The sequence below is a fragment of the Salmo trutta genome, chromosome 23 (genome assembly GCF_901001165.1).
Source record: "Salmo trutta chromosome 23, fSalTru1.1, whole genome shotgun sequence".
Lineage (NCBI taxonomy): Eukaryota > Metazoa > Chordata > Actinopteri > Salmoniformes > Salmonidae > Salmo > Salmo trutta.
In genome coordinates this window covers 22,731,819-22,874,348 of record NC_042979.1, presented here as the reverse complement: position 1 = coordinate 22,874,348, position 142,530 = coordinate 22,731,819, and the positions used below count along the sequence as shown (strand labels likewise).

Here is a 142,530-nt window from a genome sequence, read left to right as displayed (position 1 = left end):
GTCTCTGGCTCTCTCCTCGGCCAACCGCCCCTTGTGCCCCCCCGCCAAAAAAACTTGGGGTTGCCCTTGGGCTGTTTGTGGCCACGGACCCCGGCGTCGTCGCTGTCCTCCTTTACTCCTCGGCGACTTCCGCCAAGGAAGGGTCTCACATCCACCCTGTATCTCTTCCCATGTCCAACTCTACTTCACCCCCTGGGCACGCTGCTTGGTCCTGTAATGGTGAGATATTCTGTCACGATCGTTGTATAAATAATTGGACCAAGGCGCAGCGTGAGTCGAGTTCCACATTTTAATAATAGTGAAACTTCCAAAACAACAAAGATATAATGATCGTGAAAAATGTAGCGCACATAGGCACTCATACAAAACAATATCCCACATCGCAGGTGGGAAAAAGGAAACACTAAGTATGATCCCCAATTAGAGGTAACGATTATCAGCTGCCTCCAATTGGGAACCATACACACCTACCAACATAGAAACACAATACCTAGAAAAAACCCCAGTCACGCCCTGAACTAACACCATAGAGAACCCCGAGGGCTCTCTATGGTCAGGGCGTGACACTTATAGTGGATATTACATTGAAGATCTGACGTTGTTTCTAAAGTACAAATTCAACATATTTTATACAAGGTTTGTCAATGTTGAAAATTGCTTACCATGATGACACAATCCTGTGGTTGAAATTTCACCATCAAAACAACAGTTTACATTGATGACTTTTATCAAATCCAATATATTTTCCATGTCACAATACATTGACAAATTACATTGAAACAACATTGATTTAACCAGTTTGTGCACAGTGGGAAGTATCTTTCTTTGCCTCAGAAAAGTTATAAGGTTTCTCTGTATGTAGTTTGCAAGCATTCTGCAAGCTTTGCGAGACTCCCAGCAATGTTTCTGAAAGTTTTCTGAACTATTCCAGTCTTGTTAGTCCTGCCAATTGCCTTTACTTTTAATGAGTCAACAATCTTTTACAGCGTCACACACAATTTATAACCCATAATCCACAGCCCCCAGGCCGTACAATTTGCATTTATATTGATGGGAGGAATATGATGATTGTAGCAGTAGCATAGCTGATAGTGTCTGCAGTCTGGCCAAAGTCTGTTAAGTGGTGTTTGGAGTGTCTTGGAGCTTCTTGGGGACACTGGTCGGAATCAAACATGTTTTTCTCACTTGTTGATCTATTTGGAGGGCTTTTTGATGAAAACCTCATGGCCATTAGAGCAACCACACTCAGCCGTGTGCTTAGTGTATCTCTTTCTAGACGGGCTAACAATGTTCTGAACAAACTAGTCTGACATGAGTCATGTTATGCCAATCTTGTTTATGCTTAACTTAGTCATATCCAGGCCCCCAGATATTAAATTATATGATGGTATGTCCGCATATCTGTGACATCACAGACTCTTTGTTTTTCACGAGACAGAGTTGTTGTCAATACCATCTTGTCTCATTCATTTAATTTGTATTTTTTTCAAAGTAAGTTCAAATAAATTATCCCAACCAACCCTGCTTGGTGATCATTTATTTTGGCTGTGTATTTATAGGAAAGGTTCCCAATAATAGACGAGGGGTCTATTGTAATTGTCCAGGTGGGTTGGACCTAGAGAACAGAGACAGTTCAGAGAAAACACAACAGGATGGTGTAAATCTCAAGGAGGAAATTGCAGGGAAAGGATATGTGTTAGAAACACTGTTTCACAGGAAATAGGTGCTTTTTTTCTTTCAGTACATCCTGAATCATAGGGACTATCAGTATTGGTAATAACAAGTATTTGACAGATGGTATTGTAAGGGAACTGTATAATTTCTTTGTATTCTTTTTAAATATATATTTCAAATACAAAACAGATGAAAATGAGTCATGTCTTTGTATATCATGCTGCTCTCCAAGCTGCTGCAGAGAAGTACTAGTCTCCCTGGCACTGTCTGTATCAGCTCAGTCAAGGTCATCACATGGATATTTAATACCGGCATTAAACAATGTTCTGATCTGGAGCCACAGGTTCCAGTGATATAGCCAAGCGGAGCAAGACCTGTCAACTCCTGATGAATTTGCTGCTGGGAAGGACTGGCCTGAGAGATAGCTGCCTCTGATATTGCCTGTCACTGCGACCATGAAAGGGTCCTCTCTCACACCCTGGGGCTTTCAGGCTGCCATCTGAGGGGACAGGTGACTGTTGGAATGGTTGTTTATGAGAGGGATTTTAAGGACTGTATGATTTGATGACATTTGATAAGGTGTGTGTGTGTATGTGTGTGTGTGTTTGTGCATCTTTTTGGACTTGTATGTGCAAGCATGGGGTCAGGTGCACATTAGTTTGTGTTGTTGATTCTAAGAATATGAAAATATAGTTATTCATGTCACTGATGGAGTGCGGAGGGTTACAGGGTCTACACCAGAAGTTAATGGTTATAGGAGGAAGGTATATAGTGTGTGCAACTTAGCTTGGAATGTGTTGAGTGCAGGGAAGCGATTACATGTGGCAGGAATTGATAAGGGGAGAGAGCCGTGGATTAGTGATGGAGGGGGGTTGACGTCAGGTCAAGTCACCTTAATGGAGAAGTAGAAGTTTATGGCCTGTATCACTAGTGTCCTGCAGTAAAGAACAATGTTTGTACAGATGGGAAGGAGGAGACTCAGCCTAGGAGAAAGGGCTAAATATCAGTGTTTGTGTGAAATGTATTTTGTCTGAATCCAGCTGTATCGACCCTTTGGGAAGAATTAAACTTGGTCAAGCTTTTCTAGTGTCCGCAAGTTATTTACTCTGAAAATTAGAACCCAACAGTATGTACAGTTGAAGTCAGAAGTTTACATACACTTAGGGTGGAGTCATTAAAACTCGTTTTTCAACCACTCCACAAATTTCTTGTTAAGAAACTATAGTTTTGGAAAGTCGGTTAGGACATCTACTTTGTACATGACACAAGTAATTTTACCAACAATTGTTACAGACAGATTATTTCACTTATAATTCACTGTATCACAATTCCAGTGGGTCAGAAGTTTACATACACTAAGTTGACTGTGCCTTTAAACAGCTTGGAAAATTCCAGAAAATATGTCATGGCTTTAGAAGCTTCTGATAGGCTAACTGACATAATTTGAGTCAATTAGAGGTGTACCTGTGGATGTTTTTAAAGGCCTACCTTCAAACTCAGTGCCTCTTTGCTTCACATCATGGGAAAATCAAAAGAAATCAGCCAAAACCTCACAAAACAAATTGTAGACCTCCACAAGTCTGGTTCATCCTTGGGAGCAATTTCCAAACGCCTGAAGGCACCACGTTCATCTGTACAAACAATAGTACGCAAGTATAAACACCATGGGATCACGCAGCCATCATACCGCTCAGGAAGGAGACGCGTTCTGTCTGCTAGAGATGAACGTACTTTGATGCGAAAAGTGCAAATCAATCCCAGAACAACCGCAAAGGACCTTGTGAAGACGCTGGAGGAAACAGATATAAAAGTATCTATATCCACAGTAAAACGAGTCCTATGTTGAAATAACCTGAAAGGCCGCTCAGCAAGTAAGAAGCCGCTGCTCCAAAACCGGCATTAAAAAAAGCCAGACTACGGTTTGCAACTGCACATGAGGACAAAGATCATACTTTTTGAAGAAATGTCCTCTGGTCTGATGAAACAAAAATAGAACTGTTTATGACCATCGTTATGTTTGAAGGAAAAAGGGAGAGCCTTGCAAGCTGAAGAACACCATCCCAACCGTGAAGTACGGGGGTGGCAGCATCATGTTGTGGGGGTGCTTTGCTGCAGGAGGGACTGGTGCACTTCACAAAATAGATGGCCTCATGAGGGAGGAAAATTATGTGGATTTATTGAAGCAACATCTCAAGACATCAGTCAGGAAGTTAACGCTTGGTCGCAAATGGGTCTTCCAAATGGACAATGACCCCAAGCATACTTCCAAAGTTGTGGCAAAATGGCTTCAGGACAACAAAGTCAAGGTATTGGAGTGGCCATCACATATCCCTGACCTCAATCCTATAGAAAATTTGTGGGCAGAACTGAAAAAGCATGGGCGAGCAAGGAGGCCTACAAACCTGACTCAGTTACACCCAAGTTAAACAATTTAAAGGCAATGCTACCAAATACTAATTGAGTGTATGTAAACTTCTGACCCAATGGGAATGTGATGAAAGAAAGAAACCCTGAAATAAAGCATTATCTCTACTATTATTCTAACATTTCATATTGTTAAAATGAAGTGGTGATCTTAACTGACCTAAGACATGGAATTTTTACTAGGATTAAATGTCAGAAATTGTGTAAAACTGAGTTTAAATGTATTTAGCTAAGGTGTATGTAAACTTCAGACTTCAACTGTATGTGTGCGTCTCAGCTGTAGGTCTCACTCCAGTAGATTTTAATCTCTCACACTGAACCCTGATCTTACCACAGCTGCCCACCCCTCCAGCACCACTACAACACCCCTGGGCCCTCCTCTACTCTCTCTGCTTGTCAAAGTGATGGACATCCCTAAACACACACACTTTCAGCAAAACAGCTAACATGACTGCATCAGGACAGCTGACCCTGGACAACCACACACCCATTATGGTTTAGCTCAACATCCACTTAATAATTCTTTCTCTCTCGTAGTATGGGGCTGATTGACATAATGGGAGCATTCTCCCATGTATCTGTGTTTTTAGACTCTTTTTAATGGCAGTTTGCCATGTAGACAGTACGGTATAGTCACCCTGGTAAACAAGCACCCCCACTCCCTGGGATTCCCTCTTTGAATCTCTTTGATCTGACTTTCTAGTTTTAAGAGCTCTCATAATGAGTCCTATCTGATTCCTGATTCTCAGCAGCACCTTTTGTAGATAACTCTCATTGACCCTTGAATCACTAGAGATGTTTGCCAATGGGTCGCTATGCGCTGCACTGTGTCGTATGGACCAGAACATATTAGTGATTTGATTTGGAAGACCTTCATTTACTTAATTTTTCTTATTTATCCAAACCTTTGAGAATTTAGCTGATCTCCTACTACTTGTTTTGGGAGATGTATTGTCTGTTAAGGTGTCTTTCCTGTTGAATCTATGATGAAGAGCTCCGTGAGACTGTGTTAGGTTCATGTAACAGAGAGAACTGGTGGCTGACAGTGATACATGCATTTTCAAGACATCGCCAAGGGAGACAGATGAACATGAATAAAAATGTCAGCGCTATGACATGTATGATGATGAGGATAGAGGATCTCACCTCTTCTACTCATCTATTTTTCAGTCGCTCAAAAAGGGAAAAAGATTTGTGACCTCCGAGCTAGGAACTTCACAAGCCAAGGTTGAAAAAGATTGTTTGCTGTCAGTTGAAAAGGGGTCCGTGATGCATATGTCTAGAAGTGTTGTTGAAAGTTTTTCTGTGTATGTCAATCTGGGTTATGTCTCAAGAGAGGTCAGTTGCACATTATTTTGAGGTTAGGCAAGGTACCCAATTTCAGTGCATTTATAGTGTAGACAAATGCATGGTGTAGTTTTCGAAACACAAAATATACACTATATATACAAAAGTATGTGGACACCCCTTCAAATTAGTGGATTCAGCTATTTCAGTCACACACATCGCTGTCAGGTGTATAAGATCGAGCACACAGCCATGCAATCTTCATAGACAAACATTGGCAGTAGATTGGCCTTCCTGAACAGCTCAGTGACTTTCAACGTGGCACCGTCAAAGAATACCACCTTTCTAACAAGTTAGATCATCAAATTTCTGACACGCTAGAGCTGCTCCAGTCAACTGTAAGTGCTGTTATTGTGAAGTGGAAACGTCTGGAAGTGTTAGGCCATAGAAGCTCACAGAACGGGACCGCTGAGTGCTGAAGCGCGTAGCATGTAAAAATTGTCTGTCCCCGGTTGCAACACTCACTACCGAGTTCCGAACTGCCTCTAGAAGCAATATCAGTACAAGAACTGTTTGTTGGGAGCTTAATGAAATGGGTTTTCATGGCCGAGAAGCAACACACAAGCCTAAGATTACCGTGCACAATGCCAAGCCTCGGCTGGAGTGGTGTGAAGGTCGAGGACTCTGGAGCAGTGGAAACGCACTCTCTGGAGTGATGAATCACATTTCACCATCTGGCAGTCCGACGGACGAATCTGGGTTTGGTGGATCCTAGAAGAACGCTGCCTGCCCCAATGCAAACTGTAAAGTTTGGTGGAGGAGGAATAACGGTCTGGGCTGTTTTTTCATGGTTCAGGCTAGGCGCCTTAGTTCCAGTGACAGGAAATCTTAATGCTACAGCATACAATATATGGATGAGCGATGGCTTGCGGCAGAGGCAAGATGCAGTAGATGATGTAGAATACAGTATAAACATATGAGATGAGTAATGTAGGATATGTAAACATTATTAAAGTGGCATTATTTAAAGTAACTAGTGATACCTCTATGTAAACGTTATTAAAGTGGCGTTATTTAAAGTGACTAGTGATACCTTTATTAAGTCTGTTTATTTAAGTGGCCAGAGATTTGAGTCTGTATGTTGGCAGCAGCCTCTCTATGTTAGTGATGGCTGTTTAACAGTCTGATGGCCTTGAGATAGAAGCTGTTTTTCAGTCTCTCGGTCCCAGTTTTGATGCACCTGTACTGACCTCACCTTCTGGATGATAGTGGGGTGAACAGGCAGTGGCTCAGGTGGTTGATGTCCTTGATGATCATTATGGCCTTCCTATGGCATCGGGTGCTGTAGGTGTCCAGGAGGGCGGGATGTTTGTCCCCGGTAATGCGTTGGGCAGACCGCACCACCCTCTGGAGAGCATTGCGGTTGTGGGCAGTGCCGTTTCCGTACCAGGGGGTGATACAGCCCGACAGGATGCTCTCAATTGTGCATCTGTAAAAGTTTGTGAGGGTTTTAGGTGTTAAGCCAAATGTTTTCAGCCTCCTGAGGTTGAAGAGGCGCTGTTGCGCCTTCTTCACCACACTGTCTGTGTGGGTGGACCATTTCAGTTTGTCAGTGATGTGTACGCCAAGGAACTTGAAGCTTTCCATCTTCTCCACTGCGGTCCCATCGATGTAGATAGGGGGGTGCTCCCTCTGCTGTTTCCTGAAGTCCACCATCATCTCCTTAGCTTTGTTGATGTTGAGGGAGAGGTTATTTTCCTGGAACCACACTCAGAGAGCCCTCACATCCTCCCTGTAGGCTGTCTCGTGGCTGGGTGGCCACAGACTTGAAGTAAGCGTGGTGAAGGGCTACCTCTGGGGTTGGTATTCCTGATCTGTTATTGAGGATCTCATTGCATTCGATGAGTGAAGGAAGGGCTAGGCTTACCCCTCCATTTTCTGCCTCGATCTGGAAGCTGTCCGCCTTTCTTCCTGCTGTTTCCATGACTCCAGTGCAGGTCCTCAGTGAGTAGGCAGATGGGTTGCCCTGAATACTGAACAGATTGAAGAAGTCTGATCTTTCCAATGAGCAGTTGCTCTGGTCAACTAGTTTAACCTGTTAGGGCTAGGGGGCAGTATTTACACGGCCGGATAAAAAACGTTCCCGATTTAATCTGGTTACTACTCCTGCCCAGTAACTAGAATATGCATATAATTATTGGCTTTGGATAGAAAACACCCTAAAGTTTCTAAAACTGTTTGAATGGTGTCTGTGAGTATAACAGAACTCATATGGCAGGCAAAAACCTGAGAAGATTTCATGCAGGAAGTGGCCTGTCTGACAAGGTGTCGTTCTTCTTGTCTCTGTTTATTGAAGAGTCAGGATCTTAGCTGTAACGTGACACTTCCTACGGCTCCCATAGGCTCTCAGAGCCCGGGAAAAAGCTGAACGATATCGAGGCAGCCTCTGGCTGAAACACATTATCGCCTTTGCCAAGTGGCCGATCAGAGGACAAAGGGCTTAGGCGCGTGTCCGAGTCGACCCAGTGATATATTTTCTTCCGTCTGTTTACCTAATTGCAGATTCCCGGTCGGAATATTATCGCTTTTTTACGAGAAAAATGGCATAAAAATTGATTTTAAACAGCGGTTGGCATGCTTCGAAGTACGGTAATGAAATATTTAGAAATCTTTTGTCACGAAATGTGCCGTGCGCGTGACCCTTATTTACCATTCGGATAGTGTCTTGAACGCACGAACAAAACGCCGCTGTTGGAACATAACTATGGATTATTTTGGACCAAACCAACATTTGTTATTGAAGTAGAAGTCCTGGGAGTGCATTCTGACGAAGAACAGGAAAGGTAATCAAACATTTCTAATAGTAAATCGGAGTTTGGTGAAGGCTAAACTTGCTGGGTGTCTAAATAGCTAGCCCTGTGATGCCGGGCTATGTACTTAGAATATTGCAAAATGTGCTTTCACCGAAAAGCTATTTTAAAATTGGACATATCGAGTGCATAGAAGAGTTCTGTATCTATAATTCTTAAAATAATTGTTATGCTTTTTGTGAACGTTTATCGTGAGTAATTTAGTAAATTGTTAGTAAATTCGCCGGAAGTTTGCGGGGGGTATGCTAGTTCTGAACGTCACATGCTAATGTAAAAAGCTGGTTTTTGATATAAATATGAACTTGATTGAACAAAACATGCATGTATTGTATAACATAATGTCCTAGGTGTGTCATCTGATGAAGATCATCAAAGGTTAGTGCTGCATTTAGCTGTCTTCTGGGTTTTTGTGACATTATATGCTAGCTTGAAAAATGGGTGTCTGATTATTTCTGGCTGGGTACTCTGCTGACATAATCTAATGTTTTGCTTTCGTTGTAAAGCCTTTTTGAAATCGGACAGTGTGGTTAGATTAACGAGAGTCTTGTCTTTAAATAGCTGTAAAATAGTCATATGTTTGAGAAATTGAAGTAATAGCATTTCTAAGGTATTTGAAAATCGCGCCACAGGATTCAACTGGCTGTTACGTAGGTGGGACGATTTGGTGCCACCTGCCCTAGAGAGGATAAAGTACAGCTTGAAAGCGCTTTCACGCTGCCCCTTGGGTTATACTCTCACTAGGCAAATCTTTGACCATGAACGGAACCTTACCACATACCTCAGTACATTGGGAGCTGATTGCCGGTGCATTGGTTGGGTTTCCTTCCCCCTCCCTGCCATTCTCAGACTGGTCCAGGGGGCAGGGCCTGGATGCATTGCTGTGCTGTGCCATTCGCTTTCACACTCTTTGCATTTCAATGCTATGGTGCAGTCTTTTGCCAGGTGGGAGGATGAAGTACAGCAATTGAAGCATATTTCCTTCTCTTTGAGAAAGGCCTTGCACTCATCGATGAATCATCTGCATTTTCTGAGCAGATGTGGTTTATTGTGGATGGAGCAATCTTCTTTATTTTCTGTGGTTACTGAGTTGGGGTCAGCAGCGGTGGCGACGTCCGTTTTGTATACCGATATAGGTGTTCCTCATGGCTGGGTACTCGCTTCTCACAGGTCCACTGCCGGCACTATTAGAAAGGGCAAGGCTCAGGTCGTTTCTAGTTCTTGCTTCATTGCATATGAACTTTGAAAAGAAGGAGAATGGAAGAAAAGCACTGGTTGTTTTAGTTTTTGTACTTTGAACCATGGGAAATCCATCTTTCCTGAAGGCTGTGTGGCAGTTTTTCCACTATGGGGCTGATACCACGGGCGGTGTCGAGGTCAGTTAGCGCAGCTCCATCTTCTTTTGCAGACAGAACTTCCATCAGGAGATATCCAAGTTCTATTAGCTTAGAATAGTTTTTGCTAGAGATTCTGGGGAAGATGTCCAACTTCTTAAAGAGTTCAGTTTCTATGACTACTGATGAGCCGTAACACTGCTTCAGTCTGTCCCAGGCCTTTTTCAGGGCTGCACGTTACGTGCACTGAGTGGACCCTCTTTACATGTTGTGACGACTCCTTACCCAGCCATTTTGTTAGCAGATCCAGCTCCTCACTAGCGGTGAGGTCCGGGCCCTTAGTAGCATTGTTGAATGAGGAATGCCATGCCCTAAAGCTCTCAGGCTGGTCCTAAAACTGTGTGAGTCCTGTGTTAACCAACTCACGATGTGCTAGATATTTATCATGTTAGGAGCTTGATTCTGGTCTCCTATAGCTGTGTTTTGCTTAGGGGTGTAGTAAATTAATTTGATTGGACATGATTTGGAAAGGCACACGGCTGTCTATATAAGGTCCCACAGTTGACAGTGCATGTCAGAGCAAAAACCAAGCCATGAGGTTGAAGGAATTGTCCGTAGAGCGCCGAGACAGGATTGTGTCGAAGCACAGATCTGGGGAAGGGTACCAAAAAACTTAGCTTTGGAATGACAAATACTCTTCCTAGAGCTGGCCGTCCAGCCAAACTGAGTAATCGGGGGAGAAGGGCCTCGGTCAGAGAGATGACCAAGAACCCGATGGTCACTCTGACAGAGCTCCAGAGTTCCTCTGTGGAGATGGGAGAACCTTCCAGAAGGACAACCATCTCTACAGCCCTCCACTAATCAGGTCTTTATGGTAGAGTGTCCAGACGGAAGCCTGTAATATTTTTTTCTATTTAATAAATTAGCAAACATTTCTAAAATCCATTTTTTGCTTAGTCATTATCGGGTATTGTGTGTAAATTGATGAAAAAACAACAACATTTAATCCATTTTAGAATAAGGCTGTAACCTAACAAAAATGTGGAAAAAGTCAGGGGTCTGAATACTTTCCGAAGGCACTGTACATCGCTGTTTTCCAACAATGAGGCTGAACTGCATAATTTCCTATTTCCTGTTTTACCACCAAAAAAGATGTAGCACAGCATAGTGACAGGGGTGGGCAAACGTTTTGGCTCAAGGGCCACATCGGGATTTTGAAATTCAACAGAGGGACGCATTTTTGGGGGAGCAATTGTTTGTTAAAATCAATTTCCGGTGGCCTCCCGAGTGGCGCAGCAGTCTAGGGCACTGTATCGCAGTGCTTGAGGTGTCATTACAGACCCGGGTTTGATCCCAGGCTGTGTCACAGCTGGCCATGACTGGGAGACCTATGAGGCAGTGCACAATTGGCCCAGCATAGGAGAGAATTTGGCAGGCTGAGATTTCTTTGTCCCATCACGCTCTAGCGACTCCTGTGGCGGGCCAGGCGTATGCACGCTGATGCGGTCGCCAGGTGTACAGTGTTTCCTCTGACACATTGGTTTAAGCAGGCATTGTGTCAAGAAGCAGTGCGGCTTGGCTGGGTTGTGTTTAGGAGGACGCGTGGCTCTCGACCTTCACCTCTCCCGAGTCTGTACGGGAGTTGCAGCGATGGGACAAGACTGTAACTACCAGTTGGATACCATGAAATTATGTCTCACGGGCTGGATTGAAGTACTCAGCGGGCCGTACTTTGCTCCCCTTGGCATAGTACATGTTAGCTGCAGCTACACAAAACAGCCATTGGATGGCGCCAAATCAAAAGGTCCTTGGCCAAAAGATTAAAACGCCGAATAATGCCCATGATTTTGGAATGAGATGTTTGACGAGGAGGTGTCCACATACTTTTGGTCATGAAGTATATCATAGATAAGACTAGCTTTACCTTAAGTACAGTACACTACCAGAAGAATGGACTCTCTGTAGTGAGATGGATAGGTGGAACATCTAGTGGAACTTCTGGAGAAACCTCTCAGTATGTGTAACTTGTGACACTTTGTCTTTTGTGTGTATTTTGTATTTTTTTTACAATATTTTATTTACACGCTGATATTTCCCTGTTTTGCCTTCTTGCCAGGTCGCCCTCTCAAAAAGGTTTTTAACCTCATTGGATCTTACCTGGTTAAATAAAACATTAAACATATCTAGAGTGCCAGGTTTATTGTTTGTAGTTTGTCCTTTGTTCAGATGAATCATCACTTCCCACCTGTTTGTAAAAGCTTTGTATCTGAAGAGTGCCATTTGAAGTGTAAACGGAGCAAACATATATATATTTTTTAACTTGGCAAGCCAGTTAAGAACAAATTCTTATTTTACAATGACGGCCTAACGGGGAACAGCAGGTTAACTGCCTTGTTCAGGGGCAGAACAGTCAGCTCAGGGAATTGATCCAACAACCTTTCGGTTACTGGGCCAACGCTCTAACCACTAGGCTGCCTGCCGCCCCATATACTAGTAATCTAGAGTTCTAACCTCCTCTGAGCTTCCAAAGATGAAAGGACCCAGCCTATTTTCAAAATCAAGAGATTTGTCTTTCATTCAAACACTCTATCCAACCCAAATAGAGGAGCATCCTTCTGAAAAAACTTTATTTATCTGTTATTTGTTTAGGTACCTACAGCCTACCCTTTGTGGTGATCATCAAATACTATATATCCATATGAATTTTCAGTTTGTGTGTGTGTGTCTCTGTGTGTACTGTATGTGTGTGTGCGTACGTGCATGCAAGTGTGTTCGATAGAGAGATCGCCACAGAGCTTTGTCCCTCAATAAAATGACCAGCCACTGGGGCAGCACATCGTAAGACATTTCCAGTAGAGTAAAGTAATGATATAATATTATTTTTGTGTCATCTCATGGCCTTTTGATATCATTCACAGCATGCCTGATAATAATGACTTATGCAGTTAGAAAAAGACAAATACTGTAGAGATGAAGGCCTAGACCTCAAATCTTGCCGGTGTTTGAAATGCATTATCATTTCCACAGACCTGTAAAACTCTTTAGGATTACTAGTGAGTCTATAAAATATTCTAACACCCCCTCATTTCCATATCTGAGCAGAGGAGAAATTTCAAGTGACTTGAGCAACTTTGAGAGTAAAGTGAAGAGAAAATTTACCCGGAGGACCAAACAAATCTGAATTTGAAATGCTGAACGTAAAAAGTACTCCTCTCCAAGAAATCTTCCCGTTGTCCCTCATCCTACTGTTGTCTGTCGACCACTGATCTTGGGTTGGTTGAGCCTCAGCTGTACAGTTCACGATGTATCCATTCACTCTGCCTTAAGCCTGTTACAATATCTCTCTTTGTGTGTATTTTAATTTTCTGAGTCGTGATTGTCTGTACTGTATTTCTATCCGCATGGTCCTTATTGATTGCTGACATATTGAATGTCACTCAAACCCATTTCTACCGGTTGACCACCCAACCACTGGGAAAGGAATTCCCTATGAATAGTTTATGCACTGTTTATGCATGTGTGTATGTACTGATAACTTCCTTAGATGATAAGCAGGCTAAAATCAAGAAATGATGTCCCCTAGCATGTTGTTCTTGGATGCTGCTTAGGCAAGGCAAAAGCAATTTATTTTAGTCTTCATCACTCCGCTAATGATAGGAATAAAATGCCAAACAAACCTCTACTTCTGTCTAATTCATATTTAACTGCATCTCAGCTTTCCCTTAAGTAAGACTGCTAGCAGTGTGCTCATGTGCTTCTGATTTTCTCCATTGACAGCTCCTGACGCCAGAGAGGTTTCTAATCTGCTCTGCTGCCAAACGCAAGTCAGAACTTGTGTACACCATGATCCACATTCAGTCAGCAGTCAAAGAGAATATTTCCTCAGCTCTGCAGCACCTTTCTAAAATAGAACAATGAGTGCAAACTTCCCTGTCTCAATCTCTCTGTCTCTCACTGTCACAGAGATGAGAGTGTCTTAGGTGAAAATGGAGCATTAAGTTTCACACATTGATTTAATTGAGAGAACAGATTGTAGGTTTGTTACTTTTGTGTATTGATGTTATGTGCATTTGCTCAATGAAGAAACTGTGAGAAATTGTGTTAACAGTCTACACACTCCCCTCTCTCTATCTCGTGCACACACAGACACAGACACACACATTATCTCAGAAGACTATCATTACAGTACCTTCCAAGTGCCCAGACTCAGTCAGTGTTGGCGAGCAGTAAAAGGCCATGTCAGACACAATGATCAGCCTCTTCAGTGTCCTTTTCCTCCTTCTCCTGATTGCAGCTATCATGCTGGGCGGTGTGTGGGTGAGCTGCCCGACTCTCATCTCTTAAATTAGCATTTACCTGGGTTTATATTCAAACTGAAACTGCTTTGCTCCTGCATTCTGTTATAGCATATCTGTAGATAAAAGTAATGAGAACTAGAATGAACTTGCTTCAGATGTCTAAACATTTCTTATGGTAGGAACATTTAGGTTTTTGATGATGATGATGATGACTGGTATGTGGCAGGTCAGCGAGATGGACAGCCAGGGGGTAAGAGTTTAGTCTCAGTTTAATCTAAGGACAGAGGTGTTTTCCACAGTATCTCTTTGGTGGAGGAAGAGGAGGAAGAGGATAAGGTGGAAGCGTCTGTGTGTGTGTGTGTGTGTGTGTGTGTGTGTGTGTGTGTGTGTGTGTGTGTGTGTGTGTGTGTGTTCCAGGTGAACACCTGCAGCTGCCAGCTGAGTTTTTGCAAAGTCATTGTGACTGTATACTATCGGGATCTGTAGGGTTCATCATTTTAGAGACAGTATGAAAGGCACAGCCTGATTTATGCAAATGTCATGTTTGTGCTTTTGTTACTAATTTGGTAGGGTCTGGGAAGTTATGTGTCTGAGAAGTTTACTTATTCAGAGTGAGTATGCGTGTGTGTGTGTGTGTGTGTGTGTGTGTGTGTGTGTGTGTGTGTGTGTGTGTGTGTGTGTGTGTGTGTGTGTGTGTGTGTGTGTGTGTGTGTGTGTGTGTGTGCGTGCACGCGGCGTGTGTGTGTGTGCTTGCATGTGTGTCTGTGTGTGTGTGTGTTTGTGTAGATACAGGTGTTATGGTTGTCAGTCTCAGATCAGTGATAGGATGTGTCAGTTGTGATGACAGCCTAATTATCAGGCAGTGTAATGGTAAGAGTAGGTGAGTGCCTGTGGGTGTTACACAATGAAGCAGTGCAATCAGACCCAGAGGAATTATCAGTGATAACTATCCATGGTAGCCATTGCAGTCAACTGGCAGCCATTGCAGTCTGGCAGCTCTGGCAGCTCTTCAAACTCAACAGAGCTCATTAAAGTTTCAACAATTTGAATTACACCACAGGGGAAGAGATATGTCATCATTCTCCTGTTGCTTACTCATCTCAGGGAAAATGTGTTTCCTGTTCCTGATCAGGACACAGACAGCCTTTGACAGTGACATCACTTTCTCTTTTTCAGTCACTCACACACTGTCAATCACTCAAACTTATTCATGGTGTATTTTGGGGGGAGATTTTCAGGTAGCTTGCGGTCGTTAGGGGCATTTATGATAGTGTGTGGTATTCTGTGGTGTTTTAAGGTATTTCGGGGGTGTTTTGGGGTAGTTTGTGATAGTCGTCCAAACTTGAGCTTGGAGTGGCAGTTATGCCATCTCATCACCTGTAACAATGATATATCTCTGTCTTTATCTTTCCAGACAAGATAAAGGAACAAACTGTTCCCCCCGGTAACCTCCCAACATTAAGAAATATCATCTAGCTCAACACAAAATACACATGAGCCTCTGAATCCTTCCCCAGACTGCACTTTTGGATCGATAGAAAGTCTCTGTGGTATTACCAGGTATATGCCAGTTTCAGTCCCAGATTAAAATAAATCTATACATTTTCAGTGTTTTTATGCTCTCTTCCCTCTATATTTACAAAGAAAGGTAGATCAATTGACACAGTGGGTCCATATGTTCTTGTTGTGCTGTGACTCCGTTAGATAACAATGTTTGGGATTGTTTTATGGAGTGCTTTATTCTTTACTCACTGTAACAATCTATATTCTGTCCTGCTGATGAGACATTGATATAGCATTTGTTAATAAGGTGTCAAACCCCCCTCTTGCATCATCATAATCAACCTTTTTGTTCATTGACCATCTTAATTAATCTGTGTGCCTGTCTGTCGATGAATACTGATTTTTCTCTCTCCTTGCAGTCCAAGATCCATGAGTAAAGATACCATAGGTTGTTATATGAACGTACCACACTGAGAGATGTACTGGGTCAAACACCCCTTTGCAACCAGAACAGCCTGAATTCTTCAGGGAATTCTACAAAGTGTTGGAAACGTTCCAAATGGATGTTGGTTCATGCTGAAGCGATGGTATCACTCAGTTTCTGTAGATTGGATGGCGGTACATTCATGCTGTGAACAGCCTGTTCTCTCATTCCAAACATGCTCTATTGGGTTGAAGTCTGGGGACTGACCAGGTCACTCAAGTAAACTGAACTTTCTGTCATGTTCCAGGCAATGTTTTTCCACTCCTCAATTGTCCGGTGAGATCGTGTGTCCATTGGAGACGCTTCATATTTTTTAGCTGATAGGAATGGAACCCGCTGCAGTTGCCTGCTGCAATAACCAATCCGTGATAAGGATCGACAAGTTGTGCACTCGGAGATGCTGTTCTACACACCACTGTTGTACTGCAACGTTGTTGTCATTCTCCTTCGACCTCCCTCATCAACAAGCTGTTTTTTCGCCCACAGGGCTGCCGCTGACTGGATGTTTTTTGTTTGTCGCACCATTGTCGGTAAATCCTAGACACTGTCATGCGTGAAAAGCCCAGGGGGACGGCTGTTTCTGAGAGACAGGATCCGGTGTGCCTTGCACTGATGACCATACCACGCTCAAAATCACTTAGGTCACTCGTTTTGCCCATTCTAAAGTTAAACCGAACAGTAACTGAATGCATCAATACCTCAAATGCCTCTCTGCCTGCTTTATATAGCAAGCCATGGCCATGTGACTCACTGTCTGTAGGAGTGATCCGTTTTCGTGAACGGGGTGGTGTACATAATAAACTGTCCATTGAGTGTATAGTCCAATGTGGGTGCTGTGTGTGGTATTTTAAGGGTCATTTGGAGGTGTTCTCTGTTATGCCCTCATGGCTCACTGATTTACAATGATCATTAACTGAGTGAAGCTTATCCTGGCTGTTAGTAAATGTATGTAGTCTGCTCCAAGCCCTGAGAGACTGCTTTGGGGCAGGATCCATCTTCCACCTCTACGGGTTTTCTAGCTGTTGCTCTTTACATCTCAGGGCACAATGGACTTGCCTGGCTACCCACACTCCTTGCTCCGGCCAAACGCCACGCCCACAGACATTCGTTTTCTTCTCAGTAATGAGTCTAGATCTGAGTACCTCCCCAACCCTTTACTGAACGTGAACACATTAGAGGCCATCTGATTGGTCCAGAAACCGATGGGTTGGGCCAGAGCCAGAACACATGTGGCTAAAGCAGCACCTTGAAAATGAGTCTTTGGCTTTGATTCTCTGATTGGTTAGAGACGATCCAATTGCTGAGGAGTTTGTTTCGCACAATGCCCTTGGTGCCCTTCGTCACCACAAACGACTTCAATGATGGCTGTCTCAGACTAAAGTATGTAGCGAATGAAAGAGCAGCAGAATAATTTAGTGAGAGTCAGCAGACTATTGGACTGCATCTAATTTATTTCATGACTCCTTTTCTCCAGTGCTCTTGTTTTTTGTAGTCTCCTTTCTATGTGAGACCACTGCACTGACCTTGTTGTCATTAGGTTTGCTACTGTAGCTCATTACTGTGTTTATGTGTTTATGGGGCGGCAGGTAGCCTAGTGGTTAGAGTATTGGGACAGTAACCGAAAGGTTCCTGGATTGAATCCCTGAGCTGACGAGGTACAAATCTGTTGTTCTGCCCCTGAACAAGGCAGTTACTCCACTGTTCCCCAGTAGGCCATCATTGTAAATAAGATTTTGTTCTTAACTCACTTGCCTAGTTAAATAAAAATGTCTTCAGGCTGACTGTGTGGTTTTAGTCCTTGGCACATTCATAACCACCTACAGAGCTACTGACAAACCCACAGCCATCAGCCAATCACACGGATAAGTGCTCTTACATGGCCTAATGGTTCTTCCGATATACTGTATGTTTCCTTAGAACATAATTTACGTGTAGCCTACTCTCATCACGGTATTTCTCCCACTTGGCCTAGATTCTAGGAACGTTGGTTTACATGTCTTTTATGGGACATGTACCATTCCTCTCACCGTTTCCATGGTTACTAAAAGCATTTGTCAACCTGTAAGATTTTTTTTACATTTGTCCAGGTTCTCACAAGAGAGTGGCGGTGTTTAAGAGAAAACGAGATGTCAGTCAGGATGCAAACGTTAATACTGCATTACATGGAGGACAATCTGTTAAACTAAGTAGGCTACTGAGTGCCAGCCTGCCAGCACAGCCAGGGGGTTTTCCAATGTTATGTGGAAAAGAGTGTTCTTTATGAAATATATAATGGCTGGGTTCAGGCACATTATGTATATAATCTTATGCTTGTTGTTTACTGAGGGCTACATAGTTACATTTAATTATTATTTTTTTTAAATGAACAAATATTTCACCTTTATTTAACCAGGTAGGCTAGTTGAGAACAAGTTCTCATTTGCAACTGCGACCTGGCCAAGATAAAGCATAATCGACACATACAACACAGAGTTACACATGGAATAAACAAAACGGTCAATAATACAGTAGAAAAAAGAAAATTAAAAGTCTATATACAGTGAGTGCAAATGAGGTAAGTTAAGACAATAAATAGGCCATGGTGGCGAAGTAATTACAATATAACAATTAAACACTGGAATGGTAGATGTGCAGAAGATGAATGTGCAAGTAGAGATACTGGGGTGCAAAGGAGCAAGATAAATAAATAAATACAGTATGGGGATGAGGTAGATAGATGGGCTGTTTACAGATGGGCAATGTACAGGTGCAGTGATCTATGAGCTGCTCTGACAGCTGGTGCTTAAAGCTGGTGAGGGAGATATGAGTCTCCAGCTTCAGTAATTTTTGCAGTTCGTTCCAGTCATTTGCAGCAGAGAACTGGAAGGAAAGGCGACCAAAGGAGGAATTGGCTTTGGGGGTGACCAGTGAGATATACCTGCTGGAGCGCGTGCTACGAGTGGGTGCTGCTATGGTGACCAGTGAGCTGAGATAAGGCGGGGCTTTACCTAGCAGAGACTTGTAGATAACCTGTAGCCAGTACGTTTGGCGACGAGTATGAAGCGAGGGCCAACCAACGAGAGCGTACAGGTCGCAGTGGTGGGTAGTGTATGGGGCTTTGGTGACAAAACGGATGGCACTGTGATAGACTGCATCCAATTTGTTGAGTAGAGTGTTGGAGGCTATTTTATAGATGACATGCCGAAGTCGAGGATTGGTAGGATGGTCAGTTTTACGAGGGTATGTTTGGCAGCATGAGTGAAGGATGCTTTGTTGTGATATAGGAAGCCGATTCTAGATTTAATTTTAGATTGGATATGCTTAATGTGAGTCTGGAAGGAGAGTTTACAGTCTAACCAGACATCTAGGTATTTGTAGTTGTCCACGTTTTCTAAGTCTGCCATCCAGAGTAGTGATGCTAGACGGTCAGGCGGGTAGGTGCGGGCAGTGATCGATTGAATAGCATGAATTTAGTTTTACTTGCATTTAAGAGCAGTTGGAGGCCACGGAAGGAGAGTTGTATGGTATTGAAGCTCGTCTGGAGGTTAGTTAACACAGTGTCCAAAGAGGGGCCAGAATTATACAGAATGGTGTCGTCTGTGTAGAGGTGGATCAGAGAATCACCAGCAGCAAGAGCGACATCATTGATGTATACAGAGAAGAGAGTCTGCCCGAGAATTGAACCCTGTGGCACCCCCATAGAGACTGCCAGAGGTCCGGACAACAGGCCCTCCGATATGACACACTGAACTCAATCAGAGAAGTAGTTGGTAAACTAGGCGAGGCAATCATTTCAGAAACCAAGGCTGTCGAGTCTGCCAATAAGAATGTGGTGATTGACAGAGTCGAAAGCCTTGGCCAGGTCGATGAATATGGCTGCACAGTAATGTCTCTTATCGATGGCAGTTATGTCGTTTAGGACCTTGAACGTGGCAGAGGTGCACCCATTACCAGCTCTGAAACTGGATTGCATAGCTGAGAAGGTACGGTGGGATTTGAAATGGTCAGTAATCTGTTTGTTAACTTGGCTTTCGAAGACCTTAGAAAGACAGGGTAGAATAGATATAGGTCTGTAGCAGTTTGGGTCTAGAGTGTCACCCCGTTTTAAGAGGGGGATGATCGCGGCAGCTTTCCAATCTTTGTGAATCTCAGACGATACGAAACAGAGGTTGAACAGGCTAGTAATAGGGGTTGCAACAATTTCAGCAGATACTTTTAGAAAGAGAGGGTCCAGATTGTCTAGCCCGGCTGATTTGTAGGGGTCCAGATTTTTCAGCTCTTTCAGAACATCAGCTATCTGGATTTGGGTGAAAGAGAAATGGTGTGGGCTTTGGCGGGTTGCTGTGGAGGGTGCTGGGCAGCTGACCCGGGTAGGGGTAGCCAGGTGGAAAGCATGGCCAGCCGTAGAGAAATGCTTATTGAAATTCTCAATTATGGGGGATTTATCGGTGGTAACAGTGTTTCCTAGCCTCAGAGCAGTGGGCAGCTGGGAGGAGGTGCTCTTATTCTCATCTGCAGTGTCCCAGAACTTTTTTGAGTTTGTACTACAGGATGCAAATTTCTGTTTGAAAAAGCTAGCCTTAGGTTTCCTTACTACCTGTGTATATTTGTTCCTAACTTCCCTGAAAAGTTGCATATCACGGGGGCTATTTGATGCTAATGCAGAACGCCACAGGATGTTTTTGTGCTGGTCAAGGGCAGACAGGTCTGGAGTGAACCAAGGACTATATCTATTTCTAGTTCTACATTTTTTGAATGGGGCATGCTTATTTAAGATGGTGAGGAAGGCACTTTTAAAGAATAACCAGGCATCATCTACTGACGGGATGAGGTCAATGTCATTCCAGGATACCCCGGCCAGGTCGATTAGAAAGGCTTGCTCGCTGCTCGCAGAAGTGTTTTAGGGAGCGTTTGACAGTGATGAGGGGTGGTCGTTTGACCGCAGAACCATTACTGATGCAAGCAATGAGGCAGTGATTGCTGAGATCTTGATTGAAAACAGCAGAGGTGTATTTGGAGGGCAAGTTAGTTAGGATGATATCTATGAGGGTGCCCATGTTTACGTATTTGGGGTTGTACCTGGTAGGTTCATTGATAATTTGTGTGAGATTGAGGGCATCAAGCTTAGATTGTAGGATGGCCGGGGTGTTAAGCATGTCCCAGTTTAGGTCACCTAGTAGCACTAGCTTAGAAGATAGATGGGGGGGCAATCAATTCACATATGGTGTTGAGGGCACAGCTGGGGGCAGAGGGTGGTCTATAGCAAGCGGCAACAGTGAGAGACTTGTTTCTGGAAAGGTGCATTTTTAGAAGTAGAAGCTCCAATTGTTTGGGTACAGACTTGGATAGTAATACAGAACATCTTTGCAGTAGATTGCAACACCGCCCCCTTTGGCAGTTCTATCTTGGTGGAAAATATTATCGTTAGCGATGGAGATTTCAGGGTTTTTGGTGGTTTTCCTAAGCCAGGATTCAGACACGGCTAAGACATCCGGCTTGGCAGAGTGTGCTAAAGCAGTGAGTAAAACAAACTTAGGAAGTAGGCTTCTAATGTTAACATGCATGAAACCAAGGCTTTTACAGTTACAGAAGTCAACAAATTTACATTTACATTTACGTCATTTAGCAGACGCTCTTATCCAGAGCGACTTACAAATTGGTGCATTCACCTTATGATATCCAGTGGAACAACCATTTTACAATAGTACATCTATATCTTTTTTTGGGGGGGGTTAAAAGGATTACTTTATCCTATCCCAGGTATTCCTTAAAGAGGTGGGGTTTCGGGTGTCTCCGGAAGGTGGTGATAGACTCCGCTGTCCTGGCGTCGTTCCACCATTGGGGTGCCAGAGCAGCGAATAGTTTTGACTGTGCTGAGCGGGAACTGTGCTTCCGCAGGAGGTAGGGGGGCCAGCAGGCCAGAGGTGGATGAACGCAGTGCCCTTGTTTGGGTGTAGGGACTGATCAGAGCCTGAAGGTACGGAGGTGCCGTTCCTCTCACAGCTCCGTAGGCAAGCACCATGGTCTTGTAGCAGATGCGAGCTTCAACTGGAAGCCAGTGGAGTGTGCGGAGGAGCGGGGTGACTTGAGAGAACTTGGGAAGGTTGAACACCAGACGGGCTGCGGCGTTCTGGATGAGTTGTAGGGGTTTAATGGCACAGGCAGGGAGCCCAGCCAACAGTGAGTTGCAGTAATCCAGACGGGAGATGACAAGTGCCTGGATTAGGACCTGCGCCGCTTCCTGTGTAAGGCAGGGTCATACTCTGCGAATGTTGTAGAGCATGAACCTACAGGATTGGGTCACCACCTTGATGTTAGCGGAGAACGACAGGGTGTTGTCCAGGGTCACGCCAAGGCTCTTAGCACTCTGGGAGGAGGACACAATGGAGTTGTCAACCATGATGGCGAGATCATGGAACGGGCAGTCCTTCCCCGGGAGGAAGAGCAGCTCCGTCTTGCCGAGGTTCAGCTTGAGGTGGTGATCCGTCATCCACACTGATATGTCTGCCAGACATGCAGAGATGCGATTCGCCACCTGGTTATCAGAAGGGAGAAAGGAGAACATTAATTGTGTGTCGTCTGCGTAGGAATGATAGGAGAGACCATGTGAGGATATGACAGAGCCAAGTGACTTGGTGTATAGCGAGAATAGGAGAGGGCCTAGAACTGAGCCCTGGGGGACACCAGTGGTGAAAGCACGTGGTGCGGAGACAGATTCTCGCCATGCCACCTGGTAGGAGCGACCTGTCAGGTAGGACGCAATCCAAGAGTGAGCCGCGTCGGAGATGCCCAGCTCGGAGAGGGTGGAGAGGAGGATCTGATGGTTCACAGTATCAAAGGCAGCAGATAGGTCTAGAAGGATAAGAGCAGAGGAGAGAGAGTTAGCTTTAGCAGTGCAGAGAGCCTCCGTGACACAGAGAAGAGCAGTCTCAGTTGAATGACCAGTCTTGAAAACTGACTGATTTGGATCAAGAAGGTAATTCTGAGAGAGATAGCAAGAGAGCTGGCCAAGGACGGCACGCTCAAGAGTTTGAGAGAAAAGAAAGAAGGGATACTGGTCTGTAGTTGTTGACATCAGAGGGATCGCGTGTAGGTTTTTTGAGAAGGGGTGCTACTCTCGCTCTCTTGAAGACGGAAGGGACGTAGACAGCGGTCAAGGATGAGTTGATGAGCGAGGTGAGGTAAGGGAGAAGGTCTCCGGAAATGGTCTGGAGAAGAGAGGAGGGGATAGGGTCAAGCGGGCAGGTTGTTGGGCGGCCGGCCGTCACAAGTCGCAAGATTTCATCTGGAGAGAGAGGGGAGAAAGAGGTCAAAGCATAGGGTAGGGCAATGTGAGCAGGACCAGCGGTGTCGTTTCACTTAACAAACGACGATCGGATGTCGTCAACCTTCTTTTCAAAATGGTTGACGAAGTCATCCGCAGATAGGGGGGGGGATTCAGGAGGGAGGAGAAGGTGGCAAAGAGCTTCCTAGGGTTAGAGGCATATTCTTGGAATTTAGAGTGGTAGAAAGTGGCTTTAGCAGCAGAGACAGAGGAAGAAAATGTAGAGAGGAGGGAGTGAAAAGATGCCAGGTCCGCAGGGAGGCTATTTTTCCTCCATTTCCGCTCGGCTGCCCGGAGCCCTGTTCTGTGAGCTTGCAATGAGGTGTCAAGCCATGGAGTAGGAGGGGAGGACCGAGCCAGCCGGGAGGATAGGGGACATAGAGAGTCAAAGGATGTAGAAAGGGAGGAGAGGAGGGTTGAGGAGGCAGAATCAGGAGATTGGTTGGAGAAGGATTGAGCAGAGGGAAGAGATGATAGGATGTAAGAGGAGAGAGTAGCGGGAGAGAGAGAGCGAGAGCGAAGGTTGCGACGGCGCAGTACCATCTGAGTAGGGGCAGAGTGAGTAGTGTTGGAGGAGAGCGAGAGGGAAAAGGATACAAGGTAGTGGTCGGAGACTTGGAGGGGAGTTGCAGTGAGATTAGTAGAAGAACAGCATCTAGTAAAGATGAGGTCAAGCATATTGCTTGCCTTGTGAGTAGGGGGGGACGGTGAGAGGGTGAGGTCAAAAGAGGAGAGGAGTGGAAAGAAGGAGGCAGAGAGAAATTAGTCAAAGGTAGACGTAGGGAGGTTAAAGTCACCCAGAACTGTGAGGGGTGAGCCATCCTCAGGAAAGGAGCTTATCAAAGCATCAAGCTCATTGATGAACTCTCCAAGGGAACCTTGAGGGTGATAAATGATAAGGATGTTAAGCTTGAATGGGCAAGTGACTGGGACAGCATGGAATTCAAAGGAAGAGATAGACAGATGGGTCAGGGGAGAAAGAGAGAATGTCCACTTGGGAGAGATGAGGATTCTAGTGCCACTACCCCGCTGACCAGATGCTCTCGGGTATGCGAGAACACGTGGTCAGACGAGGAGAGAGCAGTAGGAGTAGCAGTGTTTTCTGTGGTAATCTATGTTTCCGTCAGCGCCAAGAAGTCGAGGGACTGGAGTGTAGCATAGGCTGAGATGAACTCTGACCTTGTTGGCCGCAAACCGGCAATTCCAGAGGCTGCCGGAGACCTGGAACTCCATGTGGGTCGTGCGCACTGGGACCACCAGGTTAGAGTGGCAGCAGCCACGCGGTGTGAAGCGTTTATATGGCCTGTGCAGAGTGGAGAGAACAGGGATAGACAGACACATAGTTGACAGGCTACCGAAGAGGCTACGCTACTGCAAAGGAGATTGGAATGAAAATTAACTAAACAACTGAAACACTCAGATATAACTCTTCCAACTTCCACTTTAGAAATTATAATTAAAAGTAAACTACAGTGGTTCAAAGTTTCAGGAATAGGCTCAAACTTAGTTTATTCAGCTAGAGAGCACCTGGGGAGTGGGAGTGGAGCTAGGCAGGGAGTGGGAGTGGAGTTGGAGTGGAGCTAGGCACTGCAAGACCTGGATTAACCTCTACATCACCAGAGGAACAGAGGAGAAGTAGGATAAGGGTACGGCTAAAGGCTATACGAACTGGCCGTCTAGCACGTTCGGAACAGAGAGTTAAAGGAGCAGGTTTCTGGGCACGATAGCATAGATTCAAGGCATAGTGTACAGACAAAGGTAAGGTAGGATGTGAGTACATTGAAACCAGGTGATGTCATCGCATATGTAGGAGGTGGAACAACATGGTTGGTTAAGGCATATTGAGCAGGGCTAGAGGCTCTTCAGTGAAATAAGACAGTAATCACTAACCAGGAAAGTAAGGGATGAGGCATATTGATATTAGAGAGAGGCATGCGTAGCCAAGTGAACATATGGGTCCAGTAAGTGGTTGGGCTGGCTGGGGACACAGCATTTCAGACAGTTAGCAGGCCGGTGCTAACAAGCTAGCCGTTAGTAGGCCGTGGCTAAACAAGCTAGCAGTTAGCAGACCGGGGCTAGCAAGCTAGCAGTTATCAGACCGGTTAAAGCAAGCAAGCAGTTAGCAGACCGGGGCTAGCAAGCTAGCAAACCGGGGCTAACAAGCTAGCAGTTAGCAGACCGGGGCTAGCAAGCTAGCAAACCAGGGCTAACAAGCTAGCAGTTAGCAGACCGGGGCTAGCAAGCTAGCAAACCGGGGCTAGCAAGCTAGCAGTTAGCAGACCGGGGCTAGCAAGTTAGCAGACGAGCATTTGGGGGACGTCGCAATGGAGGTAAGTCTGTTTTTGCCTCTTCGTGCGGTGACATCGATAGACCAGTCGTCGATTAGTAGGGTTCCAAATAGCTATAGGTAGCTAGCAGGCCGCGGTTAGCAGAATGGGCCTTCAGCGGACGTCGCGCCTGAGGGGCCTGTTGGAATCCTCGGGCAGATTATGTCGGTATTCCAGTCGTAGAGGATCGGCTGGGTTCCGTGCCCCGTACCGGCAGTAGAAGGGGTCCGGATATTGTAGCCCAGGAGTGGGCTTTGGAGGTAGCACAGGAGCCCCAGCCAGGCTAGCTTCAGGCTAATTGGTGCTTGCTCCGGGATGGAAACGCTAGCCAGGAGTAGTTGCGAAGATCCAGATGAAAATGTTCAGAGTTTGCAGTAGGAATCCGGGGATATGGAGAGAAAAAAAATGATAAATGTTTAAGTATTTAAGTATTTATTTAAGTGTTTTCCAGTTTCCCACCCCATTAGATCTAAAGAAGATTGAATTCATATGGACATACCTGCTCTAGTTGAATTTACAATTGTGTATCATTTACAGCATTCGTCTGACAGACTAATGATAATAGGGTAAACTAGCAGGGAGAATCTGGATAGTGCTTGTATCTCCTGTGTATACAAGCAATAGTTTGATCTTGTTCTTGCTGGAATAGTTGTGAGATTCGTGAAAGAGGTGTTTTAAGGTCTGCTGTATGACCATGTATGTGAAGTTAACAGCTGTTGACTATAATAGTAAGTACTGTATGTCATGGATCAGCTTATTGGTGATACCCTATAGCAGGTATGGTGGATGGGCAACTTTGATGGGGATGTGGACCACAAAAAAATCTGAACTCATCATGTGGGGCAGAGAAGATTTTTCAATTTTATAGCGAATGTCCTGCAATTCTACACATTTTGCCACAGGGTGGAAAGAAATGTGTGCCGTTTTTAATATAATATCTGGGTGACAGTGACTAACAAAATCAGTGGAGGCCTCCCAGTCGGTTCAACCATGATTAATACAAGTTTATGTAGCTGGCCTCTAGACTAATTTACCAATCTAAAAACAAATCAACCGTCATGGGATAATTGAGTGACTGTCAGTGACTGACAGAGCAAGAGTCAAACTGCTGATGCACAACCAAATTTGAAATTGCACCTTGTTTATTTTACTATTCTAACTGTCAACAATAAGTTGTGACTCTGACTGAGTTCCTGTGTCCCATACACACATGCATGTTAATATCAGTTGAGTTCATGTAGCTCAGACTTTCCTGTTAAGGCTGTCAGTATGTCCATAATTGTAGTTTCATGAATGCCAGCTGCTCGTCTCTGCTACACTCCTTCACAGTCAGAATTTAGCCATGAGACTTGAGTTGAGCTCAGGTGCATCCTCTTTCCAAAGATCATCCTTGAGATGTTTCTACAACTTGATTGGAGTCCACCTGTGGTAAATTCAATTGATTGGACACGATTTGGAAAGGCACTCACCTGTCTATATAAGGTCCCACAGTTGACAGTGCATGTCAGAGCAAAAACCAAGCCATGAGGTTGAAGGAATTGTCCGTAGAGCCCCGAGCCAGGATTGTGTCGAGGCACAGATCTGGGAAAGGGTACGAAAATAATTGAAAGATTGAAGGTTTTCAGCGGCAGGGACTCCAGCCTGTAGAATACAGAAAAGGCCATATTCTCATTCTACCATAGGCTATGTTAGATTATTTTTTGACGGAATGTTGGTGGAGTGCCGCAGCAAATTCAACTCTCTAACAGTACCCTGTAGAGGCATGCCCGGCATGGACCAGTAATATATTTTGCACCCTTGCTTTTAACAAAGTGGCCACTGCTTATCACGGGCGACATCTGCGCTCACCTGAATAGCCCATATGCCACTGGGTGAGAGAAATTATCATAGGTTTTGGGCAGAATTATGTGAGGTTTTATGTGTTGTTGGAGGTGTGTTTTGGTCAGTTTAGCTTAGAAAATCCCAATCTTCCTCTGTAGGGGGAGGTTCCTGGTGGAGAGCCATACATGATCACCAGGATGGAACACAGGAGCCTCACTGCGGTGGCGATCCGCTAGCTCTTTCTGACGGAGGACGGCGCACTGGAGTCTCACGTGGGTATCGTTCCATACCTCTTCTGCATGCCTGAACCACTCGTCCACCGCAGGAGTTTCGGTCTGGCTTGGAATCCAAGGAGAGGGCTGGCTGATAATCCAGAACACACTGGGAGTCAGCCCGGTGGAGGAGTGTCGCATTCAGCCCAAATAAGGAATCTGGCCCATTCCCCCTGCCGGTCCTGGCAGTGGCTCCTCAGGAACCTCCCCAGCTCCTGGTTCATCCTCTCTACCTGTCGGTTAGACTGGGGCTGGTACCCGGAAGTGAGGCTGACCGTGACCACCAGCTTTTCCATGAAAGCCTTCTATACACGTGATGTGAATTGGGGGCCATGGTCGGAGACGATATCCTACAGAAGGCCATAGTGCTGGAAGACCTGCTGAACCAGTGCCTTAGCGAACTGGAGAGTGGTAGGGAGACCAGAGAGAGGGATGAAACGGCATGATTTAGAGAATCTGTCCACTGTCACCAAAATGGTGGTAAAACCATCAGAAGAGGGGAGATCAGTGACAAAGTCAATGGACAGATGAGACCAGGGACGCTGAGGCTCAGGAAGGGTAAGGAGTTTCCCTGCTGGAGTGTTCTGGGGGGATTTAGATTGGGAACATACGGAACAGGAGTTGACATATCAAGTGACGTCATGCACCAAGGTGGGCCACCAGTACTTTCCAGAGATGGACTGAATGGTGCGGGTAATACCTGGATGTCCAGCAACGACAGCTGTGCATCCATGTCAATAGCCGATCCCTTATCCCCGTTGAAACGTAGGTGCACTCAGGAGGACAGGCGGCAGGTGCGGGTTCCCACTCCAGGGCCTGGCAAATGTGCACATCTACGTCCCAAAGCACGGGGGCTATGACTCGAGAAGGTGGGATTATGGGTGCACTCAAGAAAGTAACCTCTCCTGAATCATGAAGATGGGAAAGGGCATCGGCTTTGATGTTTTTTTTACCTGGGCAATATCAAATCTGTTGCGCCTTCTTCACCACACTGTCTGTGTGGGTGGACCATTTTAGTTTGTCTGTGATGTGTACGCTGAGGAACTTAAAACTTTCCACCTTCTCCACTACTGTCCCGTTGATGTGGATGGGGGGTGCTCCCTCTGCTGTTTCCTGAAGTCCACCATCATCTCCTTTGTTTTGTTGATGTTGAGTGAGAGGTTGTTTTCCTGACACCACACTCCGAGTGCCCTCAGCTCCTCCGTGTAGGCTGTCTTGTCGTTGTTGGTAATCAAGCCCACTACTGTTGTGTCATCTGCAAACTTGATGAATGAGTTGGAGGTGTGCATGACCACGCGGTCATGGGTGAACAGGGAGCACAGGAGAGGGCTGAACACGCACCCTTGTGGGGCCCCAGTGTTGAGGATCAGCGAAGTGGGTATGTTGTTTCCTACCTTCACCACCTGGAAGCGGCCTGTCAGAAAGTCCAGGAACCAATTGCAGAGGGCCAGGTTGAGACCCAGGGCCTCAAGCTTAATGATGAGCTTGGAGGGTACTATGGTGTTGAATGCTGAGCTGTAGTCAATGAACAGCATTCTTACATAGGTATTCCTCTTGTCCAGATGGGATAGAGCAGTGTGCAGTGTGATGACGATTGCAGAGTGAAATCGAGTCTGTTTCAGTTGCCTCGTTGTCCGTATATACTCCAGGTTCCGATGGTCGGTGAGGATGAGAAATGGGTCATGGGCACCCTCCAGCCAGTGTCTCCACACCTCTAATGCCAACTTTATCACCAGGAGCTCCCAATCGCCAACATCATAGTTTCTCTCTGCAGGAAACAGCCTTTTTGAGTAATATGCACATGGGTACAATTTCTGTGGATTACCTTGACGTTGGGACAGGACAGCCCCCACACCTACTTCTGAAGCGTCCACCTCCACCACGAAGGGCAGAGTAGGATCTGGATGTTTAAGCAACGGGGCAGAGGTGAAACGACTCTTCAGTAGGCTGAAGGCTTTGTCAGCTGCAGAATTTAATCCCAACTTCCAGGTACCACCCTTGAGGAGAGAAGTGAGAGGAGAGTCGATCGAGTTAAAGTGCTTCATGAATCGGCGGTAGAAGTTGGCCCAAAAAAATGTTTTAACCCCTTTATGGTGGTTGGGACTGGCCATGACCTGACAGCATCCACTTCCTCTCATCCATCATGATTCCTTGCTGGCCGATCAGGTAACCCAAGAAGGAGACCTCAGCAGGTGTTCCAGGACTACTCGGATGTGAGCGATGTGCTCCTCCAAGGTAGCTGGGTAGACTGCGCTGAAGGCCATCTTCCATTCAACCCCCTCCCGGATGCGGATCAAATTGCAGGCACTACGCAAGTCCAATTTATTGAAAAACCAGGCCCTGCAGAGTTGTTCAATCGCATCCGGAACCAACAGGAGAGGGTAGTGGTACTTTGTGGTGATGGAATTCAGATTTCTGTAATTGATGCACGGGCGCAATCCTCCGTATTTCTTGGCCACGAAGAAGTAGCCTGCCGATGCAGGGGAGGTGGACGTGCGAATGAAACCCTGCTGGAAACCCTCCTGGATGTACTCCTCCATAGCCTTGGTTTCGGCCACCGACAGAGGGTAGATGCGGCCACACGTAGGCGCAGAGCCTGCAAGCAGGTCGATGACACAGTCCCAGGGGTAATTTGGACGGAGACATTTGGCACGGGTCTTGTGCTGAAGAGCAACCACGGGGCTTTCCCCCGACGTGGAACCACAGGGACAGGGTGATGAGGAATGGAAGGATTTATTTTTATATGGATTCCACGGTGAGGGTGAGGGTGAGTGGTGCTGTTATGTGTGTGATTGTCCTGGATCCTAGTGGTTGACTATCCAGCGCTTGAACCGGACAAGGAAAGGAGAGCGAGTATGAGGTGACGTTAAGGGAGGAGTGCCTGGTCAATAAAATTCCCCTAGAGCTGTAGAAACAAAACATGAAGGACAGCCAGCCAGTGAAATTGATACAAGAAAAGGTTTGGTGGAAATTGATGATGGAATACTCACGCCAAACCCAGGAGACAGATGATCACGTGGCTGTCCCTCTACTCTCATGGAACCCCAGTTAGAACATACCAGACACCATTGAAGCTAGTGCCCCTCTTGTCCGCTATATGGACAGAGCACCAGCTGTCTACGTTGGTGTCGCTCAGCCACAGAGAGGTGTGTGGCCCCTACCTCCATGGGTTCAAGCTCTGACTCAGAACGATCAACCGAGAAGGGAGAGAGGCGATGGGGGTACCAACGCTCCCGAAGCAGGTTATCCAGGTGGGTGGCCATCGCGATGAGGGCATCCAAGGATAGGTTGTCGTCTTGGCACGCCAACTCCGTCTGGACCTCTTCGCGCAATCGTCTTCTGAATAGGGTGAGGAGTGCTGGCTTATTCCATCCGCTGGTGGGAGACATAGCAGAGACCAATCACTATGCCTTGGAGCTACAGGAGAAGAGAGCCAGGAGTGGGGGGGGACAACCACAATTAGTGAAATGTATACCTTCCTGGTGACAGTCCTTCTCAAGGGGATAGTAAAGAAGAACTCCCTAAGAGAATACTGGAGCACAGATCCTGTGTTTGCAATTCCCTTCTTTGCCACTATCTTTTCCCAAGACTGCTTCAAAGTTCTGCATTTCATCAACAATGCTACTGCCATCCTAAATTTCCCATTATACAAAATAAGAAATGTCAACAGCTGGCAGTAAAGTGGCATGACAAACGAGACAGCCATGTCCTCTCCACTGTCCATACAGCAACCATGTTGCTGACGGGAGAGAGAAAAATCATACCAGACTGCGTGCTTGACTTTATCCACTGCCCCCATTGAGGTTAAGGCGGACATGATAAACAGCTTTGTGGAATGCACTCAGAAACAACCAAGTGGTATAAGATTATATTTTTCCATCTGATCAATGCAGCACTCAATGGCCACATAGTTCACCGCCAACTAACAGATGAGATGATTACTGAACAAGGGATTTTTTTGCAATTGGACATACAGTTCACTTACAGAAACTATTAACTTAATAAGGCACTTTGATAGAAACACAGCCTGGATTTGAAACAGGGTGTCTGTACTGACACCTCTAGCACTGAGATGCTGTGCCTTAGACAGCTATGCCACTTGGGAATCATAAGGCCAGGGTAGCTTCAAAATACAACAAGCCAATACTTCTGACGCAATTAGCATTGTTTTACAGAGCTAATAGAAGAATGTAGCTAGCTACATAAGCACGATTGAATAGAACACCATAAAGGTTATAAAATGAGTAATGTTACTTTGCGTGTCCGCGGTTATAAGGAATATACACAAATATATTATGCTCCATACACAGTGAGCTACAGTAGAAACAGTATAACACGACATACAGAAACCATTATAACGTAATAAAGCACTTTGATAGAAACGCAGGCTGGATTTGAGACTAGGTGTCTGTAGTGTCGTCTCTAGCACTGAGACGGTGTGCCTTAGACAGCTGCACCACTTGAGAGTCATACGGCCAGGGTAGCTTCAAAATAAAACACATGCTAATACTTCTGACGCAATTAGCATTGTTTTCCAGAGCTAATAGAAGAATGTAGCTAGCTACCTAAGCATTGAGTATAACACCATAAAGGTTATGAAATGAGTAACAATACCTCACGTGTCCGCGGTTATAAGGAATATACACAAAAATATTACACTACAGTATAAAGGACATGCAGAAACTATTATAACGTAATAAGGCACTTTGATAGAAATGCACACATTTCCAAAGTTATTATTGGTAATGAAAACAACTATGACTGCGATGCAGGCAACAGACCGAAAATGTGAACACGTGTGTGCAGGACAGGAGATGAGCAAAAATCTGCAGACTTAAACTTGTCGTGGATGAATCAGAATTAGTTGGGTAACATAGATAATTAAGATGTTTTATTAGTATAATATGCTTATGTGAGATACTTGTCATTAGAAAGTGTCCTATGGACTCTGGTATGTTTCAGTTGCACGTTTCCCTTAGCTGGGGCTCAGTCACTTGGGGCCCAGAGAGGGGAGAGGTCAGACTTGTCTTTTATATGTGAATCTCTCTTTACCTATTCTTAAACCATGTGAAGGGATGGCGTGATTAATTGGGAACCAATGACTTGTCTCCACAATGTCTGTGAGCAAGTCACTCCCTCCTTTTCTTTATTGTGGGGAGGTTTATGGCAGTAACTGGACCCTTGTATGTCCTCTCTTGCACTTATCCTGTGATAATATATGGCCTAGAGGCTCACTCCCCCCAGTGAGCCTGTCCAGGAGTGGGGTCAAGAGGGGGTTTGCTTGAGATGGGAGTATCTTGAGATGACAATTGATATATGCCATTGGATGAAATTGTGTTTTTGTTCAATACTGTACCAGGGAGGGACGGTTCTAGGGGGACCAGATACTGGGCTATACAATGAACCCTGTTGAGATAGCAGTTACTGCCTGCTGTGTTTTATGGATATCTGTCATACAAAACTTAACCTTGTGACCCATTCTATGTATCTGTGGTTTGTCATGTACGTAGAGAGGGGTGGACCGTGGTTATAAAAGCTCTTTGTATTGAAGGTGTTGTCACCTTATTCAATGTTTCATTCAAGAAAGTGCATTATTGAAGGTCAAGTGCTTTTGAAAAAAGTATCTTAATTATTAAAGATGTAGTTAACTCGGACTGGTGTGTTTAACTCTCCTCATTTGGTAATGCAGAAATTAGCCACCACAAACTGCACAAACAATTGGGAAGTGTTTGGGGAATTTTGTCCAGGTCAGAAATGTCCCAAAAATGTAATTGGTCCACAAAAGTAAAAAAAAGTAATACTTTTATGTGAATGAAGGAGGCGGAACACACCTCAATTCAAACTGTTCTTAGAAAATAAAAAACTTGTTAGAAAATAATTTGAAATTGACAAGTTAAAAATAGCATATAAATAAAAACAGGCTGCGTACCTTGGTTTGAGGGCAGCGCGGATTAAATGTATTATTGCGTAACAATCACTTTCTGGAATGGAGAGAACGTTCTAACATCATGTGCATAATTATAACCTCTATGGGCTATGTGGGACGCAAGCGTCCCACCCCTGGTACACCCTATCAACAACAGGTGAAATATCAAGAGCGCCAAATTTGAAAACAATTAAATGTCATAATTCAAATTTCTCAAACATACAACTATCTTACACCCTTTGAAAGATAAACATCTCCTTAATCTAACCACGTTGTCCGATTTCAAAAAGGCTTTACGGCGAAAGTATAAAGTTAGATTATGTTAGGACAGTACATTGAAAATAGCTGTGTGTAATGTTTTGTCAATGCAAAGACACGCGTCACCAAAAGCAGAAAACCAGCTAAAATTATGCACTAACCTTTGACAATCTCCATCAGATGACACTCCTAGGACATTATGTTAGAAAAAAATGCATGTATTGTCTATCAAGTTCATATTTATATCCAAAAACAGCGTTTTACTATGGCGTTGATGTTGAGGAAATATTTTCCCTCCAATACCGCCAGTCAATCAGCACAACAAATTAAATAATTACTATTTGAAAACATTGGTAAAATATTATATTGTCATTCAAAGAATTATAGATTTACATCTCTTGAACGCAACCGCATTGCCAGATTTAAAAATAACCTTACTGGGAAATCACACTTTGCAATAATCTGAGCACTGCGCCCAGAAAAATACGCTTTGCGATACAGACTAACTGCCATGTTGGAGAGATCTAAAATCAAAAATACAACGTAAATAATCCATTACCTTTGATTCTCTTCATCAGATGTCACTTCCAGGCATCCCAGGTCCATAACAAATGTAGTTTTGTTCGAAAAAGCTCATAATTTATGTCCAAAAAGCTCTGTGTTGTTAGCACATGAACTACGCCCGCCGGACTTGTCTTCATGAAAGAGGGGGAAAAAAATATTTACGTTCGTTCAAACATGTCAAACGTTGTATAGCATAAATCATTAGGGCCTTTTTCAACCAGAACATGAATAATATTCAAGGCGGACGATTGCATTCTCTTTTAAAACGTATTGGAACGAGAGTACCCAACATGAACTCGCGCGCCAGAGTCTTATCGGCCACCACCGTTCCAAGGCTCTTGTTCGGTCAGATCTCACAGTAGAAGATTCAAACCACTTTGTAAAGACTGGTGACATCTAGTGGAAGCCATAGGAAGTGCTCAACGATTAACAAGCCCCTGTGTGTTTCAATGGCATAGGCTTAAAGGTAATTCAACACATCAGGTATCCACTTCCTGTCAGAATTTGTCTCAGGGTTTTAACTGCCATATGAGTTCTGTTATACTTACAGACACCATTCAAACAGTTTTAGAAAATTCAGAGTGTTTTCTATCCAAACCTGAACAATAATATGCATATCCTAGCTTCTGAGTTGGTGTAGGAGGCAGTTAAAAATGGGCACATATTTTTTCTAAATTCTCAGTACTGCCCCCTAGCCCCAACAGGTTTTAAACTCACACTGGGGTGACGGTTAGAGATATTTGGAACTCACACATGAAAAGGTTAACTGCAGCTTCCATTTGTTAAGGTAGTATTCTGTAATGTAGACACAGGCAGTCAGGAAGCAGGTGCAGTTAATGAGTTTAATCACAATGAACATGGACCGATACAACCCAAGAGCAGCATCTGACATGGAAACAACCAATTCTACCTGCTGATTGATAACAAAAGAGTGCTAAATAAAGGGTTGGTAATAAAAGGAGTAATGATGTACAGGTGTGACTGATGATGAGAAGCAGGTGTGCGTAAAGATGGGTTGCCAGGACGGGTGGTTAGTACACCGGTGAACGCCGGAGCGGGGGAGCGGGAGTGGACGTGACAACGACACATACATGATATCCTAATATGTGAAATATGTGAATTTGAGTTATTCATCATATGGTAGTGGTTGCATGGAGATTAGCCTACATCTAGTAAAAGCAATTGAGAGTTCAAAAAACCGTTTTCACTAATAGTCAAACTAAGACAATAACTTTTCTGGACATTGTTCTGTCACGATTCAGCAGTGTAGCGAATTTACATTTGGTTGAGTTTTCAACTAACGTGAATTCAACGTGAAATCAATAAAACATTTCACCATGTCATTGGATTTAGGTTAAAAGTTCGGTGAATAAAATATGAAATTCCCTTACGTTGATAGTATTGATCAGTTTTTCAATGCAGAAGGACATTTCAGCACATACTCAAACGCTGGCCTTTGTCTCAGCATCATGAATATAGAAATCTGCTCCGATTTAGGAAGTTGCTTAAAAGTTTGCATGAAGAGTCTGTGGCATTTCATTGGGACAAATGAAAGGCTTTTAGCCACCGTCTCGTCCTCGGACTGAATCCAACGCAGCCTCACGCCAACTGACTTGACAGCCAAGATGCTGAGACTGAAATAACTCCTCGCTCTCGTCTCCTCGGATTTCATATTGCAGCTTTTTCTTCTCTTACTTAATGCCCTATACAGTGTGGTTTGATTCGGACTTATTAGTGGAGAGGTTCACTATAGCTGGAGTATAGGAAAGGTCTGAACAGGAAATGAACTGTAGGATGTGGTGGAAACATAAAGACTAGTAGAAGAGATGCTGAGATGATGTATGCTGTCTGGAGGGTGTTGGCTGTGTTTTTAGTAGGAGAATATGCAATTTAATCTATTCCTTATTTCCTCTTGGATGTATCGAATCTGATTATTATCTTCACACACACACACACACACACACACACACACACACACACACACACACACACACACACACACACGCAGACAGACTGCTCTGACTGAATTTTGTGGACTGTGACTAATGTGAGAAGGTGCCCTTTCTCACTGATGAGATGAATATGGATGAGCGAGAGGAGGAGAGGAGAAGAGGCAGCTGAAACATGACTCTGGACCCACTCCTTGACAAATCACAGAGGTCAAACACCCAGCCAGTGCTGACTCCATAGCCACAGTCACTGTGTGTGTGTGTGTGTGTGTGTGTGTGTGTGTGTGTGTGTGTGTGTGTGTGTGTGTGTGTGTGTGTGTGTGTGTGTGTGTGTGTGTGTGTGTGTGTGTGTGTGTGTGTGGTTGCCTATGTATGTGTCTGTGTGTGTTCATTGAGAAGTAAAGTGGTCATCAGTTTTGCCCCTGTGGAGACATTTAACCAGCACACAAACACACACACATTTCCATCTAAGATTGCTGATTGCCACTAAACGTCTCAAATTGCACTCTCGTGTTCCTCTTGACTATCAAGTGTCTATTCTATATTCTCGCCCTCCAGTGTCGGTCCTCATACTAGAATCAAAGTTGATTATTCATTGAAGGTGTATCTGCACAGCTAAAGTGACATACAGTACTTGGCTACATGCAGCTCACTCTACCAAGTTTCTTTACAAATATTTGAGTACAGTTTTGTATGTTTTTTTTAATTAATATTTGGCCAACTCTGGTATTTGAGATCCACATGTTGTAAAGGATTTTGTAAAAGCCATATTAACGTAGTTAAGCTGTTTCATGACTGTATGTCTGGGGTTGTCAGGGTTTGGGCGGCTGGTGGTGGGTGGTTTGTGGTGGGTGGGTCATTGGGATGGAAGAATGTTAGATGGGGCGCGTGCCCCCAGCCGGTGAGCAGTCAATGACTGTGTGAGGATGTCTCCAGACAGCTGGGAGGCCGCGGGGCAGGCCTGGCCATGGGTGCTCCTCTCATAACCTTGCTGTCCAGACTGCCTATCTGTTGTCTGTAAAGCTGATCTGACAGCACTCTGCTCAGAGCCCTGGGCCCACGTTTGAAAGCACAACCAGCAGGTCCCAGACAGACAGCCTCTGGACAGACGGACAAACAGACACACGCACGAACACACACACAAACACACAGATAAATACATTTCTAGAAGGTCATTACCTGATTGTTAATAACCAAGGAAGGAATATTTTTGTAAGGTATTTTAATTTCAGAGTTTTTAAATGTTCACTTTAATGTGCACTATAACCATCCTAAGTGAGACATACTGCGCATCCTCTGTTACATTGTCTCAGATTTTGATTTGTTTTTATGACATGCCACTGATTGACTGTAATTGTCACGCCCTGACCAGGGGAACTCTGCTATTTTTGGTCAGGGTGTGGTATTTCTATGGTTTATTTTCTATGTTTTGTTATAGCCTTTCTTTGTGGTTTATTTCTATGTTGGGCTCGGAGGTGATTTCCAATCAGACAGCTGTCGCTAGTTATGTCTGACTGGGAATCACATTTAAGTTCCTTTTCCCCCCACGATGTTTGTGGGTTGTTGTCTCTTTGATTTTGAGCAGCTAACGTTTCGGTATTTTCTTGATTTTTGTGTACGTGTTTATTTCGGTGTAAAATAATAAACATGTGTTCGCTCCCAGCTGCGTTTTGGTCCGCTTCCTCGTCACCAGACGCCGAACGTTACAGTAATGATGGTAAATCAATTAACAGGAACATTTGCAGTATGCGAATAAAATTCAAATTCACACTGCAAATTGAACAATCTAATTTACATGTTGCTTAATTAACTTTGATAGTTCAGACAGATTTACACAAATTAGTTGTGAAGGTTCTGTCAATCACAAGACAGACTGGCTGTCATCTAATTACAATACCGGTTGGAAGCCACTGTTTGCCATGATTTTGAGATAACACAACTTTCTAGAGAAGTTTAAATCAGATAAATCCTTGTAGATTACCTAAGAGACAGAGTGGCAGACTCATCTCAGTCGGTTAATATACAGTGGCAAGAAAAAGTATGTGAACCCTTTGGAATTACCTGGATTTCTGCATAAATTGGTATTAAAATTTGATCTGATCTTCATCTAAGTCACAACAATAGGCAAACACAGTGTACTTAAACTAATAACACACAAATTATTGTATTTTTCTTGTCTATATTGAATACCTCATTTAAACATTCACAGTGTAGGTTGGAAAAAGTATGTGAACCCCTAGGCTAATGACTTCTCCAAAAGCTAATTGGAGTCAGGAGTCAGCTAACCTATAGTCCAATCAATGAGACGAGATTGGAGATGTTGGTTAAGAGCTGCCCTGCCCTATAAAAAACACTAAATTTGAGTTTGCTATTCACAAGAGGCATTGCCTTATGTGAAATATGCCTCAAACAAAAGAGATCTCAGAAGGCCTAATATTAAGAATTGCTGACTCGCATAAGCTGGAAAGTATCTCTAAAAGCCTTGATGTTCATCAGTCCACGGTAAGACAAATTGTCTATAAATGGAGAAAGTTCAGCACTGTTGCTACTCTCCCTAGGAGTGGCCGTCCTGCAAAGATGACTACAAGAGCACAGCGCAGAATGCTCAATGAGGTTAAGAAGAATCCTAGAGTGTCAGCTAAAGACTTAAAGGAATCTCTGGAACATGCTAACATCTCTGTTGACGAGTCTACGATACGTAAAACACTAAACAAGAATGGTGTTCATGGGAGGACACCACGGAAGAAGCCACTGCTGTCCAAAAAAACATTGCTGCACGTCTGAAGTTCGCAAAAGAGCAGCTGGATGTTCCACACCGCTACTGGCAAAATATTCTGTGGACAGATTAAACTAAATTTTTGTTGTTTGGAAGGAACACACAACACTATGTGTGGAGAAAAAAAGGCACAGCACACCAACATCTAAACCTCATCCCAACAGTAAAGTATGGTGGAGGTAGCATCATGGTTTGGGGCTGCTTTGCTGCCTTAGGGCCCTGGATAGCTTGTTATCATCAACAGAAACATGAATTCCCAAGTTTATCAAGACATTTTGCAGGAGAATGTTAGGCTATCTGTCCGCGAACTGAAGCTCAACAGAAGTTGGGTGATGCAACAGGACAACGACCCAAAACACAGAAGTAAATCAACAACAAAATTGCTTCAACAGAAGAAAATACGCCTCTGGAGTGGCCCAGTCAGACTCCTGACCTCAACCCGATTGAGATGCTGTGGCATGACCTGAAGAGAGTGGTTCACACCAGACATCCCAAGAATATTGCTGAACTGAAACAGTTTTATAAAGAGGAATGGTCCAAAATTCCTCCTGACCGTTGTGCAGGTCTGATCCGCAACTACAGAAAATTTTTGGTTGAGGTTATTGCTGCCAAAGGATGGTCAACCAGTTATTATTACATCCAAGGGTTCACATACTTTTTGCACCCCGCACTCTGAATGTTTACACAGTGTGTTCAATAAAGACATGAAAACGTATAATTGTTTGTGTGTTATTAGTTTAAGCAGACTGTGTTTGTCTATTGTTGTGACTTAGATGAAGACAAGATCACATTTTATGCAGAAATCCAGGTAATTCCAAAGGGTTCACATATTTTTCTTGCCACTGTATTTACAGATAATAGACCCCCAAAGCCATTCATGTACACAGAAACACACACATGTGTAGAGACTGTGCCTATGGCGTCAGCACTGGCTGGTTGGTATTAACTGTGGAGCTGTCTTCAGATGCAGACAGGACATAGCGCAATCAGCCTCCCAATTATCCTTGGCCCCTCCGAGCCACAGCACACCAGCTTAGATGCAAAACCTCTGGGTTACTCCTCACTAGAGACCCATGAATACATTTATACTTATGGATTATTTACCAGAATGTATTCCCCCTTTTCCCTGTTTTTCATAGCAGGTCATTATTTTCTCTCATGGGCAGTGTTTCTTGCTTGAGTGAGTTCAGTTATCAGTCATAATTATTCAACTCCAGATTAAACAACCTGGCCTCAAAGACTAGACGTAACATAGTAAATGTAAATATGTGACTTTCAAATGAGTATGGTTACACAAGGAGGGAGGTTGGTCGGGTAGGATGGGTGGGCGTATAACACGTCTTTCAACCCTCTTATATCTGGAGCCTCATCAGTCCACCGTGTCTGTGATAGTGTTAGGCGTTAGTGGCATTTCCTACTCCGCGTGCTGAAAGAAGATATAACCCTCTCACCACAGACTCGGATAGATCAGTATGGGAATATTGGTGAAAAGTACATCTCAGTAAATTAACTTGTATGGTATTCACTCACTAGGGGAAACACGAGTGACTATTACTAGATAACTATTTCCAGAATGTTCCCCCATGCAACAAGAATAAATGACTCAAAGAAAATACAACCACACATGGAATGCAATTTAACTTGAACTTATTATAAATAAATGATCAGGCACACAAATACAATCATTCACAATGTAGAAATAAAACAAAAACCCTGGGTATAGAGTGTACTCTTAAAACTCAGTCACTAGCGTTAGCTGGTGTTGGAGCTCAATGAAGGTATGACGAATTCAGCAAATCCAGTGTTATTCACAGTACCATAGCAAACCCCCCTGAATCAATCATTCCAAGGCCAATGCCTATCTGTAATCCATGGCCTGCATGCAACAGAAGAGATGTCCAGCATCATGAAAGTCCTTACTCCTCTCGGACAAAGCAGCTCCCGATCCGATAAACTAGTTTAGGTTGGCTAAATTCTCCACACAGCAGCAGGCGAATTCAGTCAAATTCGATAGATAGATATTTAACTAGAATTTCTGTACACTTGTAACAGGTACTGTCAGGAATCCCGCTTCCTGAGTCTGTTTCTGCCTGAGCTGACAGTTTTTTTTGTTTGGAGTGTTGTCTAAGGTTCCTGAACGCGCCCTGTCTGGTTGCTAGGCAATGAAGTTAGGCGGGAGATCTAGTAATTACCCGCACCTGCATCTCATCAACCTTCTGCACACCTGGTCCTGATCTTCACCTCTTCTTAAGCCCTGAGCTGACATCCATTCCCTGCCGGATTGTTAGCAACGAACAGTATGTTGTGTCAGCGTATCAGCCTCATGTTTCCTGAGCTAGTTTTGTACTTGTCACGCACTTCCGTTTACTCTGTCTACATTCAACTCCCTTGCCTGGCCGTCGGTGGATACAGTGACTTCATTGGATCAACCCATTTACTCTCATCAACTCACCTCCGCTGCCGCTCCGTCTCCTGGATTACTCAATATAAACATCAAGACTACCAATAAATACTCACTTTTATTTTACTCACCTTGTCCTGGTCTCCTTCTGGGTTCTGTCTTAGAATCGTGACAGGTATGTCAAATTAAGCAACAGTCTCTTTGCTAAATATGAAAAACAAAAAGGCTTGTAATTGGCAAAACCAAATCAGGCCATTCTAGCTCACATCAACGCAAAACGTCAAAAATAATTAAGTGGATGGCACATTAAAGAATTCAACCAAACATTGACTCTTAAATGATTGACATGTAGTTTCCTTGAAATGTGCACATAAAAGTAACATGTGTTTGTTTCAATGCAAAACAAAATAGGCTAAACACATTTTTACATTTACATCTTAGTCATTTACCAGACACTCTTATCCAGAGTGTCTTACAGTAGTGAATTCATACATTTCATACATTTTTTTCTCCATACTGGTCCCCCGTGGGAATCGAACCCACAACCCTGGCGTTGCAAACACCATGCTCTATCAAGAGCCACACGGGACCACACAGGACACCAAAGGCTGTAGTAAAACTGAGTTTTCTAATATATGGTTTTAACAGGGCATTACACAGATAAATTAGAAAATAACTATCAGGTATGAAGGTAAGACCCAGATGCAGACCACTTTGAATAAACAATAGTTTAATAATTCAACAGGGGCAGACGATAGACAGATCAAGGCAGGCAATGTGGTCAGTAAACCAGAGGTGGGGCAACAGTACCGGGCGGCGGTCAGGGTAAGGCAGAGGTCGGTAATCCAGAGGGGGGCAAAAATAGAGGTCGGCAGACAGGCTCAGGGGCAGGCGGGCTCGGAGTCAGGACAGGCAAGGGTCAAAAACCAGGAGGGCGAGAAAAGAGAGACTGGAAAAAGCAGGAGCTGAGACACAAAATGCTGGTTGACTCGAACAAACAAGACAAACTGGCAACAGACAAACGGAGAACACAGGTATAAATACACAGCGGATAATAGGGAAGATGGGCGACACCTGGAGGGGGATGGAGACAATCACAAAGACAGGTGAAACAGAACAGGGTGTGACAAACTCTTGTCTGGATGGCCTTTTCTGTAAAGGTAGGCCTATCATTTGTTTGTCCTCTGAATGTAGACTCCAACAGATAGGAGTTTCAGAAGGGAAATCTATTTTTCTATGTGTTGGCCCTGCTGTGCAGTTCTGAATGTGGCAGGTGTGATAGCCTTTTCCTATTTGATAGATTTTTCCACGTTTCCATCCACAGGTTTAATACGAGTAAAGTCATACCATATAAAAAAATGTAGACAACTGTGGTGGATACAGGAAGTTTTGGTACCATTTTATAAATGAAGACAGATCATTTGTTTGTTCAACATAGTGGAATATTTTTGTGTCTGTAAAATGTATATGCGAGAAATGGCAGTCTATCACGGATCCCCCCGGAGCTTTCATTTCGCACCCCTGGCCCCTATTCCCAGTGTTTAGTAATTGTATAAGTGTGTCCTTGGTTTACCATTGTCCTGTTGATTATTGTTACAATGTCCGTTGGTGCATGTGAGTACCTGTGCTGTGTGTTTTGGCTTTCGTGCCATTGTGGATTGCCCAGGTGATTGCGGGTCTCGTCCCGTGTGTTAATCATTGTGGCGTGTGTTATTTATTCGAGGTATTCCTCGCTCTTTTGTTTGGGTTTCTACCCTGTGTTTTGTATAGTGTTTGTTTGGTCTTCGTCCCCGTGCCTTTACACGGCACGCCGTAATTTGGGTGAAATAAAAAAAAATATTACGCATTCCTGTGGCTGTCTCTCGAATCATTCATACCAGCGTGACACAGGCGAAATGTCTTTATGCGCAAATATTGATATAATAATCATCATATCGAAGTAAACATGGAGTCACAAGATGACAAGTCACAAAACCATGCAGTTTATTAGGCTACAGGTGAAATAACTTCACAGAGTGGTGAAAGTACAAGGTGATGAGCTTGATGCTCCTTTCCAATAAATGTTGAGGGTCTTATTCTGGTGACAGGATGATCAATGCTTGACTGCCGTAATTTTCTCGCTCTTATCCATAGTAATCTCATTATGTATTGTAGATTAATTTACCCGCAGAGCCTACCCCTACTGTATCTGTGAACTGTTGGCTCTTTCTTTCTCTGTCTCGGAGGACCTGAGCCCTAGGATCATGCCTCAGGACTACCTGGCCTGATGACTCCTTGCTGTCCCCAGTGCACCTGGCCGTGCTGCTGCTCCAGTTTCCACTGTTCTGCCTGCGGCTATGGAACCCTGACCTGTTTACCGGACGTGCTACCTGTCCCAGACCTGCTGTTTTCAAGTCTCTAGAGACAGCAGGAACGGTAGAGATACTCTGAATGATCGGCTATGAAAAACCAACTGACATTTACTCCTGAGGTGCTGACCTGTTGCACCCTCGACAACCATTGTGATTATTATTATTTGACCCTGCTGGTCATCTATGAACATTTGAACATCTTGAACATGTTCTGTTATAATCACCACCCGGCACAGCCAGAAGAGGACTGGCCACCCCTCATAACCTGTTTCTTTCTAGGTTTCTTCCTAGGTTCTGGCCTTTCTAGGGAGTTTTTTCTAGCCACCGTGCTTCTACACCTGCGTTGCTTGCTGTTTGGGGTTTTAGGCTGGGTTTCTGTACAGCACTTTGTGACATCAGCTGATGTAAGAAGGGCTTTATAAATCAATTTGATTGATTGATTGATTGATACATTTCTATCTGCAAAAAGTCAGTTTAGTGTAAATACACCACAGGAGGGGAAAATGTGCATATTTTATTCATGCATATTTTTTAATAATCGCATGAAAATCTATCACCAATTGGATGGAAACCTAATGTGGGGACCTGTTGCAGATCCAATCTTTGAGCGCAAACCCAATTTTTGTGTGTGTTGCACAATATTATTTATTATGCTTACCCCCCAGGCTCCTCTTACCATTCTCCACTTGACTTGTCTCTGTCTCTCTGAGGAGCTTTTGACATTCCTCACAATAACTACTACTGATAAGAGGCTTCATTATTTTTCATCCAGAGGGAGCATGTGTGTAAATTAATTAAATACGTGGCATTAGTGTTGGCTTGAAGGGTCCACCAAACAAATAGATAATTACTTGTTACACTCAATGAAGGTCTCTGCTAAGCTATTAAGCTGTGTTTGTGAGTCTGTGACTATGAGAGAGAGAGAGAGAGAGAGAGAGACTCGAGTGCTCTGACCTACTCCACTCACACATTTCCTTAAAAAACCAAAGACTCCCAGTGACATCCTTTACCTGTTTCCTGTGTCCATGGCAACGTGGATTGTAGTCCAATCAACTGCTGGTGTTGTGTGGTGGGGAAATGCAGTGTTTCCTGCTTTTCCTATTGGCTTAACCCATTGGTGAAGGGTGGAATTCTTCATTTGGGTCCTGGAAAGCAACAGAGGGTTCTGACGGTCTATGGTGTATGTCTGGCCAGAACCTTCAATAAGAAGTCATTAACAAATGTCCTGCTAATCAAAGATTTTAATGCTGCACAGTGACTCCATTCAGCTGAATGTGATAGTTTTGTTTTCTCCTTTAAAGCAAGATTACAGATTTTCTGACCCTTCTAAGGAAGTACTGTATGTGGAATTAGACAGTTGACGCTCTGAATAAATTGGTCAGTTTTATGCAATGTATCCTTTTATTATTTTGATATTTGAAATGCAGGCTTTTTCACTTAAGAATTGCTAAATCCAGTAATCCATTTTGATTGCATCATCTCTGTGTTTTAGAGCTTGAGACGAGATGAAGCCTTTACAGTGGTGCCTCTATCCGTCACTACCAACAGCTCTTGAGTAACTGATAGTACACGACCCCCCCCTACAGATCCCACCACTGCCTGTACCCAAGAACAGGCACCCTATCTTTGTGGACACCATCAAACCCTTACTGAGGGAGAAAGTTATCAGTAAGGAGAGCCAGACCCAGCCTCTCCCCCAGACCTGTGGCTCTCCGTGTCCAGGCCAGAGCTTCTGGAGCCTGCATGTGAGAGTGGCCATGCTTCTGGTGACTGGGCCAGCCTCAGACTGAAGCTCTGATACTGCTCCTGCTCTACAGACTCCTTTAGCTGGAGCACAAGCTGAGGCTGGCACAGACCCGGCACGCATTGGAGTACAACCAGTTTCTACCATGCCACCACCTACACCATCAAGGGCCCCAGATACTGCCCATGAGTGGAGATGCTACTGAGGTCACCCCTGTGGACAGCCCCTATTGTTGTCGACCTTCTATCACCTACTGCATTCTCCCCACCAACCACTCTACCCCTCCCTCCAACCCCATCCCCCTCACCTGCCTCCCCCTCCTCTACTGCCTACACACCTCCTCTCGCTCTCTCCCTCTACCCCTGCCCATCATCCACACCACCTCACCAAGCCCTCACCTGTTGTGGGACGCCAGCTCGGATGCAGACGTGTACTCTTGGATCGGAGCCTTCCGACCATCAAGGCTGTCCAGCCTCAGCCACTAACAAGTCATTGTTTGAACATTCCTCTCTCTGCTGTCTTCTCTGGGTATTCCATATTAAGAGCATTCCACTTTATGGCTGCTTCTATCGCTTCTGTGAGAATTCTTTGACCTTTTGAATGTTTTTAAAGACAGATTTGTGAGTTCACTGCTCTATTATCCACTCACTGTCGAGAGGCTTTGAGATTTAGTGTAGCTGAATTGCAATTGTCCATTTTCTGGTTAAATTTTGAATTCAAAATGGTTGCCCTAATCCATTTATTTTTGTTTTAAATTATGCTCTAAAAACATAACAAATTTATAGGTCTACCTTTACTTGTTCCTTCTGTGAACTTTCTTTATCCTCCCTCGTCTTAAGAGAGAGAGACATTTAAAAATATCTTAAAGATATGTGGGTTTTCAGTAATGGAATTTTAAGGCACAAGGCTATGTTTCTTAAACTTACAGAAGGCAGAAAAATTATCCAGAACTAAATATACAATCAGTGTCCAGTTTATTAGGTACACCCATCAAGTACCGGGTCGGACCTCCCTTAGCCTCCAGAACAACGTGAATTCTCCATGGCATGGAAACGCTGCTCATTTGGTATCACGGAACATAATGTAGCCTTCCCTGTAGCTCAGTTGGTAGAGCATGGTGTTTGCAACGCCAGGGTTGTGGGTTCGTTTCCCACGGGGAGCCAGTACCAAAAAAATATTTATAAAATATTTATGAAATGAAATGTATGCATTCACTACTGCTCTGGATAAGAGTGCCTGCTAAATGACTAAAAATGTTTTAAAAAATGTGTGCTAGGAAACATTCCCCACACCATTACACCACTGCCACCAGCCTGTACTGTTGACACCAGAAAGGATGGAGCCATGGACTCATGCTGCTTACACCAAATCCTGACTCTGCCATCAGCATGATGCAACAGGAACCAGGATTTGTCAAACCAGGCGATATTTTCCACTCCTCAATTGTCCAGTGTTGGTGATCGCGTGCCAACTGGAGCCACTTCTTCTTGTTTTTAGCTGATAGGAGTGAAACCTGGTGTGGTCATCTGCTGCAACAGCCCATCCGTGACAAGGACAGATATGTTGTGTGTTCCGAGATGCCGTTCTGCACACCACATTTGTACTGCACCATTATTTGCGTGTTTGTGGACCGTCTGTTAGCTTGCATGATTCTTGTCCCTCTGCTTCGACCTCTCATCAATGAGCTGTTTTCGCCCACAGGACTGCTGCTGACTGGATGTTTTTGTTTGTCGCACCATTCTCAGTAAACTCTAGACACTGTAGTTCGTGAAAATCTTAGTAGGCCGGCCGTTTCTGAGATAATGGAACAGTGGCAGGGCTTGCAAACCATTACAGACTACAAAGGGAAGCACAGCCGAGAGCTGCCCAGTGACACGAGACTACCAGACGAGCTAAACTACTTCTATGCTCGCTTCGAGGCAAATAACACTGAAACATGCATGAGAGCACCAGCTGTTCCGGAAAACTGTGTGATCACGCTCTCTGCAGCCGATGTGAGTTCAACATTCACAGGTCAACATTCACAAGGCCGCAGGGCCAGACGGACTACCAGGATGTATACTGCGAGCATGCGCTGACCAACTGGCAAGTGTCTTCAGTGACATTTTCCTCCTCTCCCTGTCCGAGTCCGTAATACCAACATGTTTTAAGCAGACCACCATAGTGCCTGTACCCAAGAACACTAAGGTAACCTGCCTAAATGACTACCGACCCTTAGCACTCATGTCTGTAGCCATGAATTGCTTTGAAAGGCTGGTCATGGCTCACAACATCATCATCCCAGAAACCCTGGACCCACTCCAATTTGCATACTGCCCCAACAGCTCCACATATGATGCAATCTCTATTGCACTCCACACTGCCCTTTCCCACCTGGATAAAAGAAACACCTATGTGAGAATGCTATTCATTGACTGCAGCTCAGCGTTCAACCCCATAGCGCCCTCAAAGCTCATCACAAAGCAAGGTACCCTGGGACTAAACACCTCCCTCTGCAACGGGATCGTGGACTTCCTGACAGGCCGCCCCCAGGTGGTAAGGGCAGGTAACACCACATCCGCCATGCTGATCCTCAACACAGGGGCCCCTCAGGGGTGCGTGCACAGTCCCCTCCTGTACTCCCTGTTCACTCATGACTGCACGGCCAGCCATGACTCCAACACCATCATTAAATTTGCCGATGACACAACAGTGGTAGGCCTGATCACTGACAACGATGAGACAGCCTGTAGGGAGGAGGTCAGAGACCTGATTGTGGTGCGAGGACAACAACCTCTCCCTCAACGTGATCAAGACTGAGGAGATGATTGTGGACTACAGGAAAAACGAAGACCGAGCACGCCCCATTCTCATCGACGGGGCTGCAGTGGAGCAGGTTGAGCGCTTCAAGATCCTTGGTGTCCAAATCACCAACAAACTAACATGATCCAAGCACACCAAAACAGTAGGGAAGAGGGCACGACAAAACCTATTCTCCCTCAGGAGACTGAAAAGATTTGGCATGATTGTCAGATCCTCAAAAGGTTCTGCAGCTGCACAATCGAGAGCATCCTGACTGGTTGCATCATTGCCTGGTATGGCAACTGCTCAACCTCCGACCTCAAGGCACTACAGAGGGTAGTGCGAACGGCCCAGTACATCACTGGGGTCAAGCTTCCTGCCATCCAGGACCTTTATACCAGGTGGTGTCAGAGGAAGGCCCTAAAATTGTCAAAGACTCCAGCCACCCTAGTCATAGACTGTTCTCTCTGGTACCGCACGGCAAGCGTTACCAGAGCGCCAAGTCTTGGTCCAAGAGGCTTCTAAACAGCTTCTACCTCCAAGCCATAAGACTCCTGAACATCTAGTCAAATGGCTACCCAGACTATTTGCATTGCCCCCCCTCTCCCCCTCTTTACACCACTGCTACTGTTGTCATCTATGCATACTCACTTTAGTAGCTCTACCTACATGTACATACTACGTCAGCTAACTGGTGCCCCCGCACACTGACTCTGTGTTGGTACCCCCCTGTATATAGTCTCGCTATTGTTATTTTACTGCTGCTCTTTAATTACTTGTTGCTTTTATCTCTTATTCTTATCCATATTTTTTTGAAACTGCATTGTTGGTTAGGCTAGTAAATAAGCATTTCACTGTACTTGACCGATGTCACTAATAACATTTTATTTTATTTGACTCTACTCAATTATTGGACCTACTGAAGAGATGAGTCTTCAGTATTGACTTAAAGGTCGAGACCGAGTCTACGTCTCTCACATGGATAGGTAGATCATTCCATAAAAATGGAGCTCTATAGGAGAAAGCCCTGCCTCCAGCTGTTTGCTTAGAAATTCTAGGGACAATTAGGAGGCCCGCGTCTTGTGACCGTAGCGTACATGTAGGTATGTATGGCAGGACCAAATCGGAAAGATAGGTAGGAGCAAGCCCATTTAATGCTTTATAGGCTAGCAGTAAAACCTTAATATCAGCCTTTAGGAAGCCAGTGTAGGGAGGCTAGCACTGAAGTAATATGATCACATTTTTGGGGTTCTAGTCAAGATTCTAGCAGCCGTGTTTAGCACTAACTGAAGTTTATTTAGTGCTTTATCCGGGTAGCCGGAAAGTAGAGCATTGCAGTAGTCTAACTTAGAAGTGACAAAAGCATGGATACATTTTTCTGCATAATTTTTGGACAGAAAATGTATAATTTTTGCAATGTTACGTAGATGGAAAAAAGCTGTCCTTGAAACAGTCTTGATATGTTCGTCAAAAGAGAGATCAGGGTCCAGAGTAACGCCGAGGTCCTTCACAGTTTTATTTGAGATGACTGTAAAACCATCAAGATTAATTGTCAGATTCAACAGAAGATCTCTTTGTTTCTTGGGACCTAGAACAAGCATCTCTGTTTTGTCCGAGTTTAAAAGTAGAACATTTGCAGCCATCCACTTCCTTATGTCTGAAACACAGGCTTCCAGCGAGGGCAATTTTCGGGCTTCACCATGTTTCATCGAAATGTACAGCTGTGTGTCATCCGCATAGCAGTGAAAGTTAACATTATGTTTCCGAATGACATCACCAAGAAGTAAAATATACTGCTCAAAAAAATAAAGGGAACACTTAAACAACACAATGTAACTCCAAGTCAATCACACTTCTGTGAAATCAAACTGTCCACTTAGGAAGCAACACTGATTGACAATACATTTCACATGCTGTTGTGCAAATGGAATAGACAACAGGTGGAAATTATAGGCAATTAGCAAGACACCCCCAATAAAGGAGTGGTTCTGCAGGTGGTAACCACAGACCAGTTCTCAGTTCCTATGCTTCCTGGCTGATGTTTTGGTCACTTTGAATGCTGGCGGTGCTTTCACTCTAGTGGTGTCATGAGACGGAGTCTACAACCCACACAAGTGGCTCAGGTAGTGCAGCTCATCCAGGATGGCACATCAATGCGAGCTGTGGCAAGAAGGTTTGCTGTGTCTGTCAGCGTAGTGTCCAGAGCATGAGGCGCTACCAGGAGACAGGCCAGTACATCAGGAGACGTGGATGAGGCCGTAGGAGGGCAACAACCCAGCAGCAGGACCACTACCTCCACCTTTGTGCAAGGAGGACTAGGAGGAGCACTGCCAGAGCCCTGCAAAATGAACTCCAGCAGGCCACAAATGTGCATGTGTCTGCTCAAACGGTCAGAAACAGACTCCATGAGGGTGGTATGAGGGCCCGACGTCCACAGGTGGGGGTTGTGCTTACAGCCCAACACCGTGCAGGATGTTTGGCATTTGCCAGAGAACACCAAGATTGGCAAATTCGCCACTGGCGTCCTGTGCTCTTCACAGATGAAAGCAGGTTCACACTGAGCACGTGACAGACGTGACAGAGTCTGGAGACGCCGTGGAGAACGTTCTGCTGCCTGCAACATCCTCCAGCATGACCGGTTTGGCGGTGGGTCAGTCATGGTGTGGGGTGGGGTGGCATTTCTTTGGGGGGCCGCACAGCCCTCCATGTGCTCGCCAGAGGTCGCCTGACTGCCATTAGGTACCGAGATGAGATCCTCAGACCCCTTGTGAGACCATATGCTGGTCCGGTTGGCCCTGGGTTCCTCCTAATGCAAGACAATGCTAGACCTCATGTGGCTGGAGTGTGTCAGCAGTTCCTGCAAGAGGAAGGCATTGATGCTATGGACTGGCCCGCCCGTTCCCCAGACCTGAATCCAATTGAGCACATCTGGGACATCATGTCTCGCTCCATCCACCAACGCCACGTTGCACCACAGACTGTCCAGGAGGTGGCGGATGCTTTAGTCCAGGTCTGGGAGGAGATCCCTCAGGAGACCATCCGCCACCTCATCAGGAGCATGCCCAGGTGTTGTAGGGAGGTCATACAGGCACGCGGAGGCCACACACACTACTGAGCCTTGAGACTTGTTTTAAGGACATTACATCAAAGTTGGATCAGCCTGTAGTGTGGTTTTCCACTTTAATTTTGAGTGTGACTCCAAATCCAGACCTCCATGGGTTGATAAATTGGATTTCCATTAATTATTTTTGTGTGATTTTGTTGTCAGCACATTCAACTATGTAAAGAAAAAAGTATTTAATAAGATTATTTCATTCATTCAGATCTAGGATGTGTTATTTTAGTGTTCCCTTTATTTTTTTGAGCAGTGTATATAGTGAAAACAATAGTGGTCCTAAAACGGAACCTTGAGGAACACCGAAATTTACAGTTGATTTGTCAGAGGACAAACCATCCACAGAGACATATCTTTCCAACAGATAAGATCTAAACCAGGCCAGAAGTTGTCCATGTAGACCAATTTGGGTTTCCAATCTTTCCAAAAGAATGTGGTGATCGATGGTATCAAAAGCAGCACTAAGGTCTAGGAGCACAAGGACAGATGCAGAGCCTCGGTCTGACGCCATTAAAAGGTAATTTACCACCTTCACAAGTGCAGCCTCAGTGCTATGATGGGGTCTAAAACCAGGCAGAGTTGTGCAGACTCAGGACAACTGAGCTATGGAGGAATACGCAGATTTAAAGAGGAGTCCGTAATTTGCTTTCTAATGATCATGATCTTTTCTTTATCCTGTTTGGGCTAGGGGGCAGTATTGAGAATTTTGGAAAAAAATATGTGCCCATTTTTAACTGCCTCCTACACCAACTCAGAAGCTAGAATATGCATATTATTGTTCAGGTTTGGATAGAAAACACTCTGAATTTTCTAAAACAGTTTGAATGGTGTCTGTAAGTATAACAAAACTCATATTGCAGGCAAAAACCTGTGAAAAATAGATTTAAAAAAATGTGAATTTTGTGACTGTACTATTTAGTGTCATTGTTTTATAGATACCATAGTGAGAAAGGATTCAGTTCGCAACTCCTACTGCTTCCACTAGATGTCAACGATCTTTATAAAGTTGTTTGAAGCATCTGTGATGAATACAGACCGAATTAGAATGCTTGTAAGTTGACACGTCATCACTTCATTTTTTGCGCCTGCGCATAAATCTGAGAAGAGTGTCTTTGTCATAATCGTTTATTCTAGACACTTGATAGGTTGTGTGAAAATATTACTGATGTTTACTGATGTTTCACGTTAAAAATGGACCAAAAGATTAATGCTAAACAACGTTTGACATGTTTGAACAAACGTAAATAGATTATTTACTAGGTTTTTTTTAGCTTTTCGGCGTGACTTTACACTGCCCACCTCATTTTGTGGGAGCCTACTGAACGCTAACTATTTGGACATAAATTATGAACTTTGTCAAAAGAAACCACATTTGTTCTGGACCTGGGATCCCTGGCAGCGCCTTCTGATGGAGATAATCAAAGGTAAGGGGATATTTAGAATGTTATTATCGATATTAGATGATGCTAATGCTAACTGTATAGCTTAGCTTATAGCTTAGCTTGTTGTTGTTAGCATAGTACCCAGTTTATTGCAAAATGTGATTTCCCAGTAAAGTTATTTTGAGATCTGGCCATTCGGTAGCAATTACGAGATGATAATATATTATTCTTTGAATGACAATATTATAATTTACCAATGTTTTCGAATAGTAATTCCGTGATTTGTAATGCTGGATTCACTGGGAGCATTCAAGCCGAAAAAAATTCTGAATTTCACCGCGACTGTAAATGCTGTTTTTGGATATAAATATGAACTTGATGGAACTAAAAATGCATGTATTGTATAACATAATGTCCTATGAGTGTCATCTGATGCAGATTGTCAAAGGTAAGTGCATAATTCTAGCTAGTTTTCTGTCTGTTGATGCCCTTCTTTGAATTGGCTAAACATTACACACAGCTATTGTCAATGTACTCTCCTAACATAACCTAACTTTATGCATTCTCCGTAAAGCCTCTGAAAATCGGACAGCGTGGTTAGATTTAGGAGATATATCTTTCAAATGGAGGAAAATAGTTGATTATTTGATTATTTGAAATGATTACTCTTGCAGTTTTGAATTCCCCGCCATGGTCACATGACAATGAATCCCAATACCGGGATAAGATCCTGCCCCCTGGCCTCAACAGGTTTTAAAGAAGTTCATTAATTTATTACTGCTGAAGTGAAAGCCATCCTCTCTTGGGGAATGCTGCTTTTTAGTTAGCTTTGCGACAGTATCAAAAATAAATTTTGGATTGTTCTTACTTTCCTCAATTAACTTGGAAAAATAATGAGAAAAATTTGAATAAAAGACTGGGAAAAGAATAGATTGAAAATATCTGTGAAAACACTTGCCAGCTGGTCTGTGCATGCTTTGAGAACGCACCCTGGTATTCCATCTGGCCCGGCGCCCTTGTGATTGTTAACCTGTTTAAACATTTTGCTCACATTAGCCACAGAGAGCGATATCCCACAGTCGTCCGGAAACCGGTGCTATCACGCAAGGCACAGTGTTATATTCCTTGATGAGAGTATAAAAGTAATTTAGCTCGTTTGGGAGTTATGCATCGCTGAGCAACTCACGGCTGGGTTTCCCGTTGTAATCCGTTATTGTCTGCAAGCCTTGCCACACATGACGAGCACCGGCGCCGGTGTAAACGTTCCTCCTCCAGTATATTATTCTTCTGCATGTTTGATATCTTGTCAAAGGTTGTAGCAGGCTTTCTTTTATGCGCCATGTACAGTTGAAGTCGCAAGATTACATATACTAAGTTTGGAGTCATTAAAACTCATTTTTCAACCGCTCCACAAATTTCGTGTTAACAAACTATAGTTTTGGCTAGTCGGTTAGGACATCTACTGTGTGCATGAAACAAGTAATTTTTCCAACAATTGTTTACAGACAGATTACTTTACTTATAATTCACTGTATCACAATTTAAGTTTACATACACTAAGTTGATTGTGCCTTTAAACAGCTTGGAAAAATCCATAAAATGATGTCATGGCTTTAGAAGCTTCTGATAGGCTAATTTACATAATCTGAGTCAATTGGAGGTGTACCTGTAGATGTATTTCAAGTCCTACCTTAAAACTCAGTGCCTCTTTGCTTGACATCATGGGAAAATCAAAAGAAATCAGCCAAGACCTCAGAAAAAAATTGTAGACCTCCACAAGTCTGGTTCATCCTTGGGAGCAATTTCCAAATGCCTGAAGGTACCACGTTCATCTCTACAAACAATAGTACGCAAGTATAAACACCATGGGACCACGTAGCCGTCATACCGCTCAGGAAGGAGACGCGTTCTGTGTCCTAGAGATGAACGTACTTTGGTGCGAAGTGCAAATCAATCCCAGAACAACAGCAAAGGACCTTGTGAAGATGCTGGAGGAAACAGGTACAAAAGTATCTATATCCACAGTAAAACAAGTCCTATATCGATATAACCTGAAAGGCCGCTTAGTAAGGAAGAAGCCACTGCTCCAAAACCACCATAAAAAAGCCAGACTACGGTTTGCAACTGCACATGGGGACAAAGATCGTACTTTTTGGAGAAATGTCCTCTAGTCTGATGAAACAAAAATAGAACGGTTTGGCTATAATGACCGTCGTTATGTTTGGAGGAAAAAGGGGGAGGATTGCAAGCCGAAGAACACCATCCCAACCGTGAAGCACAGGGGTGGCAGCATCATGTTGTGGGGGTGCTTTGTTGCAGGAGGGCCTGGGGATCTTCACAAAATAGATGGCATCATGAGGCAGGAAAATTTTGTGGATATATGGAAGCAACATCTCAAGACATCAGTCAGGAAGTTAAAGCTTGGTCGCAAATGGGTCTTCCAAATGAACAATGACCCCCAGCATACTTCCAAAGTTGTTGCAAAATGGCTTAAGGACAACAAAGTCAAGGTATTGGAGTGGACATCACAAAGCCCTGACCTCAATCCCATAGAAATTTGTGGGCAGAACTGAAAAAGCGTGTGCGAGCAAGGAGGCCTACAAACCTGACTCAGTTGCGCCAGCTCTGTCAGGAGGAATGGGCCAAAATTCACCCAACTTATTGTGGGAAGCTTGTGGAAGGCTACCCAAAACGTTTTACCCAAGTTCAACAATTTTAAAGGCAATGCTACCAAATAGTAATTGAGTGTATGTAAACTTCTGACCCACTGGGAATATGATGAAATAAATAAATCATTCTCTCTACTATTATTCTGACATTTCACATTCTTAAAATAAAGTGGTGATCCTAACTGACATGGAATTTTTATTAGAATGAAATGTCAGGAATTGTGAAAAACTGAGTTTAAATGTATTTGGCTAAGGTGTATGTAAACATCTGACTTCAACTGTATGTGTCCCTTTCCTTGTGAGTGGTAGCTTTAGCATTTAGCCCAGCACATATATTTCCTGTATTCGATGTTTTTTGGTTTGAGAGCGTTCTTATATTCACTGTGGGGACGACATTGTCTATGCACTTATTGATGAAGCCTGTGACTGTTGTGGTAAACTCCTCAATGCTATTGGATGAATCTCAGAACATATCCCAGTCTGTACTAGCAAAACAGTCTTGTAACCTCACGTCTGCTTCATCTGACCACTTCCGTATTGAGCGCATCACTGGTGCTTCCTGTTTGAGCTTTTGTTTGTAAATAGGAAGCAGGAGAATGGAGTCATGGTTAGATTTGCCGAAGGGAGGGCGAGGCAGGGTCTTGTATGCACATCTGTGGGTAGAATTAAAGTGGTCTAGAGTTTTTGCGCCCCTAGTGGCACAGGAGAGGTGTTTGTGTTTGTATTTGTATTCATTATGGATCCCCATTAGCTGCTGCCAAAGTAGCAGCTACTCTTCCTTGGGTCCAGCAATATTAAGGCAGTTTATACAATTGTAAAACATTACAATACATTCACAGATTTCACAACACTTTGTGACCTCAGGCCCCTACTCCACCACTACCACATATCTACAGTACTAAATCCGCGTGTGTGTGTGTGTGTGTGTGTGTGTGTGTGTGTGTGTGTGTGTGTGCGCCAATGTTTGTGTTGCTTCACAGTCCCCGCTGTTCCATAAGGTGTTTTTTTTATCAGTTTCTTTTATCTAATTTTACTGCTTGCATCAGTTACTTGATGTGGAATAGAGTTCCATGTAGTCATGGCTCTATGTAGTACTGTGTGCCTCCCATAGTCTGTTCTGGACTTGGGGACTGTTAAGAGACCTCTTGTGGCATGTATTGTGGGGTATGCATACAGCTCGGTGCATTCAACATGTCAATACCTCTCATAAATAAAAGTAGTGATGAAGTCAATCTCTCCTCCACTTTCAGCCAGGAGAGATTGACATGCATATTATTAATATTACTTCTCTGTGTACATCCAAGGGCCAGCCATGCTGCCCTGTTCTGAGCCAATTGCAATTTTCCTAAGTCCTTTTTTGTGACACCTGACCACACGACTGAATAGTAGTCAAGGTGCGACAAAACTAGGGCCTGTAGGACCTGCCTTGTTGATAGTGTTGTTAAGAAGAAAGAGCATCACTTTATTGTAGACAGACTTCTCCCCATCTTGACTACTACTGCATCAATATGTTTTGACCATGACAGTTTACAATCTAGTGTTACTCCAAGCAGTTTAGTCATCTCAACTTGCTCAATTTCCACATTATTTATTACAAGATTTAGTTGAGGTTTAGGGTTTAGTGAGTGTTTGGTTCCAAATACAATGCTTTAGGTTTTAGAAATATTTAGGGCTAACTTGTTCCTTGCCACCCACTCTGAAACTAACTGCAGCTCTTTGTTGAGTGTCGCAGTCATGTCAGTCGCTGTAGTAGCTGATGTGTATAGTGTTGAGTCATCCGCATACATAGAAACTCTGGCTTTACTCAAAGTCAGTGGCATGTCGTTAGTAAAAATTGAAAAAAGCAATTGGTAATGTTGGTAGAGGTGAGGCAGGAAGGTTTTAAGTCTCCCCAAGTTAAAATATCCGCCCACCAGAAATGCTACCTCAGGGTGTGCGGTTTCTTATTTGTTTATGGCCCCATACAGTTGGCTGAGGGCCAGAGTGGTGTTGGCTTGGGGTGGAATGTGGACAGCCAGGATGATTACAGATGAGAACTATCTTGGTAGATTAAAGGGTCTGCAGTTTATCACGAGGTACTCTATATCTGGTGAACATTAGCTCCATAAGGCACTGTTAACACTGATCCCAGAAGAAAGACACTCACTTAAATCCTGCAAGACATTTCACTCTGCACCTTATGTTAAAAAAAATACCCTGATTTATTTGACAACCTGGGTTCCCAAGGTGACAGGCTTTTCCATGGCTTGGGGACACATATGAGCACTTTAAGAGGAATTTCCTGGGAGACCGAATTAACTCAGACCTTTGCTGCTGCCATGCAACATTAACTATATTTCATTGCTGGAGTCACATTAATTAAGACTGTTGGATCCTTGTTCCAGAGGGTCTGCTGGAGGAGCTGAAATATTTAAGTGACCAAAAAAAGTCATTTAGAAAGGAGACGACAGAGCCAGAAACCATCTGGTTAGTCAGTGGGTGTGTCTATGTCCTTATGTGCTGGCATGTATTCCTAGTACAGTATGTGCTCAGCATTATCTGTAATGAGATACATAGCAATTTACCTTAATTACATTTGTTAAAAAAATTGATTTGCGTATGTAGGTTCTTTGATGTTTTGATTAGGCTCTCTGACTGAAAGATTATGGCAATTCAGTTGGTCCCTGCACTTACTATACTTTATACTAATTACCATACTGTAGCTTATCCTTAGTTTTAAGTTATAGTATGTACAGTCTGTACTAAAACTTAAATGAAAGGTAAGCTACAGATAGCTTACCCCCTCATGTATTGCAACACATGAAAGAGTGACAGTACGCCTTTCTTAATACCTGGGAGACATTGGGTTAGTGTTTGTACTCCACTGTATGTGGGCAGAATTCCCTCAGTGCTGTTCAAATGTGATCATCTTTTCAACTCTTCTTTTTCATCGAGAGGAACCAAGGCTTTTTCATCTTTCATCTGCTAGCCACAGGAGAGCCTCTCTGCTCTGCTTTCTGCTTAGATAATGACTGGAGCTCCACTAATTTGTGACACATCAGAGTTGATCTCCACCTCCCCTTATTCAAATACTCTTGAATTTCTGTTATTGTTCTGTTATTGTCTTGTGTTCTTGTAGAACGTTTTCACCTTATTGGTAAATATGCTGCCACTGTGGAGTCAGTTTTGGACTAATTTGTGCTTTGTGGGCTGTACTCGGCCTTGTGTTAGGACGGTAAGTTGGTGGTTGGAGACATCCCTCTAGTGGTGTGGGGGCTGTGCTTTGGCAAAGTGGGTGGGGTTATATCCTGCCTGTTTGGTCCTGTCCGGGGGTATCATCGGATGGGGCCACAGTGTCTTCTGATCCCTCCTGTCTCAGCCTCCAGTATTTATGCTGCAATAGTTTATGTGTCGGGGGGCTAGGGTCAGTCTGTTACATCTGGAGTATTTCTCTTGTCTTATCCGGTGTCCTGTGTGAATTTTAAATATGCTCTCTCTAATTCTCTCTTTCTCTCTTTCTTTCTTTCTCTCGGAGGACCTGAGCCCTAGGACCATGCCTCAGGACTACCTGGCATGATGACTCCTTGCTGTCCCCAGTCCACCTGGCCGTGCTGCTGCTCCAGTTTCAACTGTTCTGCCTGTGGCTATGGAACCCTGACCTGTTCACGTTGCAACCTGCTTGTTGCACCCTCGACAACTACTATGATTATTATTATTTGACCATGCTGGTCATTTATGAACATTTTAACATCTTGACCATGTTCTGTTATAATATCCACCCGGCACAGCCAGAAGAGGACTGGCCACCCCTCATAGCCTGGTTCCTCTCTAGGTTTCTTCCTAGGTTTTTGGCCTTTCTAGGGAGTTTTTCCTAGGGAGTTTTTCCTAGCCACCGTGCTTCTTTCACATGCATTGCTTGCTGTTTGGGGTTTTAGGCTGGGTTTCTGTACAGCACTTTGTGACATCAGCTGATGTAAGGCTATATAAATAAATGTGATTTGATTTGCTAGTTTGGTTTAAAACTTCTTAGGGCTAGGCCCCTTTTCCCCTCAATTTCCGCCTGAATGACATGCCCAAAGTAAACTGCCTGTTGCTCAGGACCTGAAGCCAGGATATGCATATAATTGGTACCATTGGAAAGAAAACACTTTGAAGTTTGTATAAATGCTAAAATAATGTAGGAAAATATAAAACAATAGATGGGGTAGGAGAAAATCCAAAGAAAAACCAACCAGAATTTTTTTTGAGAGACCATCCTCTTAGAATGGCAAGTATAAGGTCATATTGAAAATTACCTCCCTGGATGCAATTCCTATGGCTTCCACGGGGTGTCAGCAGTCTGTTCAAGGTTTCAGGCTTGTGACTTCAAAAACGAATAAGAAATATCAGTTTTAGGACAGGGAAATTCGTGTTTGCGCACGCCATGAAGACAGGAAGCACCTGCTAAAATTGGTTTCCTATTGAACATGCTTCTTTCCATAAGAAATATTATAGTTTGATTACATTTTAGGGTATCTGAAGAGTAAATAGAAACGGATTTTGACTTGTTGAAACAAAGTTTGGGGGTAGATTTTCTGATTCCTTTCTCTGCATGTTGAATGAGTGGATTACTCAACTCAATGGCGCCAACTAAACAGACTTTTTGGGATAAAATCCTTCTTTATATCTAACAAAACGACACTACGTTATAGCTGGGACCCTTTGGATGACAAATCAGAGGAAGATTTTCAAAAAGTAAGTGAATATTTAATCACTATTTGTGAATTTATGAAACCTGTGCCGGTGGAAAAATATTTTGATGTGGGGCGCCATCCTCAAACAATCGCATGGCATGTTTTCGCAGTAATAGCTACTGTAAATCAGCCAGTGCAATTAGATTAACAAGAATTTAAGCTTTCAACCGATATGTAAGACACTTATATGTACCTAAAAGTTTAATATCCCAAATTTGTATGATTATTTATTTGAATTGCGTGCCCTCCAGTTTCACCGGAAGTTGTCCCACCAGCGGGACGCCTAGCCCTAAAATAACAGCAAGCAATCTTTGTTTAGTGTCATATGGCGCACCACCTGTTACCAACAGCTTAGATTAAAGTTTGTCTGTGTATTTCCCTTCATTACAGTTGGTCTTATTAGTTGGTTTATCCACATTGAGGAAATGTTTGCTTATGATTCAATGAGTCCAGACTGTATGTTTTGAACGGGAGGCACAGAATGTCACCGACTGACATACAGTGAGGGAAAAAAGTATTTGATCCCCTGCTGATTTTGTACGTTTGCCCACTGACAAAGAAATGATCAGTCTATAATTTGAATGGTAGGCTTATTTGAACAGTGAGAGACAGAATAACAACAACAAAAAATCCAGAAAAACGCATGTCAAAAATGTTATATATAAATTTGCATTTTAATGAAGGAAATAAGTATTTGACCCCCTCTCAATCAGAAAGATTTCTTGCTCCCAGGTGTCTTTTATACAGGTAACAAGGTGAGATTAGGAGCACAGGGAGTGCTCCTAATCTCAGTTTGTTACCTGTATAAAAGACACCTGTCCACAGAAGCAATCAATCAATCAGATTCCAAACTCTCCGCCATGGCCAAGACCAAAGAGCTCTCCAAGGATGTCAGGGACAAGATTGTAGACCTACACAATGCTGGAATGGGCTACAAGATCATCGCCAAGCAGCTTGGTGAGAAGGTGACAACAGTTGGTGCGATTATTCGCAAATGGAAGAAACACAAAAGAACTGTCAATCTCCCTCGGCCTGGGGCTCCATGCAACATCTCACCTTGTGGAGTTGCAATGATCATGAGAACGGTGAGTAATCAGCCCAGAACTACACGGGAGGATCTTGTCAATGATCTCAAGGCAGCTGGGACCATAGTCACCAAGAAAACAATTGGTAACACACTACGCCGTGAAGGACTGAAATCCTGCAGCGCCCGCAAGGTCCCCCTGCTCAAGAAAGCACATATACATGCCTGTCTGAAGTTTGCCAATGAACATCTGAATGATTCAGAGGACAACTGGGTGAAAGTGTTGTGGTCAGATGAGACCAAAATGGAGCTCTTTGGCATCAACTCAACTCGCCGTGTTTGGAGGAGGAGGAATGCTGCCTATGACCCCAAGAACACCATCCCCACCGTCAAACATGGAGGTGGAAACATTATGCTTTGGGGGTGTTTTTCTGCTAAGGGGACAGGACAACTTCACCGCATCAAAGGGACGATGGACGGGGCCATGTACCGTCAAATCTTGGGTGAGAACCTCCTTCCCTCAGCCAGGGCATTGAAAATGGGTCGTGGATGGGTATTCCAGCATGACAATGACCCAAAACACACGGCCAAGGCAACAAAGGAGTGGCTCAAGAAGAAGCACATTAAGGTCCTGGAGTGGCCTAGCCAGTCTCCAGACCTTAATCCCATAGAAAATCTGTGGAGGGAGCTGAAGGTTCGAGTTGCCAAATGTCAGCCTCGAAACCTTAATGACTTGGAGAAGATCTGCAAAGAGGAGTGGGACAAAATCCCTCCTGAGATGTGTGCAAACCGGGTGGCCAACTACAAGAAACGTCTGACCTCTGTGATTGCCAACAAGGGTTTTGCCACCAAGTACTAAGTCATGTTTTGCAGAGGGGTCAAATACTTATTTCCCTCATTAAAATGCAAATCAATTTATAACATTTTTGACATGCGTTTTTCTGGATTTTTGTGTTGTTATTCTGTCTCTCACTGTTCAAATAAACCTACCATTCAAATTATAGACTGATCATTTCTTTGTCAGAGGGCAAACGTAGAAAATCAGCAGGGGATCAAATATTTTTTCCCCCACTGTACTAGAGTCCTCTATAACAACAGCTTTAGGAGAATCTTTTATTTTATTAACTAGGCAAGTCAGTTAAGAACAAATTCTTATTTACAATGACAGTCTACACCGGCCAAACCCTAACGATGCTGGGCCAATGTGCGCCGTCCTATTGGACTCCCAATCACGGCCAGTTGTGATACAGCCTGGAATCAAACCAGGTTCTGTAGTGACACCTCTAGCACTGAGATGCAGTGCCTTAGCCCACTGCACCACTCAGGAGCCAACAACTGCACACGTATCCTTCCTTTATATCTCCATGTAATATAGGCTTAGCCATATCTGTATGTGTATTTTTTATATATATATATATATATATAGTCCATGAGCCAGACTATTAGTTTCTTATGAAAGGGCAAGGCCAGAGTTCAGGAAGTTAACTTGTTTGCAGTGTCAGGGTAAAATCACTGGGGAAGCTAAGCCAAGCCAGTAAGTACATACAGTACATTAGTTTCATCACAAAACTGGAGAGAAAATTATGTCCAGTGAAGTCCACAAAGTAAATATTGCATGTAACAAACAGTTATATTACGTGCAGTAAGGTCAAGCAAGTTCATATTTTCTACAGTTTACTAAACAACTAGTAATTTAGAACCAGAGAGTTACCACAGAGTTACCACAGAGTTACCACAGAGTCAGCACAAACACAACAGGAGCACTGCCTCCACTATTCCAGCACCATTTAAACTTAAACATTTAAACATCATCAAATCAACAAGCCTATATATGCTTAGTTTAATGCACTGAAAACAAACTTAAAGATACCAAAAACAATGTATTCCAATCATGTGGCTGTAAATGGTACTGATTTACGCGTGTGCCCGCAAGTAAAAAAAAAAGTTGACTCACCTTACTTGTAGACTAGTTGAACGCCAATGCCATCCTCCTCTTTTTCATGTTGAAAAAACAGTCTATGGCTCTGTCATACAGTATGCTTTTAGTTTTTGTTATCATGGGTTACCTAGCTAAAATGCTTGCTAGCCTAACTTCCTTGAATGGGCAAAAATGAACCAGCTAAGTTAGCTAGCTAGTTAACATGAGCCTTCTAGGCTACATATTGAACTTCAATCGTCTCAGACCAGTGGCACAATATATACATTTATGGTTAGATTAGAATCGCCGTCATAATCATTGGCCTGTAAAGAGAATTAAGTCAAAACCACAAGTCTAAATCCACATCTCCATCCATGGCTTACGAATGGGCCGATTAACAAAATATGCAGTGTGTTGGCCCGTTACATATCCATCTGATAGAGAGGTAGATAGATGGAGAGCCCACCTACAGGTATGTGCCCGTCCATCTGTTCATCTTCTGTCCCCTCATTCTGCACCTGCACCTTTTTCCTTTCTTTCCACTCTTTTGTGATTTCTCCTTTTGCCCACCCCTTTCACGTTGTCCCCACCTTATCGTCCCTTTCCCAGTACTCTTCGTTCTTATTTTCCCCCCTGGCTGGTTCACTTGCTCCCCATCCCTCATGTGGCTCAGAAGGAGAGATGGGAAGAGAAATGGAAAGAACAAGATGTGCACTTTGTTTGACCTCTTGTTCAACACCCACGGCTGGGAGATAGTGACTGTTTTGTGTGCTAATACAGTCATTTCTCTCATTTAATTCCTCCGTTTTTTAATGAGAGGACAAACAACTTGAGAATAGTTCTCAAAACCATACAATGCCAATGTGAATTATCTTAAGACCTGTATTGAAAATAAATCAAACACCCTTTTTCCACACGTGTTGTGTGTGTGTGTGTGTGTGTGTGTGTGTGTCCTCTTCCACTCTCTCTGATGTAATATATCTGTAGTCATCTTTAATCTTCCTGTCCCATTGTTCTCTATAGATCACAGGTGAGTGGGAGCAGCCCCTGCAGAATGACAGCAACTGCCGAAGGTACAAACAGCAACACTACAAACAATGAGCCTCTGTTTGATGTCAAGCATTCATCTGGTTCCTGCTCCTACAAATTGTAGCACTTTTGTGGAGAGAGAGAGAGAGAGAGAGAGAGAGAGAGAGAGAGAGAGAGAGAGAGAGAGAGAGAGAGAGAGAGAGAGAGAGAGAGAGAGAGAGAGAGAGAGAGAGAGAGAGAGAGAGAGAGAGAGAGAGAGAGAGAGAGAGAGAGAGAGAGAGAGAGAGAGAGAGAGAGAGAGAGAGAGAGAGAGACTTTTCCATCTATTCGTATGATGAGTAGCTCATGAGTGGTTAATTTCATCACATACTTATATGTTTTCATATACTGTAAAGAAAGGTGCTGTGTAAGGACTAGCAAGCAGAGAACAAAACGGAAACCAATTATTCCATGGGTTTATAGGTCTACTTGAAGGACTGTAAACTTAATGGTACTGACAGAAGAACACCAGGGGCTGTTCTTCACTTCCACAGAGGGAGCATGACTTTGCCACCAGTGCCCTCCTCATGTTCTCCAATCCACACAGTGATTTAGTGAGGAGTCCACTCTGTATCCACTCACAGACCCAACAAGTGGCTCAACAGGAGATTGCATAGGAATCTGAAGGGCAGCCTCATGATTAATTCTCCATCATGGTTCTGTCTGTGTGAAACGATCTCCCGGCTATTTGCAACAGAACGAGACCATTGTACAACCGACAAACACTGCTCTTTGTTGGAAAATAAGAGGAGAATGAGTGAGATGTGACATGTTGATGGATGGTTGTGGGGAGGAGTGGGCCTTGGATATGGTTATATGGCCAGGAGATTTTAGATTATTCTGATCAGAGCAGGAACAATGTGGGCCCTCTGTTCCTCGTTATTCCTGTAATCTAGATGCCCTTTGATCAGATAATTGCCCCTCAGACCCGGAGTTTGAAGGCCCTGAGGGACGCTGTGGCAACGTGGCTCGCCGTCCTATGTTTCATTGAGTGGTCTTTAGTGGGCCCAGCTTGTGTGGGAAGGGGTGCTGTGTGCTGAAATAAACAGGGTGACATGCTCCATGGGGCACACTGGTCAGTTTAAATAGGTGGTTGCTTATAAACTCAGCAAAAAAAGAAACGTCCTCTCACTGTCAACTGAGTTTATTTTCAGCAAACTTAACATGTGTAAATATTTGTATGAACATGACAAGAGTCAACAACTGAGACATAAACTGAACAAGTTCCACAGACATGTGACTAACATAAATGGAATAATGTCTTCCTGAACAAGGAGGGGGGGGGGTCAAAATCGAAAGTAACAGTCAGTGTCTGGTGTGGCCACCAGCTGCATTAAGTACTGCAGTGCATCTCCTCCTCATGGACTGCACCAGATTTGCCAGTTCTTGCTGTGAGATGTTACCCCACTCTTCCACCAAGGCACCTGCAAGTTCTCTGACATTTCTGGGGGGAATGGCCCTAGCCCTCACCCTCCGATCCAACAGGTCCCAGACGTGCTCAATGGGATTGAGATCCAGGCTCTTCGGTGGCCATGGCAGAACGCTGACATTCCTGTCTTGCAGGAAATCACACACAGAACGAGCAGTATGGCTGGTGGCATTGTTCGTTTTGCAGAGAAAAGCCCTGCTCTGAGTTGAATTGGTCTCTACTACGCTGTGCAAATATTTCATCTTTGTTGCTATGCTAATGCCCCACTACAGACTATGCAATGGCTCCCAGATGCAGAATGACTCAATCACTCAAGCTAGCATCTTGTTTTACAGCAGTGATCCGATCACAACCTACCCATTGCACCATACTAGATATTTTCTCTTGCTCTCTCTCCCACTCATCATTTCTGTTTAGTGTATGCACACACTCTTTCTCTTTCTTTCTTTCTTTCTGCCTCTCTCTCTCGGACCGTGCAGGTGTAATAAATGAAAATATTTGTACATTTACATTTGAGTCATTTAGCAAACGCTCTTATCCAGAGCGACTTACAGTAGTGAATGCATACATTTCATACATTTTTTTCCCCGTACTGGGAACATCCCTGTTAGTGAGCATTTCTCATTTGCCATGTTAATCCAGCCACCTGACACTTGTGACATATCAAGAAGCTGATTAAACCTCATGATCATTACATAGGTGCACCTTGTGCTGGTGTCAATAAAAGACCACTAAAATGTACAGTTGTCACAACACAGTGCCACCAATGTCTCAATTGGCATGCTGACTGCAGGAATTTACACCAGAGCTGTTGCCAAATAAGTTAATGTTCATTCCTCTACCATAAGCCGCCTCCAACGTTGTTTGAAGAATTTGGCTGTACGTCCAACCGGCCTCACAACATGTAACCATGCCAGCCGAGGCCCGCCACATCCGACTTCTTCACCTACGGGATCGTCTGAGACCAGCCATCCGGACAGCTAATGAAACTGAGAAATACCTACCATATGTCCACCATTCATATTGGTGTGCGCGCACACACACACACACACACACAAACACACGCATACACACACACACACACACACACACACTTGCAAACACACATAGTATAGTATAGTAGAGGAGTGTCGCAGGCTTACTAGGCTATTGGTTTTTAAAGGTTGGTATTGTCGAGTTTTCAGCTTTGACTTGTTGTGACTTGTTTTGAATTCCTTTTTTTAAATCCCTTAGTGACATGCCTCAATTGCAAAATACAATTTGAAATTCCTGAAATTATTGAATCTAGGATAGACTAAAATCACAGGTCAGTGGTGGCTTTCAACATTACTCTTTCAAATGTTTCCTTATTTTCATATCTGACCATGTACAATTTTGAACATTAGAACATCTTTGTGTGTGTATGTGTGTGTAAGTAATTTGGCGATATAACAGGTGATTTCTGTGAGTATTTCTTCCACCAGTCTGTTGTGAAATAATGTCTTCTTTGCTGGGGGCTGATTTGGGTATAATCCAAAACGCTATTATGGAAAAACAAATTATGCTTATTCTTCCATAATACTTTCCCTTGCTGTTAGATTTAGATTTGCCTCAACACAAAGACTATTTCTTCCTAAAATGCTATGGCAAATGGCCAAGAGATAATATGAATCTCCAATTATGCACACATATCAACACAGTAGTACAGAAGTTTCTGAAATAGGACATTGTTTATTGAACACTACAAAGTATGTTTGACATGGGCATGAGTGGTCCGCTCTAACATCCAGCAATCTTGTTTATAAAGTTTCATAAAACTCCTGATATAATAATACAAATGATTAATAATATAACAACACGTATAACAGTAATAATAATACAATTATTTGTATGAAACAACATTCCTATCAACTCTCCCACCTCTCAATAAATGTATATTTCACTGAGTAATGCACTGGAATGGAAGTCTGCAGTCAAACGTTTTAGACCATACAAGGATGATGTATGCTTATGTTTTGAAGTAGTGACATTTAATTATTTTCTTAAAAGCACTTTGGAAGTCCTTGTTGAAGTATGCGTAAATTATGGGATTCAGTAGGGAGTTGGAGTACCCGAGCCAGTTAATGACGTCCTCGAGCCACTTTGGCATTTGGCACGACTTGCAAAAGGGCATTACCAGGGCAACGATAAAGAAAGGCAACCAGCAAAATATAAAAGTGCCCATAATGATACCCAGCGTCTTTACAGTTTTGCGCTCTCTGGCCATGGCCATCTTTCTCTTTGCCTCCATGTTCTTATCGTGTCTGCTCTCAAAGAGCGGTTCGGAGTTGGGGGTGTTGGGGAGTGGCAGGTTGTTTTTCGAATTGCTGTGAACCTCGATGATCTCCAGCGACTCGCCGTCCTCCGCGTGCTTGACCGCGCCGTTTACGCACAGGGTCGATTTGGGCTTCACGCTCCTCTTCCAGCTTTTACTCGGGTCCCCGTTGGTCCTCTTGTGGAAAAGAGTAGGGGACAGTCCCAAACAAGAATCAGACACTTTCTTTTTATCTGTTTTACGCACTGTTCTCCTGATTCTAAACCTGGCGGCTTTGAATATCCGTCCATATAAGACCAACATGAGTATCAAAGGAATGTAGAACGCGCCGAATGTTGAGTAGATTGTGTACCATGGGTCTCGACTAATAATGCATTGCTCGGGGTTTGCTATGTCCTCCGCCTTACTACTCGGCTGGGAACGCATGATCAACATGGGTGGAACAGAGATAGAGAACCCGACAAACCAAGTAACACTGATCAGAACCGCCGCTCTTCTGGGCGTCCTCTTCTTCATATACTCTATGGGTTCGGTAATGGCCCAGTACCTGTCCAAGGCGATGGCGCACAGGTGCAGAATGGATGATGTACAACATAACACATCTAAAGAGATAAAAATATCACACGGTACCTGTCCGAGAGCCCACCTGTTTAAGACTTGGTAAAGGGCCGCCATTGGCAACACCAGAACCGATACCATCAAGTCAGTCACGGCCAGAGACCCGATCAGATAGTTCCCTACATTCTGAAGATTTCTCTCCAGGGCGATAGCTGCAACCACACACGCGTTACCAAATATGGCACAGAGAATGAGCGCAGCCAGGAGAAAGGACGGGAAGATTTGGGAACTTAGCTTCACCTCCTCGGAATCAGTTGTGGAGGTTTCGTTTTGAAAATCTAATAGAAACCATGCGGCCGTCGAGTTGTTTCTTTCCTCCATGTTGATGAAAAAGGAAGCGCTCCTCAGGTACATTGTGTCATCTCCCGTGCCCAATAGAGCTCCAACCTTGGAGAGCGCATTGTGATCTACAGCTGGACTCTGCGCTGCGCGCTCAGCATTGTATACACTCTGTGCCGGTTGGTGACGACTGACGAGGGGGTTCATTTATACCAGTGATGGAAAAGACGTCAGTTGGCTGTGAGATTGAAAGAGAGATGTTCTGTCCGCACCAACAGTTGGACTCTCTGAGAGAGTGCGCGCAGTGAGATGCAGGTGCTATCATCCCTTTACCAACAGGATTTGATAGAGCACTAATAACAATGAATTGGCATAGACACACACACACACACACAGTCGTTTTCAACGTTTTTATTTGTATGATGTATTTATTATTCAATGTTTAGATATGAGCAATAGCCTCAATTATTCTAGAAAACCACAGCTGTAACGGAAACCATAGGGCTATTGCTCATATCTAAACATTGCTCATAGCCTGTCCTTTCTCAATTACGAAAATATTACAAACGAATCTGCCATTGCTGTTCTTGCTTAAAAATAAAGATATGGAATTTATTGAAGTTATTTCTCAGATCAGCACAATGGCCAGCGTACCCCGCTGTGACCAGGTCTGATGCTGCCACCTGGCGTAGACCTACATGGCAGAGTGGATTACTTGTGAAGTTTGGTGCGTCTGACGCTCCGTAACATAAAGCAATGACGTCATTGTCCTCTAACTTTCGGACGAATTTTTCTTCTATTAAATTGTTAATTAATCGTTTCGAAGGGAACGCATAGGAATTTGGAAATCCCAGGTAGTATATGTTATTTTTTCAGTATGGCAATTGTTTCAAAAGCCATCGTCATAAGCATTTGCATTTGTCAAAAAGAATGAACGGAAATGTTGAACTAGCAGCACACCGCCTCACGAGAGGAGAGGAGTTTAGTTTTTAGATTTTTGCTTGCTAGATTTAGCTCAGCTGGCATGGCTAGTTTTGTATTTCACGCTATTAATAATAATCATTTACATTTGGATGTTGCCTTTTTTGTTGTATTTTTTTTATTTACGTAGTAAATAAAATACTATCTAAATAAAGCCTAAATGTTTATTAGCTGTTATATCATGAATTTAGCGTGACGCTACTGTATAGGGCTATGGCCACGCACGGTTAGAGTAACTGCATCCATGAGCAAGGTTGAGTAGATAGGCCTACTGTCTCAATTTTGACTCTTAGTTGAAATGTTGTCAGTTATGTTAAAATGTAGGCTATATACGAATAGAGGTACACATACAGTAAACTGTTTTCCAGCAGTTTTTCTGAAAACTCGAAGAGTCATCATCACATGGATCATATTGGGATTCAGCCTTATTTGGGTTCATCTTCTAACAGTGCTTCAGAAAAATTCCCATGGGCCTTATCACCTGTGCTGAATGCATATCACATGTTCTGGTATCCTCTCCATGAGAGGAAATACATGCTCCCTGCCTATTTGTCTGTGTGTTGGCATTTAGCCTACTGTGCCCTCTTTTTCATTGATTCTGTGGCAGATGAGAACAGCAGACATCGGTCTCCATGGACAACCCAGGGGCGGTGGCAATGCTCCGCTGCAGGAAGTGTCGTAAAGGCTTTGTAGACACAACAAGCCTGCATCCGGTGAGTGACGGGGTTACTTTTCCAGCTAGTATAGTGTATGTAAAGCACATAGGAAAGCATTCTAGCTCTGACTCCCAAGGCAATATTTCAGAGGCTGTCCATCAACCATCTCATGCTGCGTTTGCACAGGCAGCCCAATTCTGATGTTTTCGACTAATTGGTATTTTGACCAATCACATCAGATCTTTTTCAGAGCTCATCTGAAGAAATCAAGAGAATTGGGCTGTCTGTCTAAACAAAGCCTCAGAGTAGGAATGCTGATCTACGATAATTTCCCCCAGTCCATGTAATCTTATTTATTGTAATCTAAAAGGCAAAACTGATCCTAAATCAGCACCCCTACTCTGAGACATTTCTTACACACAGCCCCTGAAGGGCCCTGCCTTAGACTGCAAAAACATCCAAGTAATGTTGAGTGTAGTAAAGGTCAGTGACTGCAGTCCAAACAATCCTGACATTCCCTCCTAAAGTTCATGAAGTCATGGTGGAACCATATGGATCCATAGCTCACATTCTGATTCATGTAACTGTAACAGTGTTGCTTCCATCCTTCTCCTTGCCCCAACCAGGGTTGTAAAGAAGGGGTCGGCAACATATTTTATTTTGCCCCCCAAAAGTTTTTAGAATAAAAAATATATGTAAAAAAATACTTAAACCACCAGGAATTCAACTAAAAGTCTGTTCCCAAGTGTTCCCACAAATACAATATTCTCAATGGAATCAAGGTATGAAAGGATTGTTATTTTCAAATTCCATCTCTTTTTGCGTTTAGTTGTCAATATGCACTGTACAAGTTATCTTAATTATGTTCACCATCCTCTCTGACAAAAATTGGCCCATGGCTGAATCTAGTTTCCTACCCCTGATGCAAAGTCTCTCAGTGGTAGGGGAGAAAATGGAGCAGCACGTGGCTTTTTTAGCATTTTATTAGCATCCCCATTAGTCGCTGCTAACACAGCAGCTACTCTTCCTGGGGTCCACACAAAACATGACACATCAATAGACAATAACAACTCAAGGACATAACTACACACATTTAAAATAAGTATATACACTTTCATACACTTAGGTTACTGTACATCACTATAGACAACAACACATAGCTTTTTCAACGCACAGTGCTGCTTTTACCTAAACCACTTAAGACTCACTCATTCAACCAATTATACATTCACATTTACGCCGGCACATACATTTCACTATTCTGCTTATATGAAATAAACAAAACCGTGCATCAGGCGGAGTTTCACCATAGGTCCTTCACTCCTGTTCAGTTCATAAAAGGAAAAGAGCAATGTTTCTTTAGTAGGGAGAGCCAGGCTGGTGTTATGACATATGGTTAGGAGTTGACCGGGTCTGTACTGGGTAAAGATGGGAGTTTATCTCCCTACAGATAGTGCCTGATGATGACACAACGGCAGCAGGTACATGCAGCGTCTGGCACATTAACGTTGATACACTGCCAGAGTGGATACTGACGTCAGTTCACCAGGTAAGAGTTTGTGTTTGTACAGGTGTGTGCTAGTGTTTGATTTGCACTGTGTTCTTTTGTAACTTTTGGATACAAATTTGAGACAAGCCTATCAGTTCTTTCTGTTCTAATGTCCTCTTTCTGCAGGCCCAGTGGACAGTGGGGAAGCTGAACTGCGAGAACTGTGGTGCTCGCCTGGGTGGCTTCAACTTTCTCAACAACACCAAATGCCCCTGTGGTCAGGAGTCCACCGTGCACCTTAGCAAGAGTCGGGTCGACCAGGACCACAAACGCTACCTTCATGTGGTCAGACCGCAGACGACGAGAGGTAGGGGAGGACCGGGCTGCCTGAAGGGCGAGCCGGGGGGTTCTCACAGTGAGCAGGACAGGTCAGAGGTCGGGGAGGACTTTCTGGTTGGCTCACAGCTCTGCTGTACTTCTGTGTCCCGCCTTAACGCTGAGAGCCAACCAATCACAACACACCCAGATGCCTTTTTCCAGTTGGCTGACATCAGAGCCACCCAATCAGTTCCATTGAGCTCCCCCAGCATTGTTTCTCATACGAAGTCTGGTGCGAGGGGCAGGTTGGAACCCTCCTGTAGCTCTGGCTCCCAGACTGGCCCTGTAGAGATGACTGAGGGAGAGGTGAGGACTGGGATAGAGCAGCTGCCCCATTCACCTGTTTTGTCCTACACCCCTCATCTATTTGCAACTAGTATTATTAGGTCACCTACCTGCCTATCACCTCTGACTAGAGAGGCCCCTGGTTCTCGTCTTCTCTCCCTGAGAGGGCCAGATGTCTCCCACATCCCTGGAGAGCAGGAGGGGGCCGTGGAGGAGGAGAGAAGGGGAACCCCCACAGAGCTCCAGGCCCAGCTAGTAGCTAACAATGCTTCTCCAGCCCTACAAAGGTTCAGCAAGAGAGAGAAGAACCGGCTGAAGAGCCAGAGGAGGAAACAGAGGAAGAAAGAACGCTGGCTCCACTCCCAGGAACAGGTGAGAATTGGTCATGGCCTCAATTGAGATCGGACGGTTATTTACAGGTAGAGAGAAAGAGACACTTGCTTTGGCAATGTTAACATGTGTTTCCCATGCCAATAAAGCCATTGAATTGAATTGAATTGAGATAAGTGCCGGTAAGAAAGACATCTGGCTGTAACAGAAATGTCTAATGGAGTTATGCATGTAATGGTAAGTCAAACATTCATACAGTTTAGTTTGTCCAGTGTTTTAGTTACATTGCATTTTTGTGACATTATTCTTGACCATTTTGTTGAGCTGACAAGAAGACCACAGTGGAGTCCCTGTGGTTGTTAGTCTGACACGGTTTACCACAAGCAGTTACATGTATGACACACATTTCAAAGTCCTTCACCTTACTTTGACTGTGTCTGGAAAGGGGGAAAGTTATATCTTTCCTTTGATAATGTCGTCGCCCATCAGCTAAGCAAACACAAGCGCAGAAGATTAGTGAGGTGGGTGTTGCCTGCCAGGTGGGTGACTACATTTCCCTGTGTTGTCAGCAGTAGCAGAGAGAGATTGTTGGTTGACAGTGGCCAGTGTGGACCTACAGTGTATATGACGTGTATATGATTGAGAGACACTTACACTACTGTGGAGTGTGGACTACAAGTACTACGCTTGTTCTAGTCTAACTGACTGTAGAAAAGAACAACACCATGGCATTCTCTTGTGGATGTACCCAGATTAGAGGTTGATTTATGTGGTTTGATAAAGTTGGCTAATCTTGTGCCAAGATGAGTTTAATCGTTTTTGGTTGATAGCTTGTAAACTCAAGCCCTTCCACGAACCACTCTCGTCATGGTTACAGTCGGTCTCTGTGATATGGGTATCTGAATTGGGGTGACTAGTGCATGTCAACAAGCCGTCCGTTCTGCCCAAACCATAGACTCTATTGCCTGTCAGTATTCTCTCACAATGGCACTTGACGGGCTGATTGGAGTGCTCTCATATCATATGTGAGCATCATGTGCAAAGTGAACAAAGAGATGTAAAAAGCAACAAATGGGCCAAATGTCCCCTCCCTTTCCGAAATTCAAAAGATGCAAGATGATGACAAATCAAAGTGCCAGAAACAAAGATCCTTGCTAGTTGTTGCATCCCACAGTCTGTTGACAGACGCTATGATACCATTTATGTTACGTGCGTCTGTCCACAAGAGATTAGTAGGTCAACTGTGTTACTGTTAGATATTATTTTCCATATTGCCTCACTATTATTTTATCTTATTGTATATAGAGTGTGACAGGGCTGCTAACAGACAGTGAGGAGGTGGACAGAGAGGGCTACACCTGCGCTGTGTGCCTGGATGTCTACTTCAGTCCCTATAGCTGTCACCCCTGTGGCCACATCTTCTGTGAGCCCTGCCTCCGCACGCTGGCCAAGAACCGGCCGGCCAACACCCCCTGTCCCCTCTGCCGCACCCTCATCTCACACACACTCTTCCAGAAAGGTGAGCTACGGCGTCAATTTAGGGTGCATACTCCCCCCAATGGTTCCGTTATTGATAACAAATAGCTGTTTTCTCCATAGCTGTAAATAGTAAGAAGCCCTTTGAGAGTTTTAACTAAATTTGTTTAATTGCCTTTTGGTTTCAGAGCTCAACCAGACAGCTAAGACTTTTTTCCCGAAGGTCTACCACTCACGGAAACACAACTTTCAAAAAGCCAACTGTGCTAAATGGCCTCTTCCCAACTGCCGAAAACGTTTCCGCATCTTTTGGGGTAAGGTATATTGTGGATGTGGATATATTGCGTGTTGTTTGCAGTAGATATCTGATCATCTGTAACTCAGTTTGTCTTATTTTTGTGCGTACCTGTAAGCTCTAATGCAACAAACATGTTATAATTCTCATGTAACTAATGAGTTTCTCACAAAGTGAACGTCTCTTAGTTAACTAGCATGCCAAGCTTGAGCAGTCCTAAACAAAAACCCATTATTGTAAATGTGTACACTAGGGACTGTGTCTGCCTCCCTCTCTGACCACAGTTTTCTTGTTTGTATCCCAGGGTACCAGGGGCAGGTGGCTCCAGGGAGGTGGTGGCACTTTGCCCCAGCAGGCTTCGCCCTGGATGCCCTGGACCTGGCCGACATGCGCGGCTGGTTCTTCGATATTGACCTGGTCATCATCTACATCCACTCTCTCAACTGGATACTGGCCCTGCTGGTTCTTTGCTTTCTAGCATACTTCTTCTTGTCTTGAGTGCTGTTTGTGTGTTTAGCCAGTGATGGCTGACCTCTAGAAATGGTACAGCTGGGGTTTCTGGATGATGTAGTATTGTGCCTAGTAGTGCTTACTGCCAGGTAACTCACCTGTCACCTCCATATGTTAACTGGAATCATGAGCAGTCCTGAGTGGAACTGGAACTGTAAGGTGATTTTTGTTGCAGTTTTGGAGGTCATATATATATAGAAATACCAGTACTGACATGATGTTGTGTAGATGGGCTTATTTCATATTTTGTGAGAGTTTTACCCAAAATGTTTTTACTGTAAATCCACAATTGTTTTATGAGGGATAGAAGTGTAATAGAAGTGAAAACGAAAGACCAATAATTATTATTGTTAAAAAAAAAAAACAGGTTAAGAAATGCACAGAGATCTATAATAATAGGCCTATTTTGACAGATGTATGACCAGTGGGCCCGCTCTGTCAAGGACTTCCCTCAGGTCATCAACATGAAGGTAGCATAATCACATACAGTACCAGTCAAAGGTTTGGACACACCTACTCATTCAACGTTTTTTCTTTATTTTGACTATTTTCTACATTGTAGAATAATAGTGAAGACGTCAACTAGGAAATAACACATATGGAATCATGTAGTAAGCAAAAAAGTGTTAAACAAATCAAAATATATTTTAGATTTGAGATTCTTCAAAGTAGCCACCCTTTGCCTTGATGACAGCTTTGTAACCTTTTGGCATTCTCTCAACCAGCTTCATGAGGTAGTCACCTGGAATGTGTTTCAATTAACAGGTGTGCATTGTTAAAAGTTAATTTGTGGAATTTCTTTCCTTCTCAATGTGTTTGGGGCAATCAGTTGTGTTGTGACAAGGTAGGGGTGGTATACAGAAGATATCAAGTCCAAGTCCATTCTATGGCAAGAACAGCTCAAATAAGCAAAGAGAAACGACAGTCCATCATTACTTTCAGACATGAAGGTCAGTCAATACGGAAAACGTCAAGAACTTTGAAAGTTTCTTCAAGTGCAGTTACAAAAAACATCAAGCACTATGATGAAACTGGCTTAGATGAGGACCGGCACAGGAAAGGAAGACCCAGAGTTACCTCTGCTGCGGAGGATAAGTTCATTAGAGTTAACTAGACCTCAGAAATTGCAGCCCAAATAAAAGCTTCACAGAGTTCAAGTAACAGACACATCTCAACATCAACTGTTCAGAGGAGAATGCGTGAATCAGGCCTTCATGGTCGAATTGCTGCAAAGAAACCAGTACTTAAGGACACCAATAAGAAGAAGAGACTTGCTTGGGCCAAGAAACACAACCAATGGACATTAGACCAGTGGAAATCTGTCCTTTGGTCTGATGAGTCCAAATGTGAGATTTTTGGTTCCAACCGGAACGGATTACCTCTGCATGTGTAGTTCCCACCGTGAAGCATGGAGGAGGAGGTGTGGGGGTGCTTTGCTGGTGACACTGATTTTATTTAGAATTCAAGGCACACTTAACCAGCATGGCTACCACAGCATTCTGCAGCGATACGCCGTCCCATCTGGTTTGCGCTTAGTGGGACTAACATTTTTCAACAGGACAATGACCCAACACACCTCCAGGCTGTGTAAGGGCTATTTGACCAAGAAGGAGAGTGATGGAGTGCTGCATCAGATGATCTGGCCTCCACAATCACCCAAACTCAACCCATTGGAGATGAGTTGGACTGCAGAGTGACGGAAAAGCAGCCAACAAGTGCTCAGCATATGTGGGAAGACTGTTGGAAAAGCATTCCAGGTGAAGCTGGTTGAGAGAATGCCAAGAGTGTGCAAAGCTGTCATCAAGGCAAAGGGTGTCTACTTTTAAATATATTTTGATTTGTTTAACACTTTTTTGGTTACTACATGATTCCATATGGGTTATTTCATCGTTTTGATGTCTTCACTAGTATTCTACAATGTAGAAAATAGTAAAAATAAAGGAAAACCCTTTAATGAGTAGGTGTGTCCAAACTTTTGATTGATAATGTACATCTCATATAACTATAAACGTTTTATTCAATATGCACTACATGACCAAAAGTATGTGGACACCTGCTCGTCGAACATCTCATTCCAAAATCATGGGCATTAATATGGAGTTGCCCCCTTGCTCCTATAACAACTTCCACTCTTCTGGGAAGGCTTTCCACTAGATGTTGGAACATTGCTGTTGGGTCAAGGGCATTACTGAGGTCGGGCACTGATGTTGGGCGATTTAGGCTTGGCTCGCAGTCGGCATTCCAATTCATCCCAAAGGTGTTCTATGCGGTTGAGGTCAGGGCTCTGTGCAGGCCAGTCAAGTTCTTCCACACCTATCTCGACAAACCATTTCTCTATGAACCTCGCTTTGTGCACTGGGGCATTATCGTGCTGGAACAGGAAAGGGACTTCCCCAAAAGTTGGATGCACAGAATTGTCTGGAATATCATTGTATGCTACAATGTTAAGATTTCCCTTCACTGGAACCAAGTTGCCTAGCCCAAACCATAAAAACCATCCTCAGACCATTATTGCTTCACCAAACTTTACAGTTGGCACTATGCATTGGGGCAGGTAGCGTTCTCCTGGCATCTGCCAAACCCAGATTTGTCAGAGGGACTGCCAGTAAAGTGTGATTCATCACTCCGGAGAACGAGTTTCCACTGCTCCAAAGTCCAATGGTGGAGAGCTTTACACCACTCCAGCCGACAATTAGCATTACGCATGGTGATCTTAGACTTGTGTGCGGCTGCTCAGCCATGGAAACCCATTTCATGAACAGTTCTTCTGCTGGAGTTGCTTCCAGAGGCAGTTTGGAACTCGGTAGTGAGTGTTGCAACCCAGGACAGATGATTTTTACGCGCTACACGCTTCAGCACTCAGCGGTCCCGTTCTGTGATCTTCTGTGGCCTACCACTTCACGGCTGAGCCCTTGTTGCTCCTAGACGTTGCCACTTCACAATAACAGCACTTGACCGAGGCAGCTCTAGCAGGGTAGAAATTTTACAAACTGACTTGTTGGAAAGGTGGCATCTCTATGTGGCGCTACATTGAAAGACCCTGAGCTCTTCAGTAAGGCCATTCTGCTGCCGATGTTTGTCTATGGAGATTTTATACACCGATTTTATACACCTTTCAGCAACAGGTATGCGTGAAATAGCCGAATCCACTGATTTGAAAGGGTGTCCACATACTTTTGTATATATAGTGTATTTTAGTACTGTTGCAATTTTGTGTGTTGCAGGGACTCATTGTAATATTTTCTCTTACCAGTGTGTCATTCAGTGTATTACCAATGATAGACATCTTATATACATTTTACAGAACAAATTGCCAAATCTCTGGTAAGTTATGTGTCAAATGTACAGTTTTCATTGGTTTGCAATTGTGGTGACAATAATACATTGGTTTGCTTGCAGCCAACAGTAGCCTGTATGTCTGTATTCTTCTGTATCTCACATCAGTCGGGGAGGCAGTGATGTGCGTAAATTGATGAGATTTACTTTGAGCATTCATATTCCTGCTGGTCTTTGAATGTGCTGTTGCTCATGCCAGATACGAATAATATTTGGAGATATTTACGTTTATTCTCCATACTTTCCTGCGACAGACCCGCTTGCTTTGGAGTCGTCGACGTCTCAACAGTTAACGGGATGCCGGAGCAGTGACAAATGGTTGGCTCGGGCTCCCGGTGAATTCGCTTCTCAGGTGAAGGCACGACAGAAGACCGTTCAGCCGCAGTTGGCCTTCTGCTGGGGTGAAGGTGACTCGCTTCGCCGCTGAGGAGAGAGATGCAGAGAAGAAGCTGCGAGCCGTCCACTACTTGCTGTCGTCCTGCAAGCTGAACATACGAATATTATAGATAGGCTGTACGTGGGATTTTATCAGTGACTGTGTATGCATGTGTTCTGCACCGAACGGGCGCGTTAACCGCCCCAGATCCGCAGTGAACATTTTCCAGCTCGGCAAACCACCGCAGAGGGACCCCGAGCGCCGGGAGAGCACCGAGAGCGCGCGGAAAGCCCAGCGGGCGGTAGGCGACTGTAGGATGGTGAGATATGATCTATCGTGCATTAGTGGTAAAAGCAATGGAGTCATTTCTGCCGTACTAGTATAAGAGCAGACACTATCCTATATATATTTTACCCACAACAAATTAAAATGCGCAACGCTAGATATTCTAAATATAATTAACCAGAGACATTTTCTTACCAAGCTACATTTATCTGCCAACTAAGTCGTAGATGGGAGTCCAGGAGCCATAGAGAAATTCATTTAAGAATGTCCTTGAATGGTTTCTTAACGCTTTAAGGTGCGATAGACTAAATAATATATGTTGCACTCAGAAGGGCATGCCACAAGGATAGCTACTACAATATTACACCAATGTGCCACAATTAGTAGTTGTGTGTATATGTATATATATGTGTGTCTTTATAGTGCGAAATTGTTATTAAAGTTTAGGCCTATATTGGGCCCTTGAAAACCTATGGAGCTATGCATTGACTTGCTGAAAGGGGTTATTGTACATGTTGCTTCTCAGACTGTCCAAGAATTCAACACTCTAGTGGCGCTGTACCGAGAACAGGTCATCTCTATTGGAGAGATTTCTGCCGATTGTCCCTCTTTACGGGCCGTGCTGCACCGTACCAGGACCAAAGGATGCGCTATGGCCCAAGCTGCCCATCAGAACCTCACCGTGATATCTGGGTCTGGGTAAGGAATCTGCGTCTACGATATACGATAGGCTACAGTTTAATGAATGTGATCTGTTGACGTCTTCAATCGTCACTGGAGCTGTCCACGGTGCTAGTGTGTCAATCCAAGCCCTGCTCGACAGGATAATTAAATACAGTAGCAGGGTTGGGTTCAATTCCATTTCAATTCAGAAAGTAAACCAAATTCCAATTCCACATTTGACTAAAAACGAATAAAAAGGATTTAAATTAGAATTTCAATGTAGACTACTTCCTGAATTGACTGGAATTCAAATAAAATGCACCCCAAACCTGTACAGTGGGCTACTTGGAATCTATGATACAGTTACTGGAAGTGATATGTTGATGTCTTCAATTGCCCCTGGAGCTGTCCTTGTTGCTTAGTGTGATCTACTGATAAATGATCTGCTCTTCCCTTAGCCATTAAAGACCCCTCACACCTCCAGTCTCTTTAGAGCAAGGATGGGCAATTAGCCCTGCGGCCCCCCTTTTGTAGGCCCATGGATTAATAAATGTTACTTAGGGCCTTATCGACTGCATGTGTGGGTATGGATGTGGATATGCAGACCCTTAAGCCACTGTGGCCCCCCATGATGAGTTCAGATTTGTTGTGGTCCCCACCAAAGTTGCCCACCCCTGCTTTAGATCCAGGGGGATTCACAAAGGGCTAGAATAGGAGCCAGTGATAAGATTTGAAACTGTCCATTCTCCTACTGTATGTGTTGTAGGCCAGAGGATGGGGAGATCCACCCAGAGATCTGCCGGCTCTTCATCCAGCTGCAGTGCTGCCTGGAGATGTTCATCACGGAGATGCTCAAGTCCATGTGTCTATTGGGGGTACTGCAGCTCCACAGGAAAGGTGAAAAACCAATCTCAACCAGCAGAGGGCAGGATAGTTCAGATAAATGTCAAGATGGAGACTAGTATGTCTACACACAATGAAATAAGTAGCTACAATATGAAATACATGGCATCACAGGTTACCCAGTATTATATGTTGATCATATCCCAGGAAAGGATTCATACCCAGAGCCCAGGCTGGACTTCAAGATGGATGAGAGCTCTGATGTACCCATCCTGGAGGAGCGCTCCTCCTCACCTGTGGACTACCAACATGAGTCCTGGCTGGTGTGCACCGATATTGAAAACATAGAGAGGTATAGTGTAATGCAATATGCTTACACACTCATGGTCTCTCATGGTCAACAGAAAGCCCAGGCCAGATAGTACTGTTTAAGCCATACATGAATAGGATTATCAACAGATTGGACATTACAAGTTTATAGTAGACGTTCATGTTTCAGTTTGTGTGTAGGCTTTCTCTGTGACCATGTAGAGGTGGTAAATGGATTTACCCACGATTCACCCTGTCTCCTCAGGGACATGCGAGAGATGAGAAACCTACTCAGCAAACTTAGGGAGACCATGCCTTTACCACTAAAAAACCAAGGTAAGTAGCATTTGTACTGTAAGAGTGTGTTAAATCATGAAAGATACACGAGATGGAAGGCACTGCACTGTACTCAGGTTCCTCTGTCTGTGTTGTCTAGATGACAGCAGTCTGCTGAATCTCACTCAATACCCGCTAGTCAGGCAGAGGAAGAGGCGCTTCTCTGGGTTCTGCTGCCTGGTGTCTGGCTGAGTCAGTCGGGTCCTGCAGGCAGCAGCAAGGGCAGCACACCAACCCTACACAACACCTTACATGTTATTACTGCCATTTGGGGAAGGAACTTTCTGATCAGTCTGTCTTTATTTTGTAATATGATTATATGTATAAAAAGCTATTAAAATATAATGTTACAAACATGCATATTTTGCTATTATATTATTCAAGCTGTCTCTCTTTGTAGAAAAGGAGGACCCTTAGGTCTATAGACGAGCACAAACAGATGTGCCAAACTGATGCCATGAGAGATGCAGTATGTTGGTAGACAGCTTTGCCTAATCTTTGCCTTTAGACATCTTCCTCAGAATGTCATTATATTTCTTCACTGTGCAATGCTTCTTTTGCAGTCTTCCATGAAAAGGAAATCTGTCTCTAACTTACTTTTTCCATCACAAGGGCTTTGCAATGCTCCATATCAAAAACATTTCTCATTTAATGTAAATACAGTATATAAATGGTGGTAAATGTTTTGTATGAAACTTTCTTTGAATAATTTAACTATAGATTATCTAAAGATTGGATGTCTAAATCGTTTGCATTGATTTATTTTGATGTCTTGGCCGAAAGTGTACAGCATGAATATTGCTATTTGTACTGTGGTAGATGTGTAGTGTATAGATGTTGTGCTATAAATTGTTCTACGGCTGACAGGTATGTATAGGCCATTTTATAATGTGAATAAACTTTTTGTACTTAAATAATCCTTTTTGTCTGGTTTATAGAGAGGCTCTGATCTGTTGTTTCTTGTTGGTTTCAGAGCCCACACATGATGTCCGCTTAAAGTATACTTCACATGAAGGAGACAAATGGACCTATTCTTTGTAGTTGTGGGTACTTGCAAAGCTATAACCTTCATCAATCACAACATGAAACCATTTTATATTTGATCAGTGTGACAGGAACTCAGTGTTCCACCCATGACCCCTCTCTTTCCACACTCAAGGGAGTGTCAGGGGTCAGAGTTGTAGAGACAACTTACAGCTGGTGAATATTACTGGAATCTGGAATTTCCAGACACTTTTTCCAGTAAGGGGACAGGATGGAAGGTTGCGAAAGGAGGGTTTGGAAGACTTGGGAACTTTGTGTTGTCTTGGCTTACAGGCTGACTACACCGCTTGCGTTGCGTGCGTGCAAAATACATTTAGAAATCTATGTTATTCAATTATTGTACCCACACTCCTCACGCGCGCCAACGAACGTCTGTTTTGCCAAGGGCTAAAATAGAAGTCAGTTCTATTTGTGACGCAGATCGCGCAGCAAGTCCTGTCTCTCCCACCTCCTCATTGGTTTATAGAAGTAGGTACCCACGTGCCATCTCCTCATTGGTTATACCCACGTGGGTGACTGAAAGACGAATGAGGTCGGTGGCGGTAATGCACCTAATTTCTGAAAGTTGTCAATCGCAATATAAAGTCCAGAGAAGAAAAGGCCTGGAAGGAGGAGAGATGACTAGAAATTATTCAGTTGACCGTTTTATGTGTGGATTAATTGTCGGAGTAGAGGACCTTGTGCATTTCAGGTAAAATAACAACTCAATGTTTATATCCCAGGACAAATTAGCTAGCAACAGCAAGCTATCTAAATAGGATAAATTAGCTAGCAAGTGCAAACTAGCTAGCTAAATTGCCATAAATGTTTAATGCTTTTCGACCTGTCCCCAAATTAATGTAATTGGTTGTTTTGATATTTTAACCTGCGTGTCGTGATCGCTTTTGGTGTGGGGGGACAAAATAAATGTATGCACGATGGCGCATGATGGCGCACGCGCGAAGCCGGTTTCGGTTCCGTGTTAGAGTCTTCAGTCTTTTTTTGTCTTATCTATTAGGCTTGGTTTGTGGCTGATGCAGGAAGGGGGTGTCCTCTTTGACAGACAAGTTAAATAACCAATCATTTGTGAGGGATATATGAAGTCATACCCATAGACATACACTGCCGTTCAAAAGTTTGGGGTCACTTAGAAATGTCCTTGTTTTTGAAAGAGAAGCAAATTTTTTTGTCCATTAAAATAACATCAAATTGATCAGAAATACAGTGTAGACATTGTCAATGTTGTAGAAAGAGGAGTGGGAGGCCCCAGTGCACAACTGAGCAAGAGGACAAGTACATTAGAGTGTCTATGTTGATTAACAGACGCCTCACAAGTTCTCAACTGGCAGCTTCATTAAATGTGCTTTTCTTTCAAAAACAAGGACATTTCTAAGTGACCCCAAACTTTTGAACGGTAGTGTGTTTCCTTTTCCAGCGAATCACGTGGATCTGGGCCTGGTCGGGTGTCCGTAGTATATCCCTCGCGTCTGACTCATTGAACAAGAACTCCTCGTCCAATTTGAGGTGAGTAATCCCAGTTCTGATGTCCAGGAGCTCTTTTTTGTCCTAAGAGATGGTAGCAGCAACATTATGTACAAAACAAGTTACGAACAACGCGAAAAAACAAACAAAATAGCATGATTGGTTAAGAGCCGATAAGACGGCTTCCCTACCCTCTGGCGCAATCATTCCAACTGGAATTTCATTCCAACATACACTTAGTATTACTTTCTTAGATACAGTATACATATCTCCCTGGCATATTACATAATTTATGCAGCAGCATACAAGACATTTTTGGACTCACCTTGTGCTGTGCTCACTTGAACAGGAAGGTGGCACGTGGCGGTCCTTCGTGGGCAAATTTCGTCTTCAAACTTTGTCATCAAAGTCTGTCTTTCTCTGGATTTATGGTGCTTTCAAGACAACTGGGAACTCCGAAAAAAAACAGGGTCGAATCATGATGACGTCAGTGATCTTCAGGTCGTAGTTCTAGAAAGAGGCCCAAGTTCCCGATCGACAATTCCGAGTTGGGTGACCGTTAAAACTTATTTTCCCAGTCGGAGCTAGTTTTTTCCTGAGTTGTCTTGAACTCACTGAAGTCAGACTTCCCAGTTCTGAGTTAACAGTTGTTTTGATTGTGGCAGAAATCATGCTGGATTTACAGCATGACCAACGTTGAATGTTTATCATTTTAAAATAGTTAAAGAGAACCTTAAACCGAGAATTGGGACAACACACCCACTCCACTAAATAGCAGGCTAGTAATTGCTTTGCAATGCTTGCAGTTAGCCACCGATTCCTTCCAAACCACTCATTGTTGAATTTGAGATTTCCAACTTGTTGTGTATTGCTTATGGCCGATGAGCACCGATCTGTTTTATCTATAATTTCTCTTCATTATTTCTCTTCATATGACAAGAATTAAAAAGGATTTGCCAGTAGATTGTTGACTTGATTTATGATGACTGTTAGCTAATATTTTGAAAGTATGATGTTGACATGATCAATCCAATTAAATATACTGTAGATATAACGTGATTTGACTTAATTTTATCTGTGGCCAATGACTTTAAGCCTTCTTGGATTGGCACTTCTAATGTAACTCTATGGCAGCACCCAAGGGGCTTGAATTTTCGAGCTCTACACCTAGATTTGGCAGTGACGTAGTGTCTCCATGAGTGACAGAACACAGAGCCAATCACGGCGCAACTAGAGAACGTTATCAACCCCTACGCTCCGTATTTTCCACTGGCTGCCCCACCACCACAGAAAGCACTGAGCTAGGCTGAAACACCTGCATTTTGGAGCTGCCTTAGTCAAGAAAGCAAAAAAGAAACCATGTTTGTATAGAGGCTTTATTAACTCAATGATTTTAAAGTAGAGCGAGGTGGGCCACTCTGTGGGACTTGACTGCACTGACAAAGGCATGACACCGCCAGGGCGGGGCTTCTAACGCTGTTGCAAGAGTCTAACCTGGGAGCCTTTACTTCCCGATGACCTGCACTGCAAAATAGGTGGAGACTGTCTCAAAGGGGCTTGGAAGAAACATTAGAGGATGTTGGTGTCCTTTTTAAGTCATCATATAGTTTATCGACAATTAAGTGAAGATCACATGATTGACAATAGGATTCAATTGCATAGTGACGTAATTGGATTTTTGTCCTGTCTGTGTGTCTGTCCAGATAAGTTGTTTGTTTCTAACACTCAATGTGGGGGAGGAGAGAGGCATGATAGTTCCAAATGTATTTGCGTGGCGTGAGAGACTTGCATGTGAGCACTTTCATTTATCAATCTTCATTAAGTCATGAATAATGTAATATTAATGGATGGTTAAGAGCCTTTTAATGTTAGCTCTACTTGTATTGATCTATGGTTTCCATGTCTGTGTGTGCTCCACCTTTGTGTGTGTTGTGTGTATTGCAGCCCATACAAAAACGAGTTCTGCATCTTCAATGTTGAAGTTGGCAGTGGTATGATGTCCTACTGTGGTTTCCACCCGGGTTGTTGCCATGGTGACCAGCTCTTCTCCATGAATGTGGGTCCATGTGGCAAGGATGTGGTCAGCCTGGACTGGGCCAAGTTCAGTGCCACCATGTCTGCCAAGAGCTCAGTCCAGGAGCCCTGCAACTCTGACATCTGTTACGAGTGTAAGAGTTGCACCGGTAACTCTGACTGGCCACACAATCCCTCTATGTGTCAGATAGCACTTGACCACGTTCAGCTGAAATAACCTTATCTGAAAATAGTTTTAACTAGTTAAGATGCAATACAAATAATTATTTGTCAAATATGAATTTGTTGATAGGATTTCAACATAGCAAAATAATTTCATATACATGTTGCTCTTACCCTTTGTCTTTGTGCACTCAGAGTCCAAACAATGTCTGTGTGAAGTTCCCCAGGACTGTCCTGAGGGAGAACACATGTTCTGTGTGAAGCTGCTGAAGACCCAGAGCAAAAGGAGTATGACCCTGTGCTCCATGGCTGCCATCAAGTGTAGAAAGATGGTGTTTGAGATTCTCAATGAAGGCCTGTGTGAAGAGTCCACATATTCAGGTCCTGCTGTACCCATCCTCTTCCCATATTCTATCACTCTCTCCTTGTCCATAATACCATAGAGCACACACTACATTTAACTGTAAAGACTAACGTTCAGAAAGAGCACATTTTGTTCCGTTTCAGTTGCAGCTTGGTTCAACTTGATTTGCTAAAATGTAGTTTGTTGTTAACTTCTTTGCAGGTTATTTTGTACTGGTATTGTGACATTTACAAAAAAAGTCACTTAATGCAATCAACTCTATTGTGTCATAACGTAGCGTTTAATTGAAATTAACAAAAAAGTCACCTTTTTTGTCTAATGCTCTTTTATTTACAACTTGCAACAATCCCAGTCATCTTTTAGACATATTTTCCAGACGTTGACATAACGTGCATTTCCGGTACTGAATGAAAGGTTATAATACATCTTATACGGACGTCAAAAATACGTATTTTCCGGACATTGAAAATACGTACTATCCAGACATTGAAATCAGGTGCATTTTAGGTGCTGAATGAAAGATAAAATACATATTTTACGGAAGTTGACAAGGTGTCATTGAAAATATGTGTTTTTCATTCATTGATTCTATGGCCAAATTTCAACCAATAAAGAAAGTCCAAAAAAGTTATCTGAAGTCAAAAGCTTAGTGGCATAGTTCTCTCTATTACCATGTAGAGTAGAAAATGGATAGCTCTACCTTGATCTACACTTTATTAGAATATAGGGACTACTCTCTTCTATGTAAAAAAAACATTACAATTAATGGTTAAGAATCATTTTTTAAAGTGCAGAACAGGCCTTGATGCTGACCACATCAAACTGCTCCCCCTGGCACCTCCGAGCCCCCACCTCACATTCTGACATTGTCACAGCAACAGCACTGTCTGGTAGTTTGACACAGAGCTGGACGGAGGTGTCAAAGCACTCCTCCTGGCAGGAAGTGAGCCCCTGATCCGACCAATCACAATCACTGTCCTTCACCAGCTTGAAGCTCCGCCCCAGACACTGCAGAGCTCCAAGTTGACACATGCCCAATTTACTTGTTCTGCCTGTGTGGAGGGTGGCACATAACTGCAGGGATGGCCTTTAAGAGAAAAATAATCAGATAAAAATATCTTGTTTATTTCCAGTTGGTTGTATATACTTAGTTGTATTACTCTGTCAAAAGTCAAGAAATGTGAAAAGACTGCAGTTGAAATACTCACTGGCATTGGTATGGAAGCTTGCACACACACTGACTCTTTCCTGGTGTTTCCCATAATTTGCAGTTCAAGCCAAGTGGAGGGGTGGGGCCCTTTGGCACTGGCACACACAGAATAAACACATCAAAATGAATATTTAATGGAATGGGATGCCTCCTCAATTAATTTCAGAGCAAAGATGGTAAGAATTTGCTTTCTTGATTCCCATATAGCAGTTGAATCTCTGGATCTCTTACCTTCTCTGCACCTTATGCTGTCTGGGGATGGAGACCACTGCAGACTGGAGCTGCAGACGATCTCTGCCATGCCCTCTCTCATCATCCCCACAGGACAGGACAGGGACACACTGTCCCCAATTTGATAGATCACTTTCCAAGGCGTGCCTGTGACATCATTCTCAAGGGACGGAACATCACATGTTGCACCTAGAATATAGTTTGAGCAAAGATAGTACAGTATGAAGATAGGCTAAAACTGCATCTCCAATAGAAATCCCCGATCAAACTTGTTGGCAATGTCATGGCGACATTGGCTAGCTAAGCCCATGCGTAGAAACTCGTAATTGGGACTAACGGTTGTCTCGCTCAAGCTGTTTATGTGCAGTCTCTCAAATCAACGGCACGAAAATGAAAACGTGTCAGCTTGTCACTTTTATGAAGTCAGAGTAATAACATGTTCAACTACTTAAGACCTTGTCTCAAATCTAGGTTGTGCCTTTACATCCTGAGAAAATGAACATCTAAAGAAGAATTGTTCACTTCTCACTTCTCTCAACACTTCTCAAACCCCAAACCCCAGCCTGGTCTGCTTTGCAAGCGTTCCCGGGACGTCTTGTGATGTTGCGCCTCTGGGTTTAGAAACTCTGTGGTTTGAGTGAGTCAGATCCAACCTCAGTGTTTTAAAAAGTTAACCCTTTGAGTACCTACTCTTGCACTCCAATGGTCCTCTGGTCCAGCTGTTGTTGTCAGTGCACTCAGCCACAGTTTCTCCAGTGATGTAGTGGCCCTCTATGCAGGAGTACTCAATCTTACTGCCTACAAGGTATACATCTCTGGGGCTCTAGATACAAATACACATTGATGCTTTTTCACAACATACAGCAGACAAATTCACACACACTTCCTTGAAGGTTATTGAATTCTGCAATAGATAACAGGAATGGAAAGGTGACCATTACCAGGACAAAGCCATTCCTCAGGGCTGGCGGGGCTCTACATGCCTTCGGTGGACTTATAGAGAGACCAAAACACTGAGGCTCCATCATCCTGCAGACAAACACACAGTCAACCCCCATACTCTGAAGCAGATGTGGCAACTGGTCAAGTCTACTGAGGTTATTGTAACTGTAGCTACTGTGCTAATGTGTGCTTGTTGTACAAAGAGTATTTGGTCAGAGGTCAAGTTTCCTCACTGTAAATGTTGTAGGTCTGGCTCTTCACAGGAAGTATGTTCTGTGGGCAGCCCCACACAATGGAGGCCCCCTCGCCTGGGGGCAGGGTTAGTGCAGGTCCTAGACCTTGACATTTGACTTTGAGAACAAGATCCCCATGATGACCAGCAGCTCCAGCTCCCATGGATCACCCCTTATTAAAGACAGAGACAAAATATCACATTTATAAGTCAATCATTATGGATAAATGCACAACATCATACATTGATCTGAAATCTTGCTTGCTCAGTGTCAGAGGCACGGGGCCTGTAGGAACAATACAGTGTCAGTGGACAAGTTAGTACAGGAAGTGAGCAATTTAGGTTGTTTACCTAGCTGCTCCCCTATAACAGTGCCACTTTCACAGGCAGGGCCCGAGGTACCAGGCCTGCAGACACATTTACACTCTGTGCCAGTCAGCAGGGGCTGCCCGTTGTTGTGGCAGGGCTGGCAGTGGCAGGGATGCTCCTCTGCAAGGTACTCCTCTGTAGCTCTCTTCAGGTGGAGCTTCTTCAGCCCGGCACACTGCACCATCTTCACCAGCTCATACAGAGGCCGCAGCTACAATATGGATGGACATGATACAGTATAACATGATGGCATCCCAAAAAATATGATATAAATTGACTAAAAAGTTTATAGTTATATGAGATGTATGTGATTATGCTACCTTCATATTGATGACCTGAGGGAAGTCCTTGACGGAGCGGGCCCACTGGTCATACATTTGTCCATTGGCCTCAGGGTTCTCCAGGTCCAGGACACTCAGGCCAGCTATGAAGGACGTGTCTCCACCGATGACATTGGTCTTAATAGGCAGCTTGTTGTTGTTATACTCTGCAGACAGGATCATGGTTGACAGAGGTGATTACATACAATGCATCTTTTATTGTCAATTCAGACCTATTCAATTCAGTACTTTTCTATTCTTAACAATTCAGACTAGTTGATATTTTCTACTACTGTGTTGTTTTTGATTCATTGTAGCACTCGTGGTGCATACCGTGTATATAAGGTTTCCTAAGGGTGACATAGAAACTTGTAGGACCTACCTTTAGAGGTCTTGAGAGAGTCCACCAGTTTCTCACATGTGGTTTTGACCTTTTTCCTGAACAAGCGGCGCTTCTTCTTCGTAACACACCGTTGGTACTCTGTATCTGTTGTGCCTTCAATCAGAGAAAGAGGAAATCAAAAAGAATGTGCAATGTATTCAATGCAATGAATACCATATTTAACAGTTATGTGTCTCTATCTGGTGAGAAAGGGGTCCTATTCACTGGTCTCTTTGAGGGCCTCGTTGTCAAACTCCAGCAGGGCCTGGTACTGGCCCCCCAGGGCCCCCTCTGACAAGTAGTGGGTGCCATAGGTCTGCAGGAGGGAGCGGTAGGCTGGGTAACTGTACGTGGTTGGGAGGGAGGACAGCGCCTTCCAGAAGCCCTCTGCCAGAGTGACGTACTGGGGCACGGTGTTCTGGAACTGGGCTAGCTCCACCTGATTCTTTATGATCAGCAGCCTGTGAGACTGGCAGAAGAGAGGGACACACGCATATAAGACCTAACTATCATACTCTACAAACTCACGCAGGGCTATATTGTCATCAACCAGCTATAGTCTCAGTGAGTCACCTTGTCTTTGTTGAGCTCTGTGTGAAAAGTACGGCGATCATGTCCCCATAAGGCGTTGTCCTGGATGTGCTTCATGTAGGACCAGGAGCTCTCATAGGCCTCATCGGTGAAGTCATTCTCAACCACCACCTAGGAAGAGATCTCACAGATTGTAGTTGTATTACTTCACCAGTAAGTTACTACCTGTTACTAAACCAAACCTGCAGTCTCATGTAGTATAGTATAGCTCACCTGGAAGGTGTACCTGAGGATACTCTGAGGCAATCTGTAGAAGGTCTTGTGGTCTCCACTGAAAACCTTCCTGCACTGCCCTCCGAAGCTTAGTGTGTTAATGACACCAGACCTGAACTTCCCTGTCAGCACATCATACCTACAGGGGACAATACAAACCTTAACTCAGATACCTATCTGCACATCTTCAACACTGGATTATCACATCAACATGCTGGGAAATACAGTATAGCCAATGCAAAGTGACCATTAAGAAAAACACAAGCAAAACTCATCACATCAAATTTGCAAGATGTGTTGTACTACACATGTCATATGATGTTAGTGGTAGAGGGGGGCGTGCCTACCCTTTGCCAGTTTGGTCAGAGTTGGGAGGAGTCTTGTCCAGGTCACACACATAGTGGCTGTTGTCAGCATCACAGTGTCTCTCGTCTGTCCCGCCCTCCTCACAGTCCTGGTCTCCGTTACATACCAGAGAGAGGCTCACACACTGTCCTAAGATACACATACATATGTTGTTGTTGTTGTTTATGAATCGTATATGCACATACATACACATCGGTCACCTGTACTAAACAATACACTAATTCAGTACACAGTGCAGAAATAGACAAAAAATACTTATTTTTACTGGCTTCATGTGGATTTTAAAAAGTACCTGAGGAACAGCGGAACCTTTCTCCACAGCCTGTGTCCAAGGGACATCCTTTCTTGGGGACACACTCTTGACTCTGAGAAGCCGCCCCAGAGCACGGACTGCCCTGATACTGGGCAAACACCTCAACAGTCCGTGTGCGAACCTGTAAATATTCAGAAAGCATCATATTAATACATGCAAGTTTTTTTTTAAATCTTCCTTTCTTGAAGTCCATGCAATTAAGTGTGTATGTGTGATTGACTGTGTGTACCTGTGTTTTTGTGCAGCCATCGCATTCAGACCATTCCCCATAAAGTCCCCATCTGCAGTTCACAGGACGCTCACAGCTAAGTGGACGGATGGAGACAATCATGTTCAGCTTTTACGTAGAATGGTAAATGTCAACGATGAATGAGACATTCAGGTTCTCAGTACATACCGAATGCGAGGGAGAAGGGAGAGTAACAGAATCAAACAGGACAGAGTTACATCCAAGTTCAGCTAGGAGAAATAATGACATTCACATGGTCAGATAGAGTTATAGTAATCATCATTCATGTTGAGAGGATAAGTGAGAACTCCTTACCTTCATAATGCACACCACAGAGACAGACAGGTCTTTTCCTCTGGCCCAAGCACAGTGAGTCCAGCTCATATAGCTAGTGAAGAGAGAGCTTACTCAACAGCACCCAGAGTTCAGGACATTCCACACGGGAGAAACACTCATGTTCTTTCCCCCAGCCAGACAACAATAAGGACCCATTTCCCCCTCCCTTGCTTGATGCGTAATTAATGGGGGCCCTGTAGCCCTGTGCCAGCAACAAACCTAATCAGAGTATTTCTATCCATTTTTCCATGGGCTTTTATTCATTTCTAGTAAAATTATTGGTGGTGTCAAGGTTTTTGTGATGGTATTAGGTAAAACTGTATGTACAATCATGAAATAAAAGTGTTTTTGTTCAAACAGCACCGGGACTTTGTTTCTGAGTTGGGAGGGAGTTGCGCAATCATTGTTTTTCCAGGATGAGTTTCTCTGCTCCACACAACTGGTGCAAATGTCACAAGCCTGTATTTACCCAAGATAGTAGAGCCAAATTGTATGAGTTTTTCTACTCCAGTTGCTCCCAAGCAAATGTATATGTAATGTATGACTGACTGTATGATATCAACCAGACACAATACAGCAGCTGACAGGGTTTTTATCATCCCATACTGAACAAAAATAATTGTGTTTTTAGCTTTTGAGTTTCACATTTTACTGAAAAACTCAAGTACAGATTTTTATTAGAGGTAGTTAGAGGTGTCATTTTAAAATAAAAACAATCAGACATTAATAACATCAAATATACAGCTTTTGAATGACCACTCATTGCAGTGCAGTGTATTCTTCAACAGGCTGAATCTGTTGTAATCCATGGGCACATTGTAGCCCACTGACTCCCTGTTATCCTCTCTGCTGTCAACGGTCAATACCATCACCAAGCCTGCAGGCCCCGGCCATCTTAAACATACAGTATTTCTCTTTCACTAATGTATTCCTCTCTCCCAGAGTGATGTGGTGTGTACAGTACATGTCCTCATACATGTGTAACACTATGGCCATGTGGAATGTTAAAAGAAAGATTTTGTGCTGTGCAGAAATGGTTTTACAGTCACTGGTTTCAGATCTGCTGCATTGGTCTTAGATTTGGGGACACCTATCAAGATAAACACAAACAATGATCAACGAGTTATGCGTCATGCATTATAATGGAAGCACAGAACATTCAGTGTCGATATTATTTGTATGGATGAGTCAGCATGCTTATTTCATGATTCATCAGCTGAGATGAAGGATAGGCTTCTATGGTAGTCAAACTGACAGCAAAGTCTGTGCCAGTGCATACTCTGATGTCATCAGGAGTCAGTCCCTCCCATATCTCTATAAGATTGAGGTCGCTGGTCTTGTCAACATCATAAAACTGCCTGGGAGACAGAGGGTGACAGGAAAATAGAGTGAGTGGCTCAGTGCATACAGGAAGAGGGGATTGACACTGCCTGCAGAAGTCAAGTTAAAGAAAGCTCACCTTTTCAGTGATCACCCTATTAACACTGTGCAGAGTACAACCCTCCAGGATTTTATGTTTGCCCCCCGTTGAGTGGAGGGAGAAAGGTTTTACTATAGTATTTAGAATAGGGTACACTACTACCATATAGTGTATTAGGTTAGGGACACTAGTATAGGGTAAAAGGTAATGTGTATGAAGTACCATAGGTACTTGTGTACCATAGCAGAATGTTCCATGGTCACCACCACTTTGGTTCATGCATTGGCCACTAGGTCCATAGGCCTTCCCATTCCCTTCACCATCTTTCCCTGTGGAAGGCAATGAAGAGAGAGAATACATGTTTAAACATTTAAAATCGGCCAAAGAGACACATGATCATACCAGGTTCATCCAGTTGGCCAGGTGTCCATACTCAGGGTTGGGTAAGTTACTTTTTAAATGTAATCTGTTACAGTTACTAGTTACCTGTCTAAAATTGTAATCAGTAACGTAACTTTTGGATGACCTGGCCTCAGTAACGTAATCTGATTACTTTTAGTTACTTTTGGATTACTTCACCCGTAAAACACGTAACAAGAAAATAATGATAATTACCAATTTAACAACATTTATTGCAGGATGCTTGAGCCACCAAGCAGAGCCACATTAGAACACATCACAAAACATTGTGACAAAAATGTATTTAAGCCCTGTATACCTGCCTCTAACATGCCTCCTTCCTCCTGATCTTGTCCATTTACACCTATAAGATCTGATTACAGTCAGACCACAATGCGTATTTTAAACATGTACACCTATCTAAAAATGTGCAGGACAAAGGAAACATGTTAAAACCATGTACCGTATAGGTAAGGGCTTAAGTAACACAGCAACATGGATGGTGCTAAACACTTATCCCACAGGACACCATTACAAGAAAGTATGAAATGTATGCACTCCTTACTGTAAGTCACTCTGGATAAGAGCGTCTGCTAAATGACTAACATGAGAAATAGAAATATGAATAAAAAATGTTTTTGCAATATACACAGTGTAATCACACATGTAGTCCACCAAGTAGTTTTTTAAGTTTAAGCAAGAAAAGTACAGCTAGGTGCAATAAACCTACATATCAGTCATGGCATTGCAGTAGGCCTATTCTAAAGCTAGCCTACTGAGATGATTGAAGGCAGAAATTGCTGTTGTATTGCAGCAAGAGGACATGTTCCAGATGAGCATCCGACATCCTGTTTCTCTGAGGGGTAAACAGGTTTCCACCATAGCTGAAAAGGCACTCAACTGTGGCATTGGAGGACACTGTAGTGTTGCACTTCAGAAAACATTTCCAAACTACAGGGAACGATTTCAAAGAGACCAAAGACTTGTCTTTTTTTTCTTTTTTTCTTTTATTATTATTAACCCATCTACCCTCTTCGGAGGACACATATCTTGTTTGTTTTTACAGCTTTTCTGCTACACATACATTTTACATTGACTTTTTTTGTACACATTTTGCATAGTCGCATTATACTGGCTTGCAAAGTGATGTGTAATTCCTATTGGAATCCAGCCAGACTTTTTTAATCGCCCACAACCTGCATTCAGAATGACTGCCAGGGTAGGGAAGACCATCTCATTAACGGATGCAATAACTCCATCACATTGGATTAGTTTAGAAAACTGTATGTTATTTATCTTTGTGTAGCATCATATTTATCAACCAATCAATGTGATATTACAGCAAAACAAGCAATTCTGAGAATCTACCTGCAATAAGGCATGCTGGGAAATATTCTATTTGGTTCTATGTAGAACCTTTCTTGTCTGCCAAAGAATCGTTCTCGCCTTCCAAAGAATCATCAAAGAACCTTTTCTTCAAAAAAGCGTTATTTGGATGTTAAAGGTTTTAGGTAGAACCCTTTGCCTTACAAAGAACCCTTGTCTACCAAAATGGGTTATTCTGATCCAAACGGTTCTTGGTAGAACCCTGTCCATCCACAAAGAACCGTTTACACCACTTACATTGAATGAACTACAGGACAAAATACAAACTCTCCAACTCAGAAAGGCCTGTGGTGTTGATGGAATCCTAAATTAAATGATAACATACAGTGCCTTCTGAAAGTATTCACACCTCTTGACTTTTTCCAAATGTTGTTGTTACAGACAGAATTTTAAATTGATTGAATTGAGATTTTGTGTCACTGGCATACACATAATATACCTCATAATGTCAAAGTGGAATTGTGTTTTTAGACATTTAAAAAAAATAAAAAAAATAATGGAAACCTGAAATGTCTTGAGTCTATAGTATTCAACACCTTTGTTATGGTAAGCCTAAATAAGTTCAGGAGTGAAAATGTGGTTAACAAGTCAAATAATAAGTTGCATAGACTCACTCTGTGTGCAATAATAGTGTTTAACATGATTAATCACCTGATGAAGCTATGACAAAGGTTTTTATTCACGTCTGAACTGTAGGCTATGTAATTTTAGTGATTAAATGTGTAAATAACTATTTGTCGTCGTGTATGTTATATCAAATATTTACCAGCAGGTGGCGCTTTCATGTTGGCTCTGGCAGCTTGAGCGCGCCTAGGATAGACGACCAGACATCCCCCACCATCCAAGGCAGTCCACACTAAAAAAAAGCAGCTGCCTGCCAGAGATTTTTAGAATCTCTGTTCAAGACAGAAAAAGCTATGTGTCTTGCTACAAGTTGCAACCTGTTCTCAACATTACATATGTCGAATATGGCCACGTTTAAATTGTGTTTTTCTTAAAAGCCATGAACGTTTTTGGTTGTGGTCTACCAAATGCAGTATTCCCGTCTTCAGCCGAGACGAGCGTTTCGCCTTTGAAGAAAACAACAGCGATTTACAACTTGCTGATACGGTGAGTAGTTTGCATAGATATTAAAACCAGGGTTAGGTAGTATGCAGTATTTTGTTGTTCGAAGAAGTTTATTCAATCTAGTCTACTGCATATGCCCACTTTCGGTTAATTTGTGTGTGTATGGGGAGATTTAATTGAAATATTTTAAAGATTTAAAGTCACTTTGTATATTTTAAAGTCTAAAACACATGACTGTCCTCATATAAAATTAAGAATATGATGTTTGTTTATATCTTCTTCAACAATCTGTCTAAACGACAATGCTTCCTCAAATATGTATGTATTAATGAAATAAGAAATGCCATCTTAAACATACTAAAATATACGAATACGTATACATTTAAACACTGGTAATCAAATACACACTTTGGACTGAAATAATTACTTTTCTACTGAAATGTCTTCTCCCCCTTTGAACAGATTTTACCATCTCCTTTAGTGTAGCTCAGTGGCGATTTTAGCATGTAAATCTTGGTGAGTCAACAACAACAAAAAAACATGGGGTGCATGCCAGCAAAGCCACTACACAACACTAAACAATACATTAATTGCACTATAACGGTGACAAACGGTGCCCACAAACTGTTAGGGCCTACATACAGTAAAGCTGTCCCAACAGCAGTCCCAATACCTTAACACTGCTACACCTGGCTATCAGCAGAGCCTTGTCTGGCAGCAAAACAGTTAATTCGGCCTCTTACTGGCTGACTTGCTTAAACAAATGTGGTTTCTACTGACAATTGAGGTGTACAAACTATGTCATAAGGGGACAATGAGTGGATAAGAGGAAATCCGTAATTTCGATTAAGACATTAATGAGCGAGCCAGGACGGATGTTGTCAATATAACTATTTGTTCAGCACTTTTGAAATGTACAGCAACAGAATTCAGAACATGGGCCGTTCTTGCAGTGTTCTCCCTGTACACCAAGTCAGAACCGTAGGATAAATAAAGGGGGCATATGAAGCAGACAATGAAAGCTCTTACAATATTCGATGATTACATTTCTCAAAAACAGGTTATAGGCTACATGTGCACCACCAAATCAGAACAGTAGGTGAAATTAAGAGGTGAAAATTGACCAAATTATTAGGGTGAGCCACATGCGCTACTAACAGCTTACTACACAACATACACTTAATATTACTTTCTTATTTACAGTATACATATATTACATCATTTATGCAGCAGCATACAATACATTTTTGGACTCACCTTGTTGTGCTGCGCTCACTTGAACAGGAAGGTGGCTCGTGGCGGTCCTTCGTGGGGAAATTTTGTCATCAAACTTGTCATCAAAGTCTGGCACTCTCTGGATTTATGGTGCTTTGAAGACAACTTGGAACTCGAAGAAAAAAAACGTTGAATCATGATGGCGTCAGTGATCTTCAGGTCATAGCTCTAGAAAAAGAGGCCCAAGTTCCGAATTTACAATTCCGAGTTGGTGAAAGTTCAAAACGTATTTTCCCAGTTGGAGCTTGTTTTTCCCGAGTTCCCAGTTGTCTTGAACTAACTAAAGTCAGATTTTGCAGTTCCAAGTTCCGAGCACATATCATGCTTCATTTACAGCATGGCCAATGTTGAATGTTTATCATTTTAAACTAGGAAAAGAGACCCTTCATCTTAGATGTGGGACCACACAGCCACTCCACTGAACAGCAGGCTAATGATTGCTTTGCAATGCTTGCAGTTAGCCTCTGATTCCTTCCAAACTACATTGTTGAATTTGCGATTTCCAACTTGCTGTGTAATGTTTATGTCCAATGGCTGATGAGCACTGATACGTTTTATCTATAATTTCTCTTCAATATTTCTCTTCATATGACAAGGATTAAAAAGGATTTGCCAGTAGATTGTTGACTTGATTCATGATGATGACTGCTAGCTAAGATTTTGAAAGTATGATGTTGACATGATCAATCCAATCAAAGCTACTGTAGATATAATGTGATTTGACGTCCTTTTATCTGTGGCTAATGATCATGAGCCTTCTTGGATGGGCACTTCTAATATAACTCTATGGCAGTACCCAAGAAACTTGAATTTTCTAGCTCTACCCTTAGACTTGGCGGTGATGTAGTGTCCCCATAAGTGACAGAACACTGAGCCAATCATGGCACAACGCTCTGCTGGCTTGCCCCACAACAGATTTGTGCACCAATATTGCATTTTAAAAGCATGTTATATTAAATGAAGTGCCCTTTAATATAGAGCACATGGAGAATTAAATAAATCTTTAAAATGAAGAAAGACTTGCAAAAGAAATGTCTCGAAATTTTTTAAGTTTTTTTTGTAAAGCTTTCATTAAATTACCCCTCCCTATTGCACACAACAAGCTTCCATTCTCCCTGTCACAAGGGGATTCATTGATGATTTAAAATGAAATCATCAACCCTGTTACGGACAACCATGTACTTTATTTGGCGCCTAATAGGCACTTACTATAGTCATTTTTTCTATTTAACCTCTTGAGATGGGAAAGTGTGTTTTTTATGAAGTTGAACATGTGCTCTTTACGACAGAATACTATAATTGGGTGAAATCAAACTTTTTTTTACCAAGTTACACTTTTCAAAAGCACTGAATTGGTGGAACGACCCGCCTATATTTTTCATAGAGAGGGGAAAATAACTGGAATGGGGCCAGGATGTAGGAGGGATTGATTTCATAAATGCTGGACACAACCCAGCCCAGAGTTGTTGACTGCAGAATGAATGTCATGTTCAGCAGTGGACTGTTGACTTTGTCAGGTTTCATAATGTGGCCGAACAGTCAAACTCAATTCCCCCCAGGAAAACCAGGAATAATGAACAAAGTGGACATCATTTTTAATAATTTTGTTTGAATTATTGTGTAATTTGTATAACTTAAACACTTGTATAAGAGATACTCCTCTGTTTATTTTTCACACTTACTATCAGGTGGAATGCGCAAGAAAGATTTGACCCCCCCACCCTTTTTATTTTTCGCAACTCATTTACTGTATATAGTGGGAGAGCAGTTCGGTGATTCTCACAAACGTGGTATTACTTTTGGTACATTTTTTAACAGACAAAGACATTTTTTATTTTATTTTGTAATGGATGAAATACCATCTCAAATTGTTTGTTAAATTAATAATCTTAATTGTTCAGATTTAATGATTTTTACACATTTTCCATGACCATGCACAAGAAAATCTCATTACCGTAACACTAGTAAAGTAAAAAAAATATATATATAGCAATGGGAAAATGTTGCTCCTTTGTTTTAATTGCCTAAAATACAGGAGAGTTATTACAACAATATTGAATTAAAAAAAATATGACATTTTGATTTGAAGTATATTTTGATTTTAATAAGTTATCTCATTACTGTAATGTGTGGCATGTTCATAACCTGGATTTTGTTTATTATATGGGTCAAAGACGAGGCGTGTAATTTTGGTGTCCGAAGGCCATTCATTTAACATAAAAAGATAAATATGTATAAATATAATATTAAATCACTCCACTCTTACCCTTCTTTTGACCCAGAAATATTTGTGTTGCAAACTATTAAATTAAGGGAGTTATTGAGCTCTAAAGTGTCAAAATATCCTTCAGTGTAACTGTCCGGGTTAAAATTCTAATGAAAAAAGTGATTTTATAATGTAGAAATTCATCTTAAAAATATAAATGAACACCCATGGTATAACAAAGGTATAAAGCATTTTTAAAGCATATCACATGATGGTAATCATCACATGATAATCACAAAGAAGACCCATTGAAGACCCTCTATCAATGTGATGAGGTGAGTAAATCTCTGAAATATTTGATGATTTCACCTTTTCACCATCTAGTAACCTTTGTGACGAAAACGCATGTCCTTCAGTACAACACGGAAAATATACTTTTAATGTTATTATTTTATAAAAAGCTATATATTAAATATGAAAAGTAAGGATAATCTTTATAGGTCAAGGTCATTACTTTATATAGGTGGCCAAGGAACTGCCTGTTAAATATTTGTAATGTATGAAATCCATCCTTCAGTATCATGCTTTTGTCCTTCAGCACAACAAAAGTTTCATGGTATACCACAATGTCACCCGTTATGCTGAATGACAGTAGCTTTGTTATCCCATGTTTTCACTAGTTTCACTAGTTACAACATCTAATCATGCAATTCATATTTACTTGTATGAATACGAAATATTATAATTTTAAATAATTCTATGGTATTTTAAGGTATTTCAAGGCATATTATCTTTATACTGTATATGTCGTTGTCTAATAAGAAGAGGGCTGCACGGCACAGACAAAAGATTAATGCAGATCCAGTTGCTAGGGAGGAAAGACTAGCCAGAAAAAAAGCAAGGTATTGTTTTCATGGTTTCATGCTACTGTCAGCAACAGAATAGGATGTAATAGGATATAAAGCTGGGTGGATAATACTTAACATTAAGTTGCACTTTTGCATTGTAGTTAATGTTTAATTGCACTGCAGTTAAGGTATAACTGATGGATTATATTAATTTATATAATATTACACACGCACACAATTATGGATAAAAATGGAATTATGAATTATATTAGTTAATAGCTGCTTCACATTTGGGGCACTATATGAAAAATCGAGAATGTACAAGTTTGATTTGAAGTAGTTTGATGGGCATTTTATGTAGCTATTTTGTGTAGGTATCTTGAAATTGCCTTTGTGTACCTGCATTAAATAGACATTTACCAGTTACAGTGTAACAATGTATAATTACAACATTAACTATCATGTAATAATCGTATAATAATGCAACTTAATGCAACGTAAAGTGTTGCTGCAGGCTCAAATTATAGTAACGGGATTATTATTAACATTAGAAATGAAATAGTAACAAAACATGTTTGGGAGAGAGAAGGAGAGGGAGTTGATTTAACTTTTTAGCTTTGATTAAGTATTTTCATTGTATTTTCATTTAATGGATGTGAATCCTATTCTGTGCCAGTGTCTTAACTATTACATTTTCGTTTTTTAGCTATCAGAGAAGAAAGAAGGATGTCAACCTGATCATCCACCGATCCATACAATGACACAATCTGATGCTGAAAAAAAGAGGGAAAAATTGAGATTAAATCAGAGGAGGGGCCGTGAAAAAAATCAAATAAATGAAAGTGGTGATGAACTTAACTCCAGTATCCACTGAAGGAAACTCATTATTGTTATTGCTGAAGGAATCACATTTAATCAATATTTGTGGGCCTTAGTGATATGTGTCATTCAGGGTAACAAAATATTGTCATACAGTATAACACCAGTATTTTATATTAAAATACAATATCTTTGTTTTGTTGACTCAGAGAGACAAAAACAAATCTCAAAGGAAGAAGTGAAAGATATTTTCATAGATTTTAGCATTTTTTTCAGTGTAAGGCAGGAAGTTTTTGTAAAAAACATTCAACAAATTTGGAGTTGTACCCGTGACACATCAACTATGTGGTATTCAAAATAAAATAATGTCATTTTTTCTGGGTAGTTATATTTCTGCCAGTCTAAGCCTGAATATATAACCTTGTGAGTATGATAAATAGGCATAAAATGACATAAAAAAACAGTGTTATACTGAATGACATTTTACTGGGGCACATTCATACGAATCACAATAAAAATGAATTATTGGCTTTATTATTGAATATAACTAATATAAGGGCATAGGTAACACTCCAATGAACATAAAAAAGCTATTTAGGGATTTTTTTAGGGAATTTAGGGAATTGCTGTTTTATTTTTTTCTACTTTGAAAACCTTATATGTCTTTGAACCATATACACTGCTCAATAAAATAAAGGGAACACTAAAATAACATCCTAGATCTGAATGAATGAAATAATCTTATTAAATACTTTTTTCTTTACATAGTTGACTGTGCTGACAACAAAATCACACAAAAATAATCAATGGAAATCCAATTTATCAACCCATGGAGGTCTGGATTTGGAGTCCCACTCAAAATTAAAGTGGAAAACCACACTACAGGCTGATCCAACTTTGATGTAATGTCCTTAAAACAAGTCAAAATGAGGCTCAGTGGTGTGTGTGGCCTCCACGTGCCTGTATGACCTCCCTACAATGCCCGGGCATGCTCCTGATGAGGTGGCGGATGGTCTCCTGAGGGATCTCCTCCCAGACCTGGACTAAAGCATCCGCCAACTCCTGGACAGTCTGTGGTGCAACGTGGTGTTGATGGATGGAGCGAGACATGATGTCCCAGATGTGCTCAATTGGATTCAGGTCTGGGGAATGGGCGGGCCAGTCCATAGCATCAATGCCTTCCTCTTGCAGGAACTGCTGACACACTCCAGCCACATGAGGTCTAGCATTGTCTTGCATTAGGAGGAACCCAGGGCCAACCGCACCAGCATATGGTCTCACAAGGGGTCTGAGGATCTCATCTCGGTACCTAATGGCAGTCAGGCTACCTCTGGCGAGCACATGGAGGGCTGTGCGGCCTCCCAAAGAAATGCCACCCCACACCATGACTGACCCACCGCTAAACCGGTCATGCTGGAGGATGTTGCAGGCAGCAGAATGTTCTCCACGGCGTCTCCAGACTCTGTCACGTCTGTCACATGTGCTCAGTGTGAACCTGCTTTCATCACCACCTGCAGAAGCACTCCTTTATTGGGGGTGTCTTGCTAATTGCCTATAATTTCCACCTGTTGTCTATTCCATTTGCACAACAGCATGTGAAATGTATTGTCAATCAGAGTTGCTTCCTAAGTGGACAGTTTGATTTCACAGAAGTGTGATTGACTTGGGAGTTACATTGTGTTGTTTAAGTGTTCCCTTTATTTTTTGAGCAGTGTATGTTTTAAACTATTATTAATATAAAAAAGTACATAAATATAAACAGCACATTACACATTTTATGCAAAGCTCAAATATTTCGTTTTCTGTCATATTATTCTAGGAATATTTTATCATTGATGATGCATTTCGGGCGACAGACCACATTACAGTAATGAGCAAATGAGCAAACGGTACTTCATCAAGAGAAAAAAATATCATTTTGAATCATGTTAACCATCTGAAGCATTAAGAACAACAAATTAATCATTAACTTCCCACCACTGCCCAGCTCCAGCACATCCCATTCCCCCTCCCAGTACTTCATGTTTTTTGTGTTCTTTAGGAGTTAAGTCTGCCACAGACTTAAGAAATCAAACCAAATTTGATTTGTCAAATGCGCCAAATACAACAAGTGTAGACCTTACTGTGAAATGCTTACTTACAAGCCCTTAACCAACAGTGCAGTTCAAGAAGAGTTATGAAAATATATATATTTTAAATAACAAGTAACACAATAACATAACAATAACGAGGCTATGTACAACGGGTGCCGGTACCGAGTCAGTGTGCAGGGGTACAGGTTAGTTGAGGTAATTTGTACATGTAGGTAGGGGTGAAGTGACTATGCATAGATAATAAACAGCGAGTAGCAGCAGCGTACAAAACAAGTGGTGGGGGGGTCAATGTAATAGTCTGGTGGCCATTTGATTAATTGTTCAGCAGTCTTATGGCTTGGGGGAAGAAGCTGTTAAGGAGCCTTTTGGTCCTAGACTTGGCGCTCCGGTACAGCTTGCCGTGTAGTAGCAGAAAAAACAGTCTATGACTTGGGTGACTGGAGTCTCTGAAAATGTTATGGGCTTTCCTCTGACACCGCCTATTATATAGGTCCTGGATGGCAGGAAGCTTGGCCCCAGTGATGTCCATTTCGCTTTCATTTTTTGTACCTGTGAAATATGGAATTTAATGAAATTACATTTCATGATAGCCACTCTCTTTTTTTATGAACAGTCCCTTCTTATTCCTCTTGTGTAATTACATAAACTCCATTAGTTTGCAATGCAATAGAATGATTAAAGTGTTACTAGAGTAAGCTAACTACAGTGTTACAGCCAGTGATAATCACTATTGCTAATCGCTAACTAGCTAACTGGCTAACTAAATGCCATTTAGCTCAATGCACTACCTAGGGCAAAGCAAACGTTAGCTCTAATATTCTATTTCTATGATTCAAACAGTTCACCGAAATGTTTTGATCTCGATCTCAAGTCAAATCAAGATCTTTAGTTGAAAAATCATGCTTAGATTTTTTGCTCATATCGTGCTGCCCTACTAACAACCTGGTAACTTTACCAGTATATGCAAACATTTGGTGGCACAGAAATACAAATGTATATCTTCTTCAGGAGATGTGCTTCAAAAGTAAGTAGAATATGAATTAAAAATAAGCTTTGTTTTTACAGCTTTTTCTTTTGTTTTTACATGTACATACTACACACATTTTATATACATGCCACAAATATATATATATACATATATATATATATATATATATATATATATATATATATATAATGTATATATATATATATATATATATTTGTGGCATGTATATAAATATATATATATATATATATATATATATATATACATACAGTACCAGTCAAAAGTTTGGACACATCTACTCAAGGGTTTTTCTTAATTTTTACTATTTTCTATGGAATCATGTAGTAACCAAAAAAGAGTCCAACAAATCAAAAACATATTTAATATTTGAGATTCTTCAAAGTAGCCAACCTTTGCCTTGATGACAGCTTTGCACACTCTTGGCATTCTCTCAACCAGCTTCATGAGGAATGCTTTTACAACCATCTTGAAGAAGTTTCCACATATGCTGAGCACTTGTTGGTCTCCTTCTTGGTCAAATAGCCCTTACACAGCCTGGAGGTGTGTTTTGGGTCATTGTGCTGTTGAAAAACAAATGATAGTCCCCTAAGCGCAAACCAGATGGGATGGCATATCGCTGCAGAATGCTGTGGTAGCCATGTTGGATAAGTGTTCCTTGAATTCTAAATAAATCACAGACAGTGTCACCAGCAAAGCACCATCACACCTCCTCCTCCATTCTTCACGGTGGGAACCACACATGCGGAGATCATCCATTCACCACTATTTGTCTCGCAAAGACACGGCGGTTGGAACCAAAATTTGGACTCCACAGACCAAAGGACAGATTTCCTCCATTGCTGGTGTTTCTTGGCCCAAGCAAGTCTTTTTTTTATTGGTGTCCGTTAGTAGTGGTTTCATTGCAACAATTCGACAATGTAGGCCTGATTCAAGCAGTCTCCTCTGAACAGTTGATGTTGAGATGTGTCTGTTACTAGAACTCTGTGAAGCATTTATTTGGGCTATAGTCTGAGGTGCAGTTAACTCTAATGAACTTATGCTGCTGAGGTAACTCTGGTTCTTCCTTTCCTGTGGCGGTCCCCATGAGAGCCAGTTTCATCATAGCTCTTGATGGTTTTTGCAGCTGCACTTAAAGAAACTTTCAAAGTTCTTGACATTTTCCGGATTGACTGACCTTCATGTCTGAAAGTAATGAGGGACTGTCATTTCTCTTTGCTTATTTGAGCTGTTCTTGCCATAATATGGACTTGGTCTTTTACCAAATAGAGCAATCTTCTGTATACCACCCCTACCTTGTCACAACACAACTGATTGGCTCAAACGCATTAAGAAGGAAAGAAATTCCACAAATGAACTTTTAACAAGGCACATCTATTAATTGAAATGCATTCCAAGTGACTACCTCATGAAGCTTGTTGTGAGAATGTCAAGAGTGTGCAAATCTATCTTCAAGGCAAAGGGTAGCAACTTTGAAAAATCTCAAATATAAAATATATTTTGATTTGTTTAACACTTTTTTGGTTACTACATGATTCCATGTGTTATTTCATAGTTTTGATGTCTTCACTCTTATTCTACTTTGTAAAACATCGTAAAAATGAAGAAAAACCCTTGAATAAGTGTCACGTCCTGACCAGTATAAGGGGTTATTTGTTATTGTAGTTTGGTCAGGACGTGGCAGGGGTGTGTTTGTTTAGAGTGTTTCGGGGTTTGTTGGGCTATGTTCTGTTTTAAGAGGGGTGTTTGTTTAGAGTGTTTCGGGGTTTGTTGGGTTATGTTCCTTGTTTAGTGTTTGTTGCACCTGACAGGACTGTTTCGTTTTGTTCTTTTTTTGTATACGTATTTAGTTGTTTCTCCTTCTTCAAAATAAAAAGAAGATGAGAATACATATTCCCGCTGCGTTTTGGTCCAATCCATACGACAACCGTGACAATAAGTAGGTGTGTCCAAACTTTTGACTGGTACTGTATATATAATTTGATATCTGATTAATCTATTTTTATTCCCTTTTTGTAGTTAATAAATCTAATTTGAAAAGTGATAACTAAAGTATCCTTAACTTGCATTGAAAAAGTGAATCATTCTTCTATAATTAAACATCTCTCCCTAATTTCCAGACTGGACTTATATAAGGGTATGGGAGTACAGATACGTTTAGCGGGTAGCGCACCCTACTTAATGGCAACAGGTCAGTTTTAGGGTTATGGTTTAGTGGAGTGAAATAACTCATATAACTCAATAACTCTCCTGTCATGTTTGTCTAGGGTCGAACATCATGGCAACCTCCCACATTCTCTTCATCTGCCTCCTCATCCTTGCAGTTTTATCACAGGAGCCGCCCACCTCTAAACAAGGTACCTTTTGATCAATGATGAACCAGACCAAACTAGAAGGGCTTTCCTTTCACAGGACTAGAAGTCAAGTACTTCCTTTGCATGTAGAATTCCTACTAAGGACAGTATAGTATGTACACTATGTAGTGCAGGATGATATACTCTATGGGTACACGTTATGGGTACACACCAGGAGGTATCATCACACTATGGTTACACGTTATGGGTACACACCAGGGGGTATCATCACACTATGGTTACACGTTATGGGTACACACCAGGGGGTATCATCACACTATGGTTACACGTTATGGGTACACACCAGGGGGTATCATCACACTATGGTTACACGTTATGGGTACACACCAGGGGGTATCATTACACTATGGGTACAGGTTATTGGTACACACCATGGGGGTATCATCACACTATGGGTACACACCAGGAGGTATCATCACACTTTAACTGCGTGGCACACATTTAAGTTAACTCTTAGAGGAATAGATCACTGATATACAATATGAATGATCTCATTACACACTCTGGTTTAAATGTTACATAAAAAATGAAATATAATGGTTATTTGTGAAAACTCTGTAATATGCTTTATGATAATGCAATGGCACTGTGTATTGTATTATACAGACTAATACAATCTCTTAGAACACGTGCTCTAAATAAGCATGCATGCATGGGCACATATCAAGTTCTTCCTAGGAACAGGATTTCCAGGAATTCTGGAGGGGGCAGTGTGGGAGCAGTGAGTGGTGCACTGAGGGAAACTGTATTCAGACTCCCCCTCTCAACAGATGCAGCGTTGTAATGTACAAAGTTTGAGTGCAGGAAGTTCTATTCCTAGGTGGTTCAGTCCTTTATGATGAAGTCACACTTCTCCTAAGTGTTTCTTCATGTTATGCAACATTATACACGTTATATAACTCTTTAGCGCTGACGGATTGAATAGAAGCTTTCACTCTACCATAAGTCTCTTTTGTTTCAGATTTTTATGAGCTTTGGCAGTGGTGCTTTGACAGAGTTATTCTGTTTCCAGTAAGTGGTACTTTACACTCTGTCAGAATGGGTGAAAGGGTTTGAGCTCCCAGCAAAAAAATATACTACTTTTTTTTCTGAGAATCAGCAGTACCCAGCCAAAAAGGTTACTGTCTGAGTGAAACAGATGGACATAGAACAGTGCAGGAGGAGGGGACACTGCCAGCTCACGCACACAGACAGAAAATACACATTTTCAATGCTTCCCACGCTGGAGTAAACCAATTTTTTTCCTCACAGAGCTTTAAAGATGTTCAGTTGAAGGGGACAACCTTGGTTGCAGCTATTGCTTTAAAGTGTCTACTTAAGTAGCTACTATATATAACACCAGCTGTCCGTCACGTAAGCTTTTCTCTACCATAAGTGGGAAAATGTTTACTTTGCATATGTAATTGCTTTTTATTTCTGGAACAAACAGAATAGGTAAAGACTCGATGTACATTTATGTTAGGTACATATATATTTTTAAACACTATCTTGTGAATTACTCTCTGACAGTAGGACTGAAAAGTCAAAACATTCATCCTGACTTTAATCAAAGGGAAGGAGAAGGTTGTATTTGTTCGGCTGCTGTGTAATAGGAGAGATGGAGGGAGGAAATGGGTGTTTTAATGCGCAGGGTGTTTTAATACACAAGTTGCTCCAAATGAGAAGAAACAACATTGAGAGGTTGGTAAGGCAATAGCACCATCCCTTTCATCTGTATAATTGTGTATGTGTATCTGACATACGTCAGTGATGCACATCGGAGAGAGAAAATAGTGAATTAGACTCTATAAAGCACGTGTCAAACTTCGTGTCAAAATTCCATGGAGGGCCGAGAGTCTGCGGGTTTTCGCTCCTCCCTTGTACTTGGTTGATTAATTAAGGTCACTAATTAGTAAGCAACTCCCCTCACCTGGAGGGCTACATCAGGATTATGAAATGAAATTCAATGGAGGGACACATTTTTGGGGGGACCAATTGTTTGTTAAAATCAATTTGCTGGGGCCTCCCAAGTTGCGCAGCGGTCTAAGGCACTGCATCGCAGTGGTTGAGGCGTCACTACAGACCCGGGTTTGATCCCAGGCTGTGTCACAGTTGTCTGTGACTGGGAGACCCATTAGGTGGCACACAATTGGCCCAGCATCATCCGGGTTAGGAGAGGGTTTGGCAGGCCGAGATTTCCTTGTCCCATCACACTCTAGCGACTCTTGTGGCGAGCCGGGCGCTTACACGGTCGCGAGGTGTATGGTGTTTCCTCCGACACATTGGTGTGGCTGGCTTCCGGGTTAAGCGGGCATTGTGTCAAGAAGCAGTGCGGCTTGGCTGGGTCGTGTTTCGGGGGACGCAGGGCTCTCGACCTTTGCCTCTCCCGAGTACGTACGGGAGTTGCAGTGATGGGACAAGACTGTAACTACCAATTGGATACCATGAAATTGGGGAGAAAAAAGGGGTAAAAGAAAATGTTAAATTTAAAAAAAATAATAGTAATAATGTCTTGCGGGTTGGATTGAAGTGCCCAGCGGGTCAGAAACGGCCCACAGGCCCGTTTCTGCTCTAGGCCCTTCATGGAATGAGTGACACCCCTGCTATAAATCATCCAGTGCTAGCGCTCATCATTATGTGTACTCTACAGAGAATTACTTTATGCATTTAGAAACCCCTTGATTAAACACCCATTTCCTCCTCCCTCCATTCCTCCTATTACACAGCAGCCAATCAAACACAACCCTCTATTTCCCTTTCATTAAAGTCATAATGAATGTTTTGAATTTTCAGTCCTAATGTGAGAGATGAGTAGGCTAATTTACGAGATAGTAGAGGACATTCTGTATCAGAAGTGGGGGACATTTTGTAAAAGAGTTCACCTTCCAGCGACTGGAACACTAGAATAACTGGAGCCCAAAATTATATTTTACCCTTGTTTTCTTGGAAAGGTCTGTTTGAAATTTGAGCTTCAACGTCCTGTTGGAGCCGGTGATATCTGCTGTGCACATGGTGTGGAAACAAATGACCTAAACTTGGCAGACACTAAGCAAACTGCACTTACTCACGTGCACATTCAAGAACATTCACAAGTACTCACATACACGTGCATATTTATATTCTGAAAATATTAAGTTAAAATGGGGAGTCTGGATGTAGACGATGTAGAGTCACAATTTGTGCACTGCACTGCACACACACACACACACACCTACCTGTCCTGAATCCTCATCAGTCACGGGAAACTTGAGCGTTGCCAAGTGTTGGATTGATTTTCCCTTTTCATTCCGAGGAAGTTCCTGGTAGAAAAGGATCTGGTAAACAAGTTATTTTTAACCTTTGGCCACCCTGATGAGCTGCTAACCAAGCCAGTGGTATGCATCACTCCTCAGAAGAGCCACACAGCTGTGAATCTCCCTAGGCGCCAGAGCCATTCTACCTGCTATTGTGCTGTCCCTCTCAGCGGTGTTGATGTGGCACATTATGAGAGATGGTACTAATTACTACAGGACCTAAGTGCCTCTTCAGGGCTATGAACAAATAGTAGTGTTTACCTAAAGCTCCCCTCTCTCTGGGAACACATTCATATAATCATGTACTATAGTACAGCCAGACCAGGACAGCGCTCGCCTGATATGTCATATTGCTGTCATAAACAAGATAGGAATGATCATTTATCTTTCCTACAGCTTATTTATAGTGTCCTTTATTGACCCCTAGGAGCAGAAGGTAATAAGCATCATATTACAGCGTTTCAGGTGTAGTAGTAATTGGCTTCGGAGAAAATACTTCCAGTTGCACTATTTTATTGCCAGCTGTCATTTTCCTGCAGATACAGCAGATCTCTGAACACTTACTATGAGTGTAGTTTTCATGCCGTGTACTGTGTAAGTGCAGTTCTGAGAACAGATGACGGCAGATGCAGTGTACAATGTAAGTGCAGTTCTGAGAACAGATGACGGCAGATCCAGTGTACTATGTAAGTGCAGTTCTGAGAACAGATGACGGCAGGGTTTTCCCCGAAATTCCTGTGGGCGGTAAAGTCTGGCTGACAGATTTAAAGAGGTATGCGGATACTTCCAGGAAAACGTAGCTGTCCGCCATGCGGCTACGCCACTCAGAGGAGTTATGTTACGCTCTGTTTGTCTTACACTTGAACAGCAACTTAGCCCTGTAAATGGTCTCAGCAACAGGCATAGATAGGTAGACTAGACTGGGTGTGTGTTCATGTTTAAGTTTGAGTTTTGACTTTTTTGAAAGTCTATATAGAATGTGTGTGCTTACCTCTTTCTCTCGCTCCCTCCCTCTCAGCCCTGTCCCAGATCCGCCCCCAGATCACTGGCTGTGTCTCCCATGACATGAACACGTTCCGCTGCAGATGGAATGTCGGAGTATTCCAGAACCTCACAGAACCCAGAGACCTGCGGATATTCTACTACATTAATGATAAGAAGTGAGAGAAAAAATATTCCCTAAGTAAGGGAGAGATAAACATCCTGGGGCTGAAATTAAATTAATTAAATATTTGATAGCCAAATAGTTTTTCTTCTGAAATAATTTGTAGTTCTTAACTGTATGTGAGTCTCTCCCTCTTATCTAAATGATGTCAGTCTTTCCTGCCATCAGCGCAGTATTAAAACCCCTATGTTGTCTCCCCATGCCTGCAGCATATCTCCCAAGGAGTGGGGTGAATGTCCTCGCTACGCTGACAGGACAGATGAGTGCTTCTTCAATGAAAGCTACACGAAGGTCTGGATGACCTATAGTGTCCAGCTCCGCTCTGGCGATCAGGACATTCTCTATGACGAGGTCATCTTCACTGTAGAAGACATCGGTTAGCCTGGCCCCCGTATTCCTAAACAACAGTCATTCCTCCATTCATAGCTACCTATAGCTACCCTACTACTCACCTGTTTGTCCTCTGTCTGCCTCCACACATCTCCCATATTTTAAACCCTAATCACTTTTTTATCATTGGAAATTGAAATGTGGAAATACTGAATTTTATACACCAAACATTAAGAACACCCCCCTCCCCCCCCCCCCAAAAAAACCGTTCCACAGGAAGGTTGGCCCATGTTGACTCCAATGCTTCCCACAGTTGTGTCAAGTTGGCTGGATGTCCTTTGGGTGGTGGACCATTCTTGATACACACGGGAAACTGTTGAGCGTGAACACTCGGCAGCATTGCCGCTCTTGACACACTCAAACCGGTGCGCCTGCCACCTACCATCAAACACACTTAAATATTTTGTCTTGCCCATTCACCCTCGGAATGGCACACATACACAATCATGTCTAAATTGTCTCAAGGCTGAAAAATTCCTTCTTTAACCTGTCTCCTGCCCTTCATCTACACTGATTGAAGTGGATTTAACAAGTGACATCAATAAGGGCTCCTAGCTTTCACCTGGATTCACCTGGTCAGTCTATGTCATGGAAAGATCAGGTGTTCTTAATGTTTTCTGCACTAGATATACTACATTTTTGATGTGCCATTCAGCATTTCAAGTGGTGACCCTAATGTGGTTTTAAATGTGTTCCAGTGGAACCAGACCCTCCAATAGCGCTGAACTGGACCCTGCTGAATGTGGGTCTAACCGGGAGCCACTTTGATATCATGTTGAGCTGGGAACCGCCACACTCTGCAGACGTGTCGATGGGCTGGATGACGCTGCAGTACGAGGTGCAGTACCGCGAGGTCAACTCAACACTGTGGAGGACGGTGAGTCTACACACCCTAGAACAGGGGAAAACTCCTAGCCCTGGCCTTTATGCATAGGGCTGGGTTAGGAGTTCATCCTGACTCTGTGATTAGACCAGGAAAACTCCTTGCACCACCTATACCCCTTCCATGAGGACTCTCGGTCAGACTGTTGCAGATCATTGGGTCATTTCAGAATCTTTACATGGGCTATAAAGATTAAATTCCATGTTCCAGTGTTCATATAAACCTTTCTCTGGACATACAGTACCTACTGAGACTGTGCGGTCCAGATTATTTTGACCTGACTAAGGTTTACTGCATTTGTTTTTGCGTGTATTCCATGATGCATTTAGCTTATAACAGCTAGGAAACACCTCTAACCAAACAACAGTGCTAGGTGTCTGTACTACAGACACCAGCCATCGTCGTGGGAAAGACACATTTTGAAAAACTTTTGAAAAACAACTGCTTGCAGTAATGAGCCGACCTGGATACTAAGGAGATCCTGAGGGTAATCGACAATTACCAACAGCTTTGCGGTATGGAGGAACAACATACTCCATCATGGAAAGATCCGACTACCTCACAAAAGAACTCTAACCCGACAAAAAAAAGAAAAACAGATTCATCTACAGACACGAACGATTGACTTACCATTGAAGTAGAGGCTAGTGTTCTGGCTGGAATCCATGCAACACTGGAAAAGTTGTGTGAGGAGGTATTAGGCCTGAGGGGGAGTTTGGAGTTTAGCCAGAGGGAAATTCTCACGCTCCAAGGAGAGAACAAGGCACTCACAGCCAAGGTAAAAATCCACGATTCTAAAAGGGATTGTCTACTCAGGGAAAACAGGGTGATGAAGGAGTCGCTGCTAGACATACAAAGTCGTAGAATGCGTGATATTCTAATCTTTTCTGGTATTCCTGAGGACGCATCCAATAATCCAGAGGGCGCGATCAGAGAATTCATGCAATCCGCCTTGAAATTTCCTCTAGAGACTGTAAACAAGGTGGCTTTCCACCGAGTACACAGACTTGGAGCTCAAAAACCAAAACCACAGCTAAATGCAGCACTAACCTTTGATGATCTTCATCAGATGACACTCCTAGGACATTATGTTATACAATACATGCATGTTTTGTTCAATCAAGTTCATATTTATATCAAAAAACAGCTTTTTACGTTAGCATGTGATGTTCAGAACTAGCATACCCACCGCAAACTTCCGGTGAATTTACTAAATTACTCACGATAAACGTTGACAAAATAATAATAAACGTTGACATAACAATTATTTTAAGAATTATAGATACAGAACTCCTTTATGCAATCGCGGTGTCAGATTTTAAAATAGCTTTTCGGCGAAAGCACATTTTGCAATATTCTGAGTACATAGCCCGGCCATCATGGCTAGCTAATTTGACACCCACCAAGTTTGGCCCTCACCAAACTCAGATTTACTATAAGAAAAATTGGATTACCTTTGCTGTTCTTCGTCAGAATGCACTCCCAGGACTTCAACAACAAATTTTGTTTTGGTTCCAAATAATCCATAGTTATATTAAAATACCTCCGTTTTGTTCGTGTGTTCAAGTCACTATCCGAAGGGTGACGCGCGAGCGCATTTAGTGACAAAAAAATGTCAAAATATTCCATTACCGTACTTCGAAGCATGTCAAACGCTGTTTAAAATCAATTTTTATGCTATTTTTCTCGTAAAATAGCGATAATATTCCAACCGGGCGACGTTGTATTCATTCAAAGACTGAAAGAAAAAAATGGAGTCGTCTCGTGGACGCGCATCTCCAGTGTCATTGTTCCCTGCCTGACCACTCACAAAAACTCCTGCTGTTTTTCGCCCAGAGACTGCAGAGACGTCATTCCACTTTCTGGCGCCTTCTGAGAGCCGAAGCCTTAGAAAATGTCACGATACAGCAGAGATGCTGTATTTTTGATAGAGATGCCACAGAAGGAGAACAAATTGTCAGACAGGGCACTTCCTGTATGGAATCTTCTCAGGTTTTGGCCGGCCATATGAGTTCTGTTATACTCACAGACACCATTCAAACAGTTTTAGAAACTTTAGAGTGTTTTCTATCCAAATCTACTAATTATATGCATATTCTAGTTTCTGGGCAGGAGTAGTAACCAGATTAAATCGGGTACGTTTTTTATCCGGCCGTGAAAATACTGCCCCCTATCCCAAACAGGTTAAAGGGACCAAATTCGGTCTCAATAACCAATTTCCACGTGAGATAAACAAACGTCGCAAAAGACTGTATCCTGTACAGAGGCAACAGAGAGAGAGGGGTAAGCGTGCCTTTCTCATTGTGGACAAACTCTTTATAGATGGACAGCTATTCCGAGACAGCTCCATAACACCATGGCTGTACTAAATTCTACAGGGACTTCAGGTTACGAACAAAAGAAAGTATGGGAATGGTAAAAATATCTGAACACTATAAAGTGGATATGAACACACGTACTCAATTACATGTTCACTTACACATATGGACTAATATATACTGTTAGGTTCTAATTCTCAGAGTAAAAAACTCAACGGACATTTATGAAAGCTTAACCAGGTTTATTATGCCCAGAGTATCAATACAGCTGCATTCAGACAAAAAAACAAACATTTTCACACAAGCACTATTATTTCACCGTTCCTCATAGGCTGAGTCTCCTCCTAACCATCTGTACAAACATCGTTCTTTACTGCTAGGCAGGACACTAGTGATACGGGCCATAAAATTGGATTTCTCCCTTAAGGTGACTTGACCTGACGTCAACCCCCTCCATCACTAATCCATGGCTCTCTCCCCTTATCAATTCCTGCCACATGTAATCGCTTCCCTGCACTCAACACATTCCAAGCTTAGTTGCACACATTATATACCTTCCTCCTATAACCATTAACTTCTGGTGTAGACCCTCTAACCCTCAGCACTCCATCAGTGACATGAATAAGTATATTTCCTATTCTCAGAACCCAACAATACACATACACACTTGCTCTCTCTCTCTCTTCTCACTCTCGCTTTCTCTCTTTTCTCTTCTCTCCCTCTCTCACCTCTCTCTATTGTCGAGAACTGTTCTATAATTGAATTTGTTTCTTGTTTCTCTCTTTTCTGTGTCTTTGTCTACATGTTTATATATGTTTGCAACAAGCAAGGGGAAGATATCAGAATAGGGACATTGGGGAAAAATAACATATTGTACAGGATTGCATTACTATAGAGTGAAGCCGTCTCTATAGTAATGCAAGGTCTCCTTCATGATCATGTGAAACGTCAATTGCTATGGAAATGCTGGGATGTGTTTTTCAATGATGTTAAAGGTAATTATGATGCAACTATGATGGTGATACAATATGGATTACAATTATCATCATGAATATTAAGTCTATACGCACTACATGGGATGGGCTGAAGGAAGCTGAGGGTTTGGATGTGGAATTGGAGACAAGTGGGAGTGGAGTTGCTGGGCGGGAGATAGAATGATGGTCAAAGATATAACAAGTATAAAAAATAAAGTCAAAATAAAACATAATAATAATAAAAGGTCAGTTTGAATGACACTGAGGGGCAGTGTTTTTACAGCTAATTCCAGTTTGCCTGAGGCTGATGCCGTGCAGGTGTTTATACACATGCATATACATAAACTCTCATTCAAATGCACACATACACGGACACACACATATGTAAATAGTGCCAGACATGCACTCAAACATATACAGTTGGCATTGCTGTTATGATTTTAATTATCGTTGATGTCCTTTGTTTTTTTGCATTGTTGTTTTCTGTTTTATTTTGTATTTTTCTTTTTTCTCATGAGTTCATTTTCTTGGTTGTTGGTACATTGGGGCATTCTTAGGGGGGCGGAATTCATTTTATTTTGTATTATTTTATTTTCTATTTTTTTATTTAAAAAATAAAATACAATTATTGGGGGGGATGACTGTGGGAGGGTTCTCAGATGGTTGAGGGACAGCTATGGGGAACTGTGGGGGGATCTTGGAGGGTTTGCGCCCCCGTTATGTTTGGGGGGGCCTTGTGGGAGATCTGTCGACGTGCCCTTGAGCAAGGCATTGACCCTGGATGCTTCTGTGTGTCGCTCTGAATGGGAGTCTGTTGGATGACTGGTGTGGTGTTGTTAAAATAAAATAAATAATAAATAAATAGATTTACTGCATTATTTTAAGATCATTTCAGTGAATAATAAAATGACCTAATAATCAAAAGACTTATGCCTCCTCCCACGTTGTAATTTCGAACAAACTGCCTCTTTCCAAGGGCAGTCTGCCCTCTCATTCTCCCTCTTTCACGTTAACTCCTTCCATGCAAGGGAACATGAATCTTGGGGGTAATTTACCAAGGTGACATACCAAGGCTCTATTGCTTTTAAGTTGATTCATGTCTTTATATGACATTATATATTTCTCAAGGTGACATATCCTCAGTTAAACTCTAAGTAGTGTGTCCCTTAAACCAAATCATTAATCCTGCAGGTGTAAGTTATGTTTCCTCCTATTGTGTGGGTGATATTTACTAACTAACTGGTGTGAAACCTCTCTGTTTTGACTGCAACCCTAGGTGGACCTTGAAAAGGGAATGCAGCGATCGCTATACGGGCTGCGCACCAACACAGATAATGAGGTCAGGGTGAGGTGCAAGACGCTAGCATCCCGTAACTTTGGGGAATTCAGCGACTCCATATTCATACACATCCCTACTAAAGGTACTACCGTATTGTTTTTAAATACTGTCATATAAAATGTTTGCTGTTATAATACGTATGATGTCTGTTTTGAATCGTATTAATTGCTTTCTATATATTCATATGTGCTCAGAGTCGAGACTTCCAGTTACTGTCCTGCTTGTCTTTGCTGCTTTGGGTTTGGCAGTCATCCTAATGCTGGTAGTCTATTCCCAGCAACAGAAGTAAGAAACTCACTTTTACCTTTCACTTTGTCTTAAAATACCAAACCTCTTCATAAAAATGTGAAAGTCTAATGCTACATGTCTTTTAATAACGCTTCCGCTATCTTTCTTCAAGGTTGATGGTGATTCTCCTGCCTCCAATTCCTGGTCCCAAAATCAAAGGCATCGACCCAGAGCTTCTTAAGGTATTAACTTAACACAATGAAAAATACCTAGAATTCTTTACTTGTACCATTAAAACCATTGCCACTAGAGTTTTATGGGGAGGCAATATGAATTACCAGCAAGGTTGTAATAAGTGTATGTTGCCCCTTTAAACTAACTCTGAGGTATTATCTGTCGTTTACCATAGAAAGGTAAGTTGGCTGAGCTGACCTCCATCCTGGGCGGCATCCCTGACTTGAGGCCAGAGCTGTACAGCGACGACCCCTGGGTGGAGTTCATCGAGCTGGACATGGAGGATCCCAACAACAGGCTGACTGTGCTGGACACCCAGTGCTTGATGGACCACTGTGCCTCCTCAGACTGTCCCCCTATCACCATTGGCTTCAGGGATGATGACTCGGGCCGGGCCAGCTGCTGTGACCCTGATCTGCCTGACCCAGAGGCCTCCCCCTTCCACTCCCTCCTCTCCAACACCAGCTGCGCCCTGGAGCCCTCTTGCCTGGCCAGCACTAAGGCCAGCTCCCCAGTCCAGACCCCCACCACTGAGGATTCTCCCTGGGCCGCCCCTGGCAGGGAGGACCTCTACACCCAGGTGAATGAGGTGAGACTAACTGGTGAAGTGCTGCTGACACCTGAGGAGCAGAGGAAGGTGGAGGAGAATGCAGAGAAGGATGAGAAGGAAAAGGAGAAAGAAAAGAAGAGGAAAGAGTTCCAGCTGCTGGTGGTGAATGCTGATGTGGGAGGCTACACCTCAGAGTTAGATGCTGGGAAGTTGAGTGCCAGACTCCCCACTGTGAGAGCCAGCCAGCCTGCTTCAACGGAGGACAGTAGTCTTGTGCAGGGACAGCCCTTCGGGGAGTACCAGAGCCTGTACTTTGAGGCTGAAATGCCCCCCATTCCACCTGCCTCTCCTGTCTCCCCACTGCCCCCTGTCTCTGCCTACACCATGGTGGAGGGAGTAGACAGGAAGAACAGCCTCCTTCTGAAGCCTGGACCCACACCAGCACCCCAGCCAGTTCTAACCAAGCTTCCCCTGCCCACACCTACACCAGAGGGGTACCTGACCCCTGACCTACTGGGCAACATTACACCATAACAGAGGTGTAGGGACTATGCCAGTCATTTGTGATTGGACACAGATCAGATGGGCATAGGAATTCAGTGCCTGAGTGACTAAACGCAAAAGAGTAGGGTCCCAAATGTCATACCTACAAAAATGAGAGGGGGTCCCTGCCTGCCCCCCCTCTTCCCGTTCCTTCTCCCAACATGCAGCTGTAGACATTTTGAGGTTTGGTAAGATGGATGGTGAGTACAGGAGAGGGGTCTGTTCTTCAAGGTGCCACACCTGTCTGCAAAAACTTAAACAAAAACTTAGTGAACAAAGGAAATAGGGAAAGGACAAGAAGGAATTATGGTCTCTCACAAGAACTGGCCATATGAACCTCTTCACATATTATGAATGTGAAATAAAAAAATATATTTTGAAGAACATCACCTACATGTGACTTTAAATGCCAGCACAAGGAAAAATACTTAACTTCGTGTTGTTGTTGATAATGTTGTTTACAGTAATCCCAATAATTGGTCTTTACAACTATGAAAAGTATTTATAGATCTCAATATTGTGTCAAGAGGGAAGTATTTGGTGACCAAGTGGGAATCTACCATATGTGTTCTGCTGATTGACTGTGGCTTTTCAACAAGTCTAAAATAGTAGGTCATTGTGCTTACTGAATGTTTGCTGTTATTTTGCATATATAAAAAATGTGTGATTATTAAAACAAGAAAAAATAATTTTGCTTACTATGTTGTAGGCTACCACTTACAAAAAGGGGACTATCAAATGTCAGATCATCCTTCTGGAGATCTCTAAATGCTAATCGTTCTTTATTGTACAGCTATAATGTTACTCATAAACATCTTTCACATTTAAACTGTACTGAGTCCATTCATTTGTTATAGTACTAATAGTACTAAGTACTATAGTACTATAGTACTAATGCTTTTTGTTGTTTCCATAGGACTACATTTGATTTTACAGCGTCAAGAAATAGCAACCGTTCGATTGGTGGACATCTTGAGCGCACGCGCGTGCAATACTGTACACGTGACACGTGCAGACAAGAGTTCCCGCTGTAGTTTAAAACAGATGAATAAACCGTTTTAATGTATATGGTATACACCTGCTAGGTAGCTAGCTAGCTTAGCATATTGAAGAATAAAACACTGAACCAAGAGATGAAGAAATGTACAGTAGTAAATCTGGACAAGTTTATTGATGATTTCACTCATCTGGAACAGGTAACTTTAACATAAAGTAGGAGGACAGCTAGTTCTTCAGGTAGGTAAGTTAACGTTAGCCCGCTAGCTAGCCAGTAACGAATCTATCTAGCTAGCTAACTAACTCTTAAAATAGCCTACTATGAGCAGGCTATGCTGAATTTGCCTTAAATTAATCCTGTCATGAAAGTGGCAGTAACAACAGGTCTCCCACTGCCTGAGGATTTCAATGTAAGTTATAGGGCCACAATTACCCTTTACTACCTTCATCAATTCTTCATGAAATATGTTAAAAAGCCAGGGACATATTTATTCAGTCCTTTTATCATTTATATTTATTTGTTTTAAAGAAAATTACAGAGCTCAAGGGTAAAAACAACATATTGGAGATCAAGTTGGATGAGACCAACAGAGTTCTGAAATTTTCTCAGACCAAAGAGAAGTGCTTGATTGAGGGTGAGGATTCTTATGCATTCAAACTCTTTTGTCTATGATCTCTAGCCAGCAGGTAGCCTAGCTTGTTAAGAGCGTTGGGCCAGTAACCTACTAGGTGTAAAATCTGTCTGTGCCCTTGAGCAAGGCACTTAACCATAATCGCTCTGCTAAATGACTGAATTGTTAAAAAATAAATAAATGACATTTAAATTGATTTTACACAAGCCACGCATCTGAATTATGTTATCTTTAGTGATGGGTAGCACTTTGGTCTGGTTTGAAATGCCAACAAAGTGACCAATAGGAACTTTTACAAATGTCCAGTTCCAATCAAAAATGAAAATGTAAAGAATTGATCTTCTCAAGGTATGGTGAATAGGCCTAAAATTCTTATTTAAAAACTATATTTAAAGTGTGTCTCCCTCTAGTGGTCCTGTAATGTAACATTAGTCCACCTGATGACGTCATTGTCCCACAGAGAGAGATGGGATGTTGGGGACAGTGAATGGACTCCAGCAGACTTTACTGCAGCAGTGTGACCTCAGAGGTAATAATCTCCTCTGCAAGGCACTCTGGTCAACACATCTTTAGTGTACACTATTTCTATTGTCTGAATCCAAGATGTAAACTGTTGTAATAAACGTATAATTCAATTGAAATAAACACCCTTTTATCTTACAGTGGAGAATGAAAAGTTGAAAAGCACTGTGTCAGATCTGAAAAGGCAGAGTGATAGGACAGTAGAGGTGAGGGCAGAATGATTGAATGAACTGAATCTGAACATTTCATTCTTGCACAATAAAATAATTTTGATTCAAAATTGACATAATAGAACAGAGAAACGGAATATGTTGCCATTGCTTCCCCCTTGTGGTTGGTTGTGGTCAGGAGCGGGAAGCTGAGATTCAGAGGCTGGTGGCAGAGATGAGAGCTGTGGGAGAGAGACATCAGAAGGAGTTGGAGTCTCTGAGAGAGCAGTGCAGGAGAGGGGTGGAGGGCACTCACAGAGAAACACAGAGCAAACGTAAGAACACATTACACAAACCCTTCCTTTGAGTGACTCTGGCAGTGATCATCAATCCTGCTCATAGAGCTGCAGTGTTGCAGGTTTGTATCCCAGATTAGTGCAACCTCACCTGATTCAATGTATCAACTGATCTTCAACACACCTAAAGCTGAAGCATGTGTCTCACTACTGAGCTGGGACAAAAACATGCAGTATTTAAGCTCTGTAGTAGTATTGAGGATCACTGGACTGTGGCATTCCATCTCTGAAACAGAATGACCTACCACAAAATGTCACACATATATCAAAATATTACATATTTAGGGCCGCCTGTTTGTCTTATGTTGTGTTTTTGTATGCAGTTGAGGCGAAAGATGCAGAACTGAAAGAGGCCCTGGAGAGAAAGGAGTCAGATATGGCAGAGATGAGAAGGAGAATGAGGGACCAGGAGAGAGAGAGGCAAAGTGAAATATTAAAGTTACAAATGGAGGTATACAGACTGGCAACAGTGCTAAAGAATTATGTGTGTAACCTGTTTTTGATTGACAGATCAGCAGTTATATATTTGTAACTGGTTTTATAGTAATAGGCAAAGCTGCTCTGTGTAAAGATGACTGCTATTTTAGTCATCTGATACATACTGTAGGTAGACCAGCTTGCAGTCACAGTGATTTACTTCTGTTTTTTACAGGGAGGATAGTGCAAAGGTACATGTGGTTTTGATTTGCTGCTTAGGGTAAAGATGTACATGACGTGAGTTTGATGGACAGATCAATCCTAACAGTTTGGTGCTAAGCTTGCCAGGGTGCAGAGTACCACACAGAAAATCCAGCAGCAGCCCCAGGGTTCAGGTCTTTTACCTCAGAACATCTTCAAACGGGTGAGGAGCCTCTGACCACGTACTAAGCCAACACTTCACACAGAGATGCGAGCTTTAAGCAACCTGTGCCCCCTTGTGCACTCTTGTTTGTTGATGTTGCATGTGTTTATCCTGTGTTTCTGTATTGATGGCCTACCTGTGTGTTTGTTGGTGTGCTCCCAGAAGTTCCAGTTCCTTCAGGAGGAGAAGAACAGAGAGGTTGAGGCCCTGCGCCAGAGAATCAAGGAATTGGAGAAGCAGCACGCCAGCGGATTCAGTGACTCCCGTCTAAAGAGAAAGAAGATTTAGCATATTTAAAATATGCAGGAGTGAAATTCATCTACAGTAGTACCTTTGTATTATTTTTGGTATAGTGTTCCTGGTGTTTGCTTGACTGCAGTCATGTTGGTTTGTGAAAATGTAATGATGATATTTTCATGACAACAGTTTTGTGAGGGATAATTGTTTTACTCACTTTGTCTTCTACCTATATTTGAAAGTGAATTTGAATTTCATTTCACATAGAATGAGGATTAAGTGAATGAACAATTCTCATAAATTTGTGCATTACAACAAGCAACAATTTAATCAAATAATGGTTCTTTGCTGCAGAAGAGTTTTTTCACTGCTGAATTCTGCGGTCTACATTTCCAACCCTATGCTCCTTCTGGTGACGTATGGAGAACCGGCATGTGTGTTTTAACATGGGTCCTCTACACATGTAAACAGCCTGTGTCTATTCAAGACCTTAATCCAATCAGCATAGATGAATGTCTGGCCGCCCCATGTACCAGTCATCCCCAGAGAGCGAGAGGAAACAAACTGTTCCTTTACTTAAGATACCTTCCCACAGGGGGCCAGTAGGAAAAAATTTAATGAAATGTATGCATTCACTACTGTAAGTCGCTCTGGATAAGAGCGTCTGCTAACTGACTAAAATGTACCCAAAACAAAATGGTAGACTGACCCATTTAAAGAATTAAGACGTGTTCCCCCCAGGCCCAGGCAATATCAATTAATGTGTCTTTATTGACCTCATTCATTTGGATCTCAAACAGTAGTTGGGTCATTCTACGAAATGAGTGCTTTTTCATAGTTTAAATAGAAATTGTGCACCAATATTGAATTTTAAATGCCTGTTATATTAATTGAAGTACCCTTTAATATAGACCACATGGAGAATTCCCATTTTTTTATATGAATAAAGACTTGCACCCTCTGACTTCTAGGAAAATTTTAAATCCACTTAATCCCAACATTTCGGCACATTTTCACCATCATTGTAAAGCCCTAGTTATTATGTTGCTTTGACAAAGTCATTTCTGAAGATTATTATTTATTTAATGTGATTGGTGATTCATTTACATCTATCCCTCTATGGTAAACACTGTTACGTGAACTGAACTCTTGTTTTAATGTGGTGAAACTTCCTTTTAAAAATTGTATTTTCAAAAGAAACATTGAACATCTAATAGTTCAACCATAGTGTAAAAGCAGGTGAGTTGGCGCTGCAGACGGATATATCTGTCCACTAATACAGGACTGTTAATGGTACAGTGCACTAAAATATTTGATTTTTCAGAGGGTGCTGCAGCACCCATACTTCCCATGGCTATGCACAGGGGCTGCAGCTGGGCGACTTGTTAGATTTACTGTAATCTCTTTATATGTGGTGTGCTGTGTCTGAAGGGAGCAGTCTAAGCTAATCTCCCTCTGGGAACATCCCCCTGTGTCACAGGTGTCGTCAGGAATGGACCAAGGCGCAGCGGGTTGCGTGCTCAACATACTATTAAATACGTGAACATGAAAAAACAAGAAAATACAGGAACAGTTTTGCAGGCTAACAAAACGCAGTGCAAAAACAACTACCCACAAAACACAAAGACAAACACACCCCATTATATAGGACTCCCAATCAAAGGCAACTCAACACACCTGCCTTCAATTGGGAGTCCAACCCCAATTAACTATACATAGAAAAACAAACCTAACTAGACAAAAATTCAGCAATACAACCTAGAACATACATCCAAAACCCAGGAACACATAAATCAAACACCCCTCACAACACACAAAAACCACCACCATACAAAACAATCATCCCTCTGTCACGTCCTAACCAAAATACTAAACCCCTACTCCCTCTGCTGGTCAGGACGTGACAGTAACCCCCAAAGGTGCAGACCCCAGAATGCACCTTAAAAAATAAAACACAAAATTCCCCAATACCCCAACAAAACCAAAAAGCAATACCCCCTAAACAATAAGGGAGGGTGGCTGCCGTCAACGACGGCACTGTGCTACACCCTCCCAACCCACCTATCCTGGAGGTGGCTCTGGTTCCGGCCTCCTGCCCTCCAGGTTATAGGCAGACTCATTGAGGTCCGGGTCGTAGAGAGACTCCCTCGATTCCGGGTCGCAGGGGGACCCCCTCGGTTCCGGGTCGCAGGCGGACCCCCTCGGTTACGGGTCACAGGCGACCCCCTCGGTTCCGGGTCACAGGCGGGCCACTCTGGCAGATCCAGCGCGGCGGGCCGCTCTGGCAGCTCCGGCCAGACGGGCCGCTCTGGCTGATCCGGGCAGACGGGCCGCGGGCAGCTCTGGTTTCTCCGGGCAGACGGGCAGCTCTGGCATCTCCGGGCAGACGGGCAGCTCTGGCGGCTCCTGACTGGCGAGGCTGGGCTGACGCACTAGATGCCTGATGCGTGGGGCTGGTACTGGACGTGCCAGCCTGGAGACACGCACCTCAAGGCTAGTGCGTGTAGCGGGAAACACTGGACCGTAGAGGCGCACTGGCGGTCTTGAGCGCAGGGTTGGCATCACCCCTTCAGGCTGGATGCCCACTCTCCCCTGGCACATGCGGGGCGCTGGTACTGCGCGTACCGGCCTGAAAATACCAGGCCTCACCATAGCACCTACCCCAAAGCACGGGACCTGTCCAGTCTGTTTCTGTCCAAAAAGGGTACGGGGAGCTGTCCTGGGTCTCCAACCTCGCCCCGCCAAACAGCCCTTGTGCCCCCCCAAAAAAAAATATTGGGGCTGCCTCTCGGGCTCCCTTACCAGCCATGTTCCCCAGTCCTCGCCAGAATTCCTCCGCTGCTTGGTCCTGGTATGGTGGGTAGTTCTGTCACAGGTGTCGTCAGGAATGGACCAAGGCACAGCGGGTTGCGTGCTCAACATACTATTTATTAAATATTTGAACACGAAAAAACAAGAAAATACAGAAACACGACAGGAACAGTTTTGCAGGCTAACAAAACGCAGTGCAAAAACAACTACCCACAAAACATAAAGACAAACACACCCCATTATATAGGACTCCCAATCAAAGGCAACTCTACACACCTGCCTTCAATTGGGAGTCCAACCCCAATTAACTATACATAGAAAAACAAACCTAACTAGACAAAAATGCAGCAATACAACCTAGAACATACAACCTAGAACATACATCCAAAACCCAGGAACACATAAATCAAACACCCCTCACAACACACACAAAAACCACCACCATACAAAACAAACATCCCTCTGTCACGTCCTGACCAAAATACTAAACCACTACTCCCTCTGCTGGTCAGGACGTGACACCCTGATCCTCACGTCTCTCGCTACAATCAAGAGGTAAACCTTGTCTGACACGGATGGAAGCCCTTTGGTTACATAGAACAGGTGTTCTCTAACCTACAGTCAAGGCCAAAGGGTCCAAAAATGCACATTCCTTCACCTTTCTAAAACCCTAGCGCAATGCACATACAGTACCAGTCAAAAGTTTGGACACACCTAATCATTCAAGGGTTTTTCTTTATTTTTACTATTTTCTACATTGTATAATAATAGTGAAGACATCAAAACTATGAAATAACATTGTGTAGTGCCCAAAAAAAGTGTTAAGCAAATAAAAATATTTTAGATTCTTCAAAGTAGCCACCCTTTGCCTTGATGACAGCTTTGCATAGTCTTGTCATTCGCTCAACCAGCTTCATGAGGAATGCTTTTCCAACAGTCTTGAAGGAGTTCCCACATATGCTGAGCACTTGTTGGCTGCTTTTCCTTCACTCTGCGGTCCAACTCATCCCAAATCATCTCAATTGGGTTGAGGTCGGGTGATTGTGGAGTCCAGGTCATCTGATACAGCACCATTACTCTCTTTCTTGGTCAAATAGCCCTTGCACAGCCTAGTGGTGGGTTTTGGGTCATTGTCCTGTTGAAGAACAAATGATAGTCCCACTAAGCGCAAACCAGATGGGATGGCGTATTGCTGCAGAATGCTGTGGTAGCCACGCTAGTTAAGTGTGCCTTGAATTCTAAATAAATCACAGACAGTGTCACCAGCAAAGCACCATCACACCTCCTCCTCCATGCTTCACGGTGGGAACCACACATGCGGAGATCATCCGTTCCCCACTCTTTGTCTCACAAAGACACTGCGGTTGGAACCAACATTTGGACTCATCAAACTAAAGGAAAGATTTCCACTGGTCTAATGTCCTTTGCTCGTGTTTCTTGTCCCAAGCAAGTCTCTTCTTGTTGGTGTCCGTTAGTGGTGGTTTCTTTGCTGCATTTCAACCATGAAGGCATGATTAACGCAGTCTTCTCTGAACAGTTGATGTTGAGATGTGTCTGTTACTTGAACTCTGTGAAGCATTTATTTGGGCTGCAATCTGAGGTGCAGTTAACTCTAATGAACTTATCCTCTGCAGCAGAGGTAACTCTGGCTCTTCTTTTCCTGTGGCGTTCCTCATGAGAGCCAGTTTCATCATAGCTTCTAATGGTTTTTGCGACTGCACTTGAAGAAACTTTAAAAGTTCTTGAAATGTTCCGTATTGACTGACCTTCTTGTCTTAAAGTAATGATGGACTGTTGTTTCTCTATGCTTATTTGAGCTGTTCTTGCCATAATATGGACTTGGCCTTTTACCAAATAGGGCTATTTTCTGTATACCACCCCTACCTTGTCACAAAACAACTGATTGGCTCAAACGCATTAAAAAGAAAAGAAATTCCACAAATTCACTTTTAACAAGGCACCCCTGTTCATTGAAATGCATTCCAGGTGACTACCTCATGAAGCTGGATGAGAGAATGCCAAGAGTGTGCAAAGCTGTCATCAAGGCAAAGGGTGGCAACTTTGAAGAATCTCAAATATATTTTGATTTGTTTAACACGTTTTTGGTTACTACATGATTCCATATGTGTTATTTCATAGTTTTGATGTCTTCACTCTTTTTCTATAATGTAGAAAATATTACAAATTAAGAAAAACCCTTGAATGAGTAGGTGTGTCCAAACTTTTGACTGGTACTGTATGCGTTATGATCCCTTCTACCCTCATTCTGCATGCTTTGTAGCCCTTCACATTAGCATCTTTAGGGGATTGAGATACATCTAAATAAAGTTTGGGGATTAGACTGCATGACACCACCTTGATTCCTAATCTGCAAGGGGAGGGGTGAGTAGACAGTGTCAGAGACAGGGGTGAGAACACTGCTGAGTTCATTTAACTTTTACTCTGCAATTTGAATAGGATGATGCTTCACATGACCATAACCATGGGTACAGCTCAGAGCTGTGGAGACCACAGAGAATGGCAATAGACATATCCTGAGGCAGTTAGTGGAAATCTAAGGCTACAAGCTAAATGGAGTTAGATTTTTGCATTTCAGGGTTGACCAGACATTGAGGAGGATTGGGGATCTTTTTTTCCATCTCCCGCTGGTTCCATAGAAAGGATTTGATCGATTTTACCATGACTTCTGACGCGGCTGTGTGGGGATCCATAAATGCTGAGAGACTTGAAAATGGGATTAAATCCGAGCGACAGCTTTCAAACTTGGAAGGTGAGATATGCAAAAAGGGGTTCTCTCTTTTCAAGCTGGTATTATCATATAACGCATTGTAAAACACTGACTTCAAATCAAAGTTTATTTGTCACATGCGCCGAATACAACAGGTGTACAGTCGTGGCCAAAAGTTTAGAGAATGTCACAAATATTAATTTCCACAAAGTTTGCTGCTTCAGTGTCTTTAGATATTTTTGTCAGATGTTACTATGGAATACTGAAGTATAATTACAAGCATTTCATAAGTGTCAAAGGCTTTTATTGACAATTACATGAAGTTGATGCAAGAGTCATTATTTTCAGTGTTGACCCTTCTTTTTCAAGACCTCTGCAATCTGCCCTGGCATGCTGTCAATTAACTTCTGGGCCACATCCTGACTGATGGCACCCCATTCTTGCATAATCAATGCTTGGAGTTTGTCAGAATTTGTGGGTTTGTGTTTGTCCACCCGCCTCTTGAGGATTGACCACAAGTTCTCAATGGGATTAAGGTCTGGTGAGATTCCTGGCCATGGACCCAAAATATTGATGTTTTGTTCCCCGAGCCACTTAGTTATCACTTTTTCCTTATGGCAAGGTGCTCCATCATGCTGGAAAAGACATTGTTCGTCACCAAACTGTTCCTGGATGGTTGGGAGAAGTTGCTCACGGAGGATGTGATGGTACCATTCTTTATTCATGGCTGTGTTCTTAGGCATAATTGTGAGTGAGCCCATTCCCTTGGCTGAGAAGCAACCCCACACATGAATGGTCTCTTTACTGTTGGCATGACACAGGACTGATGGTAGCGCTCACCTTGTCTTCTCCGGACAAGCTTTTTTCCGGATGCCCCAAACAATCGGAAAGGGGATTCATCAGAGAAAATGACTTTACCCCAGTCCTAAGCAGTCCAATCCCTGTACCCTTTGCAGAATATCAGTCTGTCCCTGATGTTTTTCCTGGAGAGAAGTGGCTTCTTTGCTGCCCTTCTTGACACCAGGCCATCCTCCAAAAGTCTTTGCCTCACTGTGCGTGCAGATGCACTCACACCTGCCTGCTGCCATTCCTGAGCAAGCTCTGTACTGGTGGTGCCCCGATCCTGCAGCTGAATCAACTTTAGGAGATGGTTCTGGCGCTTGCTGAACTTTCTTGGGCGCCCTGAAGCCTTCTTCACAACAATTGAACCGCTCTCCTTGAAGTTCTTGATGATCCGATAAATGGTTGATTTAGGTGCAATCTTACTGGCAGCAATATCCTGCCTGTGAAGCCCTTTTTGTGCAATGCAATGATGACGGCACGTTTTTCCTTGCAGGTAACCATGATTGACAGAGGAAGAACATTGATTCCAAGCACCACCCTCCTTTTGAAGCTTCCAGTCTGTTATTCAAACTCAATCAGCATGACAGAGTGATCTCCAGCCTTGTCCTCGTCAACACTAACACCTGTGTTAACAAGAGAATCACTGACATGATGTCAGCTGGTCCTTTTGTGGCAGGGCTGAAATGCAGTGGAAATGTTTTTTGGAGATTCAGTTCATTTGCATGGCAAAGAGGGACTTTGCAATTAATTGCAATTCATCTGATCACTCTTCATAACATTCTGGAGTATATCCAAATTGCCATCATGCAAACTGAGGCAGCAGACTTTGTGAAAATGAATATTTGTGTCATTCTCAAAACTTTTGGCCACGACTGTAGACCTTACAGTGAAATGCTTAAACTTTCTTTGTAATACATCAAATGTTGATGCATTGCAACTATTATAATAGTATAATTCAGTTATGTCATCATACTATTGACTATTTGGTTCTCAAGGTGACTTGATACAGTATTATATTTCCTTTCCACAGTCTATTACCTGCCACGCCCTGAGCCCTGAGTAGCAGTAAGGATGCCAGGGGCCCAGTACCAGATGTCCTCCAGGAGGCCTCGCCCCAGCCTCTATAGTCTGTCAGTCAGCTCAGAAGGTGGGCAGGAGGGGGCCGACCCTCCCCAACGCCTCACCCCCCTAGAAAGGCTCACCGAAATGTGTCAGGATGAGCGGACCATCAAGGAGCTGATCGTGGGCCGTAGAATTGGCTTCTACAAGGTCCGTGGTGAGATCGGATCTGGAACCTTTTCCCGCGTCAAAATGGCCTTCCACGTCCTCACCAAAGGTAAAGGTCACACTGCTGACCATACAGAACTTCATCAACAACTTATCATTGCAACTGGAATGTATCATCCATGTAATGATGATAACAGCAAAGCAATTCATTAGTGTGACTGTGAAACCACCACAGTAAAGCATGTTGAAACTGAACTGAGGATAACACCTGTCTCAAGTTATCCAACATCTGACTCCCTCCTTCTCACCCCCAGACAAGGTGGCCATCAAGGTGCTGGATAAGACACGGCTGGATGTTCAGGTCCAGAGGCTACTCTCCGGGGAGATTTCCTGTATGGAGGCCGTGCAGCATGCCAATGTTGTGCGTCTTTACGAGGTGGTGGAGTCACACAGCTACCTCTACCTGGTGATGGAGTACGCTGGGGGAGGGGACCTCCATACACACAATTTGCTCCGATGGTAGGCTGTCAGAAGCAGAGGCCAAGACCACCTTCGCACAAATCCTGTCCACCATCAAACACATGGTCAGTAGTATTAAATGTAATTCACATATAGGATCAGCAATATGATCACAGGTCTTAATAAAGTCCAGAACAAAATTAATATAAAATATGTTTTTTCAGTCAATGTGAATAGTCAAATTATTTCATATAGTATGTCAATTGTTTGTGTTTGCAGCATGACAAGAACATCATCCACCGGGACCTGAAGGCAGAAAATGTTCTGTACACCTGTAATGGCTGTGTGAAGGTGGCTGACTTTGGCTTCAGCACCAAAGTCATCAACCACAGCGACACCCTGGACACCTTCTGTGGTTCTCCCCCTTACGCCGCTCCTGAACTCTTCAGGGACGAGTGCTACGCAGGGCCACCAGTGGACGTGTGGGCCATGGCCGTCCTGCTCTTCTTCATGGTGACCGTGGGCACCATGCCCTTCCAGGCTGACACCATGGGCAAGCTGAGGCTCGCCGTTATAGAAGGGGTCTAAACCCTCCCGCCCTGGGTACCAGGCCCGTGCCCGCAGCTGATTCGGGGCATCCTGAAGCCTGTGCCAGCGGATCGCTATGCGGTGGACCAGATGTTGGGCTGTGACTGGCTGCTCCCTGTGGAGTACCTGTGGACAGTGGTGCCACCGGTCCTCCTCAACCCTCTGCGCCTGACAGATGCAGAGCCTGGGGAGCTGGATGATGATGATGAGGAGATCAGGGCCTCCCTGGAGGAGCTGGGTGTCAACATGGAACATATACGCAACAACCAGGGCAAGGGCAGCCGCAGCCCCATCACTATTACACCGCGCCCAGAAGAGACGTGGCGCCGAGACTGTGCCTGTGATCAGAGGGTTGGTCCAGGACCCTAAGAAAGAGGGCCTCCTAGCCTACAGAGGTCTGATGCACTCCTCCAAGTTATGTGTCCTTCAGTAAGTGACCAGCCTGGACATGGGTCCTTATATAAGCCTGCTTTAATCCATTGAACATTCACTCAGCATCATACAGCCACAAATGTTCTATTGAACTTGAATATGGACATTTGTGGTAAAACACAGGTACTGAAACATTGGCCTGAAGGACTGATGTCTCTAACAGGTATTTGTGTTCTTTTGTTATCTATTGTTTTTTATCAACTCAGCATTGCTTATTCTCTTTTTCTATAATCTACTATTGTCTACTGTACACTGCTGTGTTCTATTTATTATATTGCTGTTGCACTGTTGCTGAAGAGTTTGCAAGTAAAGAATTTCACTGTTTTGTTTACATCTACTGTGTCCTGTGCACATGACGAATAAGCTTTGATTTGAAGTAAGATTGTTATAATACAATAATATATGCCATTTAGCACACACTTTTATCCAAAGCGACTTACAGTCATGCGTGCATATATTTTTCACGTAAGCCTATGGGTTGTCCCGGGAATCGAACCCACTATCCTGGTGTTGCAAGCCCCGTGTAAGATATGAAATATGGGTCTAAAAGTTCCTGATGAAATGAGCCCCATTAAAGTGAATTTAAAAAGCAACCTTATGTGATATGTATACTTTTATTCATAGCGCAATAGACTGCATGAAATATGAAGAATGTGCTGAAAGAGTATTGCTTAAAGACTGTTTGCTGGTTGCTTGGTAGTTTGCTGAGATCATAGATAGTCTCTGAAATCCAGATGATTTTTTTTGTCATTGTGATTTTTTGTTTAATCTGAGAAGATTGATTTTGCACAGGTGCTTGTCTCTATTATATTCGACCACCAAATTGAACTTCTACCATGGTGAATTTATTAATCCTTGAATACCTAAATATTTTCTAAATATAGTGCTATAAAGACCCAATTGACATTCATGCAGGCTTGTTTTGTTAATCTGAAACAGGTGGGTTTCAAATATAGGATAATGCCTATGCAATCAAATTTTGGGCTACTATTCAGCCTCTTTGTATGAAGTGCTTCCAAAAGCCAATATCCTGCTCGAACCCATGTAAACAAAAGCCCACACCATCTGGCAGAGCAGCAGATGATAACCAGACCCCTATCCAAGCCCCCAAACCAGTCTAACCCGGCCCCCTTTGCACTCAAACTACCCTCGACTCCTCCTCCGTCCGACCTCCAACTGCAGAGAGCGGCAGATGGCGCGGCGTGGCTATGGAGACATCTGCGGGTCCAGTGACGTTATACAATAGACCCTCTGTGTGGACCGCTGGATGTGACAGCAGAGCGCGCGCAGCTATTGTGCGCCCGCTATACACATGCAGATCAGTCGAGAGGAGACGGATGGAATACAGAATTTTACTGAAGGGATAACAGTGAGCAGATGATAGACTTTAGCGCTTGCTATGCAAATTTGCCCGAAGCCTTTGTCAACCCAATAACCTCCCCACATTCTGCCCTCATAAGTAGGCCTACCCTCTAAATTTAATAAAGAAATTGAAAACACATGACAAAAAATATAATATGCAGTTTTATTAGGTTATTGTTTTTTTCATAACATTTCTTAAGTTAACATTGAAATAATTATAAATCAATGTCTTATTTTTCATTTTAAACATAATGAAATGTTCTAAAAGTATAAACAATGAGAACATTATAAGTTAATTTCTTGTTTTCTTTTTTTTAACAAAGATAATAAACACATTCTAAAGTGAAACCTTTAGAGCATTAGGCCTAGAAGTTAATACTTGTTCTTATCTTTTTAAAAGGCTATTCTTTTTTGCCATGATTACATTTCTAAAGTGAAACCTTTAGAGAATTAAGACAATTCTGGAAAGTGGGAAGTATATCGCTGAATGCAACGGTTGTTATTGCTGCTCAGCAAGAAGACATTTTTTTAAGTCCCTTTTTAAGAACGCTTCTCCTTGGCACCGCTTCTTCTCCTACTGCGCGTGCTTCAACGTGCGACGTTTGCTCTTTGGACCACAAAATGCAGATCTCGCTTCTCCTTTCTCTCCAAACCTCATCCGCACAAAGAATGAGGGCCATTTTTGTTGCTCTCGTGGCATACCTGACCTCATTCACATAAAGAATGGAAGTCATCTTGGTATGGACGGGACAAGAGACAACGAATCGCGGGGGCCACTCGGGCCGGCCACGCGCTGCCTGGATCGGAATCCTCCTCAGGAGTATCCAGGGATGAGAAACAGTGTCATCCTGTAAAAGGATGAGTATTTCCTTATAGGTTGAAGGTTTACAGCATCTCAAGAGAGAAGAATCAAGTCCCAGATCAGCGCTCAAGAAGGGTGATCTCTGGAACCCAGTCGTTCAGACTGCGGCTCTCCTCACAGAACAGGTGCAGCTTCTCCAGAGCAGCATCCTCCCAAGAACCATCAACTGGGTTCTGTTGACAAACAAAAAGGGAAAGGAACATTAGTCACATGGACACAATGAGCAGTTCATAACATTCTATATTATTCAATGTTTGAATTAAATCATTGAGTTGTAATATAACATACCGTGATAAGACAGCAGTGGGCATCTTCAAGCTGGACAGTCTTGTCCCCAACAATCTCGGCCAGGCGCTGCATGTCGTTCACTCTGACGATGCTGATGTCGTTGTCAAAACAGAAAGACTGGATGAGGGTGAAGTGGATCTGGAGAGCAATGTCACACTCCCACTCCTCATCAGTGGCCAGAACGCAGAAAGACACGCTGTCTGGATCACTGCAAAGAAAAAATAGAAGCACCATAAGTATATGCAAAATGACATCAAAATGATTAAAACACAGATAGAAATTATAAGTTTACATTAGCATTTCAAGAAACTCATACTTACACATTCATAACTTTAGCAGACTCGTAGACACCAACCGTCAGGCAGTCATTTTCTTTAGCAGAGAGCAAAACTTCCTCTAGTGCTTTGCCGGTGCACTGGGCACGCTCAGCGAACTTCTGGATCAGAACTTCCTCAAGAGTCATAATGATGCAGAATATTTCAAAATGAACTTCGTAAGTGAGAGGTAGTGTAGTCGGAGGATAAATCCGAAAAGATTGGTGAGTCGGGACTGTGCTGCGTTTTAATACCCTTGGGCTCGTGGCCCCTGTAAATACACAGCGCTCTGATTGGTTGATCTGAATGGTGCATTGGTATGCTAATGTCATTGTCCCACTCCAGCTCATGGCAGATTGATAGGAGTCATTACGGCACGTCTTTTTCTGTGCAAGGCATGCTCTCCAACCGAAAATAAATAATGTTGCGTTACGTTCATATGCATTTATAATATTTCGACTTTTCTACATGTTTAACTAGAAAAAATAGAGATTTGGGCTGTCATATTTTGCATTGCAAGTTTACTTGAGTTTCTATTGTTTCAAATGCCGCACTGATGCCAATGGCCTCGAGAGATGTTTTAGGGGGATGCAATTGATCATTTATCAAATCAGACTATTCCCTACTGAAAATAAACATCCATAGAAGGGCAATTGAATAATCAAACTGCGTAAAGTGCTTAAAAGTGCCCGAATTGTCTCTAAGATTATGTAGGCTAAATTTCAGTTTTAGGTGAAGGTGTCCGAACACCAACAATAGCATAACATGGTGAAAATAAAGTGTGCATAAAACGCACCATCCCCCCTTTGGAGAAGGCAGGTGGCAATCTGTAGAACCTGATCAAAAACGGCCACTATTGTGTCCGCAGAAACTCCTATTATCACGCTCTCCATACAAATGCAAATGAACCGCGCGTGCCAGGACACTGTGTATGCCTCACAATATGCACTGCTGGCCTATACTGACCACGTGATCGACATCAGCGGTCCGAACTCTCTGCATGGTTTTATTTATTTACTTTTGACACATGGACCAATGAAGATCCATGCTTTTCCATAAAAGTAATTCTAAAAGTTGAGCAAGCCTATGCCCAAATCCAGATATTGCACACCTTATTAATTATCCTTTATTATAATATAACTCTCAACAGGTAGCCTAAGTTTAAAGAAACACATATACCTTACAGGCATATTTCAAGCCACTGCATTTGGACATGGGCACAGTTTGGCCCACTTTTATCCACTTTGGTGACATTTAAGGTGCGTAAAATAATCTAGAATTGGCTTGAGTAATTCTAGAATTCTAGAGGGTCGGTGATTGACTTCGCTCCATTGTTTGATGGATAGCAGCGCAGCAGATGGAGGACCGCTATGAGAACACTCCCGTCACCCTGGCTGACCCCGACCCCGAGGCGCGCTGCTCCTGTTGTTCGCGAGTCTTTACATTCACTGGACGAAAAGGTCTGTTGTCTGAGTTTTGATCTAATTTAAATGTGAATAAAGCGAGCTTATGGCCAAAAAAGAGGCCACGAGCCTAAATTGCAGCTCAGGGTTGAATCCTTCCGAAATGTTTGGAATAAAAACAAAAATATGCTGTTTTGATTAAACAAGGTTATTTTGCTACAAAACAAACGAATTGATTGTGGCAATCATTGGTTTATTATCAGGCAATAATTAGTTGAGAAGTTTAAATGGCTGATGCACGACAACAACCCATAGCTTGCATAGGTCAATGCGCAACAGTTTACAAACATAACAGATTGTGTTCCTTGAATCAGAGTTTGATTAATCTGATAGTAGCTCAAGGACTAGGCTCTTTTCTTGGAAGGATCAACTCAGCATGGCAACAGGGCAGGCGCGTGGAAGTCGATATGCAACGCATTGTTCTTGAAGTAGCCCATCTGTCGGACGGGGTCCCCCACCCCAGTAGCGCTTGACAGGTGTTCCTAGCTCAAGTCATGGCTTGCTCGGGAGAATGACATGCTGCAAGTTGAGCCATGACTCAACACTTATTTGTGCAGACGCAAATTAGCCAAAGCACACAACCAGACAAATCATACTTTCCATTAGCAAATAGCAAACAACGTTCAATGAATTTAGTAGTGGCTGACTGCTGGTAGCAATCAAGTTTGTTCTTAGTAGCCTATAATAAATAATCAAATGGGACATGCAAGATTAAGTTGGGTTTGTAACTTGCATGTTGAAACACTGTGGTCACAATGTAGGATGCTTTGTGTATACAATGCAATAAAAATAATATAGGGGAAGCTGTGAGACTATATTACAATCTCCAAGCTATTGTGTTTGCCTCTGTGCTTTTTAAAATCAAATCATAATCAAATCAAATTGTATTGGTCCATACACATATTTATCAGATGCTATTGCGGGTGTAGCGAAATTCATCTAAAAAAGAATGGAATTAAGAAATATATACATTTTAGGACACGCAATGTGGAGTCCCGAGTATAAATATATATAGCCTATATGTGATATGATGTATAGACATTGTGTACAGTATGTGGATAGAATATGTCTGTATAGCCTATCTGAAGAATATGCAGGACAGAACTGTATATGTACAGCAATAGTTGAATAGGATGTCCTTGACTAGAATACAGTAGGCCTATATACATCAGAAATGGGTAAAACAGTATGTAAACTTTATTAAAGTGACCAGTGTTCAATTATTAAAGTGTATATGTATGCAGGACAGCAGGCTCTAAGGTGCAGGGTTGAGTAACCAGGTGGTAGCCGGCTAGTGACAGTGACTAAGTTCAGGACAGGGTACTGCGTGGAGGCCGGATAGCGGTGGCTATTTATCAGTCTGATTATCCATTTAGTAACGTGCTCTAACAATTTCTTATTCAGAGAGAGACTTTTTATGTTGGCTATGCATAATAGCAGCAGCACGTCATTGTCCATTATGCATTGCGGGTGCAGAATTATCTCTGCTTGTATCATGCAGCAGTAGTTTTCTTTGTTGACCCCTCACCTTCCCCCACAGACAGATGGGATCTTGTTGCTATGGAGAGAGATACAGGCATCTGCAGATGCCACGCGCCTGAAGTGAGCACAGCAAAGCAACGGCGCATGCCATAATCGGATGCAAATAGAAACGTTGGGCCAATTCTGTTCTCCAATAAATGCCTATTCAGTTATCTGGATATTAAAGTAAGTAACACAATAATATTTTGCGTCGTCCAGAAATCTTTCTGACCTGATAAAGTATATATTTATACATATTCTATTTGAGTCATGAAGGGAGCATCAGAAAAACTGAACAAATGTAGAAAGTAACGCTGTAGCGATATCTTTATGTAGTTTGGAAGCCCTTAGTGTTACACTTGGATATGGTTGTGGATTTTACAGTAGGTTAATAATCTCATCATTCAAACCGACCCTGCACGAGTCTGAATTAATTAATCCAGTACATCGGATAAAGGTCAGGGAGTTTCGTATTTGATCCATTCAATCGAAACTGCCCTGTCCTTTCTTCAATCGTTTTGTCTATAGACACGCGCCTGCTAGGGGGGATCACTCGTGCATTGTCGCCCAGCAGCCAATCACAGAACGCGTGTGTGCCGGGGTCTTGCCTATAAATACAAGCTGTTTCTCACAAACAGCACAAACATACTGTACTTCTGTTTGATCCTCATCAACATCTTCTCAACTGAGCTCTACAAACTTAAACTCTTTCTTCAAGATGGAAGCTATTGGCAAATCTCTGAAGGAAGCTCTCAAGTCTGCCCAGTGTGAGGATCGCCTCACTGTTGGTGTCTATGAGAGTGCCAAAATAATGAATGAGTAAGTATTTTATCTACTAAATGTGTGCTTTATTTATAATTTTCTTGACATGTACTCATTTACTGACACAATTGTGTTATTTTATGATAATATTTATTAATGAAAGTACATTTTTTTCTCAACAGTGATCCAGACAGCGTGTCTTTTTGTGTCCTGGCCACCGATGAGGAGTGGGAGTGTGACATTGCTCTCCAGATCCACTTCACCCTCATCCAGTCTTTCTGTTTTGACAACGACATCAGCATCGTCAGAGTGAACGACATGCAGCGCCTGGCCGAGATTGTTGGGGACAAGACTGTCCAGCTTGAAGATGCCCACTGCTGTCTTATCACAGTATGTTATATTACAACTCAATGATTTAATTCAAACATTGAATAATATAGAATGTTATGAACTGCTCATTGTGTCCATGTGACTAATGTTCCTTTCCCTTTTTGTTTGTCAACAGAACCCAGTTGATGGTTCTTGGGAGGATGCTGCTCTGGAGAAGCTGCACCTGTTCTGTGAGGAGAGCCGCAGTCTGAACGACTGGGTTCCAGAGATCACCCTTCTTGAGCGCTGATCTGGGACTTGACTCTTCTCTCTTGAGATGCTGTAAACCTTCAACCTATAAGGAAATACTCATCCGTTTACAGGATGACACTGTTTCTCATCCCTGGATACTCCTGAGGAGGATTCCGATCCAGGCAGCGCGTGGCCGGCCCGAGTGGCCCCCGCGATTCGTTGTCTCTTGTCCCGTCCATACCAAGATGACTTCCATTCTTTATGTGAATGAGGTCAGGTATGCCACGAGAGCAACAAAAATGGCCCTCATTCTTTGTGCGGATGAGGTTTGGAGAGAAAGGAGAAGCGAGATCTGCATCTTGTGGTCCACAGAGCAAACGTCGCACGTTGAAGCACGCGCAGTAGGAGAAGAAGCGGTGCCAAGGAGAAGCGTTCTTAAAAAGGGACTTTTTAAAATGTCTTCTTGCTGAGCAGGATAACACCGTTGCATTCAGCGATATACTTCCCACTTTCCAGAATTGTCTTAATTCTCTAAAGGTTTCACTTTAGATGATTTAAATATGACAAAAACAAAAAACTTTTTTACTTATAATACTCTAAAGGTTTAAATTTAGACCTTTAACATGAGATTTATAAAAAAATTTATGAAATATTTTTTCAGTTATTATTATCTAAAATGTTACAATATTGAGCTCCTGATTATGTCAACAACTAAAAAGAAAGATATATTACATTTGTTGTTCTCTAAAATGTTTTACTGTTGAATTCTTGATTATGTCAAAAAATAAGAAAGAAGATACATGAATGAATACATTTGTTATTTTCTAAAGGTTTCGCTTTAGACATTTCTTGTATGACAAAATGATGAATAAAAAGTTGAATGTAAATCTTGGGTCTTGAATGTTCTATACATACTAGACACACATTTAAGTGTGGTAACAAATCAGTCTCCCGTCCAGCATTTGTAAATAAACATTAGCTCTTACACTCTGTGTGGTGCTCTTACCAGTACCCAACACTTGTACATCCCATAGGCCTGATGTACTGTGGTCTATCCTAATTGTCACCTATCATCATGGCCTGTCATAGCCATGTGTATGCAGTGTCGTTGTTTACAAACTACTGCCCCTGCAGGCCCATGTCTATTCTAACCTCTTGAAGCATCTACCTGTGAGAGGCATATCTGGCAGTGGTAGTATGTGTTTACAGCATCCCAGGTTCAGTTGAAGTGATCCCTATATGTTAGCCCTAACTTTCAGACCTCTCCTCCACCAACATACAGAGCTTCAGTGATGGGAAGTAGTGAACTACATGTTGTTCAACTAGGCGTTGAATTACCTTTGGCTGTAGCTTGGTGGTAGTTGAACTACATTTAAATCTTGGTAGTGTTTTCAGTAGTTTATTACTCTGTGTCAATGTAGCGGTGTAGCTAACTACCTGAACTACCCTACACTTTTCTTTGCAAAAATAACAGAAAATATGGGTCAAGTATGCAAGATTTCCTTTCTTTTTCAGCCTCAGACCTGCCTAATTCTCACTTGAAACAGTTTTTGTGTTTAATAAGCTAAATGACAGATTTTGTTAACATCTGACTCCAGAGTGAGCTGTTCTTGCATTTTGTAGTCTGACATTTCAGATTTAAATAAAAATGATCACAAAGTAGTTTGGATTTAGTGAACTACTTTTATAAATTAACTTTAGTTAAGTAAACTATATGTTTGTTAAGGGTAGCTTTAGTGTAGCGTAACTTCTTCCAGTGTGAAGTAAACTAGATTTTCAGAGTAGCTTCCCCAACACTGAAGAGCTTGAGCCTGTGCCTTAAGACCCACCACCACACACAGCTTAGTAGCATATACAGTATAGCAGTAGAGAAGAACAATTGGAGTTTCTATCCACTAATCAAATGGCAGGTAACCAGAGTGACTGATCATTAATACATTGATTATATATTATCACTTGATGTCCTTAGCCACTTAAGAGTTGAGATATGGTTGAATACCTTAGTCAATGTCTCATATGGTAATTAGGCACATCTATTTACATTGAATTCATCATCACATTTCCTGACAGTGTATAATGAGATGGTGCATACCATTCACACCTACTTCCAATTGCATGTTGCAGCAGGATTAGGATTATAGTTATTTTGGTGCTGTGAACTAGAGTTTGCACCTGATTCTAACTTCTATGGTCAAGGTGTGTTTAGGTGTTGTGACTCTAATCAGTTCTGTGAGTACAGACTGCTGCATGTGGTAGCTTTCAATTTTGGGGAAGCTACTCTTGAAATAATGTTTACCAAGCTACCAATTTCTTAATGTTGGAAGTAATTTAGCCTATTAAACTCAAAAACTGTTTAAAGTGCGAATTAGGCAGATCTGAGGCTGAAAAAGAAAGGACATCTTGCCTACTTTACGGGTATTTTCTGTTATTTTTGCCCCAAGAAAGTAGACTGTAGTTAGCTACACTGCTACATGGCAAGAACTACTGAAAACTCTATCATGATTTCAGTTTAGTTCAACTACTACCAAATGTAATTACACATAGTTCACCACTCCCCATCACTGGTAGATTTAGAGGCAGTGGATGGAGGATAGTGGTGTTGCTAAATGTCTGTTGAAGATTCACCTAGATCAAGGGTTCTACTTTTTTCTGTTCTGCCTCATGAGTCTCCTGGTCACAGCTGTGATACTGCCTGGGATTGAACCTGGGGTTGTAGTGACACCTCACATACTGTGATGCAGTGCTTTAGACCGCTGCACCACTCAGGAGGCCAGGTTCTACTTTTGTACTGGAGTGTTGATGTGTGGTAGAGGAACCTTTGGTTATTATTAGCTGACTTATTTATCTATTGAGTTCACTCCTGACCTATGTGTCAGTGTGCTGCCAAATGCCTGCACCACAAAAAGAGATGTGCAGTCCATGTGGTGTGTCTGCTTGAAACATTCAGTTGCCACTCTCAAATAAGGAGCAAAATATCCTACGGGTGTTTTATGCAATAGTATAAGAGTGACTGAGTAGCTTACAGAAACACCTGAAGATGACATAGAATTACAAAACCACTCCGATATAGTCATTTCTCCATGCACAGGTTTGTATGTCACAGCTGAACAAAAGAAACAAGAAATATATTAAGCTTTTCACTGTGCTCTTTTGCTCCTGCCACACGCCATTCGTGAATAGCTGTCTTTCATTGGAAGTTCAGAACATTCTGTGGCTTTTTGCTTTTGGAAACAAACTGTGAAGTCATTCTGACCCAGCATGCTTCATGTCATTCTTAAGCATTGTGCCTCTATGTAGTAGTCAACAGTTGCCCCAGCCCTCATGCCCCAACTCTGACCCTCCAGATCTGAATACCCCTCCTCCCCATCTCCTCCCCCTTCAGTAGCACTCCTATCTGACCTCCAGATCTGTGCCCTGCACTGAGCTGCCAAATGCAGCCATCAAATCAGCCCCCCAGAATGGTTTGTTTAATTAGTGGCCAAGCGCAGTGTGTGTCAGTGTGCAGCAGGCACTATTGTTCCCTGTCAGACAGCGAGCTCCTGCAGACTACAAACCCAACCAAACCCCCCAAAACCTACAACCAATAC

The 142,530-nt window shown here is 42.8% G+C and overlaps 8 protein-coding genes, 2 long non-coding RNA genes and 1 pseudogene across 16 annotated transcripts; 6 read left to right on the top strand and 5 right to left on the bottom strand.

The window, feature by feature from the left end:
- Window positions 1-67,351: 67,351 nt before the first annotated feature.
- On the bottom strand, window positions 67,352-68,924 carry htr1ab (5-hydroxytryptamine (serotonin) receptor 1A b). The gene has a single exon (XM_029710616.1). The coding sequence runs from the start codon at window positions 68,891-68,893 to the stop codon at window positions 67,649-67,651; it is 1,245 nt and encodes a 414-aa protein (XP_029566476.1). The 5' UTR covers window positions 68,894-68,924; the 3' UTR covers window positions 67,352-67,648.
- Window positions 68,925-69,590: 666 nt separating this feature from the next.
- On the top strand, window positions 69,591-78,972 carry rnf180b (ring finger protein 180b). The gene is made up of 9 exons (XM_029709493.1): window positions 69,591-69,705; window positions 70,440-70,545; window positions 71,939-72,037; window positions 72,164-73,012; window positions 74,276-74,489; window positions 74,635-74,760; window positions 75,046-75,203; window positions 75,665-75,721; window positions 78,842-78,972. Exons 2-9 carry the CDS (start codon window positions 70,465-70,467, stop codon window positions 78,878-78,880), a joined length of 1,623 nt encoding a protein of 540 aa, XP_029565353.1. The 5' UTR covers window positions 69,591-69,705; window positions 70,440-70,464; the 3' UTR covers window positions 78,881-78,972.
- A 124-nt stretch (window positions 78,973-79,096) lies between these two features.
- On the top strand, window positions 79,097-82,313 carry rgs7bpb (regulator of G protein signaling 7 binding protein b). Its single transcript, XM_029709494.1, has 6 exons — window positions 79,097-79,282; window positions 79,775-79,947; window positions 80,678-80,808; window positions 80,962-81,106; window positions 81,329-81,399; window positions 81,500-82,313. Exons 1-6 carry the CDS (start codon window positions 79,133-79,135, stop codon window positions 81,589-81,591), a joined length of 762 nt encoding a protein of 253 aa, XP_029565354.1. The 5' UTR covers window positions 79,097-79,132; the 3' UTR covers window positions 81,592-82,313.
- A 2,953-nt stretch (window positions 82,314-85,266) lies between these two features.
- LOC115159610 (uncharacterized) lies at window positions 85,267-86,616 on the bottom strand. The gene is made up of 2 exons (XR_003868916.1): window positions 86,275-86,616; window positions 85,267-86,161 (listed from the first exon to the last, which is right to left on the bottom strand). It is a non-coding gene; the product is annotated as an uncharacterized LOC115159610 (long non-coding RNA).
- A 109-nt stretch (window positions 86,617-86,725) lies between these two features.
- On the bottom strand, window positions 86,726-92,343 carry c7b (complement component 7b). The gene is made up of 17 exons (XM_029709483.1): window positions 92,178-92,343; window positions 92,031-92,092; window positions 91,863-91,938; window positions 91,613-91,754; window positions 91,302-91,449; window positions 90,955-91,093; window positions 90,724-90,852; window positions 90,376-90,619; window positions 90,151-90,264; window positions 89,769-89,935; window positions 89,431-89,659; window positions 89,081-89,252; window positions 88,847-88,934; window positions 88,596-88,728; window positions 87,906-88,094; window positions 87,673-87,769; window positions 86,726-87,551 (listed from the first exon to the last, which is right to left on the bottom strand). The coding sequence occupies exons 1-17, from the start codon at window positions 92,244-92,246 to the stop codon at window positions 87,248-87,250; spliced, it is 2,502 nt and encodes an 833-aa protein (XP_029565343.1). The 5' UTR covers window positions 92,247-92,343; the 3' UTR covers window positions 86,726-87,247.
- Window positions 92,344-96,221: 3,878 nt separating this feature from the next.
- On the top strand, window positions 96,222-119,267 carry ghrb (growth hormone receptor b). 4 transcript variants are annotated; one of them, XM_029709484.1, is made up of 10 exons: window positions 96,222-96,513; window positions 106,569-106,661; window positions 106,986-107,075; window positions 111,384-111,525; window positions 111,740-111,906; window positions 112,619-112,797; window positions 117,372-117,516; window positions 117,629-117,719; window positions 117,835-117,904; window positions 118,072-118,980. In XM_029709484.1, the coding sequence occupies exons 3-10, from the start codon at window positions 106,997-106,999 to the stop codon at window positions 118,978-118,980; spliced, it is 1,782 nt and encodes a 593-aa protein (XP_029565344.1). In that variant the 5' UTR covers window positions 96,222-96,513; window positions 106,569-106,661; window positions 106,986-106,996. The 4 variants fall into 4 exon arrangements, with proteins under 4 accessions (XP_029565344.1, XP_029565346.1, XP_029565345.1 ...); XM_029709485.1 differs by having other exon boundaries at window positions 96,229-96,513; window positions 106,569-106,657; XM_029709486.1 differs by lacking the exon at window positions 106,569-106,661 and having other exon boundaries at window positions 96,227-96,513; window positions 118,072-119,267.
- On the bottom strand, window positions 104,203-111,411 carry LOC115159611 (uncharacterized). The gene is made up of 3 exons (XR_003868917.1): window positions 111,357-111,411; window positions 110,288-110,371; window positions 104,203-104,261 (listed from the first exon to the last, which is right to left on the bottom strand). It is a non-coding gene; the product is annotated as an uncharacterized LOC115159611 (long non-coding RNA).
- Window positions 119,268-119,857: 590 nt separating the features above from the next.
- On the top strand, window positions 119,858-123,686 carry ccdc152 (coiled-coil domain containing 152). 4 transcript variants are annotated; one of them, XM_029709489.1, is made up of 8 exons: window positions 119,858-120,185; window positions 120,515-120,620; window positions 121,078-121,146; window positions 121,281-121,345; window positions 121,488-121,623; window positions 121,968-122,095; window positions 122,390-122,485; window positions 122,648-123,686. In XM_029709489.1, the coding sequence occupies exons 1-8, from the start codon at window positions 120,123-120,125 to the stop codon at window positions 122,771-122,773; spliced, it is 789 nt and encodes a 262-aa protein (XP_029565349.1). In that variant the 5' UTR covers window positions 119,858-120,122; the 3' UTR covers window positions 122,774-123,686. The 4 variants fall into 4 exon arrangements, with proteins under 4 accessions (XP_029565349.1, XP_029565350.1, XP_029565351.1 ...); XM_029709490.1 differs by having other exon boundaries at window positions 119,858-120,395; XM_029709491.1 differs by lacking the exon at window positions 120,515-120,620.
- Window positions 123,687-130,175: 6,489 nt separating this feature from the next.
- On the top strand, window positions 130,176-131,811 carry LOC115160279 (serine/threonine-protein kinase NIM1-like; annotated as a pseudogene).
- Window positions 131,812-133,811: 2,000 nt separating this feature from the next.
- Window positions 133,812-134,870, bottom strand: LOC115160227 (growth arrest and DNA damage-inducible protein GADD45 gamma). The gene is made up of 3 exons (XM_029710615.1): window positions 134,643-134,870; window positions 134,323-134,530; window positions 133,812-134,207 (listed from the first exon to the last, which is right to left on the bottom strand). The coding sequence occupies exons 1-3, from the start codon at window positions 134,783-134,785 to the stop codon at window positions 134,094-134,096; spliced, it is 465 nt and encodes a 154-aa protein (XP_029566475.1). The 5' UTR covers window positions 134,786-134,870; the 3' UTR covers window positions 133,812-134,093.
- A 3,203-nt stretch (window positions 134,871-138,073) lies between these two features.
- LOC115160226 (growth arrest and DNA damage-inducible protein GADD45 gamma-like) lies at window positions 138,074-139,283 on the top strand. The gene is made up of 3 exons (XM_029710614.1): window positions 138,074-138,439; window positions 138,565-138,772; window positions 138,888-139,283. The coding sequence occupies exons 1-3, from the start codon at window positions 138,339-138,341 to the stop codon at window positions 138,999-139,001; spliced, it is 423 nt and encodes a 140-aa protein (XP_029566474.1). The 5' UTR covers window positions 138,074-138,338; the 3' UTR covers window positions 139,002-139,283.
- Window positions 139,284-142,530: the final 3,247 nt, after the last annotated feature.

What these genes read in the sequence shown, in the direction of transcription:
- htr1ab (XM_029710616.1), bottom strand. Translation starts at nt 68,893, where the DNA reads ATGGAGGAAAGAAACAACTCGACGGCCGCATGGTTTCTATTAGATTTT.
- c7b (XM_029709483.1), bottom strand. Translation starts at nt 92,246, where the DNA reads ATGAGCTGGACTCACTGTGCTTGGGCCAGAGGAAAAGACCTGTCTGTC. An exon ending in AAGGTTCCGCTGTTCCTCAG is followed by an intron (nt 91,450 to 91,612) that starts GTACTTTTTAAA and finishes TGTGTATCTTAG; the next exon opens with GACAGTGTGTGAGCCTCTCT. An exon ending in AAGCTTCCATACCAATGCCA is followed by an intron (nt 87,552 to 87,672) that starts GTGAGTATTTCA and finishes TTTCTCTTAAAG; the next exon opens with GCCATCCCTGCAGTTATGTG.
- ccdc152 (XM_029709489.1), top strand. Translation starts at nt 120,123, where the DNA reads ATGAAGAAATGTACAGTAGTAAATCTGGACAAGTTTATTGATGATTTC. An exon ending in ATTTCACTCATCTGGAACAG is followed by an intron (nt 120,186 to 120,514) that starts GTAACTTTAACA and finishes TTTGTTTTAAAG; the next exon opens with AAAATTACAGAGCTCAAGGG. An exon ending in CAGAGAAACACAGAGCAAAC is followed by an intron (nt 121,624 to 121,967) that starts GTAAGAACACAT and finishes TTTTGTATGCAG; the next exon opens with TTGAGGCGAAAGATGCAGAA.
- LOC115160226 (XM_029710614.1), top strand. Translation starts at nt 138,339, where the DNA reads ATGGAAGCTATTGGCAAATCTCTGAAGGAAGCTCTCAAGTCTGCCCAG. An exon ending in AGTGCCAAAATAATGAATGA is followed by an intron (nt 138,440 to 138,564) that starts GTAAGTATTTTA and finishes TTTTCTCAACAG; the next exon opens with TGATCCAGACAGCGTGTCTT. An exon ending in CCCACTGCTGTCTTATCACA is followed by an intron (nt 138,773 to 138,887) that starts GTATGTTATATT and finishes GTTTGTCAACAG; the next exon opens with AACCCAGTTGATGGTTCTTG.
- LOC115160227 (XM_029710615.1), bottom strand. Translation starts at nt 134,785, where the DNA reads ATGACTCTTGAGGAAGTTCTGATCCAGAAGTTCGCTGAGCGTGCCCAG. An exon ending in TCTGCTAAAGTTATGAATGT is followed by an intron (nt 134,531 to 134,642) that starts GTAAGTATGAGT and finishes TTTTCTTTGCAG; the next exon opens with TGATCCAGACAGCGTGTCTT. An exon ending in CCCACTGCTGTCTTATCACG is followed by an intron (nt 134,208 to 134,322) that starts GTATGTTATATT and finishes GTTTGTCAACAG; the next exon opens with AACCCAGTTGATGGTTCTTG.
- rgs7bpb (XM_029709494.1), top strand. Translation starts at nt 79,133, where the DNA reads ATGTGTTCTGCACCGAACGGGCGCGTTAACCGCCCCAGATCCGCAGTG. An exon ending in ACTGCAGCTCCACAGGAAAG is followed by an intron (nt 80,809 to 80,961) that starts GTGAAAAACCAA and finishes ATCATATCCCAG; the next exon opens with GAAAGGATTCATACCCAGAG. An exon ending in GATATTGAAAACATAGAGAG is followed by an intron (nt 81,107 to 81,328) that starts GTATAGTGTAAT and finishes CTGTCTCCTCAG; the next exon opens with GGACATGCGAGAGATGAGAA.
- ghrb (XM_029709486.1), top strand. Translation starts at nt 106,997, where the DNA reads ATGGCAACCTCCCACATTCTCTTCATCTGCCTCCTCATCCTTGCAGTT. An exon ending in CTTCACTGTAGAAGACATCG is followed by an intron (nt 111,907 to 112,618) that starts GTTAGCCTGGCC and finishes AATGTGTTCCAG; the next exon opens with TGGAACCAGACCCTCCAATA. An exon ending in TCGACCCAGAGCTTCTTAAG is followed by an intron (nt 117,905 to 118,071) that starts GTATTAACTTAA and finishes CGTTTACCATAG; the next exon opens with AAAGGTAAGTTGGCTGAGCT.
- rnf180b (XM_029709493.1), top strand. Translation starts at nt 70,465, where the DNA reads ATGGACAACCCAGGGGCGGTGGCAATGCTCCGCTGCAGGAAGTGTCGT. An exon ending in TACTGACGTCAGTTCACCAG is followed by an intron (nt 72,038 to 72,163) that starts GTAAGAGTTTGT and finishes CTCTTTCTGCAG; the next exon opens with GCCCAGTGGACAGTGGGGAA. An exon ending in ACACACACTCTTCCAGAAAG is followed by an intron (nt 74,490 to 74,634) that starts GTGAGCTACGGC and finishes TTTTGGTTTCAG; the next exon opens with AGCTCAACCAGACAGCTAAG.